Source organism: Osmia bicornis, unplaced genomic scaffold (assembly GCF_907164935.1).
Source record: "Osmia bicornis bicornis unplaced genomic scaffold, iOsmBic2.1, whole genome shotgun sequence".
NCBI classification, from domain to species: domain Eukaryota; kingdom Metazoa; phylum Arthropoda; class Insecta; order Hymenoptera; family Megachilidae; genus Osmia; species Osmia bicornis.
In genome coordinates, this window is record NW_025791124.1 from 1,377,479 (window position 1) to 1,521,657 (window position 144,179).

General features: G+C 43.8%; 3 protein-coding genes and 3 pseudogenes across 3 annotated transcripts; 3 read left to right on the forward strand and 3 right to left on the reverse strand.

Annotated features, from left to right (window-relative positions):
* Positions 1-1,284: 1,284 nt before the first annotated feature.
* Positions 1,285-1,458, reverse strand: LOC114882128 (annotated as a pseudogene).
* Positions 1,459-5,570: 4,112 nt separating this feature from the next.
* Positions 5,571-6,941, forward strand: LOC114882127 (piggyBac transposable element-derived protein 4-like). Its single transcript, XM_029199003.2, has one exon. It carries the CDS (start codon positions 5,571-5,573, stop codon positions 6,939-6,941), a length of 1,371 nt encoding a protein of 456 aa, XP_029054836.2.
* Positions 6,942-21,166: 14,225 nt separating this feature from the next.
* Positions 21,167-21,339, reverse strand: LOC123988789 (annotated as a pseudogene).
* A 7,002-nt stretch (positions 21,340-28,341) lies between these two features.
* LOC114881790 lies at positions 28,342-28,518 on the forward strand (annotated as a pseudogene).
* Positions 28,519-39,088: 10,570 nt separating this feature from the next.
* Positions 39,089-60,428, reverse strand: LOC123988785. The gene is made up of 2 exons (XM_046289531.1): positions 58,473-60,428; positions 39,089-39,109 (listed from the first exon to the last, which is right to left on the reverse strand). The coding sequence occupies exons 1-2, from the start codon at positions 60,426-60,428 to the stop codon at positions 39,089-39,091; spliced, it is 1,977 nt and encodes a 658-aa protein (XP_046145487.1).
* Positions 60,429-88,049: 27,621 nt separating this feature from the next.
* LOC123988786 (transcriptional corepressor LEUNIG-like) lies at positions 88,050-93,655 on the forward strand. Its single transcript, XM_046289532.1, has 3 exons — positions 88,050-88,269; positions 92,583-92,783; positions 93,270-93,655. Exons 1-3 carry the CDS (start codon positions 88,050-88,052, stop codon positions 93,653-93,655), a joined length of 807 nt encoding a protein of 268 aa, XP_046145488.1.
* The last annotated feature ends 50,524 nt before the right edge of the window (positions 93,656-144,179 follow it).

A 144,179-nucleotide genomic window follows, 5' to 3' on the forward strand; every position in this document is an offset into this window, starting at 1 on the left:
CCTATTGAAAAAGGTACTGCAATGACCTATCGACGACTGACGGGACAAAGGCTCGAACAGGAGAGACGAAAGTGGCGTCATACAAAGTGGTTGATTATCGACGAGATATCAATGGTGTCTTATGAGAATTTGGGAATAATTCATTTAAGATTGCAAGATTCAAAACAAATGATAAATTGTTTGATGGCGTAAATTTACTCCTCTTTGGCGATATCATGCAGTTGCCCCCATTAAAAGGACACTGGTGTTTTGTACAGCCACATTGGTGTACTGCAGAAATTAATTTATGGCACTAATTTTCATTCTGCGAACTCACCATTAATATGCGACAAAGAGATGACGTTGAGTTTATCGATTTATTGAATAACCTTCGGTTTGGAGAAGTGACAACTTCTCAACTGGAAATACTATGCGAACGAAGAAGAATTCCCCTAACCGGAGAGTTCGAGGATGGTGCAGCAGTAAGAATATTCCCAACGATAAAATTAGTGGATGAATATAACACAAAAATAACAGATGAATTAGCAAAATCACATCGAATGTACATCATTGATTCAATAGACGAGTCCCGTGAGGCAGCTACATATGGAAAAAGGCCACCAGAAAATGTCATACCTGTAAATGTAAATAATTGTGGCGGACTGTTACATACAATAACATTAACTGAGGGATCTCGAATTATGCTGTGACGAAACCTATCAATTTCTGATGGTTTGATAAACGGCGCAATGGGAATAGTAAAGAAATTTACATGGCCGGCACTTCGAAGAGATCAACTAGAACAGGGAGAATGGCCGGATTCAGTACTTATAAAATTTGACGACGAATCCATTGGAAATAGATTCAAAGATATTGATGGTAACATTCCAATATCTCCAGTTTCAGCAACGTTTCAAGCGACAAAAGGATTTGGAGACGTCGAGCGCAGAATGTTACCACTGATTCTAAGTTGGGCAGTAACGGTGCACAAATTACAAGGGACTACATCGAACAAAGCTGTAATTGATCTTGGCAAAAAGAATTTTGCAAAAGGTCAAATTTACGTTGCACTTAGTCGTGTTAAAAGTTTAGATGGTCTAGTTTTATCTGATTTAGCACCAAACAAAGTCCTCGTTAAGCCTCATGACGAGAGAGCACTCGCAGAAATGCAAAGATTACGACAGTTGCTTTTGCAAAGAAACAGTCCAAATCAGCTTCCAGCTGAATAAAAATAGAAAAAAGGCTAGAAAACTAGAGAAGAGGAGTCAGAATATTTTAGAGAATGCAATGTATGGTTCTATATAGCCAATGTGGGCCGCGTCCTGCGGCACTGCAAGGCAGGTACGACCCGTGTCGGAGTCGGAGCAAGCCCCGGAGTCCGACCAATTCTAAAAATAAGGTTAATATTCTGACTCCCCGATGGGGAGTGTATCAGATATTAAGCTGATAAGAACAGATAAAAGCGCTTTATTAACCAATTCATGTTTCCCCAGGAGCAAGCTCCTGGGGGATACATTTTGTACAAATCTTGGGCTAGGCCCTTCATATAAAATGACTACACTTAATGCATCGGGGTTTACCCCTCTGCATGCGTCGCGTACTCCAAGAATTTCAAAGTAAAAAAAAACTTTCCATTAAATATAAAAAAGGAAGGAGCAATTGGCCTCTGTATCCTCTTCTTTTGACTTCAGCAGTACGTCAATATGCGCTACAAATATAAATATATATACATAGGATCGCGGCTATGATTTAAGCATATGGAACACCGATATATCAATTAACAACATAGAAGACCTGAAAATGCAAAACGAGTCAACAATAAATATATATAAACAATAGATATGGATCACAGATAACTAAGTCAATAAATATAATATATAGGATATACACGACAAGAGAGAACAAGAGACTAGAAACCAGATCGTGTATAAATTAGTTGCTCGCAATCGGTGTTCACCTTGTTAGAGGAGATGAGGGTTCCCGGGGCTCGTCTTCCGGTTCTATTGTCGGATTATCATTATCTCGCGATTCAACATTGGACATCGTGTACTGTCTTATACCGGATACATGCTCCACGTAAATGTCGCGTGACCAGGCGATTGTTTCCGCGACCATTAGTTTTCGCATTAGCGACGCATAACGCGGCGACACACGTAATAGTTCCAGGAGGAACTCGTTCCCCGGAGCCCAGGCGCCCAGGGCTCCAACAATAAACGCGTCGAGGTAGACTTTATATCCACGCTCTCGTATAGAGTCAGCTAGGTTTTGGTATTTTTTCCCGGCGCGCGTCTTCGATGGCCTGCATCGTATTCTCGAACGGTACTGTCACGTCTACTAGTACTATGGTCCTCGACGCTTCGTGCGTGACAACGATGTCCGGGCGAAGCGCCGAAGACTCGCCCCGGGGACACGCCTGTTGATCCGCATCTCACCGGGAAGCCGGATCGCCTTACTCAACCTCAGGACGAGGTTGTCGTGCCGTCTCTGCCTGGCGGCAGAATGAGGACCGCAGTGGCAGAGCATATGAGGAAGGCTTTCCAGCGTGTATCCGCATCGCCTGCAGCGCTTATCCTCACTCCCCCATCGACGGGCTCCGTTTAACAGGAGCACGTCGAGGCGGGTGCGATGGATAAACCTCCAATCAGCAAAGCGGATAAACGCGCCATCCCTCATGAAGCGATTGCTCGCCGCATGTTGGGTGGTTGCCTGGAAAACCTTCCCTTGGTCCGGCTTCCGAAGAAGCGAGGACAGATAGTGCTCCGTCACTGCAGCCCTCATCCTGGTGATGACGTGTGCCTTGGCTCGAGGCGGCACGACTACCCGACGTCCGTTTCGGGACTCCATAACAATCGCGAGTTCAGCTCGATCATCGCACCACTCCCAGCGAAAACCGAGACGCGCTCCGGACCTCAACGCGGCGGATCGCACCCTCGACCAAAACGACGAACGACCCGTCGTTGGTCTTGACCAGTCCCCGGCCAAAGAGCCTGTTACTTCCCTAGTTATAACCCATTTTCGTCTTTCGCCATTCTAAAGAGGTCTTGCTCTGGAATCCGCGAAACATCAGCGTTTTCTCGCTTAGCAACGCTTGCGATACGAAATCGGGGAACTCGCGGAATGCGATGGCGAAAACCCTTTGCTTGCAGGTTTTCGCAAGCAAGGAGCGTGACCTACTCCCCTTTTGGGAATATAAGATATCGGCGCAACGCAAGTACGCCAGTTCCGTGATAGCGTAAAGCAGAGACCGAAGTTCTGTCCGTTCGTGACCCGCAGTAGGTCCGCGCTCAAGGCTACTCGAAACCAGAAAGATCATCGACGACATGCTCGGCCGATGGTTCAACACGAGTGTGTCGCCGCAGTCTGAGATAGCAGACTCATAATTGGACCAAGTCCAGGAGTGCACTCGTGTGCTGTGCAGGACCACCACCAACCGCTTGTATCTCCAAGGTCGAGTCGTAGCCACGCGCCGCGAGTCTAGTGTATCGTCCGAACCGCGAACCTAGTGTAAAACGAGACCTCTAGAGTGAATGAACAATAATACGAGAACGGACGAGTGACGTACAACACCTGAAGTCAGCGAAGGGTATGTAACAACAAAAGAGAATATATAATTATTGAAGACCCATACACGTATCAACAATTACTGAACACCCGATCCTGCATCCTCTATTACCCGCAAGGAAGGTCAAGGTACGCTTTAGTGTTTAAATCGGCAGAACCCAAGAATCATAGTGGCAGAATAATAACCACCCGTAAGGTGGGACGTAACAATTTGGTGTCAGAAGTGGGATTCTTTAACCATACGGATTCACGTAATATTAAAATTCATTAATTTCCGTTGATTAACGCGCCGTAACTTGACCACACCTTTGTCCACTCACAACTCTCACTATGCCTCTCGTTCACGACACGATTCCCTCTCGCAACCCACCACTGCCTCCGGCATCTTCACCGTCCGTAAGAGACACGAGGAGCCTCGGTCAATCCGGGGCATCACAGTACGAGTCATGGTTTACACTATTCCTACCAGGACCGAACAAATGACCTGTAATGTCGCGAAGTTCTCCCTCTCACTGATTTCTCCGCGTACCTTTTTGTATGATTGAATCTAAGTTGTTAGTTAGGTATAGGTTCTTACTTACCTTTCGCTGGGCGAGGATACCTGTAGAAATGAGTCGTCCTGGTGATTGGAGACAGTAGGGTAGACGTTTAATTGAAGTTCACACACTTCCGAGCACAACAAATGTTTATTGATTTTACGTACAACTCTTAACTTGCGCGTGTTTACAAATGACGATTTGCTCTGTCGGGTCTCTGGGTCCCGTAGCAGAGTCGTATTTTGCGGATTTTTGTACGCGTGTTAGAATTAAATCCCGATTCGCGTTAACGGACTGGCCGATTCTGAACGAATTTTACGGAAGTGATCGGGTCACGATGACTTTTGAGTCTGCACTAATTTATACTGGTTCTGTACTATAATTGATCTGGACTGTTTATGCACTAAATTTGATCTGATCGCGGGCGGCTTGGTCGCGTTATTATATATTGATTAATGAGGTCGACTTTTGATTTGGCAATTCGGGTGAACCACCTCGTCCGGATCGTCAGCGTTCTCGCCGTACGACGACCAGGCTGAGTTGCTCACTCCGAATTTTTGCGGAGCGATGAATTTGGATGGTGCAATAGAAGTTCAAAGAATTTGTATCGCGAAATATAAGTTTAAAGAATCTGTATAGCGAAATATAAGTTTAAAGAATTTGGGTGGCGAAATAGCGGTTTAAAGAATTTGGGTGGCGAAATAGAAGTTTTAAAGAATGCGTCACAGGACGTGACAGACCGTTTTTAAATTTTCAATTGGAATTTCCTACATTCAACGTAAGTGAATCGCCTTTAAACTTTACGACTTTTCCTCATATATATGTATGATACATTTTTCATTATTCACTTATTTTTTTATTGTTTATTTTCTGAGAAAAATTTGTAGTCTGTCTTACCTATCACGACCGGTCATTTGACCGGTAGTACGATTTATACATTTTTGTAATAGTTTCTCTCTAAGACTCAATGCCAAAACTATAAGGTCGTTACAAACGAAAGGTAATGTAGTTGTGGCACGATTTTATCCGAGAAGTGCCTTCCAGAAAATGGTTTACGGCACTTCTAAGTGTTTACAGTTCTCGCTCGACTATCGGGTTAGCGGTGTTTATTTGCTTGATTGATATCCGATACGGTCCAGATCCTCGAATGTTCTTACGCCGTCTTATCTACTATGATGTAAAATAAATAAACTTATAACTGAAGGAAATGTATAGACGTCTTCTCACGAATTCAAATCAGTATAGTCTTGCGACACGAACAGAGTGCATCGAAACGTGAAAGTCACAAAGAGCATACTTGGCAGTCTTTTATTATTATTTTGTAATATTTTATATCGTATTACGTGTTATAAATGCAATTTTCAAAATAGTGAACAAGACTAACAATACGTCGCAGTAAGTTTCACATTTTATCTTTTATTCATTTTTTTATCTATTTTGATTTACATTTTCATATTTTAGTTTTTATTTTCTCCGTTGAATATTTACCCCAAAATGTCAAAACGTTTGAGGAGTGCGAATGTATTATTAGAGAGAATAAATGATATCGATGCAGAATGTTCTGAAGATGATCAGGAAATTCTGGATATGGAAAATGACAATACGGAAAATTATGATCCGTTTGAAACCGACTCGAACACCGATGAGAACGAGGAGAATATTTCGAACGTACGTAGACGACGAAAGAGAAGGAGATTTTTAGTTAGTTCCAATAGTGAGAATGAAGAAGAGGCAAGCGAAATTGCGATGGACGGAACTGTTTGGCAGGAAGTAAAAATAGGGTCTAATCCTGGAAGAGCACCTGGTCATAATATTTTTAGGGAAACATCAGGCCCGACTGGATACAGTAAACGTAATATTATGAAAGGCGAAGTTAGGACGGCATTTTCTGTGATAATTGATCAGAATATAATCGAACTTATAAGAAAGTGCACAGAGGCAGAGGCATTTAGAGTGTTGGGATATAAATGGGAACTGTCTACTGCAAAGTTATATGCATTTTTTGCAATTCTGTATGCACGCGGCGCATATGAGGCTAAGAATATAGATATAGCACTTCTATGGAATAAAAAGTGGGGCCCGCCTTTTTTCTCAAATACTATGAGTAGACATGACTTTACGGAGATTATGAGATTTATTCGATTTGACGACAGAAATCAACGAAGCCAACGGTTACAAACCGATAAATTCGCTATGATTTCCGAAGTTTGGTACAAGTTTATTGACAACAGTCAAAATTGTTATAAACCAGGACCATATATTACTATTGACGAACAATTGTTTCCAACGAAAGCAAGGTGTAGATTCACTCAATACATGCCCAATAAACCGGACAAATTTGGTATAAAATTTTGGTTAGCATCCGATGTACGTAGCAAATATATCATAAACGGCTTTCCATATTTGGGAAAAGATGAAAGTAGAGAACCCTCAGTTCCTCTTGGAGAGTTTGTCACTATGAAATTAGCAGAACCGTATGTAGGATGTGGAAGAAATATAACCACGGACAACTTTTTTACAAGCCTACCTTTAGCAACAAAACTTTTAGCAAAAAAAACTACGATTGTTGGGACAATTAGAGCAAATAGAAAAGAGCTACCAAGACTGGCAAAACTGAAAAACGACGACATGGCACGTTTCTCAACCAAACTCTATCGCTCAAATAATTGTATGTTGACAATTTACAAAGCCAAACCAAGAAAGAAAGTTCTAATTCTCAGTTCAATGCACAACTCCGTACAAGTTGAAGAAAATGACACCCGAACACCGGAGACAATTCAATTGTATAATAGCACCAAATTTGGCGTAGATGTGACCGACCAAATGGCCAGAAATTATTCGGTAAAATCTAAATCTCGAAGATGACCTTTGCAAGTATTTTTTTATATCTTGGATTTAGCTGGGATAAATGCATGGGTGTTATATAAAGAAACTACGGGAGGAGAAATTGCAAGACAGGAATTTCTATTCCAATTGGCAGAAAAACTTACCATCGAATACCAACAAGAGCTCGGCAAAGAAAATCAACCAATACCCATCGCAAGTACAAGTACAGGTTCCCGTGCACGGAAAACATGTCAGATAAGGTATTGTAAAGATAATAAGACGAACAAAATATGTCTAAAATGTAAAAAGTACGTATGCGGAAAATGTACAGTTGAGAAGCCCATTTGTAAAAAATGCGACGAAAAAGAATAAAATGTAGATTATGTACTCTTGAATAAAAGAAAATATATGTTTATACTGGTGAGCTGGCTATTGGTCTGCATGCAATATTGAAAAATATAAGTTGTGAAAGACCGGTCATTTGACCGGCCGCGGTAGGAATAGGTATACGTGAAGTGTCGGTAGGGATAGTGTTTATCACCGAAAGGGAGGAAAGAAAGGTGGATCGGATTTTAGAAAAAATCCCTGATTTCGACCCTGACAAGGTTTCGTTCGAAGATTTTCTAAACGCAATACACAAAGTAAAAGCACGAGTCCCACCAAGCCAGAAAACCAGTTTTCTCGAAGGCCTTATGGATAAACTTGTCCAACACGTTAAATTTTACGTAGAACAGCAAAATTGTACAAGCGTTGTAGATCTTTTAAAATTGCTCCGGAAAAGATACGCCCCTAATAAAACATATAAGGAACTCTGTCTAGAACTCGGAAATCTCCCGATGAGAGATAATGAAACCGTCCTGGAATATACACACCGTTTCACGAGGCTCTTTTATCAGGCATCAGCCAGCGGTCGCGACGAAAAGGGCCAAGACTTTGACCCCGAAAAATTCGACATCTTAGCAGGGCGAGCCTTCATCCGAGGCTTGCCAGCAAAATTATCTCAGGCTGTAATGACCACTAGAAAAACGACGCTCACCGGTATCATGGACGAGGCTCTTTTGATAGATAAGAATGACGCAAAATTGAAGAAATTGGCCCCTCCGGCTAATTCTCATGTTCATCCTTTACCAGCAACCCCTCCTTCACCATACGATTACAATCGAACCTGGTCTGAATGGCGAGAACCGCCACCGCAAGTATAACCAGAATACCCTAGTCATCCATGTGGCTCTTGCTACGCGAACACGGTCCAGCCCGCGGCCCCTCCGACAAATACGTGCCAACCTCGGTACGCAGCTCCACCGTGCGGGTCCGGATGCCCACACGGCTGCGCACCATACATACCCCCGCAGCCATCTTGTTTCTGCGGGTGCGGCCACGCTCAAAGGGCACCACCCCAAGGTCTACATTGTCATAATTACCATCACGCACACGGAACTCAATATTCAGGTCACACGAACTATTCAAATAATTATTCACGCGGACCAAATCGGCGCCAAGGACCACGCCGACCGCCTGTAAATAGCTATCTTGAACGTGGGCGCGATCCTCCGCCGAGACTAGATGACAGACCGTCGCGAAGTAACAGGCCGGAAAGAGAAAATTTAAACTTCAATCGCGCCCGTTCACCCGCGGATCATCGAGCGGGTGCAGCTTTTACGCCTCGCCGCGATCTCCACCGGCCACAAGCGAGTCCCCGGGACTCTTACAGGCTCCTTCGCCGCGAATCCGGATCCGCTCAAAGGAATTAAAGAAAGGGAACGGAGAATTTATTATAGACACCGGCTCGATGTTGAACTTGATTAAGTCAAACGCGCTACGGACCGACGCGCCGATCATTAAATGCGAGAGCGTCAGCGTAAAAGGACTGCAAGGATACATCGATGCTGCCGGTATCATAAGCATTAAAATAAATGGAAGCCAAACTCTTTTCTACGTCGTTGACAACCCGGATTTCCCTGACGGAGTAATAGGATTATTAGGTAACCCGTACCTCCTACAAGAAGAAAGCGAAATTTCTTTTCATCATAGAACCCTAGTAACGAGCAAACGGCCGATTCATCCTATCGGATTCTCGAACTCACGGGAGATAAAAGAAACGCTGACATCTTCTCAACGCAACCAGGAAGCCCCACGAGCGCTCCTCGGCGAACAGGAATGTATGAAAATTGCGTCTGCCGATTGCACAGACGACAACGACGAAGACGCGGACCGCGCCGTCGAACGGCTAACCCAGCAGAATCCGCAGGAATCCGGTGACGAAACGCGCCTACCTAGGCCGCTGACACCGCTGACAGACGAACAGCTGGAATTTCAAGGCGAAGACCTAGGAGACTATGTCGTCACGCAACAATCCGACGTTGAGAGAATCAATAAAATTAATAAAGCGTTAAAATTAGATCATTTAGAAGATAAACCGCGACGCATGGCTGAAAGTATCGTAACGCGTTACGCGGATAGATTTTTCATTCCCGGCGATCCCCTGGGAGATACGAAAACAATCGTTCACAACATCCCTATGGACGACAAAACTCCGGTATTCACGCGACAGTATCCCTTCAGCGTTGACCAGGAGAAAGAAATATCAAAGCAAATTCAAAATTTAGAGAATTTGGGAGTAATAGTTCCCTCGAACTCACCATACAACTCGCCCTTCTGGCTAGTTCCGAAAAAACCGGATTCGAAAGGAAATGTGCGCTGGAGAATGGTCGTAGACTTCCGTAAATTAAACGCGAAAACAATCGACGACCGTTTCCCTATTCCCCGCATTTCAGATATTTTCGATCGGTTAGGAGGTGCAAAATATTTCGCTGTTTTTGATTTGGCAAATGGATTTCATCAAATACGCATGGCTCCTGAAGATCAGGAGAAAACGGCATTCTCAACTTCGGATGGACATTACCAATACGCGCGCATGCCGTTTGGTTTGAAAAACGCGCCTGCCACTTTTCAAAGGCTCATGCAACTCGTTTTGAAGGGATTAATTGGGAAAATCCTGTACGTATATATCGACGACATAGTAGTTTACGGACGCACCTTGGAGGAAATGGAAACACGACTCGAAACGTTATTCCAACGCCTACGCGACAATAACCTCACATTACAACCAGATAAGGCAGAATTCCTGAAAAAGGAGGTAACCTATTTGGGCCATATCATCTCATCCGAGGGAATAAGACCAAACTCGGAGAAAATTCGAGCAGTAGAAAGTTTTCCGACTCCAACCACGCGCAAAACACTCAAACAATGTTTAGGATTGGTAAACTACTATAGGCAATTCATCCCGGATCTGTCACAACAGGCCAAACCTCTGACAGAATTAACGAGTCCCAAGAAACCATTTGCATGGACCGAAGCCCACCAGAAAAATTTTGAGGAACTACGACAGACGTTGTGCAAAGAACCCGTTTTACGCTATCCGAATTTTGATGAGCCCTTTATTATCACCCTTTATTAGCCCTTCATATATCTATGGCAGAAAATTCACGCTAGTAACAGATCATCGCCCTCTACAATGGCTATTCTCGGTTAAGGACCCTGTGTCACGCCTAGCCCGTTGGCGAATACTCTTAGAAGATTATAATTATGAAATTATATACAAACCAGGTCGCGTGAATGCAAACGCAGACGCCTTGTCTAGGAACCCGGTACCTTTTGCACTACCAGTAATACCTTCGGTAGAACCCATCGCAACCCGGGTAAGCGCACGTCGTGCGGCCCAACTTAGGCCAAATTATGAGGAACCACCATCCTTGATCCTGGCTGAAACACAATCCATAGGAAATATAAAACCGGAAGAAATCGAGCCCAATGCAAACTCCACCATGAGGGATGACAACGTCACCGCGGAGCACGAGCATGAGGCACTGGCGAGTAGTACCCCAAAACCAAGAAAACGTGTATCTTGTTGGTCACCTCTCTCCACCCGGGAACCTACACAGCCATCCAAGGACCAAGGTGATTCTGAACATGAACCGTCCTCGCACGACCTCTCGCATACAGATACCGTCGGACAACCGACACGCATCTCCTGGGATCTGCCGTCCCCTTCAGAGATACTAGATATACCACAGTCAACATTTAGGAGCCCCGAATTTACTCGCGAATGGAAGGATATCGACAATATTTACGCACCGGATCCTCAGTTCACCGCCAGCCCAACAACGGCTAAGGCAATTCACTGCAAAATAGTAATTTCTAAAGCTCCTCTCACGGAGGGCCCTGGTAATATCGCGCACTTTATCCCTGCTGATAAAATTCTCACCAGCCCTACTTGCAGAACTTTAAAAGCTCTAGGAATGCTCTCCGAAACAAACCTGCTCACTGAAGATCTAACCGAAGGCCGCGTAATTGTTACCCAAGCCGAAGAAAGGCGAATCTTTAGCATCATAGGCGCTAAATACTTCTTCCAGACTATCGAACAACACCAGATATCTTACTTATTGCATGCTCTAAAACTGGCAGCAAAAATAGAAGGAGTAGATAATCTTCGCATCCCAACGAGCTGAGAAACGATGCACTAGTTGGACGCGCAAACACTACAACAACGATTGTCCGAAGTCTTCTATGACGAACCGATCACCGTGACAATATGTACAGGTGAAATACAAACTCCACCAGAGGATCATCGAGAGGATATCATTCGACATTATCACGAAAGTTTAATAGGAGGCCACAAAGGAGTAACTAAAACATATCAACGCATACGGAATGTTTTCGATTGGCCTAGAATGCATCGAGATGTGGAAGATTACATCCGATTCTGCAAAAGTTGCCAAGAACAAAAATTAGTGCGTATCAAAACACGAGAACCGATGCTTATTACAGATACTCCAGCCAGACCTTTCGATAAGGTAGCATTAGACACAGTCGGACCTCTTCCATTCTCACCCAGTGGAAACCGTCATATTCTCACGCTTCAATGTCAACTCTCAAAATTTTGCATGGCCATTCCGTTACCAGATATCCGAGCCGAGATTGTAGCAGACGCCTTCTCGCGTTACTTCATCGCAATGTTCGGCGCGCCACGGGCAATCCCCACGGATCGCGGAACATCGTTTATTAATCAAGTTCTTAAAGGAATAGCAAAGACTTTTAATATTGAACACGTTACCACCTCCGGTTACAGGCCTCAAACTAACGGTTCCCTTGAGCGTAGCCACCACGTACTCATCGAATACCTAAAACATTTCATTGAAAACAAGCATGACTGGGATATTTTCCTTCCTTTCGCAACGTACTCATATAACACGTCGACACACGAGGCAACAAACTTTTCGCCTTATGAAGTAGTTTTCGGCCAGCTAGCAAGAGATCCCTTCACTCCTATGACCCGCGAAGAACTCCTGACCTATCCAACATACATTCAAAATTTGGTACAGAAATTAGAAGAGATCCGGCAAATTGCAAGGAAAAATCTTGAACAAAGCAAAGAACGTTCAAAATTACAGTATGACAAGAAAAGTAAAGAAGTCCAATTTTCTCCCAATGATCAAGTCTATGTATTAAAAGAGCCACGTCTTAGTAAATTTGACCCTCATTATATCGGGCCGTTCAAAATCTGCGAAATAACTGAAAATAACAACGCAATCCTCAGGGACGAACAGGGAAGAAAATTCGCAAAGCACCTTAACAAATTAAAACTCGTACATTCGAAAAATTTTGAAAACAAATCAGATAACACCTGGAAACCTCCCCCTTTCGACCCTACTTGAACGAAAAGGTATTTATTTTAGGAAATCCAGTAAAAAAGTTAACAAACCACTAGATAGCGCAACCGAACCACCATGGGCCCCTGGTACCTGCTGTTAGGCATCGTCTCCATTCAGTTCACGATCGCGAACCATATGGAAGGCGACTACTCCGTTACCCGATTAAGGTACAACCCCGGACTATATCCCGAGAAACTAGCCCCGATCCGCACGTTTCGGACCACGTGGAGACTAGTAACAGCTCTGGATGTAACGGAAATCCTAACCAGCCGCCCAGATACCATCTTTGCGGTAAACCGCATGAAGACCATGTGCAAGACCCAGAACATAACATCATGCCCCGCGGACACCCTAAGGGAAGACTTAGATAGAAAACTCGCGGAGGCAGTACGATACGAAAATCTATTAGCACACGCGCTCAGAAAGAATGCGGTTAGAGTAAGACGAGCCCCTCTCGGATTCATCGGCTCGATCAGCAAAACTTTGTTCGGAACACTCGACGAAACTGACGCGGAGCATTATAACCGCGAAATCGACAAAATTTATAATGATCAAAAGCAAATAACGTCTTTAATTCATAACCAGACGCATGTAATTAAATCCGAATTCCGTAAAGCCTATGATACGCTGAACATTCTTTCTAAATCGGCAACAACCATGAACACTAGAATCGAGCACATGCTCTATAAAACATCAGAAATTAGCAAACGAGAAGATCAACTAGAATTAGAACTAGCTATGTCCTCCTGGGGAACTAGATTGATCCGTCAAACCGACGAATATGTATTAATGCTATCCACCCTGACTGACGCCGTAATGTTCGCAAAATTGGGAATCCTACATCCAATGATCCTATCACCGAACCAACTGGTCAATGCATGCAAAGCCATCCAAACTTCCACGAATCTGGAATTCCCGCTCTCAATGGAAGAGTTGAGATCGGAGCAACTCCAGGGCACGACAACAATGAGTGCCGTATACGCAAAAGGAAGAGTAATCATCACGATAGACTTTCCTCTCCTAGAACCCAACTCCTATGAACTATATCACCTATATCCCTGCCCCTCTTTCCAACAACTTAATGCAAATACTTTCACCCCTTTAATGATCCAACCACAAACAGACTTCCTTGCAATAGATCAAACAACCACTACCTTTTTCTCCCCTGACAAAACCTGCCTCAAAACCTGCAAAAACCCTAACGGAAGACTCCTCTGTGAAATCACGCTCTCGCTCCAAAACTATGAGCAAAGTCATATCTGTGAAATTGATCTCATCTTGCGTCCGGAACACCTACAGTGGAAGCAGTGCACTGTGAAAGCGGCCCCAGCAAACAACATACAAATTACGAAGCTAGAGGCTTCAAATACTTGGCTATTTTCGATGAAACACAAAGAAGAAATCCAAATCAAGTGCAATAAAAGATCGGCCGGCTACGAACAAATCCAAGGCGCAGGGATAATACAGCTGCAAAGCCACTGCGAAGCAACCATTGATCATACCAGAATAATGGCATCCGGAATAAAAACCCAGAAATACAATTACACGTTCAAACCAAGTTTCGGCCTAAATATATCTAACCTCATCCCAGACCTAACCCCACATCATATTCACATCCTGACAAAACTCCAAGAAAACCAGCCAAAATTCACACCTATCAACATAGACCCAGACAACCTTTTAACCTTACAAGAAGTAGACAACCAAGCGCAAGATATAGCACAGCACCACCGTGCTCTAGCCCACACAGCCTACATCACCTACGGTTCCTTATCAGCCATAATTGTTGTCATTTTGATAATAATAGCGGCAATAGGATACCGATACTGCAAAAAACGAGCAGAGAGCGACAGCCAACCCAAATGTCACCAGTTCACGCCAAAAGATATCGCAATGCAAAGCCAACCGACCATCACCCCAACAACGGGTCCATCGGATCTGCAGATAGCAGTACTACCAGAGACACAAACGCCAGATGGAACAACGAACCCAGGTTTCGAAAAGAAAACAATCCTTTATTATTAGAATTAAGGAACGGAACAACAGGATTGGAATGAACAAAGAGACGAATTTGGATAAACTATATATTTTTCGTTACATTACAAAATGAAATGTTTATCGAAAGAGGGGCGCGATGTTTAACATGGTATCCTCATCCCAGTCCCATAAATCCATCAGATACCGCCGATATTTTCTTCTATGCTGACGGACGGCCTCCCGGTACTTGATATTGGTATACCCCGGGCGTATAACGTAGGTCCCGTCGGTACACTAAAACAAAAAAACAAAAAAAAAAAGAGGAAATAAAAGAACACCTTACCCAAGTTCGGAACAGATCACGCATAGGCGGAAATAAATCGGTGCAATTATATGCATACATATTTAGGCTTGCGAAAACAATTAAAAGCTGCCTTTCCATTTCACTCAAGTAACGAATACAACTCGACCGACCACTTTATATACCACAAACTCCCCACCAGGTTTACCAGGAGTATAGCAACGTTTGAATTCTACGTCGACAATTTTTCAATAGCCACCGTGGAATATTTAACTCAGCGTATTCATAGACACTGCATTTCAAAATCAAGCCTTTTATGGTCATATAAATTTTCACTCGGCATCCATTTCAAAATTATCGACCGTCTAGCGTGGGGGGGGGGGGGGGGGGGGGGTGCCCTGTGGCCACTTCCCGCACTACTTTTCCCACTTGATATGTTAAATAACGACACAAACCTGTACATATCTTCGACACTTTATACACATATTTCTTTTCTTTATATTTTCAACAGCTGCGCACGATTGTATTTTCTTCGGCACCTTTTACTTTATATTTTGAACAGCTACCTTTTATTGTAAAATTTTTCACCATTATATACACTCTGTGAATGCATGAAAAGGTATGTGTGATTGAGCGAATGAGGGTGGCGAATGACGAAAACACCTTACACAAAATGCCCTCCCGAGAGCATTTTGTGTCTAGCGTGGGGGGTGTTACGTCCCTAGTTATAACCAATTTTTGTCTTTCGCCATTCTAAAGAGGTCTTGCTCTGGAATCCGCGAAACATCAGCGTTTTCTCGCTTAGCAACGCTTGCGATACGAAATCGGGGAACTCGCGAAATGCGATGGCGAAAACCCTTTGCTTGTAGGTTTTCGCAAGCAAGGAGCGTGACCTACTCCCCTTTTGGGAGTATAAGTTATCGGCGCAACGCAGGTACGCCAGTTCCGTGATAGCGTAAAGCAGAAACCGAAGTTCTGTCCGTTCGTGACGCGCAGTAGATCCGCGCTCAAGGCTACTCGAAACCAGGAAGTTCATCGACGACGTGCTCGGCCGACGGTTCAACACGAGTGTATCGCCGCAGTCTGAGATAGCAGACTCATAATTGGACCAAGTCCAGGAGTGCACCCGTGTGTTGTGCAGGACCACCACCAACTGCTTGTATCTCCAAGGTCGAGTCGTAGCCACGCGCCGCGAGTATAGTATATCGTCCTCTAGACCTCTAGAGTGAATGAACAGTAATACGAGAACGAACGAGTGACGTGCAACACCTGAAGTCAGCGAAGGGTATGTAACAACAAAAGAGAATATATAATTATTGAAGACCCATACACGTATCAACAATTACTGAACACCCGATCCTGCATCCTCTATTACCCGCACGGAAGGTCAAGGTACGCTTTACTGTTTAAATCGGCAGAACCCAAGAATCATAGTAGCAGAATAATAACCATCCATAATGTGGGACGTAATCAGCCCGACAGGTACTGGGCAAGATCCCGGTCAGTCGGAGCCCGACAAAGCTTCTCGCTCGCGGCAGCTTCCAGCGAATACCTCGCGATATTGGCCACGACCGTGTCACCCGCATTCAGCATCCTGAATGCGTGAGCCACGGCCGTAACCTCCGCAAGGTCGGCTATCGGAGGGAGTCCACATCCTCCCAGTGACGGGGGAATGTGGACCACCTGCGGGCTAGCCCGCTGGGACAGGTTAAGCCACAGCTTGACCGTCCGCTTGATAGCCTTGTCGAGCTCCGACAGGGCCATTCGTCGTATATTGGCTCCCCTGAGCAGGAAATCGAGACGCGGGACAATAAATGTCGCCACCGTCTCGATCTTCTGCCAGGGAGCGAGGAGTGACTGGTCCACCGCGCTCAGGTCCTCTAACACGCCACGGATCGTGGTGTAGGGCGTCTGATCGAGCTCAACCCCGGTTGGGACCCCTAGATGCTGGTAGGGCCCACCTTTTCCCAGAGCCGGAACGGGTTCCTCCTGGATGCAGTACACGGTATCCAGTGCGTCGTCCCGGCCTCGTATGTGTAGCGTGGCACATTTCTTCGCGTTGAAGGCGAGACCCAGGTTCGTTGCAATGTCTTCAACGGCGTGTAGCATATCCCTCATCTCCTTTTCATATGTCGCTAGCAGCGTGAGATCATCCGCGTAGGCGAGCTCCCCGATTTTATCCCCCGCGATTTCGTACCCTGCAGTGGAGTCCTCGGCCACGCGGATGATGGGCTCTATTGCCAAGTTGAACAATATGGGGCTGAGGGGGCAGCCCTGTTTTACCCCTGGTAAAATGGGTATTCTATCGGTGTACCCCTCGGAGGTGCGGACCCTCGTCGCACAGTCTGTGTACAGGCTGGCGACGATATTTGTGATCGCCCGCGGGGCCCCGGCGTTGGAGAGCGACTCCAAGATAGTGGCGTGCGGGATTGATCCAAAAGTATTGGAAAGGTCCATCCACGCCACTACCAATTCCCCTTTCTTCCTCCGAGCGTCGGCGATGCATTCCTGCAGCACGAAGTTGTGCTCGAGGCACCCCTCGTACGGCAGGAAGCCCTTTTGGCATCGTGAGAACCGTCGATTGAGTACCGCCCAGTGAGTGAGGCGGTCGGCCATTACAGCGGCGAAGAGATTGGGCAGGGTATCGCCCATCGCGAGAGGTCTCCAGTTCGACAAGTCATCCCGGTCACCCTTCTTATGAATAAGAACGGTGTTGGATTCCTTCCAAACGCGCGGAATATGCTCCATCTTGAGACAGGCGTTAAATAACGCCGTTAGGAGCGTGGCGCCTGGGTCGACATCGCGCAAATCACCATAGGTTACGCCGTCGGGACCCGGAGAAGATTTCTTCATCCGGTCCAGGCGGCCGCTCACGTCGGCGGCCGTACATGCCGACACCAGAGCGTCACATTCCTGTGCTGCCTCGTGACGGATAGTCGGGAGGGGCCCAGCACGATCCTGAGGAGCGTACATTTCTGTGAAGTGTCACTGGACTACGTCCTTCGACACTTCACAGTGCGGGGAGGACCCTTTCAGGACCTCCCGCACCACACGCTTCCGGTTCGCACGGAACAAGCGTTGAATGCGCTACGCCTCCCGAACATATTCCTCGCGGTTGGTAGGAGTACCGGTCGTCGTCGAGCTATCCCTCGGACGGCGAGACCCACCCTCCCTCCTCGCAGCTGTTTGTGGCCGGCCACCCCTCCCACTGGTGGCTGGATTTGCGGCCCGCTCAGTATCCACCGCCCGCTGCTTTACGAAGAACTCCGCCACTTTCGCAGCGAAGTCTTCCAGCGCCTGAAGCGTCGTCACCGTTTCGGCTTCCTCAACGAGGCCTGCCCTTTCGATGCCTATCGTTGCCCTCGTGCTCCTACGAAGCACTTCGGGTCGGTCGGCACCGGGGGTTGGTTCGTCAGATCAGCCGGCGTGTGGGACAGCATCTGGGAGCCGTGTGTCCCGATGCGGGTCGCGCCCTCTACGGGATCCCCGGTGCTCAGGTGAAGGCGGGGGGGTCACTCTCCCTCTCCGGTGCGTCGCGGGCGACTGTGGGGCCCGACCTCTGGGGGGTACTTTTCGTGTAGTATTTTCGCGGGTATCTCTTCTATTTGTGTTGTTTAAGGTGCCCCCTCGGCCCCTCCTGCTCTGCCCGTTGTTGCTGAAAACAGAGCCCCGGATTGACCCGGGGTTGTTAGCCACGCTGCTGGAAACATTAGTTAATCTAGGACATACACAACAATAATGACTAGAATTATTATTGTTATTATTATTATTATTAGTAATAAAATTGACAGGGCTAGCCCCCCTGCCAATGGTCACCTTGTTGCTCGGAGGCCCTTGCTCCGTCGCCACGGAGGCCTCCACCACGCGTGGCACCCGGACCACTTCCACTTCCGCTCCTTCGTTTTGTATACGAGGTGGCTGCCGCGCCTGCGTCCTTGGTGACGGCGCCGTCGTCGCTCCCTCCTCATCACGCTGTCCAGCCCTTCTCCCCCTGCTTCACGGCGTGAAGTCCCGCCATTCTCCATTCTTTTCCTCTTCCTGTTCGTCTTCTTTCCTCTTCTCCTTTAGCAGCGCCGCAGTGACCGGTGGCGACGCCTCGGCAATAGCTTGGAGAATCATCCTTCTCCTTCTCCCAACGCGCCCTGTAGTGGGGGACGGCAGGGTGGTAGGTCCGTCCACCATCCTCTTGTCTTGTGTCGACCCGGGCGATAGAGTTTTCGCCCGGGTGCTCCTTTTTACTACAGGGCGCTCCTCCGGTGTCGTTGGGGTGACCGCGTCATTCACCGTCGCGGAGCCCGTGGATGGTGGTGGGCTCTTCCTCTGCCTGGCTTGCTGCCTTGTCCTGGGGGGGGGGGGGGGGGGTCCGAGGGGGCTCCGTGGTTGCCCTAGCAGACCGCGCCCTGGTCGTCGGCGCGGACTCCAGGAGCACCGTATCTTCCTGGATCCTCTTCTTGAGTCCTCTCGGCGAGCTTCCACCCCCGCTCCTCCTTGTGGCGACGGTGACGACGGCCACCGGTTTGCTGTAGAGCGAGGTCGTCGACAGGGTCAGTGTCCCCGCCGTCGCGAAGGTGCACGTCGCCGTCACTGGTCTGGTGGGGGCGCTAAGGTGGTGGACGCGCCCCTGGCTTCCTCTTGTCTCTGCACGGGCGGGAGGGAGGACGCACGTGCCATTCTCCTGGTGGTCATGGTGGTGGTGACGGTCGACGTGCCCCTGGTTACCTCCGCGTAGGTGACGGCGGGGGACACCTTCCTGGTCGTGGTGGTGGTGGTGTTTCGTCGGGGCGGGCCAGGTTGAGGTGGCTCCGTTGTCGCCCGGGTACTCCTACTCAGCCGGGGGTGCACTGCCGCCGTCCCTACTACTACTACTGCTGCTACTCGTACTGACCGGCAGCCGCGCCCCAGCGGCACGAGGCTCTGCACTACCTTTATGTGCGTCTGCGTGGTGCTTCTTCACTTTCTCCAGTGCGTAGACACTGTTGTCTGTGAAGGAACACACCCCGCAGACCCACTTTCTTTTTGCGCCAGGGTGGTGGAGGCGCAGGTGTTTTCCAAGGTCCTCGTGCCGCTGGTACACGGCCGACCGGATCCAATTAGACGGCACCCCTACGTTGCAGAAGGGGCAGGGGAATGTCTCGGGGAAAGGGAACGTTATTATCACATCGTTTCCCCTGGCAGTGCAGCTTGGCTGAGGGCTCGTCATAGTATATAATAAATAAATATTAAAAAAATAAATAAAATATGTATATAAATATAAAACGAGTAAATAGAATAATATAATAAACAATAAAACAATCAGCACTGATACAAAATAAGGACTCCCCAGTCAATACTTAAAACTTAGAACTAAGAAGATAAATTAATAAAATAAAATAAAATAGAAAGAAAATAGAATCAACAAATAAAACGGGTATATATACTAATGGTATATATGTCGCGGAAATAAAAAGAAAGGAAATAAACGAAAATAAATAAAAATAAAAGAGAAATAAATAAATCAAAATAATAAAGTAAAATAAAATAAACTTTAATCTAGTGACTAGATTAGATTATAAAATAAAAACAAAAACGAACGAGACGAAAAGACGACCGTGCGAGTCGCTCTCCGCGATAATTTGCAAATTAAATCCGCAAATTACCGCACACAGGGGACTGAACTGTTAATATCGAGTTACACAAGTTGTAAAAGGACCCGTGTACCTCGATAATTAATCGGAAAAAAGCAAATTAAACTACTGCAAATCGAAAAATTTCTAGCTAAATAGCTAGAATAATAGAATAACGTCTACCCGTAACGGTTTAAATGTCTATATTCAGCCTATACGGGAGCACAAAAACTAGAGCAAAAAGTGGATTTCGGCAAGTCGGTTAGTGGGACAAACACCTGTTATCGGTTTAAACGACCAGCGTTCTCACGGATAACAGCTAGATACAGAATCAAAACAAAACAAACGCGAGCAAGGCCGCACCGGTATCGGATACGACGCGAAAGGGTTTCGATATATCGAAACAGTCCGCCTGGAGTCGACAGAGCTTTGCCTGCTCCAGGTGGCACCACTCTACAGTAACGCTACACTACAGAAAACCACCACCAGACTCCCAAGCTCCACTTACCGCGCAGTCAGTCGCCGCTGTGCTAAGCGAGTCGCACCGCCTTTGGAAAAGCCAAAATGCGATCGCGGGAAAAATAAAAATACAAAAAGAAGACTAGATATAGAATAGAGAAGAGGAGTCAGAATATTTTAAAAGAAAGAGAAAAGAGGATATGTTCAGAGTAGTATATGTGGGCCGCGTCCTGCGGTAATGCAATACAGGTGCGACCCGTGTCGGAGTCGGAGCAAGCTCCGAATTCCGACCCTTTTAAAAAATGAGATTAATATTCTGACTCCCCAATGGGGAGTGTATCAGATATTAAGCTGATAAGAACAGATAAAGCGCTTTATTAATCAATTCATGTTTCCCCAGGAGCAAGCCCCTCGGGGGATACATTTTGCCAAATTTTGGGCTTCTCCCTTTATACAATATTTGAAAATATAATAATGCAGTGGGAGGAATTCCCACTGCATATGTCTCGCATTCGAAAGAGTTGTATTACTCATTTAGATAGAAAAAAAGAAGGGGCTAATAGCCCTGGCAGTCGAGCTTCTTTCAGCGCGCTATATTCAGGATAAGTATCTGAAATATGGCATATACTTGAATAATAGTATAGCCATGTAAGTACAAAAAAAGAAGAGAGAAAATAGATAATAAAAAAGAAAAGAAAAAGAAGTAGATGTAGTGAATGAGGTAAATTGAGTATGAGTGACAGGAACACCGCAATGCAAATTCATTAGAAGGATGGATGATAATAAATAGAGAAAATGAATGTGGTACATAGAATAAGAAAGAAAAGGAAAAATCCGTGACTATGTCGGTGTTCCTGCCGGGGGTGTCCCACTTGGACGTCGACCGATTGAACGCGTTCCTTTTGGACGCCGGACCGATTGGACGTGTTCCTTTTGGACGTCGTGCCGTTTGGACGCCGTGCCGTTTGGACGCAGTGTCATTCCGATTCGTGCCATTTGGACGCCATATCTTTTATAATCATTGCCTTTGGAAATCGGCAGATGGTGGTATTGTTTGTCGATTTAAATTCCTATGCTATTTGAATGCGTATGCATGCTAAAGTATATGATTACATATATCTAACGATAAGGTCAAATGGTTATGTGTAACGTTTGACAGGTATAGGTTATAGTGTAAAACATGTGGAAATTGAATGCAGTTACTTTCTTACAAGATATATCTGGAAGTATGTTTAAGGTAAAAGAAATATTAAACCTTATTTTTTTCAATACATTCTTTATACCAAATTAATGATTTTGCGTACAATGTATCAATATATTGTAATATGATTTGTTTTTCTTTATTTTCAGCATTTATTCAGAATGGAATATTTCAATACAACTGTTCAACTCGTTTGAGACAAATTCATGACTTCTAAACACAATACAAGCGCTATAAAAAAGATACAAGTGAATGGTGAAATAGAAACTCTGTTTCAAATTATTTTTTTTATAAATTATTACTTGGTAAAACTATTTATTTGAAAGTAGAAGAAAACACTGTGAATTGTAACTTAAATTCTATATTAAGGAAATTAGAATAGGAAATTAAATTTTAAGGGTTTTATCTACTTTTATTAAACTATTTATTTGAAATATGCTGGTATTACATTGTTTTTAAAGTCTATAACGTGCAAGACAAACTTATCTAATTTAATACTGCTTTTGCTCGAATAATTTCTGCACTGTATCTATTTAATACATCTACTCCATAATATCTCTGTTGCAATTTTCCCCTCCGTGTCTGATCAAACGCTGAAAATAAAGAAGAAGAAATCATATTATTATATATTGTTACATTATACTCAACAATATTAATTTATAATAAAGAATGTATTGAAAAAAATATGGTTTAATATTTCTTTTACCTCAAACAAATTTCCTGATATATCCTGCGAGAAAGTAATTGCATATGTTTTCAGAGTACAATATTGTTTTTTGTCCTAGTATATCATTCCACACTGTTTAATTTCTTTAATGGATCTATTCAAATTCTCTACTCCAATATTATTTTTTCTGATCAATGTTTGAATAAATGCTGAAAATAAAGGAAAAGAAATCATATTAGTATATATTGTTACATTGTACACAACAATATTAATTTGGAATAAAGAATGTATTGAAAAAAATATGGTTTAAGATTTCTTTTACCTGAGACATATTTCCTGATATATCCTGCGAGAATGTAATTGCATCTCTTTTCGGTGTACGTTTCCGTTATTAATCCTAGTATTTCATTCCAAAATGTTTAATTTGTTGAATGGATCTATTCAAATTCTCTACTCCATAATTTTGGTGGTAATTTCCTCATCAATGTCTGCATAAATGCTGAAAACAAAGAAAAAGAAATCATATTATTATATATTGATACATTGTCCACAACAACAATAATTTGGAATAAAGACTGTATTAAAGAAAATAAGATTTAATATTTCTTTTACCTCAAACATATTTCCTGATATATCATGTGAGAATGTGATTGCATCTGTTTACTGGGTACATTATTCTTATTTGTCCTATTATTTTATTCCGTACTGTTTAATTTCTTTAATGGATTTATTCAATTTGTTTACTGCATAATTTATTGGTTTAAATTTCCTCATCAATGTCTGAATAAATGCTGAAAATAAAGAAAAAGAAATCGTATTATTATATATTGATACATTGTCCACAACATCATTAATTTGGAATAAAGAATGTATTAAAGAAAATAAGATTTAATATTTCTTTCACCTCAAACATATTTCCTGATATATCCTGCGAGAATGCTCATCAATGTCTGAACAAATGCTGAAAATAAAGAAAAAGAAATCGTATTATTATATATTGATACATTGTCCACAACAACATTAATTTGCAATAAAGAATGTATTGAACAAAATAAGGTTCAATATTTCTTTTACCTTAAACATACTTCCAGATATATCTTGTAAGAAAGTAACTGCATTCAATTTCCACATGTTTTTCACTATAACCTATATCTGTCAAACGTTACACACAACCACTTGACCTTATCGGTAGATATATGTAATCATATACTTTAGCATGCATACGCATTCAAATAGCATAGGAATTTAAATCGACAAGCAATAACACCATCTGCCGATTTCCAAAGGCAATGATTATAAAAGATATGGCGTCTAAATGGCACGAATCCAATTGTCACGACGTCCAAACGGCACGGCGTCCAAACGGCACGACGTCCAAAAGGAACGCGTCCAATCGGTCAGGCGTCCAAAAGGAACGCGTCCAATCGGCACGGCGTCCAAAAGGAACGCGTCCAATCGGGACCGTCCAATCGGGACGCGTCCAATCGGTCGACGTCCAAGTGGGCATCACCCAACGAGAAGAGGAAGTGGTCCGGGAGCCACGCGTGGTAAGGACCCCTACGGGGGCGGATCAGGGGACTCGCAGCAGACCTCTGACCTCTGTAACAACAATATTTCTAGTCAATGTTCTTGTGATTGTCCTAGGTTGAGCGCAACCGCTAGCAGCGCGACTAATTGCCCCAGATCAAACCGGGGCTCTGTTTTCAGTCAGAACAACGGGCAGAATAGGAGGGGCCGAGGGGGCACCACTAACAACATTAACAATAGAAGTATCCGCGAAACTACCACACGAAGAGCACCCCCCAGAGGTCGGGCCCCACAGTCGCCCGCGACGCACCGGCGGGGAAGGGTGACGCCCCGACTTCACCTGAGCGCCGGGGATCCCGGAGAGGGCGCGACCCGCGTCGGGACACACGGCTCCCTGATGCCGTCTCACACGCCGACCGACTCGACGAACCAACCACCGGCACCGACCGACCCGAAGGGCTCCGTAGGAGCACGAGGGCAGCGATAGATGTCGAAAGGGCAGGTCTCGTTGAGGAAGCCGAAACGGAGACGACGCTTCAGGCGCTGGAGGACTTCGCTGCGAAAGTGGCGGAGTTCTTCGTTAAGCTTCGGGCCGTGGATACCGAACGGGCCGCAAATCCAGCCACCAGTGGGAGGGGTGGCCGGCCACGACCGGCTGCGAGGAGGGAAGGCGAGTCTCACCGTCCGAGGGACAGTTCGACGACGACCGGTACTACTGCCAACCGCGAGGAACATGTTCGATAGGCGACGCGAATTCAGCGCTTGTTCCGTGCGAACCGGAAGCGTGCGGTGCGAGAGGTCCTGAAAGGGTCCTCTCCACACTGTAAGGTGTCGAAGGAAGCAGTCCAGCGACATTTCGCAGAGATGTATGCTCTCCGGGATCGTGCGGGGCCCCTCCCGACTATCCATTATGAGACAGCACAGGGGAGTGACGCTCTGGTATCGACATGTACGGCCACCGAGGTGAGCCGCCGCCTGGACCGGATGAAGAAATCTTCTCCGGGTCCCGGCGGCGTGATCTACGGTGATTTGCGCGATGTCGATCCAGGCGCCACGCTCCTAACGGCGTTATTCAACGCCTGTCTCAGGATGGAGCATATTCCGCGCGTTTGGAAGGCGTCAAACTCCGTTCTTATTTATAAGAAAGGTGACCGGGATGACTTGTCCAACTGGAAACCACTCGCGATGGGTGATACTGTGCCGAAACTCTTCGCCGCTGTAATGGCCGACCGCCTCACTCACTGGGCCGTACAAAACCAACGGCTCTCACGAGGCCAGAAGGGCTTCCTGCCGTACGAAGGGTGCCTCGAGCACAACTTCGTGCTGCAGGAATGCATCGCCGACGCTCGGAGGAAGAAGGGGAACTGGTGGTGGCGTGGCTGGATCTTTCCAATGCTTTTGGATCGATCCCGCACTCCACTATCCTGGAGTCGCTCTCCAACGCCGGGGTGCCGCGGGTGATGACAAATATCGTCGCCAGTATGTATACAGACTGCGCGACGAGGGTCCGTACCGCTGAGGGGTACACAGACAGGATCCCCATACTATCTGGGGTTAAACAGGGGTGCCCCCTTAGCCCCATGCTGTTCAACCTGGCACTAGAGCCATTAATCCGCGTAGCCCAGGACTCCACCATAGGATACAAGATCGCGGGGGAAATAATTGTGGAACTCGCCTACGCGGACGACATCGCGCTGCTGGCGGAATGCGAAGAGGAGATGAGGCGACTACTACGTGAAATTGAAAGCATTGCAGCCAACCTGGGTCTCGCCTTCAATGCTAGAAAGTGCGCAACACTGCACATTAGAGGCCGGGACGACGTACTGGACACCGTGTACTGTATCCAGGAGGAACCCGTTCCGACTCTGGAAAAAGGTGAGTCTTACCAACACCTAGGGATCCCAACCGGGGTTCAGCTTGATCAGACGCCCTACACCACGATCCAAGGCGTGTTAGCGGATCTGGGCGCGCTGGACCGTTCACTCCTCGCCCCCTGGCAGAAGATCGAGGCGCTGGCGACATTTATTGTTCCGCGCCTCGATTTCCTGCTTAGGGGAGCCAGTATGCGGCGAATGATCCTGTCGGAGCTTGACAAAGCTATCAAGCGGACGGTTAAGCTATGGCTCCACTTGTCCCAGCGCGCTAGCCCGGAGGTAGTCCACATTCCCCCGTCACTGGGAGGATGTGGGCTCCCTCCGATAGCGGACCTCGCTGAGGTCACGGCCGTGGCCCACGCATTCAGGCTGCTGAATGCTAAGGACACGGTCGTGGCTCGTATCGCGAGGTTCACGCTGGAAGCTGCTGCGAGCAAGAAGCTTCGTCGAGCTCCGACCGATCGGGATCTTGCCCAGTACCTGTCGGGCTCTTTGGCCGGGGACTGGTCAAGACCAACGACTGGTCGTTCGTCGTTCTGGTCGAGGGTACGGTCCGTCGCGCTGAGGTCCGGAGCGCGTCTCGGTTTTCGCTGGGAGTGGAGTGATGATCGAGCTGAACTCGCGATTGTAATGGAGTCCCGAAACGGACGTCGGGTAGTCGTGCCGCCTCTTGCCAAGGCACATGTCATCACCAGGATGAGGGCTGCAGTGACGGAGCACTATGTGTCCTCGCTTCTTCGGAAGCCGGACCAAGGCAAGCTTTTCCAGGCAACCACCTAACATGCGGCGAGCAATCGCTTCATGAGGGGTGGCGCGTTTATCCGTTTTGCTAATTGGAGGTTTATCCATCGTGCCCGCCTCGACGTACTCCCGTTAAACGGAGCCCGTCGATGGGGGAGTGAGGATAAACGCTGCAGGCGATGCGGATACACGCTGGAGAGCCTTCCTCATGTACTCTGCCACTGCGGTCCTCATTCTGCCGCCAGGCAGAGACGGCACGACAACCTCGTTCTGAGGTTGAGTAAGACGATCCGGCTTCCCGGTGAAATCAGGATCAACAGGCGTGTCCCCGGGGCGACAGGAGAGTCTTCGGCGCTTCGCCCGGACATCGTTGTCACGCACGAAGCGTCGAAGACCATTGTACTGGTCGATGTAGCCGTGCCCTTCGAAAATACGATGCAGGCCATCGTAGATGCTAGATTTGAGAAAATCGACAAGTACCAGCAGTTAGCTGATTCTCTCAAGGGGCGCGGCTACAAAGTATATCTAGACGTTTTCATTGTGGGTGCCCTGGGCGCCTGGGATCCAGGGAACGAGTTCCTCCTGGAACTGTTAAGAATATCTCCGCGAAACTAATGGTAGCCGAAACAATCGCGTGGTCCCGTGACATGTACGTCGAACATGTCTCGGGCATTAGACAGTACACGGTGTCCAGTACTGATAATAGAATGAGCTATAATCATAACGCATCTGAGGAATTGGAAGGCGCGGCCCGGACACCCTCATCTCTTCAATCAGTAGGAACACCGACATAACTGTGTGCAATACGGACTAAGCATGTTCTGTATTGTCTTGCTTCTCTTGCTCTATCCTATTCTATTCTATTTTAATTTACTGATTCTATTTTAATTTATTTTATCCTATTCCCTCTTATCTTGTATATGCATCGGTGTTCCTTATACTTATCTCTCTTATGATTAATACTTTAACTATCTTTATTTATTCTTTTTTTTCTTCTGTTTTTCGTTGTTTTTTTTCTCCATCTTTATAACTGCGACATTCAGATCTATATCTGTTTTAGATATTTCTATTCGCTATACTAGACTATATCTGTGATTAATCCGGCCTATATATTTATATTTATATTTTTATATTTCTATAGTGAAATCTATTTTTAGCGCGTATTACTGGGCTGCCGAAGACGCAAAGAAGACCAATGCTAGGGCTACTAGCCTCTTGTTTATACTATTGTAATGGCGTCAGATCTACTGAGAATCCGCGACACATGCAACGGTAAAATGTTCCCGCTGCATTTAAGACTTTCTTACTCATATGAAGGGCCAGGCCTGTAACTTGAGATAAACAATGTACCACCTCAGGGACTTGTCCCTGAGGAAACATTAATTGAAAATAAAGCGCTTTTATCTGTTCTTATCAGCTTAATATCTGATACACTCCCCATCGGGGAGTCAAAATATTAACCTTATTTTTGGAATTGGTCGGACTCCGGGGCTTGCTCCGACTCCGACACGGGTCGTACCTGCCTTGCAGTGCCGCAGGACGAGGCTCACATTGGCTATATAAAAACATACATTGCATTCTATAAAATATTCTGACTCCTCTTTTCTATCTCTTGTCTTTTTTCTATTTTTATTTTTTATCCGCGATCGCGTTCGTGTATTGGCTTTTCCAACGGCGGTGCGACTCGCTCAGCACAGCGGCGACTGAACTGCGCGGTAAGTGGAGCTTGGGAGTCTGGTGGTGGTTTTTCTGTAGTGTTGCGTTACTGTAGAGTGGTGCCACCTGGAGCAGGCAAAGCGCTGTCGACTCCAGGCGGATTGTTTCGATACATCGAAACCCTTTCGCGCCGTATCCGATTCCGGTGCGGCTTTGCTCGCGTTTGTTTGTTTTGATTCTGTATTTAGCTGTTATCCGTGAGAACGCTGGTCGTTTAAACCGATAACAGCTGTTTGTCCCACTAACCGACTTGCCGAAATCCACTTTTTGCTCTAGTTTTTGTGCTCCCGTATAGGCTAAATATAGATATTTAGACCGTTACAGGTAGACGTTATTCTATTATTCTAGCTATTTAGCTAGAAATTTTTCTATTTGCATTAGTTTAATCAGCTTTTTTCCGACTAATTATCAAGGTACACGGGTCCCTTTACAACTTGTGTAACTCGATATTAACAGTTCAGTCCTCTGTGTGCGGTAATTTTCAGATTTAATTTGCAAATTATCGCGGAGAGCGATTCGTACGGTCGTCTTTCCGTTCGTTCGTTTCTGTTTTATTTCTGATCTAATCTAGTCACTAGATTAAGGTTTTACTTTATTTTATTTATTTTATTTTCTTTCTATTTTATTATTTTGATTTATTTATTTTTTTCTTTTATTTCCGCGACCTGTATACCTATACATAGGTATATCCTCTCGCTCTATCTCCTGATTTATTTTATTTTATTTTATTTTGTTCTTTTTATCTTTCTTTCTACTTCATTTTACTTTATCCGTTTTATTTTATCTATTTATTTCATTAGTTCTAAGTTTTAATCATTGACTGGGGAGTCCTTACACTCTGTATCAGCATTTATTATTGTTATACTTTACTTACTATTCTAGTCCATCTATTTATTCTTTTATCATTTATTTATTTAATATGACTTCAACGACGAACCCCCAGCCGAGCTGCACCGCCAGGGGCAACGAAGTTATCATAACCTTCCCCCCTCCTGAAACCTTCCCGTGCCCCTTCTGTAATGAAGGGGCACCCCCGTCCTGAATGAAGGTGACCGTGTACCAGCGGCATGAGGACTTAGGCAAACATCTGCGCCTCCACCACCACGGCGCTAACAGAAGGTGGGTCTGCGGTGTATGCTTCTTCACCGACGACAGTGCTTATGCGCTGAAGAAGGTGAGAAAGCATCACGCAGACTCCCATGCAAATAATGCAGTGCCTCGTGCCGCTGGGACACGGACATCTGCCCCCGCGGGAAGGGTTAGCGGCGGTGCATCCTCGGCCGGGGGGGATTCAGCCGAGGAGCGACCCACTGACGCGCATGTAGCTGAGATGACGCAGAGGCTCTCTCCGTCGCCGATGGAAGCGGCAGGGACCACCACGGGTGGAGGCGCGCTGACGCGCGCCCCTAGATCTGCCCTAACCAACTCCCGGACCACCGTGGCTGCCAAAACCAAGGCCGCGCCGAAAAAGAAGCCCACGATCACTGCTTCGGTGACGGGGAGAAATCTTTTGACGGGCTGGGCAACTAAGAAACCTGCGACAACGACAGCGACAACGACGATCACGGGGAAGAGCGGGACGCCGTCTAGCCTCGCCGATGGACGACCTCCACCCGCGGGGAGTCCCGCCACCCCGCCGACCATCGACCTTACCACACCACCAGCGGGGACCGGCGCCGCTAAAAGGACCAGCGGCGGGTCAGTGTCAATGAGGAGGCCAAGTGGGGGGGTAACTTCCACCCTAACCCCCCCCCCCCCCCCCCCATCAAAAGAGAAGGAGAACAGCCCGGGTATGAAGAAAAGGAACACCCGGGCCTCAACGGAGCCTCCTCAACCTGGCCCGCCCCGACGAACCATTACCGCCACAAGAAAGGTGACCCCGCCGTCACGTATGCAGAAGTGACCAGGGGCACGTCGACCGCCGCTACAACGAGGACTACCCGGAGGATGGCACGGGCAACCTCCCTCCCGCCCGTGTCGAAGCAAGAGGAAGCCGGGGGCACATTCACCACCCAAGTGCCCCCCACCATGCTAGCGACGGCGACGTGCACCTTCGCGACGGCGGGGACATAGACCCTGACGACGACCTCGGTCTACAGCAAACCGGTGGCCGTCGTCACCGTCGCTACAAGGAGGAGCGGGGGGGGGGCCTCGCCGAGGGGGCTCAAGAAGAGAATTCAGCAAGACACGGTGCTCCTGGAGTCCGCGCCGACGACAAGGGCGCGGGCTGCCAGGGCGACCACGGAGCCTCCTCGATCCCCCCCCCAGGACAAGACAACAAGCGAAGCTGAGGAGGAGCCCACCACGATGTGGCCCGAACGACGTGGCCACCTCAAGGACACCGGAGGAGCGCCCTGAAACAAGAAGGAGCACCCGGGCGAAAACTCTATCGCCCGGGTCAACGAAAGAGAAGAGGAGGGGAGACGAATCTACCACCCTACCGTCCCCCATTACAGGGCGTCCCGGGAGGAGATTGATCCTCCCAGCCATAGCCGAGGCGTCGCCAGCGGTCACTGCGGCGCCGGAAAAGGAAAAGGAAAAGGAAAAGGAAAAGAAGATGGAAAGAAGACCAGGAGTGGAAGAGGATGCAAGGGACGGGTGGGACGTCACGCCGCGGTACACGAGGAGAAGGGCTGGGCGGCAGGAAGAGGAGGGAGTTTTGACGACCCCGTCACCGAAGACGCAGGCGCGGCAGCCACGGCAGCAACAACAACAGCAACAAGACGAGGAAATGGTCCGGGGGCCACCCGTGGTAAGGACCCCTACGGGGGCAGAGCAGAGGCCTCTAAGCAGACCACTGACTGTCGACAGGGCCACTAGCCCTATCGACTTAAACAATAACATATCTAGTCAATGTTCTTGTGATTGTCCTAAAATAAGGAATGTCGCCAGCAGTGTGACTAATCGCCCCGGGTCAAACCGCGGCTCTGTTTTCAGCTACAATGGGCAGAACAGGGGGGGGGGCGAGGGGGCACCATCAATAACAATAGCAACAGTAGAAGAGATACCCGCGAAAATACTACACGAAAAGTATCCCCCAGAGGTCGGGCCCCACAGTCGCCCGCGACGCACCGGCGAGGGAGAGTGACCCCCCCGCCCTCACCTGAGCGCCGGGGATCCCGGAGAGGGCGCGACCCGCATCGGGACACACGGCTCCCTGATGCCGTCCCACACGCCGGCCGATCCGACGAACCAACCCCCGGTGCCGACCGACCCGAAGTGCTCCGTAGGAGCACGAGGGCAGCGATAGGCATCGAAAGGGCAGGTCTCGTTGAGGAAGCCGAAACGGTGACGACGCTTCAGGCGCTGGAAGACTTCGCTGCGAAAGTGGCGGAGTTCTTCGTAAAGCAGCGGGCGGTGGATACTGAGCGGGCCGCAAATTCAGCCACCAGTGGGAGGGATGGCCGGCCACAAGCAGCTGCGAGGAGGGAGGGTGGGTCTCGCCGTCCGAGGGATAGCTCGACGACGACCGGTACTCCTACCAACCGCGAGGAGTATGTTCGGGAGGCGTAGCGCATTCAACGCTTGTTCCGTGCGAACCGGAAGCGTGTGGTGCGGGAGGTCCTGAAAGGGTCCTCCCCGCACTGTGAAGTGTCGAAGGACGTAGTCCAGCGACACTTCACAGAAATGTACGCTCCTCGGGATCGTGCTGGGCCCCTCCCGACTATCCATCACGAGGCAGCACAGGAATGTGACGCTCTGGTGTCGGCATGTACGGCCGCCGACGTGAGCGGCCGCCTGGACCGGATGAAGAAATCTTCTCCGGGTCCCGACGGCGTAACCTATGGTGATTTGCGCGATGTCGACCCAGGCGCCACGCTCCTAACGGCGTTATTTAACGCCTGTCTCAAGATGGAGCGTTTGGAAGGAATCCAACACCGTTCTTATTCATAAGAAGGGTGACCGGGATGACTTGTCGAACTGGAGACCTCTCGCGATGGGCGATACCCTGCCCAAACTCTTCGCCGCTGTAATGGCCGACCGCCTCACTCACTGGGCGGTACTCAATCGACGGTTCTCACGATGCCAAGAGGGCTTCCTGCCGTACGAGGGGTGCCTCGAGCACAACTTCGTGCTGCAGGAATGCATCGCCGACGCTCGGTGGAAGAAAGGGGAATTGGTAGTGGCGTGGATGGACCTTTCCAATACTTTTGGATCAATCCCGCACGCCACTATCTTGGAGTCGCTCTCCAACGCCGGGGCCCCGCGGGCGATCACAAATATCGTCGCCAGCCTGTACACAGACTGTGCGACGAGGGTCCGCACCTCCGAGGGGTACACCGATAGATTATTATTGCAGACATTTTACCAGGGGTAAAACAGGGCTGCCCCCTCAGCCCCATATTGTTCAACTTGGCAATAGAGCCCATCATCCGCGTGGCCGAGGACTCCACTGCAGGGTACGAAATCGCGGGAGATAAAATCGGGGAGCTCGCCTACGCGGATGATCTCACGCTGCTAGCGACATATGAAAAGGAGATGAGGGAGATGCTACACGCCGTTGAAGACATTGCAACGAACCTGGGTCTCGCCTTCAACCCCAAAAAATGCGCGACACTCCATTTACGAGGCCGGAACGATGTACTGGACACCGTGTACTGCATCCAGGAGGAGCCCGTTCCGGCTCTGGGAAAAGGTGAGCCCTACCAGCATCTAGGGGTCCCAACCGGGGTTCAGCTCGATCAGACGCCCTACACCACGATCCGTGGCGTGTTAGAGGACCTGAGCGCGGTGGACCAGTCACTTCTTGCCCCCTGGCAGAAGATCGAGACGGTGGCGACATTCATTGTCCCGCGTCTCGATTTCCTCCTTAGGGGAGCCAATATAAGACGAATGGCCCTGTCGGAGCTCGACAAAGCTATCAAGCGGACGGTCAAGCTGTGTCTTAACCTGCCCCGGCGGGCTAGCCCGGGGGTGGTCCATTAATGATGATGTGGACAATGTATCAATATATAATAATATGATTTCTTTTTCTTTATTTTCTGCATTTATGCAGACATTGATGAGGAAATTACCACCAAAATTATGGAGTAGAGAATTTGAATATATCCATTAAACAAATTAAACATTGTGGAATGAAATACTAGGATTAATAACAGATACGTCCTCCGAAAACAGATGCAATTACATTCTCGCAGGATATATCAGGAACTATGTTTGAGGTAAAAGAAATATTAAATCTTATTTTGTTCAATACATCCTTTATTTCAAATTAATGTTGAGAACAATGTATGAATATATAATAATATGATATCTTGTACGCGTCTCACCGAGAAATTACCAACGAAATGATCGCGTCTCTCCGTCGGTAAAAGTCTCAGCGCTAGTTCGAATTATCGAAGCCTAATCACGCACCAGGTCGATAAGCGATACTCGCGCCGCGATTTCGACTCTGGATCGCTGCGAATAATTTCCGTTAATCGTGCGAAAGCCATCACCAAGTAAACACCTCAACCGATACCTTTGTAAATTAAAACCGATCTTATTCTTAACCAAAGAATCTCGTGTCCGTGTTCCGAGCAATCGACACCGCTTTACCGCTGGAAAGTGATTTCCACATTGTGTAGTGGACGAAACAATTAAAGAATTGACGCGCTTGTTAAGTGACTTTATTTAAATACACGAATTTAACAATTACGCTTGATTGATTGATTCCGCCTCGACGTCCAAGTCCTTGCCTAGTCGTGAACCACTGCCTAGTGTGATTCAAATCGGGAAAGTGCATTTCACTCTTTCCAAGCCGTTACATATCTTTTTTTATATTTTAAGCACCTGTTCAGACATTCATGCGGAAATTACAACCAGAAAATTATGGAGGGAAAAATTTGAATAGATACATTGAAGATACTTTCCAGCGTAGAATAAAAAAATTGGGGCAAATAACAAAAACGTACCCTGAAAACAGATGCAATTACTTTCTCGCAGGACATATCTGGAAATATGTTTGAGGTAAAAGAAATATTAAACCTTATTTTGTTCAATACATTCTTTATTCTAAATTAATGTTGTTGAGTATAATGTAGCAATATATAATAATATGATTTCTTCTTTATTTTCAGCGTTTGATGAGACACGGAGGGGAAAATTGCAACAGAGATATTATGGAGTATAAGTATTAAATCGATACAGTGCAGACATTATTCAAGCAAGAGCAGTATTAAATTAGATAAGTTTGTCTTGCACGTTATAGACTTTAAAAACAATGTAATACCAGCATATTTCAAATTAATAGTTTAATAAAATAGATGAATCCCTTAAACTTTAACTTCCTATTCGAATTTCCTTAGTATAGAATTTAAGTTACAATTCACAGTGTTTTCTTCTACTTTCAAATAAATAGTTTTACCAAGTAATAATTTATAAAAAAATAATTTGAAACAGAGTTTCTATTTCAATATTCACTTGTATCTTTTTTATAGCACTTGTATTGTTTATAAATCTTGAATTTGTGTCAAACCAGTAGAACAGTTGTTTTGAAATATTCCAATGCTAAGTCGAATCTGAAATGATATTAAAACGTTTGGAAAGAATCTAGACAAAGAAGATTTATGGACAGAACGTTGGAAACTCTTTTTTCCTCTCTAGTCAATCATATCGTTATTGGTAAATATAATCTGAGATCTTCGACATGTCATTGTTTATGCTATTGTAACATCCAGCAGGAAGAAGAATAAATAAGAAGAAATTTAAAAATTAGTATTTATTAAAATATTTATTCATTTTTCGTTTTTTATAATTAAAATTTATAACAGTTCATTTTTTAAATTTATTATTGTACAACATTGATTTAAATAATTATATTTATATTTAATAACTAAAAATCTTATATTTATTAATATTTACATTTAACAACAAATTTTATATACTTCAAAATATACGTCGATAATTCTACTACGTCGATAATTCTACCGCGTCGATAAAAGATCGACACAGCGCGCGAAATAAATAGATAGCGACAGCAATAGCGAATAGAAAGAGATACGAACAAGCGCAGAGTAGAAAGAGACAGCAACAGCGCGTAGACAGAGATAGCGATACGCACGGAGTCACGTACGCACAGGTCAAAGTCCAAACACTTCCGGTATCGAAAACACAGGTAGAAACAACTGCTACGTCAGCAGTTCTCCGGTATAAATACGAGCGTGCCGCGCAAAGAATTTTCACTTCGATTCTGATCGTAGTCCGACACGGGTCTATGGTACGATTTATATAGAATTCAGTAATCTTAGACTCTTTTGTCGGCAAAGCGGCAAAGGTTCCGCGTCAGACCCGGAGCGCTCAACTATCGGTTCGCAGCGGTTCTCTTACGTGTCAGGTTCGCACCCAAGCTTAACGAGCAAGCGAAAGCCGAAGCTCCTTGGATGCGGCCTATCAGTACACTGGCTCTAGAGCGACGATACCGTTTTGCAGAGTTCGCTGCCAAGCTTAACGAGCGAGCGAAAGCAGAAGCTCCTTGGATGCGGCCTGTTCAGTGACGGCTAAGTTGCCCAGAAACCGAACTGCGGCCGAACGAGCCAACTCCTACAGCGTCAGAACGGATCTTGGCCAATTTCCCGACAAATCATTCAAATCATTTATATTATATTAAATTATAATAAATTATATTAAATTATAAATTCAAGTTTAATAATCGTATCTAGAACCGCGTTCACTAATCTATTTATTTTCCTCTGTATTTTTTATTTTAGGTTGAATTATTTTTGTAATTAATAATCTAATTTTATTTTATTGTATTCCAATTTTAGCACAAACACGATTGTTATTTTCTTTGTATTTTTCAATCCAGGGCGTACTCATTGTACCTTACTAATCCTATTATTTTCTTTTTGTATTTTAAAAACAGGGCGCAACTTTTGTTATTTAACTACATTAATTCAATTCGATATTTAATTACTTCAATTCATTATTTAAATTCATTATTTAATTACGTTCAATATTCTTTTTATATTACTTACCTTTTTATTATTATCAAATTATAAACAAACAACACATAATTTCTTGAATAAATTCACATATTATTTTGAGAAAGGAATTAACGTTGGATTTTACTCCTTTACCGCGTGCCACCCGAACCTATAATCCCTTCCTTTATTATTATAATATTGTTAAGGTTGTAAATTAAGACGACAGTTAGGTTAAGATTTAATTTTATTCATTAATTTCGCTTAGTTTAAGAATCCCGCTTGACAAATTAACTCGTCCGTTAAGGACGTCACAAAATCCTCGATCCTGGCGCCACGCGTGATCGCGTTGCCTGTAGGTGATCGATGGATCACTCTTGTTCAAAATATCGAACGCCGTACACGTGTCTCGCTTAATTCTATCAACGCGTTTATCGCTTGCTCGAATCCTAAAACGCCTAAAACTAATATTCGCTTCGCCTTCAACGTGTCGCGAGGAAGTTACACGCTTATCGAAACTACAATCGCGGAAGCGGAGTTAATAAAGTGATTTGTGTTATCATTGAGTGACAAATTTCGATTCTTTATTAAACTACCTTATTCACAATCTTCCTGCATATCCTTGTCAGGATAGTTCCGGCGAAATTTAAAACTAGCGTTACGCTACGAAACAAATATATATTAAGAAAACGAGTCGCCTTCTCTTAGGGAACCGCTCTCCCTACGCGTCGGCGCAGTAGCGTGTTCGTGAATAATTTCGGAACGTTACACTATTATGATATTAAATCTATTAATCTAAATGCACATCCATATATATTTATTCCGCGACGCGATCTCATCAACAGTATTTAACACGTAAATTCCAAAAACACTAATTTCTAGCTTTGGAATCCACTGCTTCTTTTAACACTTTGATAATATTCGATTGGAAAATTCGTAATTTATATACATATAACCTAACATGTGTCAAACTACAAAAAACACAACCAGCATTTTGTAATGTGACTTCTCCGTAATATTTACAGATTCCAGTTATTAGATGTTTTAAAGTTCTCGAAAGTCGACTCTTTCGAAAATTGTCGTTATTAAGTTGTGGATCACCTGGCGAGGTTGTTGACCCAATGACGTCGCCAGTCTATGACTGACAGAGACGACATCATCGGGTCGTTGGCCTAGCGGACAGCTGACAGCAGCTGACAGTTTGAGAAAGTAAACACTCTCGGTTTCGACGAGAGCATAACAAAACCTATCTCTGTGTTTCGCTTGAAAATTTTGAAATATTGGAGATTATCAAAAAAAAGAATTGTAACCGGCACAATATATTGTCGGATTACATGTAATTAATATTATCTAGTACAACTGTCAAGAAATTTAGTGAATTCCGTTTCGTAAGATTTTAGGTTATATTTGCCTATGGTATAAAACTAATTCATAGTAATTGAATCTCCATTTCTATCTTTTCTCCATAAGTCTTCTTTGAACAAGATCGTTTCTAAATGTTTTAATACCTTTTCTGATTGGATTGAGTATTGGAATATTTTAGTTGGACTGTTGTAGTCGGATAGAATGAATTTGGGATTTGTAAATACAATACAAGTGATACCAAATAGATGAAAGTGAAGAGTGAAGTAATTACAACAATATTACAACTTCTTTTTTTTATTTATGTATTTTTACTCGACAAAAGTGTTTATTTACAGCTAGAAGAAGACAATGCGAACTGTAAATTAAATTCTATATTAAGGAAATTGGAACAGGAAATTACAAATGAAATCTCATTTTCTCCTATTAATTTATTTATTTAAAATATTCTGACACTATGATTTACAACACAAACTTATCTAATTTAATAATCCTCTTTTTTTAATAATTTGTTCAATGTATCTATCCAAATCTCCTACTCCATAATTTTTTGGTTGTAAGTTTCTCATCAATGTATGAATAAATGCGGAAAATAAAGAAGAAGAAATCATATTATTATTATTGATACATTGTACTCAACAACATTAATTTGAAATAACGAATGTATTCAAGAAAATATGGTTTAATATTTCTTTTACCTTAAACCTATTTCTAGATACATCATGCAAGAAAGTAATTGCATCTGTTTGCAGAGTACGTTTTTGTTATATGTCCTAGTATTTCATTCCACGCTGGAAAATATCTTTAATGTATCTATTCAACTTTTGTACTTCATAATTTTTTGCTTGTAAGTTCCTCATCAAAGTCTGAATAAATGCTGAAAATAAAGAAACACAAATCATTTTACAATATATTGGTACATTGTACTCAAAATCATTCATTTCAAATAAAGAATGTATTGAAGAAAATATGGTTTAATATTTCTTTTACCTCAAACATATTTCCAGATATATCCTGTGAGAAAGTAATTGCATCTGTTTTCGGAGTCCATTTCTGTTATTAATCCTAGTATTTCATTCCACAATGTTTAATTTGTTTAATGGATCTATTCAAATTCTCTACTCCATAATTTTGTTTGTAACTTCCTCATGAATGTCTGCACAAATGCTGAAAATAAAGAAAAAGAAATCATATTATTATATATTGATACATTGTACACAACGTTAATTTGGAATAAAGAATGTATTGAAAAAAATATGGTTTAATATTTCTTTTACCTTAAACATACTTCCAGATATATCTTGTAAGAAAGTAAATGTATTCAATTTCCACATGTTTTTCATTATAACCTATACCTGTCAAACGTTGCACACAACCATTTGACCTTATCGTTAGATATATGTATGTAATCATATACTTTAGCATGCATACGCATTCAAATAGCATAGGAATTTAAATCGACAAACAATACCACCATCTGCCGATTTCCAAAGGCAATGATTATAAAACATATGGCGTCCAAATGGCACGAGTCCAAATGGCACGACATCCAAACGGCACGGCGTCCAAACGGCACGACGTCCAAAAGGAACGCGTCCAATCGGTTCGGCGTCCAAAAGGAACGCGTCCAATCGGGACCGTCCAATCGGGACCGTCCAATCGGGACGCGTCCAGTCGGTCGACGTCCTAGTGGGCATCACTCGCCGGTACGCAGAGGGAGAATCTGGGGGCCGTCCCTCCTTTCGGAGGAGGACCAGCCGCCCCTCCTTCCAAATCGAGGGGAACACCCCCTGCTCCAAAGCGGCGCTGAAGAGGCGGCACAGCCTCGGACCTAGGATGCCGGACGCGATAACCCAGGCGCGGGCGGGGATGCCGTCCGGGCCCAGGGCGGTGTTCTTGGCCCCGAGCCTTCTGACGGCATCGTCCACCTCCTCCTATGTGACCCCCAGGTCGGCGGACCAGGCGACGGGTTCCGCCGGCCCTTGCTGGTGGCGCGGGTGCGACGTTCCCCCGGAACGGGGGAAGAGGGTGTCAATTACCCGCGTCAGCAGCTGGGGGTCCAGGCTCTCCGAGACCGGGGGCGCCCGTGCGCGGAGCTTGCCCATGACCATCCAGTAAGGGCGCCCCCAGGGGTCCTCGTCCAGAGAGCCCTGGAGCTCCTCCTACGCTCGGGATTTCGCGTCCCTGATGGCCTGCCTCAGGGCTACCACGAAGACCTGGTATGTGCCCCTCAGCAGATCCTCCCTCGCCGGGTCGCGGACTCGAGCCCTCCGGGCGCGCTGCCACTGGCGTCAGGCGCGCCGACACTCGGATCGGAGATCCGCAATGTCGCCCGACCACCAGTACACTGCCCTCCGGGGGGGCAGGCGCGGGGCCCGGGGCATGGCGGTGTCGCATATTGCGGTCATCGCCTCCCGGAACCACTTGGCCTCCCCCTCAACGTCCGCGACCGGCCCGGGCGGAAGAGCTGACCAGGCCACGGCAAGGGCTGCGGCCATCGTTTCGACGGAAAATTCGGAAATTCAAAACAGGCCACGAAACCCCGCCCCCGTGCTAAGACATCGGCGGGCGGGGGGACGTGCCGGCCCCCCAGGACGATGGCGACGGAGCCCGCCGCGTCGCTGAACCAGTTGGGCCGGTCCAGGACGCGGTACGGCTCCGACACCACCGCAACCTCAATCTGCCACTCGGCCAGGGTTTGGAGCAAAAGGTCCTGCGCCCCGGCCGAGTGGTTGGTGTTGGCCTGGAGGAATGGACCCTTAGGCCCCATTGCGCGCCGTGCCCGCCGCCGCCTCCAGAGCTGCTCCCGCTTTGCTGGGGCCCGCTACCCCTGTGGGCGATGCAGCCGGGGCCGGCTTCGCGCTCGTCTTTTTGGCGGGCTTCTTCCGCCCCTTCTTCGAGGAGGCCGAAGGGCATCCTCCGGTCCCAATCCTATGCCCCGCGGGCTCGCCCTGAATCGGTGCACAGGGGGCACCGCGGCGGGGCCGTACAGCCACTGGCTCGATGGTCCAGATCGCCGCAGTTGAAGCAGCGATCCGAACGATCGACCCCGCAGGGACACCGCTGCCTGACATGTCCAGTCTCCAGGCAGCGGTAGCACTGCAGGGGGCGTGCCGCCAGGGCCTCGACCCGTGTTGAGGACCAGCCGACCATCAGCCTCCCCGCGTCGAGGACCTGGTTGGCTGCGGTGAGGGGGCACCTCACCCAGACCCTCCCCAGGCTACGGGGTGGGGCGCGAATATCCCCCACCTTCACCTCCTCTGCGGTGCAGGCTCCTCCGGTTGCCACCGCCGCTGCTACCTCCTCCCAGGTGACCGAATCGTCGAGCCAGATGAGGCGGATCTCGCCCATCTTAACCGGGCACGCCACCCTAACCTCATCGGACCTGCGGAACACGGTTTGGAGGCGGCTAGCCAGGGCCGCCGCCTTTGTCGCCCTCTCCGTCCCGGCGATCTCCAGGACGAGACCACCGGTGGACGCGCGCCTGGGCCGGAGATCGGTGATACTAGGTCGACCCCCTGCCTGGCCCGGATCATGGCCTGGCAGCAGGTGGTCCCCGCCCCAGGCGCGACCGTTATGGTGACCGCCGAGATTTTGGGAGGGCGGGCGAGGCGGGGCTTCTTAATGGCCTCCTTTGTCGCCTTGCCACCCGCGGTCCCTTCCTTTCGTGCGGCCGGGGGATGGGTCGTCCCGGCTGTCGTCCGCTTCCCCGTCTTCTTCGCAGGCGGCGGGGGGGTCATCTCCACACCCTTCGTCTTCGCCGCGTCTGCCTTCTTGGCTTTGCGGCCTACAACCTTGGACCACGCCTCGGTCTCCTGGCGGTGGTCCTCCTGGATTTTTGCCATCCTGTCGGCAACGAACGAGCCGGAGGAGGCCGTAGGGCGGGAAGGCGCGCGAGTCCCAGCCGCCCCCGAACCCTTGGCGGGACCTAACCTTTTTTTTTTTTTTTCGTGGGGAAATCTTACATAAGACCCCCAGCCACCCCTAGGGGAGTGCAGTGGGGGAGTTTCAGATTCCTACTGACCAAAACCCCACGGCAACCTCCTCTGGCGTATGGCAGAGGCTCTGGGACCTGGTTACTATAACTCCGGAGCCTCCCCCGCCGTGCGCTGAAAGCGCCCCTCACCGGGAGAGTAACGACACCCCCAGCCGGCACCAGGGTTCGCACCCGGTGCCGGCTCCATCGCGGGGGAACTGCGTGCAATGGCGGCCGGACCCCCCAGCCCGTACCGCCTGCAGTCCCCGCGCCTCGATCTCCCCACAGGCTACAGGGAGGAGCAACCCCCCGCCCGCCCGCGAGGAAGATCGGGCGCTGTCCTTCGCTCCGCCGGCTTCCGGTGCCGGCTACACCCCGGGTCCGCGTGCAAGACAGGGCGCCTGCGGCCCGCCGAGTCGTCCCCCTGTGGGCTGCGGTGAGCCGTGGCCGGTTGCCCTCCAGGGGGACTCCCTCGGCTCCGCTGCACCCCCCCTGCGGGGGCCAGCGCCACTCCCAGCGTGGGAGGCAGACGCCACTATCCGCCCGGAGTCACCGGGCCCCTCAGCGGTGGATGCAGAGGGGCCCCTGATTTGGAAGTGGGTCCCCACCCGCCCTCCCCCGGGTCCGACCGGGGTCCGTGCTCAATTCGTCCGGGTGGGAGGGTACACCGCGGCCCCTCCCACTGGCGGGACCTAACCTAACCTAACCCAACCTAACCTTTATTTATTTTTTTTTTTAGATAGATAGAAGAGGAAAATGCATTTATGCACGCGCGGGTTGTCCCCCTTTCACTCTATTCGGCTGGAGGGGGGGCCCGGGCAGTGTGGGACTCGTATCCCCTGATGGGGGGGGGGGCCTGGCGCCCATTGGTGGGGGCAAACCCAAAGAGGCTACCCAGAAGGGGCAACCTGATAGCCCTACCATAAAGGGTGGGCACAAAAGATAGGGTCACAGCCCAGAAGGGGCGACCCGGCGGCGCCCAGAAGGGGCATCCGCGGCCTGATACACTACCCACTAAAAACCTCTCCCCTGACGTAGGCCGCCGGAACCGTTTCATCCTTTGCGGATATCCAACATGAACCAACGACAGCCGCAACGACGCTTCAGCTCCCTAGCTTTCATATGCGCTTTCGTCTACCCTCAATCCGTCATGTGCTAATCAGCAATAAGGGATTGAGGATCCACGCCGTTACACCTCCGATCAAGCGGTAGAATATTTCAACCAGCACGACATATGCACAGGATTTTTCTTCGGCCACGATCAGGAACCGGAGGACTTTCCCACTCAACGAGTGATCGCGCCATGTCTTCACCAGCCTGCAAAGCGAGGTTAGGGCTTCTTCTTCGGCCGCGACCAGGAACCGGAGCACCCTGCTCAACGGGTGATCGCGCCCCATCTTCACCTGCCTGCCATTAGCGAGGACAGTGGCTTCCTCTTCGGCTACGATCAGGAACCGGGACACCCTGTCTCCCGGGTGATCGTGCCATGTCTTCACCCACCTGCAAAGCGAGGACGGGGCTTCTTCTTCGGCCACGATCAGGAAGCGGAGCTCCTGCTCAACGGGTGATCGCGCCATGTCTTCACCAGCCTGCAAAGCGAGGCCAGGGCTTCTTCTTCGACCACGACCAGGAACCGGAGCTCCTGCTCAACGGGTGGTAGCGCCATGTGTTCACCTGCTTCAGCAGGGCTTGCTCTTCAACACAGCCAGGTACCGGGGCGAGTCCTTTTCCCGGTTGACTGTGCCACCTCTTCGTAGGCTGCAATCCTCGATGACTTGTCCCATACATACTCCACACACAAACGCTCACGACAAGCATAGCACAGCGAGTGCCCCAGAATGCAACAATAATAAGTGAATGAAGTGAATGAATGAATCAGTGAATCAATAAGCCCATGAATAGAACCGATAAACGAACAATAAATAATGATAAAATGATAAACATAATAACTATAATAAACATAATTAAACGTGATTAAACGTAACTAGATCACAAAATTCAACAAAAAATCAGCGTATAATATGCATCTAATGCAACAGAACAGTTAATGAAACAGTTAAAATAAAAGGACGAAACAATAATAAACATGCGAACATGTGAACTAAACATAAGAAGCATGGTAAGCGAGCAAGCAGACGAGCATATGTGGACTCGATATAAGCAGAGCAAAGCAATTAACCAACAAAACCTCAAAACCTCAAACGTCAACATCCAGCCAAGCAACCAAGCAGCAGGAAATAATAGTAAAGAGTATTTAATATTTAACCCTAGCACACAATTTGAACACACTGTTCAAAATAAAATTCAAACAAACTATAAAATTGAAATGAAAATGAACCAAGGATGTAAAAGGTAAAGTAAAGACGCCAGACAATAGCAGATAGCAATGCCAGAAGAAGTAAAACACAGAATGCCAATAATTATTGTCAAAAGTAAAAGGTAAAGTATAAAATATAACCATAGACAGCGGATTCTAATGCGAAGTGGGTACACGCATCACCATAAAATGAAGAAATAAGATCACCACAACAGAAAGGTACGCTGTATAGCATAATAAATAAATGCATGTGCAACGGGGAATTCCTCATAATCATCTATTAAAACTATCAAAATGACTGAAAGAAGAATTACAGATAATAAGAAGTGAACTGGGAGCTTATATGAAGTGCTCAAGCCAGCGAAGCTGAGAATCCCTCCTGCGTGGCCCAGATAGCCAAGATAACCAAGATAATGTAAATGAAACGAGCAACATAAAAATTGAGCAGGTCAATCAATGGCGCTAACGCCAAATATTGTATACAATAGATAATATATTCCTATCACATCAATTAATGGGAAAAGTACCATATCTTTGTTACGTATCCGTCTCGGAAATTTCCTTATATGGTGCTACACACCCTTCTCAAGAAATTTCCTTATATGGAATCGGATGTGTGCACCCGACACCAACCGTCTTCTAGAAAATTCGAGACCAACGCAAAGCAAGGGCGCGGTCCTACGGGTCACGTAGAGTCAGTCCCCACCACCCTTTTTACTCTAGTTCTTGAGTATAAAAAGGGTGTCGACACGGGCACCTCGGGTCTAGTTGAAGTCTAGAATCAGTTCGATACACGTCAGTACGTTCTTTTTCGGATAATCTCTGCAACGAGGAAACTCTGCGAGATCGGGTATTCAAGTCCCTTTCAAGCATTCACAGTAACTATACAGTACGTTGTCGGCTGTTAAGCATTATTATAATCGTTGTAATCCGCCCCCGTTTGCTCGTGTTCGTGAAAACCGAGAAGGATTAGATTCTTGCTTCGCGGAATCGAAACTAAACTTTATTTATTCAACTCATTTCAAACGTGCAACCTAGAGTTCAATTCATTGAATACCGCGACAATTACACACAACAATTGTAAGGTCCGGAATAGAGAATAAACTCATACTAGTTTAATTTACATACTATTGTACAATTACATTTACTGTCCAGAAACCCACTAAGGTGTACCTTTACCGCTCGAGGTACATCAATCAAGTTACGAGACCTAATACTAACGTTTCCTGCGGTTCCCTACGTTAGCCATATGTAGGTTCGTCCGCATATCACTCTCCTGAGGCTCCCTACGTTAGCCATACGTAGGTTCGTCCTCCACTCTACACCTTTCCTGTGGCTCCCTACGTTAGCCATACGTAGGTTCGTCCACCATAGCCAACCTCCTGGAGCTCCCTACGTTAGCCATACGTAGGTTCGTCTCCACGTCTACTTCCTTAGGCTCCCAGTGTTAATAACAACACTGGTCAAGCCATTAACAATTACCATTTACCTAAATTAAGCCCCGGCTACGCAGCCGCCCCCTCCGGCTCGTAACATCTTCAAAGAAGGGAAGATCAGCTGGGAATAAAAGCAGAAAGAAGAAATAGATGGTGAGCATAATGTAACACTGATAATTGAAATTATTGTTTGAAATCATTGAAATTGCTTAAATTTGCTTGCAGAAACATTTCACGCAACCACGACCTCAAATTCGATTAATAAGCAAAGATGGTGGAGAAACAATCAAATCATCAGATGAAGGCAGTGAACAGTAAATAAATTATTAATTATTGTTAGCAAATCATCAATAAAGATAAGTAGCAATATATATCTCATAACATGAATGATGATGAATATAATGAACATAATAGGAAGAGGTAGAACTATTAACATCATAAAATACTATGATATTAAATATTAAACCGTAAATCATAATATTAATCCATTTGCAGAAAACCCTACGCCAGCCAATAGAAGTGGAGGCAAAACGTAACGATTAATAGGAGAGGAAAATACCCACCTGACATAATATGAGGAGCAACATGAGACGTAAATCAGCATAAAACCTAAAGCAAATCAAATCAATTCAAATAGTTATAAATTGCGTAGATTGTTACTGAATTATCATACCGCTCCGATAAGTATGATATTAACGTTAATACTGATATAGATACAAGTAAATCAATGTAGTACAACGTGTGATGAACAAAGTTAATCAAATAATAAACACCACATACCACCGTATTATTACTGACCCATAATATAGAAATAAAAGAAAACTAATCCCTAATATGAAGAAAATAGATCAAAATTATTATGAACATATGTATATATATATATATAATATGTAATAAAAACACGCCAAATGCAATCAATTTAATAAAGTATACTAATGTAGATAGTTAATTAAACTCCTTATATTATAGTCAATTTAAATGATACAATTCCATTCAACCCCTTTTAATCCTGATTAATAAAGAAGACATATGAGTACTAAAACCAAACCAGACATTATTATAAGAACGTCAAATGAGATCCACGGTCCAGGAGATCAAGAATTTCAAAGAATTTAAGGAATCATGACGCATATATGTATGTATAGAAAACAATAAAGACATTGTACCATGCCAGAAAGACTACTGCAGCGTATGCTTCCCTGAGCATCCACCATATTAACCAATACTGAATTAACACTTCCAAATCAAAATCAGAATCGAATTGCAGTTAAGATAGGATAAATCAATGTACAAAGATTGCATAAAGTACCGTAAATATCCAAAATTTAGAATTGCTGCATTAGAATTGCGTTAGCCATAATATGCAAAACATTATCCTGAAGGGGTACGAAGAGCTACAAAATGAGCAGTGAACGATATTATAGAAACGTGAAACATAAATACACAATTGGAGAAAGAAGTCCCTGAAACATGTCAGATGACCAAGAATAAGAATAGTGAGCCGCGAACAATAAACCAATAAACCAAAGTTAACGCCATTCATATCTAAGAGTGCTAAAGATATATAATATATCTTATAGCTTACAATTAATTGACAATGCCTAGAAACCCAAACAACCTCCGAAAGCTTAGAAACAATGTATGATACTACAAGAGAAACTAAGAAACTAAGAACTAAGAAATCAAAATCAAACCCATCCTTAAAATATATAAAAGGATTATAAACGCAATATATGCGCACAATATAAACTCATTAAACCATCCAATCCAGACAAACTCTACTAAATTCCATAATAAATATAAGACCCATTAAAGTAAGACAGATAGATATAATCACAGCAGGTACGGTGAAATAAAAACAAACACATAATAATAATCAGAAATCAAGTCATTTAATTTAATTTAATTTAATATGTCATATGTCGCCACTAACCACTCTGTTCATTTATTCACTCAATTATAATGATTAAGTAGATTGTATGAATAGCTGTGGAATACAGATGTAAATGAAACAGAAATTATTTTATACTTTTTAGTGCATTTCGAAGTCGGATTTTTTTTTGTTAAAAATTATTTTATTTTACACTTTTTAGTGGAACGAGCAGTATTTGAAGGATAGCGTATTAGCAACCAATTGGTAAAGAAATTGACGAAATTTACTTGCAGGGACAATTTTTAAAAATCGCGGTCGGTATATTCCTTGTAGGGTAACCCTAAAGAATAGGCTTTTTATTATAATAACAGTAGTTATTAACAATAAGAAGTTACATAAATTTTGGGAAATGGAATCATCGTGGAATGATCTACGAAATGTGAAAACTTTCATCACAATCGGTGCATTCCTTGAACCAAAATGTATTTTGCAATAATGAATATCGTTCGGAATAAAAAAATGCGAAATGTTTTTATAACGGGACCAATGCGGAGTTGTACTGTACAAGATGCAAAAAGTTTCATTCCGATTGGTCCATCCGTCTCGGAGTAATCATCGAACGTACATTTAGAAAAAAAAGTCGTTAGGAATAAATAAATGCAAAATATTTTTTTTACCGGACCAATGGGGAATTGTACTGTACAAGATGCAAAAGGTTTCATTCCGATTGGTCCATCCGTCTCAGAATAATCGGTGAACAAAGCCAGAAAAAAAAAATATATATACTGATCGAATTGAGCATCCTCCTCCTTTTCGAAGTCGGCTAAAAAATAACTAAATTATCTGAATTAACTGAGTAGCTGAATATAATCCAAAATCCAAAATAAACTAAAATAATAATATAATATAATAGCATAATTAAATAATATATTCAATATATTCAATACATGAATTGATCATAAAATAAATATAATCGTAAACGGAAACGTAAATTGAACGCAAATTGAATGTAATATGCATGAACAAGCATGAGCATGATCGTAACATAACATAACAAAATAAAATAATAATATAATGTAATATAATATAATATAAACAAAACAGAGCAATTAGCACCACTTGAAACACATCCACTGCAATGGAACACAATGCATCACGGTAGAGCGCGCACCTTCACCACAATCACCTCCGCACGAATAAATACAAAATTTAAATTAGAAAATTCAATTAATTCAGTTTAATTGATCACGGATGACCGATGACCATGACCATGTCAACTAAGATAGGAAACCGGGCGAAGTAAAAATAAAGAGCGCGACCATGAACCATAAAGAATATAGATACCTAGTGTTCATAAAATTCCCTAGTCCATACCATAATGATTATCAACCATCAAATTAACCACCAAACCATCAAATTAATCAATTAATTATACAGAATATATAAATGTTCGAAAGCGAAAAGCGAAAATACTTCAACAAACTTTCAATAAATCACCGCGATGAAAGCCAGAAGTAAGGTACCTACGAAAGATAACGATAGCAAAACGCATCGTAATAAGTAAAGCACGCAATACTGCCCGAAGATAAGCGGTAAAAGCTATCCCCAGTCGGTAACCAACCGCAGCACCAGAGATATTACCAACCGCAAATATTCTATCTACCATATAATACTCGGCCGTTCGCTCCGTAACGGTTATCCACAGACCAATTATCTGCCGCGCAGCAGTTACCTACCGCGCGCCAGTTACCCGTTACGACACAGTTACCGTCCGCAGAACCATCCATCGCACAGCCGCGTAATCCTAGGAATCCATACTTACCGTCAAACCTATCATCGAAGATAAGTCTGGTATACCACACTATCCGCGAAAAGGGGAAAGGTAATTATACTGAAAGTAAAAGGTAACAAAACTTCAAGACAGACCAAAGTCAGGAATAAATTTATTAATAAGTAAGTCGATGCTACGATTATCATTTATTATATAGATCATTTATGCTTGTAAATAAATGAAATAAAATATATAATATAAATATGAATATAAATATGAACATAAGTATAAATACACACTATAAAAGAAAGTGAACCTACAATAAAGCTAAATTAACAATAAATTAACCCGTATAAAACCCACAGATTGCGCGGATTGCAGGACACACTGCGCTAGTACATTATCGCGCTTGTAGAAAACAAATTGTGCAAAAGCACCGAAAATAAAGGAAAACAACCGCCAAGGAGAGAGAGGCCGAATAAATAAATAAACTAAAATAATAAATAATAAACTAAAATAAAATAAAATAAATAAATAAAATAAATAAATAACAAGACTCTTAACCAAATAAAATGAAAATGAAAATGAAAATGAAAATCAAATAACGCATGTAATCAGGCAAATCTCATACAACCAACCAAGCAACACACAATAAATAATATTAACTAATACTAATTTACGGAATAAAATAAAACAAGACAAATCAAATCAAATCAAAATAAGATCAGATCAGATCAATTAACAGGGAAGGAATAGAATGTGAGCCCAGCATAATGCATGGCAAAATGAATAAAATATGAATAAATAAATAATATAACAACGCGATCACGAAAATCGCAGAATTTAAATAAAAGGCTGCACTATGTCTCAGGGGCCCAGAAATTTTTGGTTAAAATTTATCAAATCTTGTAGTTTGTGACCTGAAAAGTCCGAAAATGCAAGTTATAAGTTTAGGAAACCAATACTTCAAAAGATACGAGTACATGAAGATGTGTATACTTGGCGTACTTTGACAGGTCAGTACGACGCCATATTGTCCAATGAGTGGAGTCGCCGTCGGTAAAACAGAATTATATAAGTGGTGGCCTAAACCCGGTATACCTAAAGTTAAGTTTTTTTTTATAAACAATATCCCCTCGGATTTGATAGGAACTGATGGTACTCACACCCAACAAATAGAGTCCAAACAAAGGATTGGATGCGGGGAAGAGTCAATATCGCATTGTAATGATCTGTCAAAGTACGCCAAATACACACATTTTTATATACTGGTATCTTTTAAACTATTGGTTTCCTAAACTTTTAACTTGCATTTTCGGACTTTTCAGGTCAAAAACTACAAGAACACATATTTTAGACCCGTTAATTTTTGGGCCCCTGAGACGTAGTTTACCCTACAATTATATCGTTGCGAATAAATAAATAATAAATAAAATAAACTTCAACTTCAATGAGACAAAATAGAAATACGATAATAGGCAATAATCAATATTACGCGAGTTACATAAATCATTAAGGCACATCACCCCATCGTACTTCAGTAAATAAATAAATAAATAAATGCACAAAAGAATGAAATATAAATACATAAAATAATTTTTAACAAAACATACAACCGACTTCGAAATGCACTAAAAAATATGAAATAATTTCTACTTCATTTATACAAATACCCAACAGCTATTAATAAAACCTATTTACTCGTTAAATAGTATACTAAATACATTTCAACCTTTTCGGAGGCGGCGCAAAATTAAAAACTTTTCTTATACTAGGAAGATTCAAGCGTCGATAACCTATCAAATCATTATTGACAGCGTTACGTTGCGCGTGCGACGGCGCAACGTAAAAAGGATAATAATAAAAAAAAAGGAAAGAAAAAAAAGGAAAAGAGGTTGCTGTTTCAACTAGAAGATTGAAAGGCGATTCCCTATACCCTTTACCCTATTCTGAGCGCGATGGTTGGTATCGCTGCCACCAGTCTCGAGCGGGTTAACGCTCTCGACAAATTAACAGACGAAAGATAATTATTAAGATGTTAGAATTTAGAATTTGAACTTTTTGATCTTTCGTTTGGGTTCGTTCAGCGCTTTAGGTCCCGTCCGGGTCCCTCCTTGAATCTGTATGTAATGGTAGGCGTGTATAATTAGAAGAAATGTGTTTGGTGTGTTTGAAATAAATTTGAAACTGGTTAACTGGTAAAACTGATTTAATTACGAATTAGAACCAAGAATGTGAAATTAACAGAATTAATAATCAAGAATTAACGGATTTTAGAAAGTCAAAAATTGAAGATGTTTAAATTTTGAAACTCGTTACTGAATAATACCAGTTTATAAATATCGTTTAACAAGGGTAAAGATGATTTATAAAAGTAACAAAAACATAACGAAATGCACGCTCTGAGATTACACTTGAAGATTTACGCTTTTATAATGATCGCGGGAGATGATTGTTGCGATCCCGTCTTCCCTTGTATTAATTTGAAATTTGGCGTATTTCCGCCGTGAGGATACACCCTAGCCAGAGATATTCTCGGCACCCTCGAAAGGGCAGGACTAAGGTGCCCCCTTTTATAGAATATAAAATGAATTGTGAAAAACGGAATCGTAACACAAGTTTAGTTGTACGTATTTATCGATACCTCAAACGTTGGAACGATCTGACCGGAGGAATTCTCGGAACCCACGAAGGGCTGGACAGATCGCCCGTTTTGCCAATAGATAGTCGTCGTGTTCAAAAATGGTAAATGGATCGACTTACCGAAACGCTGTTTAATACAATGCAAGATAATAAATTCACTTGTAGAGATCTCTATGCTCGCTGGATATTCTGGAACACCAAAGAACGGTAAGGATTGTGAACACTGCACTTGTCGCGGTGATAATGAATTAAACGAAACGAGTACGTCGACGAGAGACAAACTAATACGAACGGAAAAGAATATATTAGTATTTAATTACCCGGAATGAAGTTAATACGAATTATACGCGAGCAAACGATTTAAAATAAGAAAGAAAAGATAGCAATTTAGGGAGAAGGAAGGTTTAACGTGCGCGTCTATGAGTCCTTGTTAAGATTCCGACGATTTCTACTCGCACGGCACTCTGCCTCGCTACGCGGAGGACTTTACCGCAGAGGAAAACTGTCGCGATTTCCGAATAACTCTGTCTCTCGGACACACGGGCTCAAGATCACGTACCTCGACGATTGATCGATCAAGAGTGTCGAAATTTGCGCGAGATCGACGGGCGAAGGGCCCGTCGCGCGATCATCGTCCTTGGAGGGGACGGATTGACGAATCGTGGCACGTGCTCGGAAGTGTCGAGTGCCCGGTGATTGGCTAAGACGCGCGAGCTAGACGAAGATTCTTCATCCCCTTTCTTTGGTGTTCCTTTTCCTTTCTACTACGTCGCCATGATAGTTTCAACGGCTTTCTAGAAACTACGCAGTATTTCCTTTAAATGTATTATTGCTAATTTACAGCTATTGATTTAATTTGAATATCTAAATGTTGAACTGTTAAATGATACTATTAATTTAACTAAAACACGAATGGTCTTCAAATCGAGATATATAATTTAACAATTGAAACCGTTATCCATTTATTTTCCCTCAGCAGGATCAGAATTATTTATCTTTCCTGATTTATAATAAGATCTTATCAGCGTAAAAGCGGACGATGCATTTACGATGATCGCACTGCCGATTATGCATACATTTACAATCTTTCGCATAATTATTTCGGTGGAATCGACATTTCGTTAGCAATGAATTTAAACATTTCTACCAGAACATTCCTTTGTTCAAAATTCATCGTTGTCGCTAGGTAGTTCTTAGAATTTCGAATACAATAATGTTTATTGCTTCGAACGACCCTTGATTTTCGAACGGCGGTCGAACGTTCGCGACGTTAGGCTTTGTAAAGGTTTTCATTTATTTTAGTTTTGTCGTTTAAATTCATATTCATCCATCCATTCTTTTCACACTATCATTCGGTCAGGTAATAATGATCCTGATCGGACCGGCTGACGCTTTGTGCAAATGAGAAGGAAAGAGTTTCCTCGACAAGGAAGTTATTACGGTTTTCCCGTTTCTACGCAGTTACCAAGGGAAATTCCCGGAATGCGAAGCACTGGATAACTGCGTAGCGCTGGTGTTGTGCTAACGGCTCTCTCTCTCTCTTACGAGCTAACGCGAGTTTTTGTGCGTTACCCGATTGTAAACTGTCTTGTATATCTATGGTTGGCGACGATAGTTTCAAGGAGGGTCACGTAAACTATTGTAAAGAAGAAAACAGAAATAACCTTTCCTCGTGTACCTCGCATGAGAAATTCTCGGAACCCAAGGGCTTGACAAGATACACGATTCCAGGGTAGAATAGAATAAAGAAGAGAAAGCAATAGAAGAAGTCAAAAATAGAAAAGAATTAAACTCAAACTCTTCCTTGTACACCCCTGCATGAGAAATCCTCGGAACCTTGAAAGGCTTGTCAAGTATGTACAAGGTAGAGGAGGAATGAAAAGATTGGCGGAAAAGTGAAACACCCACCTCACGACCCTTACATGAGAAATCCTCGGAACCCCAAAGGGCTTGATAAGGGACGCAAGGCGGATAAATTTCAAAATTTCCGCCGGGGCGTAACAACAGCATCGTATATTCGGGTACTTTTAATTTTGCGCCGCCCCCCAAAAGGTTGAAATGTATTTAGTATACTATTTAACGAGTAAATAGGTTTCATTAATAGCTGTTGGGTATTTGTATAAATGAAGTAGAAATTATTTCATATTTTTTAGTGCATTTCGAAGTCGGTTGTATTTTTTGTTAAAAATTATTTTATTTCACACTTTTTAGTGGAACGAGCAGTATTTGTAGGATGCCGTAAGGTGGTTTACCGTTCTTATTGGTTAATTGCAACAATGATAGTTTTTAGCGATAACAAGTTCCATACAAGTTACAACAATAGTTATTAACAATAACAAATTGCATAAATTTTTGCAAGTGAGATATCGCGGAAATGTGAAAGGTTTCATCGCAATCGATTCATCCCTTGGAGAGTATACATGTATACAAGAAACAGTAGAGAATCGGCGACTGCATGCTGACTCACACACCGGTAAAGACACGTAGGCATACGTAGAATTCAATGTAGTAGTAACAATAGTTTTTTACGAATATCTCGCAAACTAAAGCTTTCCGTTAATTATGCATAATGAAGAAGTTGTTCAGAATCATTTCCCCGACAACATATTAAAAGTTCATTGAAATCGTCCAATTGTGACATTAAAAGCTTCCTGTATTTTACAATAACAATGAAAAAATGAAAAATTTTTTTTCAATGGGACCAACCGGAAGACATACCCTACAAGATGTAAAAGGTTTCGTTCCGATTGGTACACCCATCTCGGAGTAATCGGTGAACACACACAAAAAAAAAACATACTGTTTACGCTTTTCGGTACGGGAAGGAAAATAACGTTAGGTCGATAAAATAAGTCCACGTCGGAACACTGTCATAGTTCACACAATAGGTCGTTTATTACAAGCACATAAATTATGCTACAATCGAACACTTGTTATGATCAAAAGGAAAATATGTAAACTATTGTATAATGGAGTAACGCTGGGATTAAACGCTGTACTATTTCTTTTATTTAAACGCCTTGTATTTATCACCGAATAACGAATAGCTAATCACGCATAACGAATACCGGCTGCCTCCCGCACACCTCTATATATAGGTGTCGCGAACCTGCCGACGTCACCGTGCGCCGGCAAGGAAGGGGGAAGCCGACAGTTAGAGGATAGAGTGTTCAAAATTGCGGTGATCTGCCGCAACATTCCTGCCCCCCTTGCCGACGGGGCGCGCCGAAGGCAACTCGGACTAGTTGGCAATCGTAGCCGGGCCGACAGGTGGATGGGTAGTACCGGCGTCCGGAACGTCGATTGGAAGCAAACACAGTTTAGTGACTGGACGAGTGAATGTCGAGTTTGCGGTTCGTAGCGTAACAACGCGAGTGAGCTTGTCGCGCCCCGGGTGCAATTGAGTTACACGTGCGAGCGGCCACTTAGATGGGGGCGCGCGATCGTCTTTTATCAGCACCAGAGAGCCGACCTTGATGCCGTCGTGCCGGACAAGCCATTTGGTGGCTGATTGAATAGAAGAGAGGTATTCGCGAGACCATCGCAGCCAAAGGTGATCGACAAATTGCCTCATTAGTTGCCAACGCGAGAGGCGAGAAGTGGGAACGTCCGAGAGGTCCGGTTCCGGTACAGTCGTCAACGCGGCCCCGGTCAAGAAGTGACCGGGGGTAAGAGCACTGATGTCGGACGGATCATCTGTTAGCGGACATAACGGTCGTGAATTCAGCACGGCTTCGATTTGAGAGAGGAGAGTCGAAAATTCTTCAAAGGTAAGTGCCGTGTTCCCGATCACGCGACGCAGATGGAATTTTACCGACTTAACGGCAGCTTCCCACTTACCGCCGAAGTGAGGTGCCGAGGGGGGGTTGAATTTCCATTCAGTGCCGTCGTTAGCTAGCGAATTCGCGACAGCAGTCGAAACGCGAGACGCCTTTTTCCACATACTACGCAGTTCCCTATCGGCGCCGACCAGGTTCGTTCCGCAATCGCTAGTGATGGTGGCCGGTATTCCGCGACGGCCACTGAATCGCTTGTACGCTGCGATGAATGCTTCTGCGGAATAATCGGAGACCAGCTCAAGATGGATCGCGCCGGTGGAAAAGCAGACAAAAACCGCGATGTATCCCTTAAAGATTTTACCTCCTCGAACGCGGATGGTTTTTATGCTAAAAGGTCCGGCGTAGTCTACACCGGAATGCAAGAACGCTCGGGAGGGGGTAACGCGACGCGCGGGAAGCTGCCCCATTAACTGTTCCGCCGTACGCGCTCGCTGCCGTGTACAAATTGTACATCTGTTTATAAACATGCGAATCGGGCACCGACCTCCGAGAATCCAGTATGTTTGTCGGATGGTTGATAGTGTGAGCTGAGGACCAGCGTGTAGCGCAAGTTTATGGGCGTGGTCGATGACGAGTGATGTGAATATAGACGATCGCGGTAGAATTAACGGATGCTTTTGATCGGGATGGAGTGCCGCATTACGTAGCCGTCCGCCGACGCGAAGATGACCGTGTTCGTCCACGTAGGGCATTAGTCTGTATAACGGACTGGATTTCGCGACTGTCGACCCCGCGGAAAGTGCGGTTATTTCTTCCCGGAAATATTCCTTTTGTATTTCCCTGACCCAATACAGACGCGCTTGGTCGATTTCGGCTACGCTTAATGTCGGAGCTGCGATTGGTGGGGATGAGCGCGCTCGGAATTTGCCAACGGCTCGGAAAACCCACGACGTCACGCGACACAGTCGAGTCAGTGTCGAAAAACGTGAGATGATATTAATCCACGACTTCTCGATCGCCATCAACGCCGTGTGTCCACGCACTTGACGCATTTCAGTGTCGATACGATTGTCTGGTGGTAGCTCGTCGGATGGCCACGCTGGAGACGGAAGGCGCAACCAAGGGGGTCCCTCCCACCACACGAGATCACCAGCAAGATGTTGAGGCGTCGCGCCACGCGAGGCTAGATCCGCGGGATTTTGAGAGCCGGGGACGTGACGCCACGTGGCATCCGGAAGAGCGGTCTTAATTTCGGTTACCCGATTCTGAACGTACTCCTTCCATCGCGAAGGGTGGCTTCGTATCCAAGCTAGGGCAACTGCCGAATCGGACCACAGATGCACGGGAACGTGGTCAAGGTGAAGCACTCGACGGATTCGAACAACGAAGCGCGTAAGTAACACGGAGGCGGAAAGTTCGAGTCGCGGGATTGTCACATGCTTAATAGGCGCGACCTTCGTTTTCGCGAGCAATAACGTGGTTTGGATTGCGTCGGTTTCGGTTGTTGTACGTAAATACACGGCAATTCCCATTGCGAGAGAGGACGCGTCCGCAAACCCGTGGAGTTCCGTGGCAACGTTCGCGGGGGCAATTCCTACCCAACGCGGGATGGACAATGCCCGTAATTCCGGGAGTCCTGCGGTAAACCTTTCCCACCGTTTCGCGAACGTGGAGGGAAGCGCGTCATCCCATCCCATTTGCAGCGTCCATAATTCTTGCATAAGAATTTTACCGTGAACGATAACTGGCGCGATCCATCCGAGCGGGTCGAACAGCTGAGACACTGTTGACAATACTGTGCGTTTAGTAACGGGTGATTGACTGCTCGCACTGAATGAAAATACAAACGCGTCGCGATCTATGTTCCATAACAGTCCTAGCGCTCGGTGCGATGTATCTCGATTTAATGCACGTTCAGATTTCGATTCGACTAAACTACTCACATTAGAAATTAGTTCATCGGAATTCGCGGTCCATTTGTGCAGATGAAAGCCACCACGCTCAAGAAGACGACAGATTTGAGAGACCTTTTCTCGCCCCTCTTCGATACTGTGGGCACCGGAGAGCACGTCGTCGACATATGTTTCAGTGAAGAGAATAGTGCGTGCAAGAGGTAATTCATTACCGTTATCTATCGCGAGCTGACGCATGCACCGAAGCGCTAAGTATGGCGAACACGCGAGTCCGTATGTTACGGTAGTGAGTGAAAATTCTGATACAGGAGCGGAAGAATTGCGCCGCCACAGAATGCGCTGCAACGCTTGATCGTCAGGATGAACGCGGATCTGACGATACATTTTTTCAACATCCGCCGAAAACGCGAACGCGTATTGTCTCCAGCGCAGCAAAATATCGGCGAGATCATTTTGCAGTTTCGGACCAGAATGAAGACAATCATTTAAGGAGTAACCGGACGAGGTTTTGTGCGATCCGTTGAATACAACGCGAATTTTTGTGGAGCTGGTGTCGCGAAAAACCCCGTGATGCGGTAAGTAATACGACGATCTGGTTATGATATCACGGGGCGAAACGCGGCGCATATGACCGAGTTGCTCGTATTCGTCTAAGAATTGATTATACGCGTGACATAAAGTTTGATTTTTAGAGAGACGATGTTCGGAACTCATTAATATTCGATACGCGGAGCTGCGAGAATCGCCGAGGTGAGACACGTCACGAGATAACGGTAAGCGAACAATGAACCGCCCGGTCTCGTCGCGCTTATGTGTATTTACAAAATGTTGTTCGCATTGCAGATCAGCTTCAGACAATTGGGACTCACAGTTCGTCGAATACTCTTCCTGAGCCCAAAAACGCTGTAGCAGGTCAAGTAGGTCGCGGTCCACGCTGCATTGAAGACTTGATGGTGCTGCACTCGATGCGTCATCGGGCTGATGCGACGTGGGACCGGAAACGATCCACCCAAGGTGCGTTCGCTGAGCAATGGGTGTGTGTGGAGGACCTCGTATGACTTCCGGGAGCAGCACAGCGTTGTACACCTCGACCCCGAGGATCAAATCGATGCGCCTAGGGCGCGACGGATCCGGATCTGCTAGTTGAATCCCATGGAGGTGGGGCAGATAGGCGACATTGAGCTGGCGATCTACAACGTAATCGGTTAGCTTGGGCAGAATAAGTGCATTTACCTCGAGGTCGAACGGGGGATCTTTGAGCGAGGAGATCTTAAACGTGGAGGATCCCCGGGTGACCACTGTTCTTCCTGCACCAATTCCGGACACAGGCACGTTAGCCTGACGACGTGGAAGGCTGAGCTGCTGCGCGAGCGACTCCGTGGCGAATGAAACCTCCGAGCCCTGGTCAAGGAGGGCGCGGACGACGCAGACGTCGCCACCAGGAGACGAGACCTTGACTAGTGCAGTTGCCAGCAGCATCCGTCCATGGTGCGCAGCCAAGTGAGATGTCGTTGGTGCGGAAACCAGCTCCGTGGAGGGCGGCTGCTCCGGCTTCGACGGAGTCGTCGTGACGACCGGCTTGGACGCTTCGTGAAGAGTGGAGTGGTGACGGGCCTTACAGGTAACGCAGCGTCTAGTAGAGCGGCAAGACTTGCGATGGTGGGACCCCAAACAATTAAAGCAGAGCCGTTGTTGAGTAACAAATGCTTTGCGCTGTTCCAACGTCTTAGCAAGATATGTCGGACACGATTGTAAGAAGTGTGAGGCTTGGCAAGCTTGGCACACCGTCGCGGCGATCGATGCTTGATGGACTTGGACCCTTCCATCTCGGTTCCGTGAAGTGACTTGGGCCGTTCCCGCAACCCGTTCTATGGCCTCTGTGGCACGAATGTGCTTAACTAGAAACTCATTTAATTGCGTAACTGTAAGAGTCTCGGTTGAGTTACCAGTATGTAGTTCCCATTCCCGCAAGGTGTTAGGGTCAAATTTACGCGACACCCAGTATACTATGATGGGATCCCAGTTTTTAGTATCACATTTAAGACCGCTAAGCGCGCCAAGGACTTCGTTTGTTGTGCCATGTAACCGTTTGAGTTCGTTTGCGGATTCGCGCTGTATTCGTCTGATAGAAAACAACAACTCGAGCTGCGTGTTGACTAGGACGCGACGGTTATCGTAGCGGTCAGAAAGGGCGCGCCAAGCGAGTTCAAAATTCTCGACGGTAACGGACATGTTGCTGATTAACTGGGCCGCTTCACCCGTGACGCTCATTTTCAAATAATGAAATTTCTCCACGTCGGAAATGGACGAGTTTGCGATAACGATGGAGTGAAATAAGTCGCGAAACGGCGTCCATTCCTTGTAAATCCCGGAGAAGTGAGGTAATTCAAGTTTTGGTAAAGAACGTGATTGAGTTACTGACCGTTCGCCGGGTGCGATGAGATGAGAATCTGCGCTTCGAGACGTTGGAGCGGCCGGTGTGAAGCGAGCCAAATAGTCGTTGAGTATTGACTGATTTTCGATGACCATTTCTTCGCACTGAGTTCGAAGATCGTCGACGAAATAACTCAGTTTTTTCGTGGCCTCAGTTTTCTGGTCCGAAATTGTTGCGTGATTGTGCTGGAACGCTGCCCAGTTGTCCGTCAGAATAGAAAGACGTGCTTTGACGTAGGTTTCGGTGATATTGGCTTCGCCCTTTTTTTTCAAATTAATAACTGTCCGGCTGATAGAGGTGAAGAGTTCTTGTTGTCGTTCGATGAGACCGCTGATTGTAGACATTGTAAAAAAAGGGAGACTAACCAAGGATTACGAATTTAAAACTTTTCCGTTGAGTTGGTCGGCACTGATATTCACGCAAGGTCGTGCACGCGCGTTTGAACTATGTCGTGTAACGGAACGCGGTTCACGTGTTGTTCGACACTTTTGTAAAAGCAGTTTCTACTCCCGTATAATGCCGGAAAAATCCGGCTCGAAGGACCAGAATGTTTACGCTTTTCGGTACGGGAAGGAAAATAACGTTAGGTCGATAAAATAAGTCCACGTCGGAACACTGTCATAGTTCACACAATAGGTCGTTTATTACAAGCACATAAATTATGCTACAATCGAACACTTGTTATGATCAAAAGGAAAATATGTAAACTATTGTATAATGGAGTAACGCTGGGATTAAACGCTGTACTATTTCTTTTATTTAAACGCCTTGTATTTATCACCGAATAACGAATAGCTAATCACGCATAACGAATACCGGCTGCCTCCCGCACACCTCTATATATAGGTGTCGCGAACCTGCCGACGTCACCGTGCGCCGGCAAGGAAGGGGGAAGCCGACAGTTAGAGGATAGAGTGTTCAAAATTGCGGTGATCTGCCGAAACACATACATACTGATCGAATTGAGTAACTTCCTCCTTTTCGAAGTCGGTTAATAATATGAACGGCGAAGGAAGCGTAAAATAGATGTAAAACACCATAAACAATGAAATAATAAGACGAAAGATGAAAAGAAAATGAAAATAAAACAGGTGTAGAATAAACCCGTTAAAATGACAAGAAAATAAATGAATAAATAAATGGGTAAATGGATAAATAAATGAAATGAAAAGACTATACCGCGAACAATCACCGAATAAAACAGGATAATAGAACAATCGATTAATCGAAAAATCGAATAAGCGAATGTGTTAATTGTAATGTGGTGACACCTGTGCCCCGCCCCCCCGTTACAATCACTGCGCTTCTCCCACCTCACATCCCACCTAAAAATGACCCTTAACCCTTCTAACACCTTACCCCTTTCCCCCGCGCGCCGGTGTCGGGCCGATGGAGGCGACGGAAAGGAGGCACCAAGGACCACCCGCAAAAAGGAGCTCCGAGGCCGGCGACAGACCTGCAACCCTTCCAGAGAGGAAACGCAAAATGGGACTTCGGAAAAAGAGACGAAGCGGCCCAGCAGCTGATACAAACGTTCACCCGGAGCCATCTGTCGCCGAGCCCGAAGACCTCAGTCCACCCGCCACAGCCGGAGAATCGCCAGCCCCATCGAACCCGAACACCGGCAGATCGACAATCGATAACCAATCAATTCCGTTGCCAGAAAAGGCCCCCTTCCTATTCCCCATCCCCTCCCCAAAAATCATCCCGCGACGGTCCCGTCGTCGCGGCAGCGACGACGAGCCGTCATTGAGCCTAGGCTATCTATGAGAGTATATCGAGCGAAATATTTAAGAGAATACAAAGCGATTAGAGAGAGAGAAATTTCGAGTGAGAGTGTGAAGCGTTCTGGTGAGCCCTTAATACTATTATAATTTGTAAAAGTGTGAGTTCGGCAACGGCAACCTTCGGTTTCGAAATTGCGTGCCCGCGTATCGCGCCGGTTATACGGCGTTATCTTTTGTGAACCCTTTTGTCCAGCCCCCTATTAATCCCGTCCACACAAAAATCCTCCTACGCGTAACGTGTACGAACTTCCAGAGAACCTTCCCTACCCTGAGATTTCTCCTAGCCTTCGACAATCCTCCTTGCGTACTCCCCCGCGATATTGTAAGGACGTAAGTGCCTCGAGGTCCATCCCCTGTAACGACCCCCATTCTGCCCCCTTTTCCTAATTTTCGATTGCCGCCGCGAGTGGCTGGCGCCCAACGTTCGTAGGAAAGAATTTCGTATTGTTAAGAATTGTATAGAGTGAACCCCCGAAAGTAGAGGAACTCTCCGAAACTCTCGCGTAGAGGAAAAATTTGTATTAAGACCGTTAAAATTTCGAAAGATCTCGAAACCGACGCGGAAGGTACCCGTTGCCGAGAGCCTCCTGTTGTTGTTTTTTTTTGTCGAGTGTCGCCGGTCGAACGCGGCGTGGGTTTGAAATCCGACCCGTTAACGTCCTAACGGACGATAAACAGTGAGTCACCGACGTACGCCGTTTTCGACCGAACCGTCCTCGTTATCGAAATTAGTGGAACGGTATTGTTATCTGTGTCGAAATCTATTTCTATTGTGTACCCTCCCAAATTCAAAACTTTGTTCGCGATTTGCCGATATCGAGGGCCCGGCCGTGCTTTCGCCGACCGTGAGCACTCTATCGAGCCTTTTCGATTTCAGATTTTTCTCTTTTTCTTTCGCCCCTTTTTTCTAGCAACGATTACTGAAGACCGAGCCTTGGGTTTTCCAGAGAAAACTACCAATAAAACCGGATATCGTTGTGTCGAATTGCTTTATTTTTTTTTGCGATTGTACCCCTCTTTTCTTTCAGGATCCTTAAATCCTTTTTGTTTTTCCCCAGTTTTTTTTTGGTATCGTTGCCGCCGGGAACGCGTAAAAAATCGCGAAAATGGATTCGGAGGAGGCACGGGTAATACGAGAGCGCGTTTGTAATCTTGACGTGGTGGAGCTGATACAGCTCATGGATCACGCGCGGTTGAATATACGGGGAAAGTTACAGGATCTCCAGGACCGGTACGTTCGCGCGGAAATACGGCGAGTACTCGGCCCGAATTCCGCGCCATGGGATGTCACGCTCGACACAACCGGGGATCGCCTGCCATTTACTCTTTTTACGGCATGGGAGACCCCGGCTGTCGATGATTCCCCTCCGCATCCCACCGCCAATCCTCCTCCCCGCCAACGGGAGGATCCTGAGCCTGAATCGGCCGATCCACCCACTTCTGAAACCTCCTACCGATCCCTTCCCGAAATACGCCCCCAACCTTACATTCCCAACCCCGCTACCCTGACCTCAACCACCACCCCAACCACCACGACCGTTACAGTAACTTCTGTTTCCCGTCCCACTCCTGTTAATCCTCCATCGATAGATCTAAATCAGTCCCAGCTTGCCGGGGAACGGCGCGAAAGGGTTACGTTCGCGCCCGACCCGAGTACCGGCGAGCACCCCACCCCCTTACCTACACCCCCCCTTAAATCCATTCGTCGATCTCCTAACGATACCAGCACCCCAAAATCCACCCCCTAACCCTCCAACTCGTCCTCTAAATACCTCCAACCCGTACCGTACTAGCCTAGGGGCAGCTCCGCCTCCCCTAAGTAGTACCCACCCCCTACAAAGAATATCTGAAACCCAGTATCCTTTCCTCCCGCCACAACCGATCCCGGCACCAACACAAGCTCCAAACCCTATGGATTACACTTACCCCGTTCCATACCCCTCCCAACGTCCATACTGTCCTCCATTTTTCCCCTCTTTCCCTCAGCTACCCCCGCACTTCGCCGAACCCTCCCTTTCCCGAACCAACCCTTTTCATCCCCTAGGGAATTTTTCCCAACACTCCCATATTCCTGCCGCAGGCGAGGCTCGCGCTGCGGAATTATTTCGTAAATCGAAGATTTCCTTTTCGGGAGCCCCCGGGGAAGACGGGGAGGAATTCCTCGAAACCTTGGCCGAGGTTGCCACCACCCAGAACCTTACTGAACTCGAACTGATCCGAGCTATCCCCTACGCCTTAACCGGGGAGGCGCGAGCCTGGGCGCGGGGGCAGGCCCACACTTGGGCCAGTTATGGCGAATTCCTGCACAACTTCCGTTTATGTTACACCCCTAGCAACTACCAAAACCGCCTAAGAATGGACCTAATGACCCGCACCCAAGGGGAGCGGGAACCCCTCTCCACCTACCTTTCCAAGCTACAAGTGATATTCCGCCGTCTAGAACCTCCCTTATCCACTCCCGAACAGTTAGGAATAGTAATTCGAAGCCTCCACCCTCGCTACAAATTAGTAGTCGACTTCCACCCTCCCAATTCCTTTAACGATTTACTCCGTCTGGGAAGGTGGGTGGAAGAGACCCAGCGGAGCAGCGAGGAGTATCGCGGGCCTCCGACGGCGGGGAGCCTCACGATCCCGGGAACGGTTTACGTGCCCCCGCCGGGAGGACCGCGATCAAAACTCGCGGCAGCCGCTGAGTGCTCCCGACCTTCCTCAACATCCCAATCCGTCCCGAAAACCCCGCGAAATGCACCAGCCTCGAACCGCCCCCAAACCTCAACCTCCAACCATCCCGTTACACCTCCTCCTCCCCTCACCATTACCGAAATCCCCAGTTTGATGTCCCTTCCCATGGTACCACCCCCTGCCGGATACCGTGCCCCAACCTCCCTGAACGCGTCAATCCCCAACCGCCCTACTTCCTACTCCCAAGCGACCTCCGGTTCCCGACAACTACCTCTTCGTCCCGCGGCTACCTCCACCCAATCCTCCCTTCCCGGCCAATGTTGGAACTGCGGTCAAGCGGGGCATTGGTTCGACGCCTGCCAGCAGCCGAGGAGTAAGTTTTGCTTCCGGTGCGGCAAGTTCGATGTCATCGCACCAGAATGCCCGAATTGTTTGTCGAGAAACGCCTGCGGAGGTCGGCGGTAAGGGTCGACGCGACCTCCCCGAAAGACCCGATCCAACCCCCCAAATCCCGCGTCCAGAAACCCCCGAAAACTCCTTCAACCGCACCGATTCCAACTCCAAGGAAATCCCCTTTAGTAGAGTCCCGTACAGAACCCTATCCCGGCGATAATCGCATTTTCCTCCCCTTGCAGCACGGTAAATATATCTTCCAAGCCCTCCTTGATACCGGCGCAACCCATTCCTATGCAGGTCCCAAAATCGCTCAATTATTCAGACTCCATTTAACCCCTTCCCAAGCCTGCATGATCCTAGCCAACAACATAAAAGAGAGGATCCTCGGAGAGGTCACCGTCGCGATCCAGGTCGATGACGAAATCCACAACCTCCCCCTTCGCGCAAGCGAGTCATTGTGGTATGAGGTAGTCCTAGGGATGGATTTTATCGCCCGGTTTGGAATTACCATAGACGGAGATCTAAGGACGTGGCGGACTCCGAACGGACCTCTTCACCCCTTCTACCCTGAATCCTCACCCGATCCCTTTCCCATGAACCCCGCTTGCGCCGGACTTTCCGAAGCAACCCCCGAGGAAATCTCGGGAATTCAAACCCTTCTTGATCGCCTCATCCCACCCCCATCCTCTACCTTAGGAACCACTCCTCTTGTTACACATTCTATTGATGTTCAAAGCCACCCTCCTATTAAACAACGTCCTCGTCGCATGGCTCCCCGTGGTTTAGAAGCTGCGCAAAAAGAAGTAGATTCAATGCTCCAATCCGGTATAATCGAACCCTCCTCTAGTGCCTGGTGTAGTCGTCCCGTCCTAATTCCCAAACCCAATGGCTCCTACAGATTTTGTATAGACTACCGTGACGTTAATGAAGTCACTAAAAAAGATGCCTATCCCCTCCCTAGCATGGATCGTATCCTCGACAGCCTCCGAACTGCCCGTTATATGTCCAAATTAGACCTTAGCCAAGCTTATTTCCAAGTCCCCCTTGATCCCTCCAGTAAAGAAATCACCGCTTTTGCAGTTCCCGGTAGAGGCCTTTTCCAATTTACCCGTATGCCCTACGGCCTCACCAACACCCCCGCAACCTTCCAACGCATCATGGACAAGTTGATCACTCCCGATTGGGAGCCATACATCTTCGCGTATTTAGACGACGTGGTAATCGCGACCGACACGTACGAGGAACACTTAGAATGGCTCGCGAAAGTTTTGACCAGACTACGAGAGGCGAATTTAGAAATAAACCGTGAAAAAAGTGAATTTTGTTGTTCCGAGGTCCGATATCTCGGCTTTTTAATAAATATGGACGGTATGATTGCCGATCCAGAGAAAATAGAACCCATCCTTTCCTACCCTCCACCCACTACCCTTAAACAACTCCGACGCTTCCTTGGAATGGTAAAATGGTATTCCCGATTTTTAAAAGATGTTTCCAAAGACCAAACTCCCCTTACCCGTCTCCTACAAAAAGATGGTGCTTGGGAGTGGGGTCCTGAGCAAGCATCCGCTTTTGAAACCTTGAAAATGGCCCTCACCAAAACTCCCGTCCTGGCTCGTCCCGATTTTACCCTTCCCTTTTCCCTCCAAACCGACGCTAGCGATACGGCTGTCGGGGCAGTTCTCGTCCAGACCGTAGACGGTGAAGAACACTCGATAGCCTACGCTAGCCGTTCCCTCACTCGCGCGGAGAGGAACTACTCCGTAATGAAAAGGGAGTGTATGGCCGTCGTGTGGGCGACCCAAAAATTACGCTCCTATATTGAAGGGTCCGAAATTACCGTGGTGACGGACCACAATAGTCTCCGGTGGCTTCACCACCTTAAGGACCCTACTGGACGAATGGCCCGGTGGGCCTTGACCCTTCAAGGCCAGCCGATGAAAATCGTCCACCTGAGGGGAACCCACAACGTCGTGCCGGACGCTCTCTCCCGAAGGTACGGCGACCCAATAGACGGCGTAGCGGCCGTCGGTAACGATCCTGACCCATGGTACTCCAATAAGCTTCGTGACGTAAGAGATTTTCCCTCCAAATATCCCGACTGGACCATTGAAGACAATAGATTGTATTACCACCGTCCTAATTCCCTCTTAGATCCCATCGTCCCCGACCTTGACGGGTGGAAATTAGTCCTCCCGCTTTCCTTACGCCCAAAAGCCCTTTCTGACGCCCACGACCCTCCCCAATCCGGTCACCTTGGCATTGATAAGACCTACTACCGTCTGACGCAAGATTTCTATTGGCCTGGAATGTTTCCGGATGTAGTCCAATTTGTCAGACGGTGTCTTCAATGCAAACAAAGCAAAGTTTTGCAGCGGCCACCGGCGGGGTTGATGCGGGAGCGCCCGGTGGAGGCGCCCTGGACCGTCGTGGCTGCTGACATTATGGGTCCCTTCCCTCCCAGTAAATCCCAAAATAAATATCTCCTCGTTTTCCAAGACCTTTTCACAAAATATATTGAAGTAAAACCCCTCCATAACGCTTCCGCCAAACCAATCCTTTCTGCCTTTGAGTCCCTTGTCCTCCACCGATGGGGATGCCCCAAATTCCTCCTTACGGATAACGGTACAGAATTTTGCAACAGAGACGTAACGAACAGACTGACGGCGTACGGAATCAAACAGACGACAATCATTCCTCCCTATCATGCCCAAGCAAATCCTGTAGAAAGAGTTAATCGAACTCTCAAAACCATGATCACGACGTTTATTGGAGAAGACCATCGAAATTGGGACAAACACCTTCCTGAATTTTGTTTTGCCTATAATACCGCCGTACATTCCTCCTCCCTCGTTTCTCCCGCGTTCCTCAATTTTGGTCAAAACCCTCGTCCCATCCAAAACCTACGCCATGAAATTAAATCCAATTCTTTAATAACTCCCCAAAATCCCCAAGACTGGTCCAACCGCATCTCCCGTCTAACCTTTCTATATGGTATAGTCCACCGAAATCTAGAAAAAGCCTCCTACCGCCAAGCTTCCTATTATAATCGGGGGCGTCGTGACGAGCGCTACCAAATTGGTGACCTCATCATGAGACGCCAACGAATCCTTTCCTCCGTCGCCCACAACTTCGCATCCAAACTCGCCCCCAAATTTTCAGGTCCCTATACCATTTCAAAAATCCTTTCTCCCGTTGTTTACGAATTAAAAGATTCAGTTGGAAATATCATTCCAAAAGTCCACATAAAAGATCTCAAACCCTTTAGACCTCCTCCAAATCTTGACGATTCAGTTTCTGATAACCCTTTTTCGAATCAAGATATTAATGATATTTCCCAACCAGGACCTTCTTCACAAACCCATGACATTTCCACCCAACAAACACCACAACAAACACCCACGCAAATGTCCCCTTCCTCGCCTATCTCTACTCCAGCGCCTCGTCGAGGACGAGGGAGACCCCGAAAAATCCAAGCACCCCAAAACACCCCACCGACAATAAACACACCACCCACTCCTGTTCCACTCCCACGCCGAGGGCGAGGGAGACCGAGGAAAACTCCGATACCTCCACACAATACTCAAGTCATGATTCCAACACCCATTCTTACTCCACCCCCTCGCCGTGGACGAGGGAGGCCCTGAAAAGTCCAAGTACTCCCAAACCCTACGCAAATCATACCCTCCCAACAAGCTCCTACCCCACCCCCTCGTCGAGGACGAGGACGACCCCGAAAATACCCCCTAAACCCTACAGTAAACGTAATAAAAACTGACCAACTCCCCATACCTCCCCTCATGTCCTTGCCTATTCCACGACCTAGAAAACTCCTAAGTATCGACAATAATGAAACAAAATTTTGGCGCTCGAATTCCGGGAAAACGAAAAACGAACAGCAATAAAATTCCTTTTGCGTAAGCCGTTAGCGACGATACCAGAAACCAAAATTAACATTAACCCACCACCACTAAAGCCACCCCCAGCAAAACGCCCACCAAAAATCCTACTAACAAACTTACACCCCAACAGATGTTTGTATCAAGTAGAGGAGGTAGGGGCCGGGGGAGCAGGGCCCGAAGGTGGAGGCCGACGCCGCGGAGGCCGCGGCTATGGAGAGGCCGGCCGCTACCGCAGACTGCCGAAATTGCGGTCCAGACGGACTCGGAAGAATCCGAGTACCAAACCCCTCCCGCTTCCCCTACTCCTCCCCCTACACCATCCACCGCTGATTTTCCCTCATCCCCCACACACTCAACTCCTTCCCAAACCTCAACCAACCCAGCCCACGCACTCCAGATGAGGAAAATCCGGGAGGCAATCCAGAAATGGAAACCCCCAACACCCAGCACCCTAATTCCTACCCCAACATCCCACTCAACCACCTCCCCCCACCCAACCTGGCGACCCTCACCTGACCCTACTGCGGGCAGCTGCAGCCCGCCTTAGGACCCAGGAGGGCCGCGACACTTCCACAACCCCAACTACACCATCCCAAGCCCCATCCCTCGAATTCCTCCGCAAAACCCTACCCCGCTATCCCCCTCCGGAACCCCTATTCCCCCAGTATTCCCCTGCCTCACGACCCCAAACCCCCGAGATCCCACCCCTCATGTCCTTAAAGATCCCTCCCCCACCATCAATGGCCCTAAAAATACAAAAACCCCGTAACCTCCCCTAAATTTTACCTTCCGTCTCCCTTTCTTTTCCCTATTCTTTCTCTTTCCCTATTCTTTCTCATTCACTATTCTCTCTCTTTCCTTTACTATCCCCTGCTTCTTCTCAACCTTTCCGTCTTTCTTCTTCTCCGAGTAACTGCCCCCTTGCCTCCAGTCCCTACCCTTACATCCACCCTCCTCTACCCCAAATGAGCCCCTAACAATACTTCCCCTCCCGTCCACCCAATCCCACCTTACCCGACAAAGACCAATTTTTTTATTATTATTTTGGACGACAGCCCAGTACAAAGACGAACGGACGGACGAACGAGACAACGACGAAACCCTTCCAAACATCCTACCAAGAATTAGGCACACCTGCCACCCTCCCTTAATCCGCATAAAAATTTCGGCACAACGATTAGTCAAAACCCAAGGCAGGTAAAATTAAGTCATAATTTCTCCACCCAGCGTTTAGATTCTCCCCCCTTTCCTTTATGATTTCGGCCAGATACTAATCCGTTTATATTGCAGGTCCATCAATTAAAAATGCTACAGTTCGACATGACAACAGGAGGGTCGCTCATGTCCGCGAACCCCCCTGAATGAGAGCGCAGCATGGAAGGATGAGTGTCCACGAGAACCCGCCGATGTTGGATCTCTCTTCTCTCAAAATTATTGTTCGCCTAAGTCCTTATCTATACCCGTTATATCTCCCGTTTCCGGTCAAGGCGCGGGGGTGTTGTAACGTGGTGACACCGGTGCCCCCCCCCCCCCCCCCCCGTTACAATCGCTGCGCTCCTCCCACCTCACATCCCGCCTAAAAATGACCCTTAACCCTTCTAACACCTTACCCCTTTCCCCCGCCCGCCGGTGTCGGGCCGATGGAGGCGACGGAAAACAGACAACAAGGATCACCCGCAAAAGGGAGCTACGAGGCCGGCGACAGACCTTCCACCCTCCCGGAGAGGAAAAGCAACGCGGGACTTCGGAAGATAGACGAAGTTTCCCAGAAGCAGATACCAACGTCCATCCAACGGAACCATCTGTCGCCGAGTCCGAAGACTTCAGTCCGCCCGCCACAGCAGGAGATCAGCCGGCCCCGTCGACCCCGAACACCGGCCGATCGACAATCGATAACCAATCTATTCCGTTGCCAGAAAAGGCCCCCTTCCTATTCCCCATCCCCACCCCAAAAATCATCCCGCGACGGTCCCGTCGTCGCGGCAGCGACGACGAGCCGTCATTGACCCCTAGGCTACATAATAGAAAGCGTATAGAGATTTTTGGCGAATTAGAGAGATAAAGAAGCGAAGTGTGAGTGAGCGTGAGGCGTTTTGGTGAGCCCCTAAAGTTATTACGATTTGTAAAAGTGTGAGTTTCGGCAACGGCGACCTTTCGATTTCGGAATCTCGTGCCCGCGTATCGCGCCGGTTATCCGACGTTATACTTTTCGAACCCCTTTGTCCAGCCCCTATTAATCCCGTCCACAAAAATCCTCCTACGCGTAACGTGTACGAACTTCCAGAGAACCTTCCCTACCCTGAAGTCCCTCCTAGCCCTCAACGCTCCTCCTTGCGTACTCCCCCGCGATATTGTAAGGACGAAAGTGCCCGTGTCCCACCCTTTGTAGCAACCCCTCTTGAACTCTTTTCCCAATTTTCGATTGCCACCGCGAGTGGCTGGCGCCCAACGTTTGTAAGAGAGAATTGTAGAATTGTATAGAGTGAACCCCCAAAAGGGTCACACAGCATATTTCAAATACATAGTTTAATAAAAGTAGATGAATCCCTTAAACTTTAACTTCCAATTCTAATTTCCTTAATATAGAATTTAAGTTACAATTCACAGTGTTTTCTTCTACTTTCAAATAAATAGTTTTACCAAGTAATAATTTATAAAAACAATAATTAGAAACAGAGTTTCTATTTCACTATTCACTTGTATCTTTTTTATAGCGCTTGTATTGTGTTTAGAGGTCTTGAATTTGTCTGAAACGAGTTGAACAGTTGTATTGAAATATTCCATTCTGAATAAATGCTGAAAATAAAGAAAAAGAAATCATATTATTATATATTGGTACATTGTACTCAAAATCATTCATTTGGAATAAAGAATGTATTGAAGAAAATCAGCTTTAATATTTCCTTACCTTAAACATATTTCCGGATATATCATGCAAGAAAGTAAAGTATGTTTGCATAGTATGTTTTTGTTATATGCTCTAGTATTTCATTCCACGTTGGAAAATATCTGTAATGTATCTATTCAACTTTTCTGCTCCATAATTTTATGCTTGTAATTTCCTCATGAATGTCTGAAAATATAGAAAAAGAAATCATATTATTACATATTGATATATTGTACTTAACAACATTAATTTAAAATAAAGGATGTATTGAAGAATATTTACAAGGTTTAATATTCCAACTGTAATATTCCATTGTTCACGCTAATTGGAAAAAGGATTAAAACATTTAGAAACAAAGAAGACTTATGGAGAAAAGATAGAAAAGTATATTCAACTACTGAATGTTAATGAATTAATGTTTTATTTCGCCATAGGTAAATATAACCTAAATTCTTACAAAACGGAATTCACTAAATTTCTTGACAATTGTAATAGATAATATTAATTACATGTCGTCCGACAATATATTGTGCCTGTTAACATTTATTTTTGTTGGTAATCTCCAGTACTCCAAAATTTTCTAGCGAAAGACGTAGCACATGACAAAACGTAACGCGTTATGCAGCTGACGCGATATAACTGTAGAAATCAATAGGAACCGATGATTCCACTATTTTTCCACGCATTTTCACGATCAACCCCCTTTTTTACCGAAAATTACAAGTACTTTCCAATTTGTTAACGAGGGAAGGTGCTTATCGTGAAAAAGAAGTTGTTCTAAATATGACGCAATGAAATAGTAAAAAACTGAAAAAATCATTATTTCCACTATTTTTCCATATATTTGCATGATCGACCACTCTTTTTACTGGAAATCACGAATACTTTTCAATCTTTTAGCGAGGAAAGGTACTTATCATGAAAAATAAGTTGTTACGTAAACGGTTCAATAAAATTGTAAAAACCGATAAAATTGACAATTCGACTATTTCTCCAAGCATTTACAGATGTCCAAGTAAGAGCAAACTGAAGGATGAATCGCTTATTTCATGAAGCAAATACAGTCAGGGAAACTACGTATAACTTGAAAGTACTTATCGAATTTCATACTGCAGGAAGTAGAATGCAAGATCGAATAATGTTGTCCAGTAATAAATACGTGAAAGTTTATTTGAGTTTAATAGAACTTTTAATGTTGCTGACAATGGCATGGCATGGTACGTACATTCATACGTACTCTTGGCTACTCTTCCTAAAGTAGCATGTATCTCTGTACAAAAAGAAAAAGAGCATATAACAATGGCTTTTCAATAATTGAATATGACAATCAAAATCAAAATGGGGGTATATTTGCCATTATTTGGTAAGTAATTTGGTGGATTCCAAGTATGGGTGCAGTTGAATATAATGTATCAATATATAATAATACGACTTCTTGTTCTTTTTCTATATTTTCAACATCTGTTCGCACATTGACATTACAACCAAAAAATGATGGAGTTGAAAAGTTGAATAGATACATTAAAGAAATTAAACAGCGTAGAATGAAATACTAGGACAAATAACTTAAACGTACTCTGAAAACAGATGCAATTACTTTCTTGCATGATGTATCTGGAAATAGGTTTAAGGTAAAAGAAATATTAAACCATATTTTCTTCAATACATTCTTTATTTCAAATTAATGTTGTTGAGTACAATGTATCAATAATAATAATATGATTTCTTCTTCTTTATTTTCAGCATTTATTCATACATTGATGAGAAACTTACAACAACAAAATTATGGAGTAGGAGATTTGGATAGATACATTGAACAAATTATTAAAAAAAGAGGATTATTAAATTAGATAAGTTTGTGTTGTAAATCATAGTGTCAGAATATTTTAAATAAATAAATTAATAGGAGAAAATGAGATTTCATTTGTAATTTCCTGTTCCAATTTCCTTAATATAGAATTTAATTTACAGTTCGCATTGTCTTCTTCTAGCTGTAAATAAACACTTTTGTCGAGTAAAAATACATAAATAAATAAAAGAAGGTGTAATATTGTTGTAATTACTTCACTCTTCACTTTCATCTATTTGGTATCACTTGTATTGTATTTACAAATCCCAAATTCATTTTATCCGACTACAACAGTCCAACTAAAATATTCCAATACTCAATCCGATCAGAAAAGGTATTAAAACATTTAGAAACGATCTTGTTCAAAGAAGACTTATGGAGAAAAGATAGAAATGGAGATTCAATTACTATGAATTAGTTTTATACCATAGGCAAATATAACCTAAAATCTTACGAAACGGGATTCACTAAATTTCTTGACAATTGTACTAGATAATATTAATTACATGTAATCCGACAATATATTGTGCCGGTTACATTCTTTTTTTTTGATAATCTCCAATATTTCAAAATTTTCAAGCGAAACACAGAGATAGGTTTTGTTATGCTCTCGTCGAAACCGAGAGTGTTTACTTTCTCAAACTGTCAGCTGCTGTCAGCTGTTCGCTAGGCCAACGACCCGATGATGTCGTCTCTGTCAGTCATAGACAGGCGACGTCATTGGGTCAACAACCTCGCCAGGTGATCCACAACTTAATAACGACAATTTTCGAAAGAGTCGACTTTCGAGAACTTTAAAACATCTAATAACTGGAATCTGTAAATATTACGGAGATGTCACATTACAAAATGCTGGTTGTGTTTTTTATAGTTTGACACATGTTAGGTTATATGTATATAAATTACGAATTTTCCAATCGAATATTATCAGTGTTAAAAGAAGCAGTGGATTCCAAAGCATGAAATTAGTGTTTTTGGAATTTACGTGTTAAATACTGTTGAAGAGATCGGGTCGCGGAATAAATATATCTGGATGTGCATTTAGATTAATAGATTTAATATCACAATAGCTTAAATAATGGCATACAATCGATATTTTTGAATTTTACACATCAAATACTACTGAAGTATTAAAAAAGGTTAAGAATTTAATGTCTCTCAAAATGAAATTCAACCAATGCTCGTAAGAAGGTGCCTGATTTGTTATGTCTATAATGTCAATAATGTTATTACAATAATAATAGTGTGTCCAACATAAAAAAGGAACATTCTTGAAAATGCGTGTTTTTTTTCAGTTTTTATTATTCCATTATGTCATCTGTGTAGCAACTTATCTACCATGATAATCACCTTTCCTCGTTCAATAAATGAAAAGTACTCCAGATTATCAATGAAATAAAATGTTGTTAATGTACTACATTGTTGGACTACCATTAATTAATATTATCTAGTATAATTGTTCAAGTTAATTTCGTGAATGACATTGTAGAAGATCTCAGATTATATTTACCAATAACGATATGACTGACTAGAGAGGAAAAGAGTTTCCAACGTTCTGTCCATAAGTCTTCTTTGACAAGATTCTTTCCAAACGTTTTAATATCATTTCAGATTCGACTTAGCAATGGAATATTTCAATACAATTGTTCTACTCGTTTGAGATAAATTCAAGATATGTAAACAATACAAGCGCTATAAAAAAGATACAAGTGAATAGTGAAATAGAAACTCTGTTTCAAATTATTTTTTTTATAAATTATTACTTGGTAAAACTATTTATTTGAAAGTAGAAGAAAACACTGTGAATTGTAACTTAAATTCTATATTAAGGAAATTAGAATAGGAAGTTAAAGTTTAAGGGATTCGTCTACTTTTATTAAACTATTTTTTTGAAATATGCTGGTATTACATCGTTTTTAAAGTCTGTAACGTGCAAGACAAACTTATCTAATTTAATACTGCTCTTGCTTGAATAATTTCTCCACTGTATCTATTTAATACTTCTACTCCATAATATCTCTGTTGCAATTTTCCCCTCCGTGTCTGATCAAACGCTAAAAATAAAGAAGAAGAAATCATATTATTATATATTGATACATTATTGTACTCAACAACATTAATTTAGCATAAAGAATGATTTGAAAAAAATAAGATTTAATATTTCTTTTACCTTAAACATATTTCCTTATATATCATGCAAGAAAGTAATTGCATCTGTTTGCAAAGTACGTTTTTCTCATTTGGCCTAGTATTTCATTCCACGCTGCTTAATTTCTTTAATGGATCTATTCAACTTTTTTACTCCATCATTTTTTGGTTGTAATTTCCCCATCAATGTGTGAACAGATGTTGAAAATATAGAAAAAGAACAAGAATTCGTATTATTATATATTGATACATTATATTCAACTGCACCCATACTTGGAATCCACCAAATTGCTTACCAAATAATGGCAAATATACCCCCATTTTGATTTTGATTGTCATATTCAATTATTGAAAAGCCACTGTTATATGCTCTTTTTCTTTTTGTACAGAGATACATGCTACTTTAGGAAGAGTAGCCAAGAGTACGTATGAATGTACGTACCATGCCATGCCGTTGTCAGCAACATAAAAAGTTCTATTAAACTCAAATAAACTTTCGCGTATTTATTACTGGACAACATTATTCGATCTTGCATTCTACTTCCTGCGATATGAAATTCGATAAGTACTTTCAAGATGTGGTTCACTCTAACCTATACCTGTCAAAAGTTATACGTAGTTTCCCTGACTGTATTCGCTTCATGAAATAAGCGATTCATCCTTCAGTTTGCTCTTACTTGGACATCTGTAAATGCATGGAGAAATAGTCGAATTGTCAATTTTATCGGTTTTTACAATTTTATTGAACCGTTTACGTAACAACTTATTTTTCATGATAAGTACCTTTCCTCGCTAAGAAATTGAAAAGTATTCGTGATTTCCAGTAAAAAGAGTGGTCTATCATGCAAATATATGGAAAAATAATGGAAATAATGATTTTTTCAATTTTTTACTATTTTATAGCGTCATATTTAGAACAACTTATTTTTCACGATAAGCACCTTCCCTCGTTAACAAATTGGAAAGTACTTGTGATTTTCGGTAAAAAAAGGGGTTGATCATGAAAATGCGTGGAAAAATAGTGGAAATATTGATTTTTTCGGTTTTTTACTATTTTATTGCGTCATATATAAATATATATATAGAACAACTTATTTTTTATGATAAGCACCTTTCCTCGTTGAAAAAGTGAAAAGTTTTCGCGATTTTCAGTAAAAAGAGTGGTCGATCATGTATATATATGGAAAAATAGTGGAAATAATGATTTTTTCGATTTTTTACTATTTTATTGCGTCATATTTAGAATAACATATTTTTCATGATCATGGAGCAGAAAAGTTGAATAGATACATTACAGATATTTTCCAACGTGGAATGAAATACTAGAGCATATAACAAAAACATACTATGCAAACATACTTTACTTTCTTGCATGATATATCCGGAAATATGTTTAAGGTAAGGAAATATTAAAGCTGATTTTCTTCAATACACTCTTTATTCCAAATTAATGTTGTTGAGTACAATGTATCAATATATAATAATATGGTTTCTTTTTCTTTATGTTCAGGATTTATTCAGACGTTGATGAGGGAATTCCAACAAAAAAAAATTATGGAGTAGATAATTTTTACCAAAAAAAAAATCCGACTTCAAAATGCACTAAAAAGTATAAAATAATTTCCATTTCATTTATGTCTGTATTCCACATGTGAGGAGCCCGAGGCCGCGAAACCGCGGGCCCCGCCAGCGCGCTAGTATCGACGCCGCCGACAGGTGGCGACCGCGCACCGCGAACTCCGGGTCGCGACGCGGCAGAAGGCAGATCGACACTCGGAAGCGAACCGTCAGGCAAGCGATAAAGAGGCGATCAACTACGATTTTTGGCTCCTTGCGAATCCTCCAGCAGTGTTCGGCAGGACCGGTTGCCTTCACGGCCGTCCTCCGATAAAGTCCGCTGTCTCCTTGGCCACGGCCGAGAGCTCGCTCTCGGCGGCTTCCTGACCGCCGGCCCGGACGTAATACGTCTCTACGGCGTCCACCGGATCACGGTCTCCTAACTGCCTGGGTGAAGGACGGGTTGTCTTTACGGCCGTCCGCCCATGAAGGCATCGAACGCCCGATCCCCTCAGACATCCCGCTACCTCCGCCGCACCGAAACGCCGCGCTAAAAGACGGCCAACTTCCCGTCTCGCGACCGCGACCGTGCCGCACCGCAGTCCGCGCCGTAGTTATAAGACCGCGCCGTAGTTATAAGTCCGCACCGTAACCGCTTCCCGACCGTAGACTAAGATCTTTAGATTGATAGGACCCCAGGGCCGTAGCATTAAGTATATTCTGTAAGCTAATTAACATTAAGGAAATATAATTATTTTACCCACTATCAACCGACTCTATTCATTCGTTCACCCGAACCCCGGACTTACCGGCTGAGCCGGCAAACCCCCGGCGGTTATTCGTCACACACAGCTATTAATACAATCTACTTAATCATTAAATACGATACTAAATATATTTCAAATTTTTCGGAGGCGGCGCAAAATTAAAAACTTTTCCTCTGCTAGGAAGATCCTAGTTCAGGTGTCGGCAACCAGTGACAAATGACCCATTTGATAATTTCAAGTAAACAATATTCAATGGGAATCAATACACCCATTACGAATTAACTATACTGCAGTTCACGAGTGACCGCACTTAACTCGCGCAGCTAGTGACCTACTGAGGGCTATGGAGATTTTTAATAATGCGTGTGATTCCCCTTTACAACTTGCTTCTTACTTTGCGTTCACATCATCTTTTTCCGGAAAATAATTGAATTTCCATTGCATCGTGAAACTTTACAATATCATCACCGGTTTTCAGTTATCGTACGTCATATATTTCTGCCCACCATTTATATGATCGCAAAGTATAATAAGAAGCAAGCTGGAGAGGGGAATAACACACGTCATTAAAAATCTCTCTAGACCTAGTGAGCGGCGAGAGTTAAGTATCGTCTCTTGTGAACTGCAGTATAGTGCATGTCCATCAGGAGTGCTGACAATTTCTCATACAAGTATTCGAAGTTTACTTGCAGGGACAAGTTTGAAAAATCGTGATCGGTATATTCCTTGGAGAGTAACCCTAAAGAATAGGCTTTTTATTATAATAACAATAGTTATTAAGAATAAGAAGTTACATAAATTTCGGGAAATCGGATCATCGCGGAATGATCTACGAAACGTGAAAACTTTCATCGCAATCGGTGCATTCCTTGAACCAGAACGTATTTTGCAATAATGAAAACCGTTCGAAATAAAAAAATGCGAAATGTTTTTATAACGAGACCAATCGGAAGACATATCCTACATGACGCAAAAGATTTCATTCCGATCGGTCCATCCGTCTCGGAGTAATCAGCGAACGCACATTTAGAAAAAAAAGTCGTTAGGAATAAAAAAATGCAAAATATTTTTTTTACGGGACCAATGGGGAATTGTACTGTACAAGATGCAAAAAGTTTCATTCCGATTGGTCCATCCGTATCAGAATAATCGGTGAACATACACCGCACGTACATGAAATAGTACGTTTTTTGCAATAAAAACCGTTCGGAATAAAAAAATATAGAATGTTTTTTTACCGGGACCAATCGGGGCACATACTTTAGAAGATGCAAAAGGTTTCGTTCCAATTGGTCCATCCGTCTCGGTATAATCGGCGAACAAAGGCAGAAAAAATAACAATAGTTTTTCATGAATATCTCGAAAACTAAAGGTTTCCGTTAATTATGCATAATGAAAATGTTGCTCAAAATCATGCCCCTGACAATATATTAAAGGATCATTGAAGTCATTGTATGTTGAGATTAGAAACTTCCCGTTTTTTTGCAATGAAAACCGGTCGGAATAAAAAGATTCGAAATGTTTTTATAACGGACGAATCGGAAGACATACTCTACCAGATGCAAAAGGTTTCGTTCCGATTGGTCCATCCGTCTCGACGTAATCGGTGAACAAAGCCAGAAAAAAAAAGAAAAAAAAATATACTGATCGAATTGAGTATCCTCCTCCTTTTCGAAGTCGGATAAAAAATATAATAGAATAATAGAAGTTAAAACGACTACCTTTGCAGCACTTTTCAAAATATTCAATTAATTATTACAGTAGGTATCAATCAATTGAACACCTAACGTTGCCAGGTTTTCGTTTCAACTGACTACGCGATCTGTCTATGGGCTGTAGCTATGTATGTTTATATTGTGAGGACGATCGTGTAACGACCCAGAGTGAGTACGTCACTGCACCGACTTGTAGGGTGAGCGGTTCCCTTAGAAGGCGACTCGTATTCTGTGTTTTAGGGATTATAGGTTCGTGTGGTTTGCGGTTAAGGAGTGAAATCCAAACACTAATGTGCTAGAAACTAATGGAAATTGTTAATTCAAGAATAAGAGGTAAGTGAATATTAAATTGTAATATAATATAAAACAAAATCGCTATTATCACAATAAGTGCGGAATAGGAATACAATAAGAAATTATAATTCGTTCGCCCTAAATTGGGAATACAATAAGAAATATGTAAGTAATAGTTAATATTATGTAAATAGAAATTAATGATTAGTAATTAGTAATAAATTGTAATAGTTATCGATAGTAATTAATTGCGCTGACGCGAACGTGGCTTAGTCTTCTATTACAGTCAATACTCTGCTTTATTTTCAATAATGATTATGGAAACTAAATTCCAGAGGTTTGTGCAAAACTATTGGAACCAAGTTAACCTTTCCTATAGGTCGCAATCGGTTTCTGGTTATACCAGACCTGTGTTAGACGCAGGCCGTTCAAGGAGCTCCGCTCCTCGCTAGCTCTTTACACTTGAGTGTTGGCTTAGCGTAACACCTGTGTGACACGTTGCGTACCGTGAATAGGAGGTCCACTGATCTGTAGTACTGCACGCCACCAGTGGAAGAGTAGGAATTAGCTGCAACTCGCGCTCTATCGCTACCTAAACAGTTCAGCGCAAGCTTTTCTCTACTGTTCAGAGTATTGTCTGTTCCTGACCGTGGTCAGAGAAGATCTGCGTTGAAACTGTGCAGAACGCCTCTATTTATACTCAGATCTTGCTGAGTCGGCACTTTTTTTCCGCATAGAGTTCTTGGGGTAGCTGGGTTTTCCCCATCACGTGGTGGTCCAGCATCCCCACTCTAGAATCTCACCCCACCGTATGCTTACTGGGGTTGCGCTGGCGCGTGCGCGGTCAGACGTCGATAATTTATCGATAAACTGTTTTACCGTCTGACTTATTGACTAAACACTTATCGACGAATTTAACAAACTCGGTTATCAACGAAAATGAAAGTATTTATTACAAAAATTTTATACATTAAATATTAACAATAAAAATCAAATAAAATACTCTGTATGAAATATAAAAATTAGTTATAATAAAGAAATGAAAATAAAAAGATATTGTGTTTGATTATCGGGTCGTTACAATCGCAATAATAGGCAAACTTATAGTAGAATTCCGTTACATTGTGCGATAAGTGGAAAATAAATCAATGCGATATACGTACAAAGCTCACGGCAATGTTAAATGGATCTAATATAACATAAATTTACAAATACTTGCAATTTAATTAAAATTTGCATTACTTAATATTCATTTACATTTCCACGCGTCTTTTTATGCATCTTGGCACTGATTCGTATATTCATATCGTTATGATTTTATATCTCATGTTCTCTTATTTGCTTCACGAAGCTCATTTTTTTGTTTACAGGTTTTTTTTCTTATGTACATTACATTTTTCAATATTGCCAATAAATTCTTCATTGGGTTCAAATGAAGATTGTTTAATGCACAGTGTATAATTTTATAATTATTACATTATTCTTCAAACTGATTAATATTCAACTTTTTTACCACAGTCAGATTGTAAAAGTACATCGCGACAGATTGCGTTGGATCGAAAAAAACCTATTTCGACAGGTTGTATACTGAGTGTAATAAAACAGTGTTCGGTTACCGTTTAAAACAGATTACCTCATTCAAAATTCGACCAAATGACTTGTGGTTTTTTGTAAAGTTATACACATTCATTTACTAAGATATGTGCTTTTGTCGTTTTAAAAAATTGGAATTTGTTGAAATCGTGAAAGAAAATAGTAGAAATCAATTTTTTCACAATTTCAACAAATTGTAATTTTTTTAAACGACAAAAGCACGTATCAGAATAAATAAATTTGTACCTTCTCATTAAAAAAAACCTCCAGTTATTTGGTCCAATTTTAAATGAGGTATGTATTCTGTTTTAAACGTTCACTAGACACTTTTTCTTTATTACACTTACTGTACTTATACTTTCTACATTTCATGGCTACATTAAGAGGGTATGAATATTTCTATCATTGACTATACGCCGTTTGGTTTTTGCGCATTTGTGGCGAATAGAATATTTACGAATATTTCCGTTCAATATAAACTACTACGCACATACCAACAGGAATGTAAACATAGAGAATAATTTGTGCGATCCTGGAATGTGCCCCACGAACGGTCTCCCTTTGGAAGTCAGAGATTCCTGCTCAGTTTCATACGATCAGTGATTCGAACAAGTGGTAAGTCCGAAACGAGCAATATTTCATTTTTGTCTACGTTGTATATAATAATCTATATTAATATTTCTTAATGGCTGGTGGTACGGTTTATTTACTTGGTGTATTATTATAGTTACTTTGAACAAAACTATTTTTATTACATCAAAGAATAACTTATTATTTTCATTATTTAACTTTAGATTTTGAATTGTTAACAAATTTTTATTACAATTATTATAATAAATAAAAAAGAAATACAAATATGTTAACAAATATGAATAGATATTTCCTTTTTTTTTATTATCATTATCAATAAAACCATTTATTGCTATTAGAAACGTTGTTCGGGTGTTAAACAACGAACGAAATTAAATGGGGGAACGAACGAATAATTTTATTAATTTATACTGGTCGACAGTAAACTTGGTATGAAATCGCACATGCATATAATTAGAATTTCTTCTACAACTTGAATTTAAAAATAATTAGAATTTCTTCTACAACTTTAATTTAAAAAAAAATTATTATTTGAGTACTGCTACATTTCGAATGTCATTTTTATCATTTTTATAGATGTTTAAACATACGTAGTTGATAATATTTTATTATATATTTCGCAATTGAAATAATGAAAAATTTTAGTCACTGGTGAAAAATAGTTTCCGGATTCGTATTCAGTGAATATAATAATAAAAGTATACAAGAAGTACATATTGAATGTTAGTTATCCTGATACAGTTTAAAAAGTATAGAGGTGTTTCGATATACACGGTCTTGTCGCCGTTCGTGTGACTTTCGTTCTATACAACTACATACTAACTTCTGTAACATCCAGCAGGAAGAGGAATAAATAAGAAGAAGTTTAACAATTAATACTTATTAAAATATTTATTCATTTTTCGTTTTTTATATAATTACAAACATGTAACGGTTCATTTTTGTTTATTTTTTGTACTACATTGATTTAAATAATTATATTTGTATTTAATAACTAAACAGAATCTTATATTTATTAATATTTACGTTTAACAAAAATTTTATATACTTCAGAATATACGTCGATAATTCTGCCGCGTCGATAATTCTACCGCGTCGATAATTCTACCGCGTCGATAAAAGATCGACACAGCGCGCGAAATAAATAGAGAGAGATAGCAATATCGAATAGAAAGAGATAGGAACAAGCGCAGAGTAGAAAGAGACGGCAATAGCGCGTAGACAGAGATAGCGATACGCACGGAGTCACGTACGCACCGGTCAAAGTCCGAACACTTCCGGTATCGAAAACACAGGTAGAAAAAAACTGCTACGTCAGCAGTTCTCCGGTATAAATACGAGCGTGCCGCGCAAAGAATTTTCACTTCGATTCTGATCGTAGTCCGAGACGGGTCTATGATACGATTTATATAGAATTCAGTAATCTTAGACTCTTTTGTCGGCAAAGCGGCAAAGGTACCGCGTCAGACCCGGGGCGCTCAACTATCGGTTCGCAGCGGTTCTCCTACGTGTCAGGTTCGCACCCAAGCTTAACGAGCGAGCGAAAGCCGAAGCTCCTTGGATGCGGCCTATCAGTACACTGGCTCTAGAGCGACGATACCGTTTTGCAGAGTTCGCTACCAAGCTTAACGAGCGAGCGAAAGCAGAAGCTCCTTGGATCCGGCCTGTTCATTGACGGCTAAGTTGCCCAGAAACCGAACTGCGGCCGAACGAGCCAACTCCTACAGCGTCGGAACGGATCTTGGCCAATTTCCCGACAATTCTTTCGAATCATTTATATTGTATTAAATTATATTAAATTATATTAAATTATAAATTCAAGTTTTATAATCGTATCTAGAACCGCATTTACTAATCAATTTATTTACTCTGTATTTTTTTATTTTAGGTTGAATTATTTTTGTAATAATCTAATTTTCTTTTATTGTATTCCAATTTAGGCACAAACACGATTGTTAATTTCTTTGTATTTTTCAATCCAGGGCGTACTCATTGTACATTACTAATACCATTATTTTCTTTTGTATTTCAAACACAGGGCGCAACATTTGTTACATTAATTCAATTCAATATTTAATTACTTAAATTCATTATTTAAATTCAATATTTAATTACGTTCAATAATATTCTTTTATATTACTTACCTACTTTTTTTTTATTTTATTATACACAAGACACCACAATTAATTTCTTGAATAAACACTCACTTATATATCATTTTGAGAAAGGAATCTAGCGTTGGATTTTACTCCTTTACCGCGTGCCACCCGAACCTATAATCCCTTCCTATAATTAATACATAATATATATATAAATACGAGTCGCCTTCTCATAGGGAACCGCTCTCCCTACGCGTCGGTGCAGTAGCGTGCTCGCGAATAATTTCGGGACGTTACACTTCTATAAACACTATGTCACTGTAATCGATAACATTCCACCGCTAGTCATTAATTAATATTAATGTAACTGTTATTACTTATATCTTTTTTTACAAACACTACTAAACAAATATTTTTGTTTCAGAACATAAACGTATAATTTAACAATACTAAAAAAAAACATGGCGCACTCTGAAAACGATTGTAAGTATTGTTTTTATAACTTTAATAATGGCAAAAGAGTTCAAGAAACCTTATAAGACTCTGGAAAATGCATATATTGCATGATTCGGAAACATGCCTGTAATATATATATATATATATATATTGTGACCCTTTCGGGGGTTCACTCTATACAGAGGGGGTGTCGCAAAATACAATTTTGTTGGGCGCCAGCCACGTAATGTGGCAATCGAAATCAAATAAAATAATTTTTAACAAAAAAAAAATCCGACTTCAAAATGCACTAAAAAGTATAAAATAATTTCCATTTCATTTATATCTGTATTCCACAGCTATTAATACAATCTACTTAATCATTAAATAGGATACTAAATATATTTCAAAGTTTTCGGAGGCGGCGCAAAATTAAAAATACCCGAACAAACGGTGCTGCCAATAACGATTTGATTGTGGTATGGGAAACTTGGTAATTAATAAGTCGCAAGAGAAAAATTATAGGTCCGGTTGAAAACATTTGTAATTGTAACGATTGTATGAGAAATTGTCAGCACTCCTGATGGACATGCACTATACTGCAGTTCACAAGAGACGATACTTAACTCTCGCCGCTCACTAGGTCTAGAGAGATTTTTAATGACGTGTGTTATTCCCCTCTCCAGCTTGCTTCTTATTATACTGTGCGGTCATATAAATGGTGGGCAGAAATATATGACGTACGATAAATGAAAACCGGTGATGATATTGTAAAGTTTCACGATGCAATGAAAATTCAATTATTTTCCGGAAAAAGATGATGTGAACGCAAAGTAAGAAGCAAGTTGTAAAGGGGAATCACACGCATTATTAAAAATCTCCATAGCCCTCAGTAGGTCACTAGCTGCGCGAGTTAAGTGCGGTCACTCGTGAACTGCAGTATAGTTAATTCGTAATGGGTATATTGATTCCCATTGAATATTGTTTACTTGAAATTATCAAATGGGTCATTTGTCACTGGTTGCCGACACCTGAACTAGGATCTTCCCAGTAGAGGAAAAGTTTTTAATTTTGCGCCGCCTCCGAAAACTGAAATATATTTAGTATCCTATTTAATGATTAAGTAGATTGTATTAATAGCTGTGGAATACAGATATAAATGAAATGGAAATTATTTTATACTTTTTGGTGCATTTTGAAGTCGGATTTTTTTTTTGTTAAAAATTATTTTATTTCACACTTTTTAGTGGAACGAGCAGTATTCGAAGTTTACTTGCAGGGACATGTTTGAAAAATCGCGATCGGTATATTCCTTGGAGGGTAACCCTAATGAATAGGCTTTTTATTATAATAACAATAGTTATTAACAATAAGAAGTTACATACATTTTAGGAAATTGGATCATCGCGGAATGATCTACGAAATATGAAATCTTTCATCGCAATCGGTGCATTTGTTGAACCAGAACGTATTTTGCAATAATGAAAACCGATCGAAATAAAAAAATGCGAAATGTTTTTATAATGGGACCAATCGGAAGACATATACTACAAGACGCAAAAGATTTCATTCCGATTGGTCCATCCGTCTCGGAGTAATCAGCGAATGTGCATTTACAAAAAAAAGTCGTTAGGAATAAAAAAATGCAAAATATTTTTTTTACGGGACCAATGGGGAGTTGTACTGTACAAGACGCAAAAAGTGTCATTCCGATTGGTCCATCCGCCTCGGAGTAATCGGCGAACGTACACCGCACGTACATGAAATAGCACGTTTTTTTGCAATAAAAAGCGTTCGGAATGAAAAAATGCAAAATGTTTTTTTAACGGGACCAATCGGAAGACATACTCTACCAGATGCAAAAGGTTTCGTTCCGATTGGTCCATCCGTCTCGGCGTAATCAGTGAACAAAGCCAGAAAAAAAAATATATATATATATATACTCATCGAATTGAGTATCCTCCTCCTTTTCGAAGTCGGATAAAAAAAGAGAAAGGGGTATTGGGGAATTGATATTCAATTTATAATTTGATCTGTATAATTATTTAATAATTGTATTATAATTTTATACTGTACAATTCAAATTTATTTTATAATAGGTATTGGTCTGTGGGAAGGAACTGATATTCAATTGAAATAATTTGATCTGTATAATAATTTAATAATTGTATTGATATTCAATTTATAATTTGATCTATAATTATTTAATAATTGTATTATAATTTTACTGTACAATTCAAATTTATTTTATCTGATAGGTATTGGTCTGTGGGAAGGAACTGATATCCAATTCAAATTTGATCTGTGTAATAATTTAATAATTGTATTGATATTCAATTTATAATTTGATCTATATAATTATTTAATAATTGTATTATAATTTTATGCTGTACAATTGAAATTTATTTTATAGTAGCGGGGATTCGGGCACTTTCGCCCGTACACTTTCGCGGGGGAGTGCGCGAGGAGGAAATAGTGGAGGACAGGAAGGTGCAGGGTCGGGATGGTTCTCGCGGGGGTCTCTACGTTACTCGTAGTTTATATAATTGAACGGGCGTCAAACGAGTTGCCAACTCAAACAGTATAATCGAATGCAATTAATTACAATCAAAGGACTCACCCACAACGCCTGGCGCTTCACAAACACGCAAACTCACTCCTCAACCCAAAACCTTTATAACTCGCCAAAATCGCTCTATCAAAACTCGGTGTACTCGCTATCGTAGCCTTAGGCTCATTGCTTTGCTCATGGTCGCCGCTGCGACGAGGATACCGTCGCGGGATATTTTTGGGAGGGGATGGGGTTTTGGAAGGGGGTCTTTTTCGACACGGGCCTGATCGATTATCGATCTTCGATACACCGGTGGTCGGGATCGATGGGGCTGACGGACTTCCTTCGGTGACGGGTGGGCTGAGGTCTTCGGGCTCGGCGACACATGGCTCCGGGTGGGCGTCTGCGTTAGTTTGGGCTGCTTCATCAAAATTTCTGGAAACTCCTTGGGAGTCCCACGTTGCTCTGCTTATTGGAGGAGTGTGTCTGTCGCCGGCCTCGAAGCTCCTTGTAAGGGTGATCCTCGTTGACCTGTCCGTCGCCTCCATCGGTCCGACCCCGGTGGCTGGGGCAAAAGGGGTAAGGTGAAGGAAGGGTGAGAGGTTATTATTAGGTGGGGGCATAGGTGGGGGAAAGCGCAGCGATTGTAACGGGGGGGCACGGGTGTCACCACGTTACAATATACATTTCTTTTTTTTCTCGTTCAGATGAAAAGATGGTGCGAGACGTTCAGCTGCTGCTGCAGCAGCAGCATGAGCAGCACCAACTGCAAATGCAGCAGCTGCAGCAGCAGCTGCAGGAACAGCAGCGTCAACAATTGCAGCAACTGAGGGAGGAGCTCCTCCCTCAGGAACGAGAAGATCGTCAACCGAGGGAGGAGCCCCTCCCTCAGGTGCAAGAGATGGACAGAGGGGAGGAATCAAAGCCACCTCAAAGTATGTATTACAGATTCTTTTTTATATTATGAATTATTGCCGCGTACAGAGGAATACAATATTGCCCTTATTAGAACATCTTTGTTGTTCAATATAAGGGAAAATATTTATAATAATAATATTTTAATAAAAAAAATACATATCTAATAATTTCAATTTTTATACTGTCACGTCCTGTGACGCATTCTTTAAAACTTCTATTTCGCCACCCAAACTCTTTAAGCCGCTATTTCGCCACCCAAATTCTTTAAACTTATATTTCGCTATACAGATTCTTTAAACTTACATTTCGCGATACAAATTCTTTGAACTTCTATTGCACCATCCAAATTCATCGCTCCGCAAAAATTCTGAGTGAGCAACTCAGCCGGGTCGTCGTACGGCGAGAACGCTGACGATCCGGACGAGGTGGTTCACCCGAATTGCCAAATCAAAAGTCGACCTCATTAATCAATATATAATAACGAGACAAAACCGCCCGCGTTCAGACCAACTATAGTACAGAACCCGTATCAGATCAAATTTAGTGCAGACTCAAAAGTCATCGCGACCCGATCACTTCCGTGAAACTCGTTCAGAATCGGCCAGTCCGTTAACGCGAATCCGGATTTTATTCTAACACGCGTACAAAATCCGCAAAATACGACTCTGCTACGGGACCCAGAGACCCGATAGAGCAACTCGTCAATTGTAAAACACGCGCAAGTTAAGAACTGTACGAAATACCAATAAACATTTGTTGTGCTCGGAAGTGTGTGAACTTCAATTAAACGTCTACCCTACTGTCTACATCCACCAGGACGACTTATTTCTACAGGTATCCTCGCCCAGCGAAAGGTAAGTAAGAACCTCTACCTAACTAACAACGTAGATTAAATCATACAAAAGTACGCGGAGAACTCAGTGAGAGGGAGAACTTCGCGACGTTACAATACATTACAGAAAGAGGAGTGGCGGCAGGGCGGTCAAGGCGCCTCAGGGGGTACCGGGGGGATCAGGGTAGAGGGGGAGGGGAATAGGCGGAAGGGGAAGGGGAAGGGGAAAGGGGGAGGGGAAATTACGTTCATTTTTGTTTTTATTAATAGCAATTTTGTTATTATGAATAAAGTGATTTAAAAACATGTTATTTGGTGTTCTGCTGTTTTATTTTTATTAACTAACAGTACTTGATCCTTACTAAACCATTGAGATTGAAATATAACTTTACGGCATCCGACAAATATTGTTCGTTTCTCTAATTCCACTAAAAAGTGTGAAATAAAATAATTTTTAACAGAAAAATAAATCCGACTTCAAAATGCACTAAAAAGTACAAAATAATTTCCATTTCATTTATATCTGTATTCCACAGCTATTAATACAATCTACTTAAACATTAAATAGGATACTAAATATATTTCAAAGTTTTCGGAGGCGGCGCAAAATTAAAAATACCCGAACAAACGATGCTGCCAATAACGATTTGATTGTGGTATGGCAAACTTGGTAATTAATAAGTCGTAAGAGAGAAATTATAGGTCCGGTTGAAAACATTTGTAATTGTAACGATTGTATGAGTAATTGTCAGCACTCCTGATAGACATGCACTATACTGCAGTTTACAAGAGACCATACTTAACTCGCGCCGCTCACTAGGTCTAGAGAGATTTTTAATGACGTGTGTTATTCCCCTCTCCAGCTTGCTTCTTATTATACTTTGCGATCATATAAATGGTGGGCAGAAATATATGACGTACGATAACTGAAAACCGGTGATGATATTGTAAAGTTTCACGATGCAATGAAAATTCTATTATTTTCCGGAAAAACATGATGTGAACGCAAAGTAAGAAGCAAGCTGTAAAGGGAAATCACACGCACTATTAAAAATCTCCCTAGACCTCAGTAGGTCACTAGCTGCGCGAGTTAAGTGCGGTCACTCGTGAACTGCAGTATAGTTAATTCGTAATATTGATTCCCATTGAATATTGTTTACTTGAAATTATCAAATGGGTCATTTGTCACTGGTTGCCGACACCTGAACTAGGATCTTCCTAATAGAGGAAAAGTTTTTAATTTTGCGCCGCCTCCGAAAACTTTGAAATATATTTAGTATCCTATTTAATGATTAAGTAGATTGTATTAATAGCTGTGGAATACAGATGTAAATGAAATGGAAATTATTTTATACTTTTTAGTGCATTTTGAAGTCGGATTTTTTTTTTTGTTAAAAATTATTTTATAGTTTTACTTCCTGTGTTGTAGCGAAAACCCGTTTATTTCCATATAACCCTTTGTCCACACCGTAAACATTCATTTATTAAACAATAAAATAAATAAAAACAAACTGTGCACATTTCTAAGGATTTATTAGTGTTTTATTTCAGTTTCTATACATCCTTCACCCCTTCTTCCGATCCTTAGTCCGGAGCGGCTCGTCCGCACGTCCGTCTCCCACGACATCCCACACCGAACTCAACCTAACCTAACCTAACCCTTTTTTTTTATTATTATTAATGAGGTGGGAAAAATGCGTTTATGCAGGCCGGGCAAGATGTTGTGTGCCCGGTACTGTGGGACTCCCACGCATGGTCTACCCACTAAAAAACCCACCTCTATTTCCCCTTCTGGGAGCCTTGGCCTATCATACACCGCCCCCGGAACCGCTCTGACCATTAAGGTCCTTAGCAATACTACAGGGGCGGGGCGGCTCTGCGAAGGCTACACAATTCGCTGTCTACACGACCATCCATTTACTGGCGGCGCTACGGGCTTGCGCACGAACGCGCGATCCACTTCATGGGCGTTTCCACCACTCCTACTAGTCTAATCTGTCCGAGCCTCTTCTACGAACAATTTACCTCGGGGGCGTGGTCAGAGCCCCCGCAGGCACCCTAGTGACGCCCATTCGGCGTACAGGTTTCTACCATAGGGCGTACATAACACCTCCGCCCCTCTATCTGTCGACTAATATGCCTCCGCATCCGAGCAAGACACCGATAAAATCACAGGTGAGGCAAAGCCCACCGGACCTCATGTAGATACATAAGTAAAATAGTCGCAAGTTTTGCGTCGTCAAAATAATAAAATAGATAAAACACAGTCTAGCAATAAAACAATAAATATGTGTATATCAAATAGATAAATAAATAAGATAGACAACACTAACACATAGAATGGTGTGTAAAGGGCACCTGGGCTAAGTCATATAATGAACCCTCCTATTTCTTCCTTAGCCACTCCCCTGGGCGTGTCTAGCCGCCCTCTCCTCTTCTTCTTTCCTCCTCTCATAATCTTCTTTCTCTCTCAGGGAGTTTCTAATGAAGGCCATCTCTCTGTCTCTCTTGGATGCATCCCTTATAAGACCAATAAGGCTCTCGGCACAGAAGGCCACGCCTATATCCGACCCGAGGGCCCGGCTCTCCACACTCCGGCGAGCACAGCGGAACAGGAAATGATCGGGGCCATCCTCCTCACCTGGGCAAAACCAGCAGGTAGCCTGGGGCTGTTTTCTTATCTTTTCTGAATAAGACCCAAAACATCCGTGCCCCGTGATCGTCTGAGTGAAATGGAAATTTAAATACTTCGGCCCCCATTCTATCCATTCACTAAGGCGGGGAATTAACCTGAAGGTCCACCTCCCTTTGTCTGACTCCTCCCATCTTCGTTGCCATGCCTCAAGGGAGGCTGCCCGGGCCTCTTTCTTGATATTTCCAGCCATCTCTGCCGTGATCTGTCCAGCCACTTTCTTCCTGTAATAAATACTCTCCCTTTCCCTGATGAGGAGATCAATTGGTACCTGCCCCGTAATAATGCGTAGCGCATCGGCAGAAACCGTGCGATACACTTGTGCCACCCTCAGCAAAGCCGTGCGTTGCGTACTAATGAGGAGCTGCGCATTTAGTCTCATCTCTAGGCCTGAGGCCCAGAAGGGGGCCGCGTAGAGTACCACCGACTCTGCAACTTTATAATATTGTTGCGACGGTGAGAAGTTCCCGCTCTTTCGACGCATCGACCGCTTCTTGATATATCGAAAGAGCCATCGACTGTCCCGTCCGAAGCTGTCGTCGAATCATAACGTGAAGCTATCCCTTGTTTCGAGCGGAAACACGTCACCGGATGCTTGAAGTCTCTTAGACAACCGCGCGTCTTTTGAATATCAGATTGTATCGGGAAGCCGACCTGTACGGATCTATTGCTAAACCAATTGTGTAACTGAAATATAGACAGTCTAGTTTGCTCCTGGTGTATTCATTTAACTATGGAAAGCGCGAGCTCCACTCCCCGGCGCAACATTGGCGCAGTCGGTAGGACGATAAGAACTCGATCTTCAGCCGGGGACGAGGTTCCTCCGGAGACTTTGGAGACGCTTTTCGAGGGATTGCAGAGGAGCATCTCGACGCAGTTTAGGGAGCAGCAGCGCGCATTTAACTCTCGATGGGAAAAGGAGCGCTCTCGCGCAGAAGAGAACGGCTTCTGCAGCGATCCAGAAGGTCTTGAAAGAGCGGATGACAGCGATGGAGAACAATTATCAGGTGCTATCGTCCAATTTCCAACTATTTTTAGAAATGTTTTCGGCCACGGCAGTCCGTGATGGGGATCGCGAAGCCCTTCTTGTTAGTCCTTTCACTTATGCTGGTCTCGCGATACCCCAGCCCTCACCTCCGGTCTCTTAACAGGGAATGTCTGGTGTCTCGCGGAACGTTTCCGATTTAGGCTACGTTCTGAAACCACCAAAGTTTGATGGTAAAACTAACTGGGAAGAGTTTAAACTCCAGTTCGAGGCGATTGCAGGGGCGAATCGTTGGGATGAGCCAAGGAAGGCCTTGGCCTTGGTTACATCACTCGAGGGACCGGCGCGGAGTGTTTTGACTTCTCTTTCCGTTGAAAAAATAGACTGATTTTCCCGCGTTAATTTCGGCCCTTGCGTTCCGTTATGAAACGAAAAATTTGGAGAACCTCAATTATTGTTAAGTTTCAAAATTATAAACAACGGAAAGGGGAATCTATTTCCGATTTAGCCACGGAGATTGAGAGACTAGCACAGGCCGCTTTTTGCGAATGCCCTTTAGAAATTAGAGACAAGCTTGCTGTCTCACAATTTGTTTCCTCGCTGGCTAATGAGGAAATGAAACGGATGCTGAGGCTCGGAGGTTTCACATCTCTCAGGGCTGCTGTTATCAGGGCTCTGGAGATTGAAGCTGTCGAGTCAATGGCTAATGCGCCCGTTACAAAAAAAGAAACATCTACTAAACCGGTTTATTCTTCGGAGAGGGATTCCGGAAGGAGAGAAATGAGAAGACCGGTAAAACGGAAGCTTGAAAGACAGGAGATGGAATGCTGGAATTGCAAGGAGAAGGGTCATATGTGGCGGAATTGTCCGAAAAAGAGAAAAGAAGAATTTTAAACGAAGAAGGGAAACGGGAAGAAGTCGGCGTAGAGGGGCATCCTCCGGCTTCACCTTTGTGAAGACCTTGTGAAACTTCGCAATGCAAGCCTTGTACTCGTCTGGAGGAAAAGGATCAGAAAATGGGAAATCACATCCTCAGGACGGTTTGTAAACCCAACAATTTTGAAGAATGGATAGAAGATCAACGGAAAGACGAGGAAGTTGGTTTTATGTACGAAAGAAAGAGAGAAGGACATAAACCAGATTGGCAGGAGGTTTCCGCACTTTCTTCTGGGGCAAAGTTTCTCTGGGCACTTTGGGACTCTTTGGAAATTCATCAGGATTTATTATTTCGAAGATGGGAGTCTGTTGATGGAAAGCAAGCTGATAGACTTTTGATTGTACCGAAGAGTAAAGTCGAAGAGGTTCTTCAAGAGTGCCACGATGCATCGTCTGGAGGACATTTCGGAATACATAAGACCTTGGCCAAGGTTCGACGGCGGTTTGTCTGACTTAGTCACCGAAGAGATGTGGAAGATTGGTGTCGTCGATGTCATCGTTGTACGGCAAAGAAAGGTCCTTCGGGGAAGGGAAGAGGATTCATGAAAGTCTACAACGTAGGGGCATCTTTTGAAAGGATCACGCTCGACGTTGTTGGTCCCTTACCAAGGTTTTCTTCTGGAAACAAGTACGCGCTGGTTGTGGTGGATTATTTCACGAAGTGGCCAGAGGTGGTTCCGCTTTCGAACCAGCAAGCGACGACAATTTCCACGGCCCTGATGAGGGAGGTGATAAGTCGGCATGGAGTACCGTTGGAGCTTCATTCTGATCAGGGTCGCAGTTTTGAGTCAACTATCTTTAAATAGTTGATGAAGATGTTGAGAATAAAGAAAACAAGAACAACTCCTTTGGACCCTCAGTCGGATGGACTCCTGGAGCGGTTGTTGAGGACCTTGATGCAGTATTTATCCCAAAAAGGATTGGGATGAGTGGATTCCGGCGTTTTATTAGCATATCGTTCATCTCGACATGAAGTTACTCTGAATAGTCCTTCCATGCTTCTGTTGGAACGAGAATTTCACCTACCTTTGGATTTGCCCGGAGGAACTATTGCTTTTGAATAGAAGGAAGAGACTGCTTACATCGAAGAAACTAGGAGAACTCTAGTTTGATTGGGAAGGACCCTATGAAGTAATGAACCGGTTAAATGAGTTAATCTACCGCATATTTCGCTCCCCAAAATCTAAACCTAAGGTGGTTCACGTGAATTGTTTGACGCCATATGAACATTCACGGGGAAGAAACACCTAAATAGGGAAGGATCAAGAATAGGAGACTGAGGAGGGTGTTTCTGACGTCCTCGTCCTAGAAGAAGACGCTCCGTCGCACAAAGCCAGGGTGAAGTTTCTTTCGGCCACGGTAAACTTGCTGGCTACGCGTGTCTAAACGATGGAGGAAGTGTTGTTCTCTTCGGAGGAAGAGGGCATCCCCTCAGCCGGTGTCCCGTTTATTTTGATTTTTGTATTCGGGGTTCTGGTCATCGGACTGCGTAGTTGTGGTATGCTCCGGACCACCAGTCCATCGAGGAAAGATTTTGCTTGATGGCTGGGGAGCATCCCCCGGTAGAGTGGACCCGTTGAACTGGAATTTCTTCATGGGCGTGAAGGCCCAGGAATCAAGAGGAAGGGCGAGGAACTGTCAGGACCTCCTCGAAGAAAGAAGAGTGCTAAGAAGAATTGGAAATCGAAGAAAGAAGAATAGGAAATTGGAGCAGTTTATAAGTTGACTTGTTAGCACCGAACCGGCGTCTTGTTCAGGGTTTTTGAGTGGTTTTCCCCTGGGACGAAGGACGAATGTCAAGACGTTAGCTGCCTGAGAGGGCCACTTAGGTAACTGTTACGCTTTTGGTTTTAACCTCCTTTCAGGCAGAGGTACTAAAGAAGAGGTTAGCATCCATGGAAGACTGACAGCCCGAGGTTAGAGACTATGACTTGATTTGGCTTATTGATCGGCCTACGTGAAGATGCTTACAAGTATGAAGATGCCCGCGGTCGGGTCGACCGCTTATTGAAGGAGGGGAGCAATGTTGCGACGGTGAGAAGTTCCCGCTCTTTCGACGCATCGACCGCTTCTTGATATATCGAAAGAACCATCGACTGCCCCGTCCGAAGCTGTCGTCAAATCATAACGTGAAGCTATCCCTTGTTTCGAGCGGAAACACGTCACCGGATGCTTGAAGTCTCTTAGACAACCGCGCGTCTTTTGTATATCAGATTGTATCGGGAAGCCGACCTGTACGGATCTATTGCTAAACCAATTGTGTAACTGAAATATAGACAGTCTAGTTTGCTCCTGGTGTATTCATTTAACTATGGAAAACGCGAGCTCCACTCCCCGGCGCAACAATATAACCGCCTGGCTGGATTTCCCGCCCCACCCAGGTTTGGCATAAGTTGGACTAGCACGTTAGCATATTTCAGGGCCTTACTACATGTGGCCTCCACATGCGCCTTGAATCCTCTATTCATTTCAACTGTCAACCCAAGATATCGCGCTGCACGCACCGTTTTCACCCCCACACCCAAACATGATTGTCAGGCCACCGGTCACCTTACGCCCTGTAAGGAGTATAACCTCCGTTTTTTGGAGTGCAAGGCTCAGTCCCTCTGACACGTACCATTCATTGAGGTCTTCTATCGTTCTCTCGGCCAATTCCACAATCCTTCTGAGGTTTTCGTCAATGATGACGATCCCGATGTCATCTGCATATCCAATTAAACAGACATCTCTTCGCAACCGTAACCTTAGAAGCCCATCGTACACTAAATTCCACAAAATGGGCCCAATAACTGAGCCCTGGGGGACCCCACCAAAAGCTTGGAATTTGAGCACCTCCTCCACTGTCTCATAGGTTATCCACCGTTCCTCCAAATAGCTGCGGATGGAGTTTGTCAGAACTCGGGGGAAGCCCCGCTCCTCCATACATCTCAGTATACTCTCCCACCTTACCGTATTAAAGGCGTTTTTCACGTCCAATAATACCAGCAAACAGTTGCGGTCATCTCTGCGTGCTGTTTCCCAGAGTCTCTTGAGCTCATCCATAGCGTCCAGCGTCGACCTGCCCCTCCTGAAACCGTACTGGTTATCTGCTAGGTCGTGCTTCTCCAACTCATTCAGGATTTTTACCTTTACCACTTGCTCCAGGAGTTTGGCCAGGCAAGATATTATCGACAACGGTCGATAAGCCCTCTCTCCGGCGTTCTGCGCCTTCCCCTTGGGGAGCAGGGCCAATCTGCCCGTCTTCCAAGGTATGGGCCAGTACCCTTTATTGTAGCAGGTCGTAAAGATGTGGGCCAACCATCTGGACGCCCCTAGGGCAAATTTCTTTGCGACTGCCGAGGATAACCTGTCTGGTCCTGGAGCCTTCTTGGCGGACATTTTCCTGGTCAAACTGTACACCTCCCCCGGAGTAATAACTACAGGTCTCTCCTGTGTCCTCGTAGGGCCTAGAGAGGGGGGAGCATCCATCCTCGGGGTGTCCACCCCCACCACAGGTAAGTATGACGGTAAGTATACGCCCACCCCCTCCTGCCTATCATTTGAATCACCCTGTACTAATTCTCTTTCTCTATTTTCAGGTTCCACCAACGGGCCCGGACCAGCAGGTAAGTGAAACTCCCTTCCACCGGTTTCTACATTATGATCCGCCCTCTCTCTCCCGAGTGGGGGAGCCTCAGGGGGCGACAGAATAAACATCTTTCTCACCACAGAGTCAACCTCTTCGGGGCTCAAAACATCCGGCTTCGATGTTTTCCCCTTCAACTTTCTCATCACAATTTTATAGGGGCGTCCCCAAGCGCACCCATCGATCTCCTTCAATAGTTCCTTATATTTTGCTTTCTTCGTACGCCTTACCTCCCTGTTCATTTCCTTTTTCGCTGCCTTAAAAGCCGCGCTAGCCATTTCGATCTCCTCCAAATTTCCCCTGGCTCTCGCCCTCGTGTATTTTCTCCTCCTCTTGATTGCTTCTTTTCTTTTTTCAGCGATTTCCGCCGTCCATATGTAGGCTTATGATCTCCTTTAAAAGCTCTCCTGAATGACGTATGCTTGTTGATCATCCTATCTACGTCTGTGATAAACTTATCCACCTCCCAGGTGGTAAGGGTCTTTGCCCTCCCAGCAGACTACTCATCCCCATACTTGTCCAGGAGGTCCGCAAGTAGGGCATCCTCATTTACTTTACCTCTCCCCAAATCGAAGGGGTCCTTTCTCTCTTTTACAGCTTCTGTCCCTCCCCTGAAAATGTGTAAAATATACTTATGGTCAGAGGCAGTAAAATCCTCTCTGACCACCGATTTATCCCATAAATTGAGGGCAAGGTCATTTCCCAGGAGTATGTCGATGACCGAGCCTCCCCCTCTCTCGCAGGTCACACCTCCTTCGGCAGTAATTGGGCGGAGCCCAAGACTCGCGCCCAATTGGATGACAGCCCAACCCCTTGCGCACCACGTAGAGGCACCCCATAGCGGGGATTTGGCATTAAAATCCCCCATCACAAGGATTTTATCCATGGACCTTCTCAAACCACGTACGAAATGCTCTAGCTCCGAGAGCTGGTTATCCGTCTCTTCTTTGTTCGCGTTAGGGGAGATGTACACACTAACGAACCCCACTCCATTATAATTTATCCCCACAAAACCTTTACCATTTCCCATAATCGAGGCTTTTCTGCACTTCTTTAAACCTTCGCCGGTAATGAATATCGCCGCTCTGCCCGTAGCGTCGCCGAACCAGTTATCTGGGATGGTGTATGGCTCCGATACAACCACCACATCTGCCTCAAGCTCCACTGCACTGACCAGAAGAAGGTCATGTGCTAACCTGCAGTGGTTGACATTCACTTGGAGGACATTCATATTATGCGCGCCTGTTGATTCTTAACGCCTCCTTGTACTTTGGACAGCGCACGGAAGCCGCCACATGCCCAACCAGATCAGCAGGGAGGCCAGCCGCAACGCACAACCTACACCTTGGCTCGTTCACGCACGCCCTCATCTGGTGTCCCACTTCACCACACTTTCTACATAAGCCCTCCGTTTCCTTTACTGCTTTACAGTTTATCGCTATGTGTCCTATAGCATGGCATTTAAAGCATCTCATCAATCGTGGGATTTCCCTGGCCGTAACAGCCGTCCATCCGATAAGTAACCTCCTTCCACCCAGGAGTCGGCTCATATCCGTAGCTGGGCCCTCTACCACCACAACCTTGCTCAAGCGTGGGTCCGTTCGAAGGACCTTGACCCTCATGCCTTTCGCTTCGTGGCCCAGTTCCGCCTTGACGGCCTCCCACACATCCTCTTTCTCGGCCGACGGATCAATACCTCAGATTTCTACGTCCATGAGGGTCTGTAAACGTGCGACCTCTACTTCCGGCCCAAGTTTGCCATCCACGTCCCTCTTCAAACCCTCCAGGTCAGCCCCTGGCGCAAACTCTATTAAGGGCACAGACTCCTTCGAGGCCTCCTCCGAATCTATGGAAGCGCCTTTGGAAAGAACCGGGCAATCGTGAAAACACATAATTGAGAAATTCGACATTTGACGGTGTGACATCTAACGTCATTATGCAGAATAAGAAACGAAAGTGAGGTGGCATAGTTGCCAGATCACATCATTTGAGAGTTCTATCGCGGTGTTGCCGCATCTGTGACCATCTACCAAAATGAATTTGCTCATGCCGAGCAAGATTTTGATTCCAGGCGGACATAGAAAAGGACAGCGCGAGAGAAAGAGAAGGAGTATAATGAATGAAACAACGTAGGGCCGATCGGCGTAAATATAGTCACACGCTACGACAGATTCGATGAGACTCTGCAATACACATAACGTACGCGACTATAAAACTTATAGGAATAAAAACTATATGGCATTAATAATTTCAGGAAAGGAATGAAAAATAAAGACATGTAAATTGATCTATAATATACAATATTTATTGATTGAAATATAATCAATAAATATAAACAATGCCTCATCTTTCTCCGCGACGCGCGATGTCTACATCGTCGATTATCATGACAGCCACTCCAGCCACGTGTTATTGAAATTTTTTTCATCTGAAATATAATAATGAATTTTAATATAATTGTACCTGCATGTACTGGGTGTCCCAGTCTAAGTGTGACAGAATTATATTAAAATTCATTATTCATTTTGTACGAATTTCGCACTTCAAACTTACGACCACCTCAGTCGATAACTCGGGTCGATAATCCCGTAAGTAAATGTAATCGCTGTTGCGCTGTTTAACCACCGATCCGAGCGCTCGCCAATATTAAAAGTCAAAAATTCGAACCGTTTCGGCATTAGAAGCGAAAGCAATTCAGAGAGCGATTACCAAGCGACAACAGCGACCAAGAACTTTTCTTTACTCGATTTTCGAGCATTTTTAAATTCACTTCAGTGCCTTGCACCGCGAATTCAGTGAATCGTGTAATTCCAAATTAACACACAAGTGTGATTTTTGTAGTGTTTAATTTCGACTCATTGTGTACAAAATACAATTGATACACAATTAGTGACCACGCAGCTGTGTCGTTATTCTTCTCCTCGACGCCCACGTCTTTGAAAAGACGGAATCCACGCCATTCCAAAAAATCCAACACTCGCCGAGAACACATTTCTTTATTTCTTATTCCCTTCTTAAAATTATTATGTCAGGTAGTTTTCATTCCTATAAATCTTATGGTCGCGTACTTACGTTATGTGTATTATTTCAATCATCTACCCCTACCAGCACCACGAATCCGTCGTTCTTTGATGTTTCCGAACATAGAAAAGGATACCGCAAGAAGGATAAACAAAGAGAGAAAGACTCGCAAGCACAACATTTAACCCAATATTATGCTACTAAATGTTGACCGATTTATATTGTGTTTAGCTTCATTTTAATGAGAAAAATCTTCTCCACATGATAGTGAAATTTTTATTAACAAAAAGTACCAAATAAATAACTTTATTCTGTGCATTAGTATGGTCACATTGACACGGGACATTTAAATGAAGGCAATAAGTCCCGGTTTCAGTCCCTCTTTCGTCTTTAGCTACTGACTCTTTCTAATCAGTGTTTACTGACTAGGCAATCAAATTTGAAAAATGATTCTCCTATTTCATAACAATTGCGGAGTGGACCGGCAATAGTTATGTACATTTATCGAGTTTTCACTGTATATGGTGCAAGTTTTATAATTCATTTTTCTGGCATACCATTTCAAGTATTCTATCTGTCAATTAATTAATAAAAAAACATGATTATAAATATGAATAAAAAAGTTTGATGGTTGCACACATTAGTACATGTATTGTTTCATTCTCGGACCTCTTTCTCTCTCGAGCGCCCTATTCTTTTCTATGTCTGGCAGGAATCAAAATCGGCTCGAGCCTGTTGCAATTGTAACAGATGTGGCAACAGCGTGACAGAAGTCTTAATACGTTGCGGCAACTATGCCATACTTGTGGCTATATTCGCGTAGCCGTTTGTGGTGTCAAATTAGAATTTACATTTATCGACTGATTTGTGTTTTTATCGACCCCGATGATAACGTGGTCAAATATACCATCAATGACTCTGACGGAAAATCAGTGAACTATTCTTCCGTCTATTTGACGTCTGATGCGTGCAAATCGTAAATTTCGTTTTACGTCTTCCAGAAGTGATAAATTGTGAAAAATCGAATTTCAGTGACATTGTGCTAGTTCAAGGAAGGGTGGTCTGGTGTGCTATGGGTGAAAAACCATTAAATCGTCCAATATTTGCTAAAACGCAGCCGAACGCAGCATTCGGCAGCCATGTTGTTTGCTTACAACAGCGTCTGTCTCAATCTTACAGTGTCAAAAATACCATTTTTCTCAACGTATGGTGTTTAATAGCGTTCAAACGGACCAGACCACCCTGTGGTGAAGTCTACTCGTGGGTGCTGTACCCGCGAAAATTTCATTTCTGCAATTATCGAGACGAAAAACGAAATCTACGAAATCGAGTGTCTCTCTCACGCATGGCGTATACGTGCACGCTTTTCGTTGATTGTGTGAGTGCACGCATACAGGCCATGGCACAAGGAGTCTGTGCCTTTAAAAGGTTGCCCGCCCTGGTTTGCTTGGCCCCTCTTACACCTTCAGGCACCTTTCCCGCAGCGCCCTTCACCCTCTTAACGACATCCGCAAAGGATATGTCCTTTCCAAATCGGACGGCAATCGCCTGCGGTCTAATATTTTTCCTGGGCGTACCTTTGCCCTTCCTCTCCATCGTACCCGCAGGCCTCCTTCCTACTCCTTCCTTTCCCCTCCTTCCATTGATCCCCTCCTTCTCCTCCTACCTCTGACTTCCGTCCAATCAGCTTCTACTGCCCTAGATGTACCTTCTTGGTTGCTACCCTGTTCTTCCTCCATCGCCGTACTGTCCCTACGTGACCTCTCACGATTTTCCAAGAACCTAGTTCTTTTCCCATCCTTCTCCGTAGAGGGAGTGACCTCCTTTCTCTTCTGCTGCCTGCCAGTTGGAAGAGGGGGGAAGTCACTCCTCACCTCCCAATCAGTTTGTGTACTAATTGTCTTCTTCTTTGTTTCAGGTATCCGGCACGCATCAGGATCAGTAATCTTCTCGGACGCTCTCTTCAGGTAGGTAGTCCTATACTTCTTTCTAACTTCATGTTCAGTGTGGGCTTCCCTTAGGCCCGCAACCACCGTCATAACCTCACGGAGATGCTCCTTCATGGAGATATACGTACTCTTGAGTGCAGCTTCCACATCACCCTCCTTTCTCAATATTAAATTATCAAAGACCATATTATGGTCATTGATAACATTCAAAACTTTTTCCATAACGCCCAAACTGGCGTATACCTTTTCCTCCAGTGTCATGCTTTCTCTTCTCTGCCCCTGAGGAATTTCGTCTCCTGCTCTTTCTCGTGTGTCCTTTTTCCCTACATCACTGTCACTCTCTCCCTCGTCACCCGTGAGGTCCACGGATTCCAATCTCCCGAAGGGGAACCTTGTCGCCTTGCTCTTTAATTTGGCCAGACCAGGTGGCGTCCTGCAAAGCCTCGGTCTTCTCTCAAAAGCGCCACTTAACGCCACTCCTCCCAGGTTGAAACCCGGGACTTCGCCAGTCGCCGTTACCTGTACGGGGGCCTGGCGGTCTGCGTGGGTGTCCCACTTGGACGTCGACGGATTGGACGGTCCCGATTGGACGCCGTGCCGATTGGACGCGTTCCTTTTGGACGCCGTGCCGATTGGACGCGTTCCTTTTGGACGCCGGACCGATTGGACGCGTTCCTTTTGGACGTCGTGCCGTTTGGACGCCATGCCGTTTGGACGTCGTGCCATTTGGACGCCATATCTTTTATAATCATTGCCTTTGGAAATCGGCAGATGGTGGTATTGTTTGTCGATTTAAATTCCTAAGCTATTTGAATGCGTATGCATGCTAAAGTATATGATTACATATATCTAACGATAAGGTCAAGTGGTTATGTGTAACGTTTGACAGATATAGGTTATAGTGAATAACATGTGGAAATTGAATGCAGTTACTTTCTTACAAGATATATCTGGAAGTATGTTTAAGGTAAAAGAAATATTAAACCTTACTTTCTTCAATACATTCTTTATGCCAAATTAATGTTGTTGAGTAAAATAAATCAATATATTATTTTTGCTGGTTTATTTCCAGCATTTCTTCAGACATTGATGAGGAAATTACAACCAATAAATTATGCAATAGAAAAATTGAATAGATCCATTAAAGAAATCAAACAGTATGGAATAAAATAAGACAAATAAATAGAACAAATAAGAAAAGTGTACCCTGAAAACAGATGCATTTACATTCTCGCAGGATATATCAGGAAATATGTTTGAGGTAAAAGAAATATTAAATCTTATTTTGTTCAATACATCCTTTATTTCAAATTAATGTTGAGTACAATGTATGAATATATAATAATATATCTTTTTTTATATTTTCAGCACCTTATCAGACATTCATGCGGAAATTACAACCACAATTTTTTATTATATATTGATTGTAACGTGGTGACACCCGTGTCCCCCACCCGTTACAATCGCTGCGCTTTCCCCCACCTATGCGCCCACCTAATAATAACCTCTAACCCTTCCTTCACCTTACCCCTCTTCCCCCAGCCATCGGGGTCGGACCGATGGAGGCGACGGAGACGACAAGGAGCTTCGAGGCCGGCGACAGACTCACTCCTCAAATAAGCGGAGCAACGTGGGACTCCCAAGGAGTTTCCAGAAATTTTGATGAAGCGGCCCAAACTAACGCAAGCGTCCACCGGGAGCCATCTGTCGCCGAGCCCGAAGACCTCAGCCCACCCGTCACCGAAGGAAGTCCGTCAGCCCCATCGATCCCGACCACCGGTGTATCGAAGATCGATAATCGATCAGGCCCGTGTCGAAAAAGGCCCCCTTCCAAAACCCCATCCCCTCCCAAAAATATCCCGCGACGGTATCCTCGTCGCAGCGGCGTCCATGAGCAAAGCAATGAGCCTAAGGCTACGATAGCGAGTACACCGAGTTTTGATAGAGCGATTTTGGCGAGTTGTAAAGGTTTTGGGTTGAGGAGTGAGTTTGCGTGTGTGTGAAGCGCCAGGCGTTGTGGGTGAGCCCTTTGATTATAATTAATTGCATTCGATTATACTGTTTGAGTTGGCAACGTACCCCTTCTCGTTTTGACCCCGTTCAATTATATAAACTACGAGTAACGTAGAGACCCCCGCGAGAACCATCCCGACCCTGCACCTTCCTGTCCTCCACTATTTCCTCCTCGCGCACTCCCCCGCGAAAGTGTACGGACGAAAGTGCCCGAATCCCCGGTACTGTCAATTCCTAAATACCCCTTTCTCTCTTTTTATCCGACTTCGATAAGGAGGAGGATACTCAATTCGATGAGTATATATACAGTGTGTCCCACGTAACTGGAAACACTCCAATATTTCCTAAACTATTAAAGATACAGGAAATTGCTTTGGTGGTCATTGCATGATAAGATAGAGCAACATTTTGACGTAGACAAATTTTTTTTGCATTATTATTTTCAAAAATATAATGGCAAAGTTTCGTTTTTTAAATGGAACTATATATTTTTCTTTCGATCATTTGATAGTGCTTTTGAAATCGAATTCACTGAGTTTGCATGTATACACTTGATTTTCATTGGTTTTCGAGCTATTACACTAACAAATTTGGAGATTTTTCACGGGAAAAATTCACTTCAGTGGGAAATATCAGCAGGGGTCCTGTTCGCGTCTAAGGTTTGGGTCTGCCGTCCCGCTGGCCGCCCGTGGTATCAATTTCAAGTGGTACTGCTTAACACGCGGCACTTTTCGCGCGAACTGGACCCCTGCTGTTATTTCCCACTGAAGGGAATTTTTCCCGTGAAAAATCTCCAAATTTGTTAGTGCAATATCTCGTAAACAAATGAAAATCAAGTGTATACATGCAAGCTTAATGGATTCGATTTCAAAAGCACTATCAAATGATCGAAAGAAAAATATATAGACCCATTTAAAAAACCAAACTTTGCCATTATATTTTTGAAAATAATGATGCGAAAAAAAATTTGTCTACGTCAAGATGTTGCTCCATCTTAGCATGCAATGACCACCAAAGCAATTTCCTGTATCTTTAATAGTTTAGGAAATATTGGAGTGTTTCCAGTTACGTGGGACACACTGTATATATATATTTTTTTTCTGGCTTTGTTCATTGATTACGCCGAGACGGATGGACCAATCGGAACGAAACCTTTTGCATCTGGTAGAGTATGTCTTCCGATTGGTCCCGTTACAAAAACATTTTGCATTTTTTCATTCCGAACGCTTTTTATTGCAAAAAAACGTGCTATTTCATGTACGTGCGGTGTATGTTCGCCGATTACTCCGAGGCGGATGGACCAATCGGAATGAAACTTTTTGCGTCTTGTACAGTACAACTCCCCATTGGTCCCGTAAAAAAAATATTCTGCATTTTTTTATTCCTAACGACATTTTTTTCTAAATGTACGTTCGCTGATTACTCCGAGACGGATGGACCAATCGGAATGAAATCTTTTGCGTCTTATAGGATATGTTTTCCCATTGGTCCCGTTTTAAAAACATTTCGCATTTTTTTATTCCGAACGGTTTTCATTATTGCAAAATAAAAACGGGAAGTTTCTAATCTCAACATAGAATGACTTCAATGATTGTTTAATATATTGTCGGGGGCATGATTCTGAACAACTTTTTCATTATGCATAATTAACGGAAACGTTTAGTTTTCGAGATATTCGTGAAAAACTATTGTTATTTTTTCTGCCTTTGTTCGCCGATTATTCCGAGACGGATGGACCAATTGGAACGAAACATTTTGCATCTTCTAAAGTATGTCTCCCGATTGGTCCCGTTATAAAAATATTTCGCATTTTTTTATTCCGAACGGTTTTTATTGCAATTGGTTGCTAATAAATATAATAAAAAATAATAAAAAGGCTTGGCTTTCTTCTTCACCTATCGGAAGCTGGCAGCCGATTTGGACTGTTTCTTTGCAAAAGTAACTGTCGTAATCTTTGCATTTCTGCGAGTGCTCTCTCATCATGAGGTTTAACAAGGACTTTGTTTCCCGGTGGACGTTTGCGTTAGTTTGGGCCGCTTCATCAATATTTCTGGAAACTCCTTGGGAGTCCCACGTTGCTCCGCTTATTGGAGGAGTGTGTCTGTCGCCGGCCTCGAAGCTCCTTGTAAGGGTGATCCTCGTTGACCTGTCCGTCGCCTCCATCGGTCCGACCCCGATGGCTGGGGGAAAAGGGGTAAGGTGAAGGAAGGGTTAGAGGTTATTATTAGGTGGGCGCATAAGTGGGGGAAAGCGCAGCGATTGTAACGGGGGGGCACGGGTGTCACCACGTTATAAATTTTACCTGCCTTTCGATTTGTGATGATTGTTGTGTCTAAATTATTTCGTGAGGAATAAGGGGGGGGGGGTTCGTCGTTGCCACGATGACTTCTGTTCCAATCAAGCTGCTAGTCGGACGTTTTCGCGCATGGGAGGCCGGATCACGATCATGGATCATTTGAATATCCATGGATCGAGAGAGGGACTCCGGGAGATTTTTCGCGGGAGGCCCCGATGGGGGCGGGAAGGAGCAAGGGTGGTAGGGTGTCTGGGGGGGAGCTACCGGAGGGAAATGACTGAAGGGGGAGGGAGAGGAGGAAACCAAAACAGGAGAGCGAGGGAAAGAAAAGAAAGAAAGAAGGGAAGGAGAAGAAGAGAGAGAAAAAAAAGAGAAACAAAGACAAAGCGGGGAATGGAAGAGAAGGGAGGAGGCACAAAAAGGGATCGGGGGTTTAAGGGAGGTTGCGGGGCTTGGAGAGTTTGAGGGACATTAGGGGTGGGGGAGGAATTGTAAGGGACATAAGGGATGGAATTTTTGGGGTCTGAGGACTTGGCGAGGACGGGTAATTGGGGGATAGGGGTTCTGGGGTGGAAATTGAGATGCGGCTGATGGCCGCTCTTAGTTTGGCCAGCTGGGGCCTGTGGGGTGGGGGAGTTTGGGACGGGGTTACTGGAGGGGGGAGTTCGTGGGTCAGGGAAAGTTCAGGGGTGGATGGGGTAGGAGGGGGAGTGGGGGATGGGGGAGGCGTGGCGTAATCGGACTCAGATGAGTCCATCTGCACGGCCACCTCTGCCGTTTTAGGCGGCGGTTGGCCCCTATATAGCCGCGGTCGCCGCAGCGCCGGCCCCCTCCGGCGGACCCTGCTTCCCCGACCTCGCCCTCCTCGTCGTGACGCAAACATACCTCAACCTGTTGGGGGCGTTAGTGTATCAGTGGGGGCTTCTTATTTAGGGGCGACTTGAGTGGTGGAGGGCTATTATTGTGGGTGGTTTATCGCAATTTTACTTGCGTGTATCAACATTTGTTTGATATCACCGGATGGGCACGAGCATGGAGGCAAGAACAACCGCGGAAATGGTCAAATTATAGTGAGTTCGTGAGAACCTGGACATGACGTTGAGGTGTGGGGGGGGGGGGGGGGTCAGTTCTTAAGGGCGTGGATGCAAGAACAACCGCGGAAATGGTCGAAATATAGTGAGTTCTTGATAGCCGGGTCGGGCGCCAAGTTTGTTGTTTAAGTATCGTTGATACGTAGGAGTTTTCTGGGTCGGGGAACAGGCCGGGACATGAGGGGAGGTATGGAGGGTTGGTCAGTTTTTATTACGTTTACTGAAGGGTTTAGGGGGTATTTTCGGGGTCGTCCTCGTCCTCGACGAGGGGGTGGAACAGGAGTTTGTTGGGAGGGTATGATTTGCGTGGGATTTGGGAGTATTTGGATTTTCCGGGGTCTCCCTCGCCCCCGGCGAGGCGTTGGAGTAGGGATAGGCGTGGAGGGGGACATTTGCGTGGGTGTCTGTTGTGGTGTTTGTTGGGTGGAAATGTCATGGGTTTGTGAAGAAGGTCCTGGTTGGGAAATATCGGTAATATCGTCACTTAAGGAAGGGTTTTCGGAAATTGAATCGTCAAAATTTGGAGGGGGTCTGAAGGGTTTAAGGTCTTTAATGTGGACTTTAGGAATAATTTCGTCCACCTGGTAGGTTGAGAATGATGATGTGGCTTATCCATGATGTCATCAAGCCCACCTGTCCCGCCACGAGGACAGGCCATTTTTTTCTTCAGCAACGATCGGCACCGGGGGGATATCCTGAAGGATCACACCATCCCGGCGTGACCGCGCCACCTCTTCACCAGCCTGCAAAGCGAGGTCAGGAGCTTTCTCTTCGGCCACGACCAGGAACCGGAGCACCCCTGCTCAACGGGTGATCGCGCCCCTACTTCACCTGCCTGCCATCAGCGAGGACAGGAGCTTCCTCTTCGGCCACGATCAGGAACCGGAGCTCCTGCTCAACGGGTGATCGCGCCATGTATTCACCCACCTGCAATGCGAGGACGGGGCTTCCTCTTCGGCCACGATCAGGAACCGGAGCTCCTGCTCAACGGGTGATCGCGCCATGTCTTCACCAGCCTGCAAAGCGAGGTCAGGAGCTTTCTCTTCGGCCACGACCAGGAACCGGAGCTCCTGCTCAACGGGTGATCGCGCCATGTGTTCACCTGCTTAACAGGGCTTGCTCTTCAGCACAGCCAGGTCCCGGGGCGAGCCCTTACCCCGGTTGACTGTGCCACGTAGGTTGCAATCCTCGATGGCTTGTCCCATACATACTCCGCATGCACACACAAACCCTAATAGCAAGCATAGCACATCATAACACGTCAATGCTCAGAATTGCGACAATAAATAATGAATGAGTGAGTGAAGAATGAGTAATGAATAATGAATCAATCAAATGAATGAGTGTAATGAATAATGAATCAATCAAATGAATGAGTGAATGAGTGAGTGAATCAGTATGCCCATGAATAGCAGTGCCCAAAAACAAACACTAAATAAATAGCAGCTGAATAACAAATAACAAATAAATACAGAAATAAACAATTATAATAAACATAATTAGCCGTGATTAAGCGTAGTAAACCGTAATAGGCCATAGTAGACCATAAGTCAGAAAATACAAAAAAAGAAAAATACAAACGCAAGATCAACGTATATATACATTTAATTCAACTGAGCAGTTAAGGAACAGCTAAAATGAAAGAAGGAAGGAATCGTTAAAATAACGAACGAAGAAATCAGTAATAACATGCAAACATGTGAACTAAGCATAAGTATAGTAAAGGAGCAGGCAGGCGGGCATATGTCGGCACATGTGAACTTGACATAAGAAAGGCAAAACCCGATAACCTCAAACGTCAACAAACGTCAGCATACAGCCAAGCAGCCAAGAAGCAGGAGACGACTAGTAAAAGAGCATTTAGTATATGACACTAACACTCAAAGTGATCAAATTGTCTAATATAATAGAATAGAATCAATAAAATTCCAAACTAAACTATAAAGTTCAAATGAAAATGAAATTGAAAATGAAATGAAATGAGCCAAGGATGTGAAAAGTAAAGAACGCCAACAACAGCAGCTAGCAATGCCATCATGAGAGGGAGTAAACACAAAATCAGATAATTATTGTCAAAAGCAAAGGTAGAAGGTAAAATAAAGTATAAGGTAAAATATAGAGTATAACCATAAACGGCAGACTCCCATGCAAACTAGGCACATGCATTACCACAAATGAAGAAACGAAGAGGCAGGAACACCATAAAAGAAAGGATACGCCATACATGTATGTATAGCGTAATAGCGTAATGAATACATAAATAAATAAGTAAATAAATAAATAAAATAAAGTATGATAAATAAAATAAAATAAAATAAATAAATAAATAAATAAGTAAGTAAATAAGTAAATGAATGTATGTGTAACAGGGAACCCCTCACAATCATCTGCTGAAACCATGAAGGTGACCAATGGATTACCACCGGCAGTAAAACAGCAAGACAATGAGAAGTGAACTGAGGGCTTACATGAAATGCTCAACGAAGCTGAGGATACCTCTCCGAGAAGCCATGATACCCCAAATAATGTAAATCAAAGTCCACTAAAGTTCACTAAGATTATTTGACGTATTAGAGTACCAGACTGTGTTATATGTTATATGTAGTCAAGCAACCCTGCAATGAATAGTCGCAGAGACGCAAGAACCTGAATTATTTGGCGAAGAGAAAGAATACAAGGAACTAGAAGCTGAAGAACTTGAACTTGAAATTGAAATTGAAATTGAAATTGAAATTGAAAAGAACTTGGCTTCATAACAACATTCTGAACAGGAACCAAACTAAACCCAGGTAAGAAAATATGGAAATATCATGCAATGATGTAGTGATGTAGCTTGACCAAGTATTTATAAGAATATTTATCAGAGTGTGTTTATAAGAGTATTTGAATGTTTATAGGAAAAACCCAATGGGGAATGAACGATACTGACAGCCCGATACATCTGTTACGTCCGCTGCAGTAAGGAAACGAGCAGGAAGAAATAGGATGCAGCGTGAGAACCAGCAAATCAGCAAGCAAACTAGCAGACAGAACTATAAAACCGCCTATGGAATTTCAAATTCAAAATATGCACAATATGCACAACATCTCAATCTTGACTAGTATTCAGATAATGAAATTAAGTAGAACACTTAACGCTCCCGAGAAAAATTGTTACATTTATTGAAATATATAAAAGCGTGAATTGTAATTATATGAATTGTAATTATAATTATGAATCTAAATACATTTGGACAATGAAATCATAATTAATTATTATTAAACGAAGAAAAACCTCTATCAGCTCGCCATCATAAAACAGCAAGTCGTTCATTAATAACTATTATCGACAGCCCACACTCAATTTCAAGCAGCAACAGACTAATTGACAGAAAGAAACAACGTAATCTGACACAATACAAGGAGCTTCACAGACAAAACAATACAATTCAAATGTAACTTGCATAAATCAATTATAAGATTTAAATTACTGTACCGTAACAGCATAATGTATTAATGTATTAATGTATTAAGTGAGGGAAAGAAAATATTACATCACACATTACTATGTAGAGCGGCAATCAACCTGACCTAACCTAACCTAACCTAACCTAACCTTTTTTTTTTTTACGTGTTTTGCATGCGTTTTTTGTCGGAATTGTTACGATGTCACGGTTAATAGCTGTCACGTGTACAGATTAAGTGCAGGCATCGGGTTGTCTCGCGTAATTAATCGGCGATAGCCATCGACGTGTTGTCTAGTGCCTCTGTGTGTTGTGCGTCCATATCTACGGCTTCCGATAGTTTATTATTACATAATGGGCGGTGCCGGGGCCCAAGAAATAAAGCAGATTAATTAGACTTGCGTTTAATGCAAGTAGGACAGAAACAGGATTGCAATTTGTGAATCGGACAGGTGTTGGTTCCGCGGCAGCGAAAGGGACGCCTTCCTCATATTCAAAATGGCGGCCTCAGCTACAAACTCAGTGACCTACAACGGGAAAAAGGACGAGGGCAAGATGGCCAGGGAACGAACGACTAGAACTCAGAAGGAAGATGAAGACGATGAGAGAGAGGAAAAGTGAAGAAAGAAGGAAAAAGAAAAAAGAGGGGATGCGACCCCTAAGCCGGCCGCTGTTATGGAGGGACCGGGCAGCAACAGGCAGGCAGGACTGGAGGGAGTGAGACAGGGACAGAAGATGCGGGAAAGAGATAGCCAGTATGCACGAGCGGACGCTACTATGAAGCACCACGCGATATCGCGGGCCCGCGATGGAATCAAGACGGGGCGCCTTAATCAGCCAACTCGACAGACATCCGGCACGGAAGACATCAGCTTGGAATCAGTTTAGTTTAATTAATCTATTTATTTAATTAAATTATTTAGGTGTTTGACTGCCCCCCCCTTTTTTTTTTCTTCTGACTAACACTAACCCAACCCTCCCTGGAGATGGGGACAGTAGAATACATCTCCAGCGTCCTCGGCTTGTCGTAAGAGGCGACTAAAGAGGTTCCGCGCATGCGCTCCTGGCGGTAGGCAAATCATCTACCTTCCTGCTTATTACCCCTTCTGACACCCTCTCTCAGGCCCGCCACAGACCCCCGATCGCGATCCCGCGAAGGGAGACTGCTCAATCCGGACCTCTAATTCCTTCCTCACATTTGATTTAGTTAATTTTTTAATTCTTAAATTTGGAAGCTCGACCCCGGTAATCAAGTATTCAATTACGGTCTTCCAATTTTCAATTTTCAATCGTAAATACTTCGACCCTCAATATGGTCTACGGACGCCTCACCTTTTACTAACCCCAACAAATTAAGAAACTAAAAGCAATCCTATTTAATTCAAGAAAGTAATTCTAATTTAACTCAACAACTTTAATTGCAACTTGATCTTTGGACCGGATTTCAATCCAATTCCGAGATTTACCATACAAATTGTCAGACGCCAAAGCCGAAACTTGAATTTTCAGACCTAATTTTCCATCCCTAATCTTCAATTTTAATTCATAATTCTCAATCGCTCTGCTTCGCGAGCCTATCTTGCGTTTCAAACGCATCTATCCTGTCGCGTATGTGCTTCCCACACCGTCCCTGTAGACCCGCTGCTGGTGCGCAGAATCGTCCAGGCCAGTCCGAAACTCGCGATGATCCTCGATCTTTCGACGAAATTTGAAACACCCAAACAAATTTCTCTTTTTCTCTCTCGTACACACGCTCCCCGTACCATTCTGAGCGTGGTACTCCTACATCATCGTGGGAGTATATGTAGATCTATCTATCCCACTTGCAGCATAGGTTTTCTCTTCTCTAAGCCAACAATTACGGAACTTCTACCTCGCGTTCACATATTCGCTCGGAGTCAGAGGTGCCTCTTCTAAAACTCGGTAGCGTAGGTCTTATTTTCAGGAAATCGGCGCTCATTTATAGGCCGCAACGTTAGAAACGGATTCTGCAAGGATAAAGCACAGTTCCTGCAGCGCTCAGCGATAATTAAAAATAGGCTGCAACGTAGTCCTCACGTCCCGAAGAAAAAGCTTGACCAAACAAGTCGGGTAAAAGTCCTCTCTGAGGTCCGGCGGCGTGGATGCACAACCTCTCGAGGATGATCTTCGGGTCACTCAAGATCGGTATGTGGCTAAATGAGACCAAGCGCCGTCGGTTTTTGAAAATAGCCTACCGTTAAACCGGTGGTGCGGCGATGTGGATGCACAACCTTCGCGGATGGCTGAACGTCTTTAGGCCATCCGAGACCGTTGGGGCGAGAGGGAAGCATCGTCGTGGCTTACACTGACATTCTCTGATATGGGCCCCTGAGTTCGCTGGAGGTGTCGGTGGCCGGTGCGGAGAGAGGTTTTAGTGGGTATTATGGGGTGCTGTAACGATCCAAACCAGAATTCGCATTTTTTAGAATCCGGTTGGTAAGCACCTCGTGAGTCCCACATTGCCCGGGCCTACTCCCTAATCAGGAGGTGGTCTGCGTACGTAAATGTATTTCCTCTCTTTCAAAAAACAAAAAAAAAAGGCACAGGATTTTTCTTCGGCCACGATCAGGACACCGGAGGAACTTCCCGCTCAACGGGTGATCGCGCCATGTGTTCACCTGCCTGGCCTTGCCAGGACACGAGCTTCTTCTTCGACCATGGCCAGGACTGGGACATCTTGCCTTCCGTTGACCGTGCCATGTCTTGGTCCACCTTGTAGGATGCTGAAGATGTGCATTATCCCTGAGGTCATCTCTCCCACCTGACCCCTACAGGGACAGGCCATTTTTCTTCAGCACAGCCAGGTCCCGGGGCGAATCCTTTCCCCGGTTGACTGTGCCACGTCTTCGTAGGCTGCAATCCTCGATGACCTGTTCCACGCACACTCGCACACACTCGCACATTCTCACAAGATCTCAAGCACACAAAAATAAATGATTAAATATATTAGTAAATAAACGAAAGCTCACCCGTGTACTGCTTCACTGCTTCAGAGCGTCCTCTTCCCACTGCAGCGCCCCAACCACGACTGTCCTCTTCGCTGTCTTCCATCTTCACGCCCCCCTTTTAGTCGCCTCTTACGACAGGCAGGGGTTACCGTGGCTGTATTCTAAACCCCCCAACCACAGGGGTGACCCTAACCTAACTCTAACCTAACCTAACCTAACTTTTTTTCTTTTTACGAGGGGGAAAAATGCATTACCCACGCCGAGCTGATGGTCACTCGGGAGTGTGGGACTGCTATGCTAGCCTACCCACTAAAAAACCCACCTCGATTTCACCTTCCTGGTGCCGTCGCGGGAATTCCACGCCCCCGGAACCGCTGTTATGCATTACTTCGGGGGCGGGGCGACTTTTCGGATATGTGAGCTGCTGTACATAAGGGGGTTATAGTACGCCTTACCCTTGTTTGTGGGGGGAAAAAACATCTTTTCCTTTTATCGTTCCTACACGTCCTATTTCTATCTCTTATTCTCTTTAATCTACAGAGTCGTCACAATTTAAACACAAGTAGGGTGCCTTTCCCTTTGTCCGGTATGCCTTAAAATGACTAGTGGTTTAGAATATAAAATTTTCTATTTGCGATTTATACATTTAAAAGAGAACATAAAACTGGATCGTTATACTTTTAAAAACTAGTGTGGTCAATTTATTAAAATAAAAAACTATAGTCTGGTTATAGGTGTAAAATTTACTGTCCCCTTTGCTTTTTCCTTTCGTATTCCTCTTTCTCTCTTAGTGTGCTGTTTATATACGCAAGCACCAGTTCTCTAGTGGTCTCTTCTCTGAGTACCTTAACGAAGTTTTCTTTCCTGAAATCCGTGTTTAGCTTAGAGCACAATTTTGCCCTATCGTTCCTCCATCTATTACATACAAAAAGAAAGTGCTCCGGGCTGTCCTCTTCTTCTGGGCAGAACCAACAGTCGGCATTTCTCTGGCGTCCTATCTTTTTAAGGAAGGTACCGAAACATCCATGGCCCGTTAGCACCTGAGTCAGGTGGTAATTTAGTAATCTTGGTCCCCATTCGTACCACTCTCTGACCTCCGGGATCAAGCTGTGGGTCCATCTTCCTTTATCTGCCGTTTCCCATCTCTGCTGCCATTTTAACATCGTATTGGCACGTTCCCTTTTCTTAACTATTCCCATATTTTCGTCGCTATTTTCTTGCCCCTTCTCTTTTTCTCGGAATATTTCCTCCCTTTCCCGTACAATCAGATCCATTGGTACCTCTCCTGTTATCACACACATCGCCTCAGCTGATACCGTCCTATATGCGTGTGCGACTCTGAGCAGTGCTGTACGCTGTGTGCTACGTAGTATGCCCAGATTACCTTTGTTCGTAAGCCCGTTTGCCCATATTGGGGCTGCATATAGTATCACCGATTCTACTACTCTGTAGTATAGCCTACGTGCCGTATTTCCTGCACCCTTCGTGTTGGGCATCAGATGAGCCAATGCGTTGGCATATTTCAGGGCCTTATTGCAGGCAGCTATAATGTGCTCATTGTACGTCCTGTTCATTTGCGTTATTACACCGAGGTATTTGGCCTGTCTTGCCGTCTTTATTGTCTGTTCCCCACATCTTATTTTTAAACCACCTACTACCTTTCTACCCGTCAGTAGGATGGCTTCTGTTTTATGATGGGCGAGGCTGAGGCCCTCGCTCTCATACCACGCCCCCATTTCCCTAATTGTTTGTTCGGCCACCGACACCATCCTGGCCAGTTCTTCATCTATTATAATAATGCCTATGTCGTCAGCATACCCGACCAGGAACACATCTCTTTTTGTCCTGATCCTTAGCAGATCGTCGTATAATAGGTTCCACAGCAGGGGACCGATGACCGACCCCTGGGGGACACCTCCGAACACCTGGTATCTGCAGTCCGTATCTTTACCCTTGTACACAATCCACCTATCCTGCAGGTAACTACTTATAGTATCTATCAGCGTTTCTGGGAATCCTCTCTTTCTCATATTTCTTCTTATGCTACTCCACCTGATGGTGTTGAACGCGTTTTTCACGTCCAACAGCACCAGGAGGCAGTGTCTTCCCTCTTTTCTCGCTTTCTCACAGTGAGTAGTTACCAGCTTCATCGCGTCCAAGGTGGACCTGCCCTTCTGGAAACCAAATTGGTTGGGTACGAAGTCCTCCTTTTTTAGGGCTTGCAGTAATTTTCCCTTCACTACGTGCTCATATATCTTAGCAATGCACGATATAATCGTGAGGGGCTTATATGCCTTTTCAGCACCGTTGGTCGCCTTCCCTTTAGGGAGTAAGACCAGCCTACCCGTCTTCCAGGCTTCCGGCCAGTACCCCATGTTGTAGCAGGTATTGAATATATGCGCCAGCCATCACGATGCTTTCAGCCCTATTTCTTTTGCCACAGCTGCAGTGACGCCGTCAGGACCAGGGGCCTTCTTCGTGGACATCCTGGATGCTGTTTTCTGCACTTCGTCTGCTGTGACGGCTCTTTCTCCTGGTAGGTATTCGCTCCCCTTATCTTTACCTTTATTTATATTTTCTTCTTCTTCTTCTAGGTTTCCTGAGTTCTCCGGCTTTAGGATAAATAACTTCCTGACTACCGAGTCCACATCTTTTTCGTTCAGGATATCCGGTCACGTATTTTTGTTTTTGATTGTCCTGGTCATCAGTTTATATGGTCTACCCCATATATCTTTGTCCACTTCACTCAGTAGCTTATTCCAGCTTTCTTTTTTCGCCACTTTTATGGCCCGGTTCAGCTCCATTTTGGCTTTCTTGTACTTCTCCCAGGATTTCTCCGTGGCTTCATGGTCACTGTTGGCCTTATCTCTTGTGTAACTTCGTCTTGCCTTATTTGCTTTCGACCTTATTTCGGCGATTTCCTTAGTCCACCACGGTACCGGTGTATATCCTTTATCTTTTAATCCCTTGTGTCTTGTATATTTGTTTACCCATCCTGTTATTTCCTTCACGAACCTATCAACTTCTATCGTGGTGTTCGTCCTTGGTATCTTCGCATATTTATCGTCGCTGTACTTATCTAGGAATGCCTTTATGAAGCTTTCTTCGTCCAGTACCCCTTTGCCCAGTTCAAAGGGGGAGGTACTACCCGTTCCCGCCTGTTTCGGTTGGAACCTGTGTACTAGATACCTGTGATCTGACGCCGAAAAGTCATCTATGACTGTTGATTCACATAGGTCTATTATTGCTCTCTTATTGCAGATCATGATATCGATCTTTGAACCTCTTCCGCGATCACATGTGGCGCCTCCCTTTGAAATAGTAGGGAGCAGGTCCACACTGTTACAAAATTGAAATACTATTTTGCCTCTACTACACCACTTTTCCGAGCCCCAGAGGGGGGATCTGGAGTTAAAATCCCCCATAGCGATAATTTTGTATTTACCTTTTATAGCTTTTATAGCTTTTGCTAATGTTACTAGCATCCCTTCAAATTCGTTTGTGGTTATATTAGGTGATGCGTATACGCTTACTACGTACACATCACCGTACCTCATTATTACGAAACCATTTCCACTATCAACCAAGGTAACCTCTCTGGCGTTTGCTAGGCCCTTCCCCGTAACATAAATTGTGGCCCTTCCTGAGCTATCACTAAACCAGTTATCCGGGATTCGGTAGGGTTCAGCCACCACTACTACGTCTATATCATACTTGTTTGCTGTCGTCACCAACAAGTCATGTGCTGTTCTACAATGGTTTAGGTTAATCTGCAATATGTTAATTTTGCCTTTTATTTTTTAACGCCTCTTTGTATATCGGGCACCTTACTGACGCAGCTACATGTCTGGTCATGTCCTCAGGTAGCTTGTTCGCCACACATAGCCTACACCTCGGTTCTTCTGTGCATTCCCGCATCTGGTGGCCCTGTCTTCCGCAGTTCCTACAGAATCCCCCCCCCCCCCTCTTTTACATTTTTGCAATTGCTTGCCATGTGCTCCAGATCATGGCAACGGTAACAGCGTAGGAGGCGTGGTATCCCCCTCACTTGTGCAATTGTCTATCCCACTCTAATTTTCCCTATTTTAATTAACTTCACCATATCCACGGCCGGTCCTTCAATTATCGCTATTTTATTTAATCTAGGGTCAGCACGGAGGACCTTAATCCTGCTGTCCTTTGCATCGTGGCCCAGTTCCTCTCTCATGGCATCCTCTATTTCATGTTTTTCCGCCGAGGGGTCTATTCCCCTTAGTTCTATGTCCATCCTCTGCTGCAATCTTGCTACCTCCACTTCCGGGCCGAGTTTTCCATCTATGCTCTTCCTGAAACCCTCAAGGTCTGCCCCTGGGGTGAACTCGATCAGCAGATTCCCTGCTCTAGTTTGCTTCACTGTCTTAACCCCCTCGGGGGTGGGGCCAGCTGCGCCTTTAACCTTTTTTAATATCTCCGCGAATGATAAGTCTTTGCCAAACCGTACAGCTATTGCTTGCGGTCTGGTCGGTCTTTTTGAGGGCGTATTTCTCATCCCCCCTCTATCTTCCTTCGTCCTGGTTTCGGTACCCCTTCTAGATTCTTCCGGCTTACTTTTCCTCATGTCTATACTGTTCTTTCTCCTCCTAGGTTGCACCGTTTCCCAGTCCAGCTCGTTGGATCCCTCAGGGGTCCCTTCTATACTTGAGACAAAAAATCTGGTCTTCTTTCCCACATTTTCCGTGGGGGGGGGGGAGATCTCCTTCCTCTTTTGTCTGTTCGTTGGAAGCGGGGGGAAGTCCTTGTCCTTTTCCTCCTCCGTCTGCGTAGCCACGCTCGTGTAATCTCTTCTTTTTTCTTTTTCAGGTTCCACGGTGGCTGTCGAAGCTGGCTTTGCCCTATAGTCCACGGTCATCTCTTTACTGGTGAGTATTTGTCTGATAGTTTCATTTTTCTCTTTTTCTTCTTCTCTGTGTTCCGATTGGTCCTCTTTCATGCTTTCCACCACATCCATGACCTCCTCCAGGCAGTACCCCATGAATATGAACGTTTCTCTTATTTGTGGCTCGGCCTTTCCACTCTTCAGTATATGATCCTTTAAAACCCTATTGTGGCCCATAATGGCCTCCAACATCTTCGATAACGACCTTATGCTCAGGTCCATCTTTTCTTCTAAAGTCAGCCCCTTTCTTGTCATTTTCTTTTGCGTTTTTGCCATTTCCTCTCTCTCAAAATCTTCTTCCTCCTCATCCCCAGTGAGGTCCACCTGATCCGTTTGCCCAAGCGCGTTCTCCAGGTCCTTCCGGACACTGCTTCCTGGGGGGGATCTCGTTAATCTTGGTTTTTTGGAGAACACTTCCTCCCTGCCCGTCGTGCTCATCCATCCGTCCAAGTCCTCGCCAGTAACCTTTACTATCACAGCGGCCTGGCGGTCTGCCGTCTGTGATGCACAGTTGCTAGATGACGACGCGGTGGGGCCTGTACACACACCCACATCCGCGCCACCATGGAGCCACCAAGAACTCCTGCACCGTAGCCTTTATTCCTTTTTGACTTTGTGCTGTCCATTTTGATTTTAAGTTTTGTAGAGTAGTCCTTTTGAATAGCCGTAGTCGTCAATTTTCCGTCTGGTTATGTAGTTGTCCGAAAGTTTTGCCATGTTGTCATAAGAATAAACCGCCCGTTACCCCGATCGTGTACTCAATTCTAGTACCTATAAACTCGCCATTCCGTCGTTAATAAATAAATCCGTCCAGTACAACACCAATTTAAATAAATAAATAACTGCACAGAAAATTGTAAGAACAAAGAATTGATAGTAACAAAGGTCAAGGACACCAACATGACCTTTTGTTGCTATTTAGACCTGTAACTAAAACGTTACTTGTCTGGGTAGCTCATCTTGTTAACCGACACTCATCACAAGTCCAAACCACTCGTGATTGATTTCGAAGTTACGCGGGTTCCCGTAGATCACAGGACCCCAGTCCTACTCTGGGTTCTTAGTAGCCCCGGCCCCTAAACTAGGTGGGCCAAACATACACTGGGTTCCGCGGCACCCCAGCCCCTTAATTATGCGGACCATGCCGACATTGGGTTCTTAAGGACCCCAGCCCCTACGGCATGGTGATCCTGCTCGCACTGGGTTATCCGGGGCCCCTGTGGGTCATCTTGGACCCCCGCCAAAGGTAATTTTAACTTTTGGCCGCAAATTCACGTTTCCAACACGCATTCCTTTTCGCGCATAACGTCAGCGGTACATCATGGGGCTCCCGGGACCCCATGGCGTCCTCGTTGCCCCAGGGGTCCTCGGGCACCCCTGGGTCATTTTGACCCCCGGATCACTATGGACCCCGAAAATATATTGTTGCAAATCTGCGATAAAAAATTTTTTGGCACCAAACTATCGTAGGCGACTGTAGTGTGAGAATTTTCGGGAGCCTACTGGATCCGGTCGTTTATTGCGCATCGCTACCGCGACGGTGACGTCACTATACCCTTCTGATTACCGGCGTTACTGAAGTACCTAGTCCAAATTAGCGTTTAGGAACCGGGGTGTGCCCCTTTCCTTTTTTGGTTGAAAACGAGGGATTGCTCGGCACAGGGTTCTATAAAATGTTTCTATCTATATCAGACACTTAACCCTACTCTCCTAGTTCCTTTTTGCCAGTGTTTTTTGTTTAAGCTACTTTTAAATTTATCTAGGAATCATACCCTTTGCTCAGGGCACCTAGGAGACTAGGCACTTTGCTGTTCTTTTACCTGCTTTCTAGAAGTACACAGACGCACGAGCTCGGCAGCGATCTAATTGGCTGGCACTAGATTTGCACATGCGTACGGGCGCGACAATTGGTAGATTGACGCGGTTTCCGTATCCGGCTGTCTCTTGCCGTTTCCGCAGTCTTGCACGTGCCCGTGTTTCCCGTATTCCTCGTGATATTATGTGTTTAAAATGTCATTTAGCCATTCACCAGTGTTGTCCTGTGTACTGTGGATTATTGTTAATACCTTGTGCTTCGTGTGTTGTGTGAACCCATTTTCTGTGGTGTCCCGAGGTGCTAACACGTTCCTACCGGAGCCGGTCTCCACGTGCTCGCCTCCATCTTGTGTTTCTCGTCTCCCATAACATAACGGTCCTGTGTCGTGTAGTTGTTTCATATTCCTGTTTGTATATCCCCTCCCAGTAACCACCTTACACATTTACAGTCTTTTTCCTATTTTTTTGCGGTGCGCAGTGCTTTTTTGTGACCACTTGTGAATAACCGTTCCACCTGTCACTTTTCGTCCATCTTTTCATTTCTCTCTTTGTTCATATTTTCCTTTCACTCAGTTTGATTTGTGAGATTTATATATCATGTCCTTCCTTAAATATTATTTCACCCGACTGTGTAAAAAATTTAATTTATTACCTCACTTCTCCCACTTATCACTATTCCCACCAACCTAACCTAACCTAACCTAACCTTTTTTTTATAGGAGAGGAAATGCATTTATGCACGCGCGGGATGGTTCCCCTTTCGTCTAATCGGCTAGAGGGGGCCCGGGCAGTGTGGGACTCATACCCGTCCTGAGGGGGCAGCCTGGCGCCCGTTTGGTGGGGGCAAACCCAAAGAGGCAACCCCAGAAGGGGGCAACCTGGCAACCCGACCGCGAACGGTGGGGTTTAGCCCAAGAGTAGGTCTCAGCCCAGAAGGGGCACCTTGAGCAGGTAGTCCAGAGGGGACAGTCCTGTGGCTGGATATATACTATCCACTAAAACCTCTCCCCTGTGTGGGCCGCCAGTACCTCTTTATCCTTTGGGATATATAAAAGAAAAAGGTTACCAACGTAGAGCCACAACGGCGTTTTGGCAATTCAATGCATTTCGCATTATTCCGTCCTCCCGCAGAAACGCCATGCGCTAGGCACCATGGGGCATCTGCGGGTCCACGCCTGAGCAGTACACGCAGGACTTTTTCTTCAGCAACGGTCGGCACCGGGGCATCCTCCAGGATCGCGCCTTCCCGGCGTGACCGCGTCACCTCTTCGCCTGACGAGCTTTTGCTAGGACAGGGGTTCCTCTTCAGCACGGCCAGGACAGGGACATCGTATCTCCACAGTTGACCGTACCCGTCTTCGTCCACCATGGTAGGTTGATAATGATGATGTGGCTTATCCTAGATGTCATCACGCCCACCTGGCCTTCCACGAGGACAGGCCATTTTTCTTCAGCAACGATCGGCACCGGGGCATCCTCCAGGATCGCGCCGTCCAGGCGTGACCGCGCCACCTCTTCGCCTACCTAGCACTATTGCCAGGACAGGGGTTGTTCTTCAACACGGTCAGGACATGGACATCGTATCTCCACAGTTGACCGTGCCCCTCTTCGTCCGCCTGGTAGGTTGCTGATGATGTGCCTTATCCCTGAGGTCATCACGCCGACCTGCAGAGGCAGGAACATATTTTTTATCCGACTTCGAAAAGGAGGAGGATGCTCAATTCGATGAATATATATATATATATATATATATATTTTTTCTGGCTTTGTTCACCGATTACGCCGAGACGGATGGAACAATCGGAACGAAACCTTTTGCATCTGGTAGAGTATGTCTTCCGATTGGTCCCGGTAAAAAAACATTTCGCATTTTTTCATTCCGAACGCTGTTTACTGCAAAAAAACGTGCTATTTCACGTACGTGCGGTGTACGTTCGCCGATTACTCCGAGGCGGATGGATCAATCGGAATGAAACTTTTTGCGTCTTGTAGGATATGTCTTCCGATTGGTTCCGTAAAAAAAATATTTTGCATTTTTTTATTCCTAACGACTTTTTTTCTAAATGTACGTTCGCTGATTACTCCGAGACGGATGGACCAATCGGAATGAAATCTTTTGCGTCTTGTAGGATGTGTTTTCCCATTGGTCCCGTTATAAAAACATTTTGCATTTTTTCATTCCGAACGGTTTTTATTGCAAAAAAACGTGCTTTTTCATATACGTGCGGTGTACTTTCGCCGATTACTCCGAGGCGGATGGACCAATCGGAATGAAATCTTTTGTGTCTTGTAGGATATGTTTTCCCATTGGTCCCGTTATAAAAACATTTTGCATTTTTTCATTCCGAACGGTTTTTATTGCAATTGGTTGCTAATAAATATAATAATAAATAAAAAATAATAAAAAGGCTTGGCTTTCTTCTTCACGTATCGGAAGGTGGCAGCCGATTTGGACTGTTTCTTTGCAAAAGTAACTGTCGTAATCTTTGCATTTCTGCGAGTGCTCTCTCATCATGAGGTTTAACAAGGACTTTGTTTGGTGCTAAATCAGATATAACTAGACCAGCTAAGCTTTTAACACGACTAAGTGCAACGTAAATTTGGCCTTTTGCAAAATTCTTTTTGCCAAGATCAATTACTGCTTTGTTTAATGTAGCCCCTTGTAATTTGTGCACCGTTACTGCCCAACTTAGAATTAGTGGTAACATTCTGCGCTCGACGTCTCCATATCCTTTCGTCGCTTGAAACGTTGCTGCAACTGGAGATATTGGAATGTAACCGTCGGTATCTTTGAATCTATTTCCAATCGATTCGTCGTCAAATTTTATAAGTACTGAGTCTGGCAACTCTCCCCGTTCCAGTTGATCTCTTCGAAGTGCCGGCCATGTAAATTTCTTTACTATTCCCATTGCGCCGTTTATCAAACCATCAGAAATTGATATATTTCGTCGCAGCATGATTCGAGATCCTTCAGTTAACGTTATTGTATGTAATAGTCCGCCACAATTATTTACATTTGCAGGTATGACATTTGCTGGCGGCTTTTTTCCATATGTAGCTGCCTCACGGGACCCGTCTATTGAATCAATGATGTACATTCGATGTGATTTTGCTCATTCATCAGTCATTTTTGAATTATATTCATCCACTAATTTTATCGTTGGGAATATTCTTACTGCTGCACCATCCTCGAACTCTCCGGTTAGGGGAATTCTTCTTCGTTCGCATAGTATTTCCAGTTGAGAAGTTGTCACTTCTCCAAACCGAAGGTTATTCAATAAATCGATAAACTCAACGTCATCTCTTTGTCGCATATTCATGGTCAGTTCGCAGAATGAAAATTGGTGCCATAAATTAATTTCTGCAGTACATCAATGTGGCTGTACAAAACACCAGTGTCCTTTTACTGGTGGCAACTGCATGATATCGCCAAAGAGAAGTACATTTACGCCACCAAATAGTTTATCATTTGTTTTGAATTCTTGCAATCTTAAATGAATTATTCTCGTATGAATCATTCCATATATCTCGTCGATAACCACTTTGTATGACGCCACTTTCGTCTCTCCTGTTCGACCCTTTGTCATTGCATTCATAGGTCATTGCAGTACCTTTTTCAATAGGTAACGAGAACAAGGAATGCAAAGTTTTTCCGAATATTTGACGGGCGGCGACGTCAGTCAAAGAAGCTACTTCAATGAGAGATGGTTTTATCATCGTATCAATTGTAGGATTATAGCAGCGTTTAACATGTTCAACAAGTAATTTTAAAATAAACGACTTACCGCTACCAGCTCCTCCGGTAATAAAAAGCAACATTTGTTCGGTATTTTCATCATCATCATTTTGTTTAATATCTTTCTCAATTACTTCGGAAACTGATTTCAATAAGTCTTTCTGTTGAATATTCAGACTTCGAATGCTGTTAAGGAATACGTCTTCGGGCATTGCACGTGTTTCTTCTTGCTGTTGATCTTCATATAAATCACCTTGATCATAATATACTGTTTCGTCGGCATGAATTCTGACTGGTTCTCCTAAATGTTCATTATTAGTTTCTTCTTCGTGTACAACATTCAAAGCAACAGCCTGGGCGAGCGCCGCTTCAATAATTTGTTCTGCGTGAGTAAATTGTTCGACGGTTGCGTTACCCAACATAGGTTTCAACTCGCGTTGCCGTCGAAGAAAACATAGTTCCGAGGATTCGTTTTCGGACATAAGTGTACTTTCATCACGAAATGGAATGTGACACACTATTAAGTTATAGAAATATCCTTCCCTATCACTGTTTAAGGTATAATATCGGTGGCGAAGTACAGCTGGTTTTTTTCTTATTCGCATTCGGGTATTGTCCTTTAATTTTATAAACCTCGACCTCGATATTTCTTCATCGTCATTTCTAAGTTCTGCGTCTCCATCCTCTTCTGTCCACAATCCACTTGAAACTGTTTCATATCGGACAGCAAATTCAGCTAAGCTTAAATCCTCTAGATTGTCTGGTCTCTTTACGGAACGATCGAATATGTTATTGAAAAATGATGTTTCATTTTCTTCGAATCGGAGAATTCTATACCTCTGTTAAGGCCGACAGCTGTTTATAAATACAGCTTTTCTCGAGCTCATTTTAAGAGGCAGATGGCATAACCGATATGCACATTCTATAGCACAAACCATACGTTGAGATAGAATTGCCATAGATACCAAAAACAGTTGATCGCGGACGGTGCCGCTCCGGCGTTTCGCTCGTAAAATGGCTTCTTTAATAATATTTCCTGTGTCCTGCGGCTCGCATTTACTTGCGTATTTAGCAATATAATATGCGACAGCTGTAACATTTCCGCATGGTTGAATATCCACGTTTGCTTCCCAAAGCTTTAAAAGAGTTGGGTTGTAATTGTTCACCATGGTTTCATTTCCTGTTCTCTTAAGTACGCAGAAACGTCCATTCTTCACAAGTGTGTCATCTGGACCTAAGCACATCGTTCTTTCACTTATCGGTCTGGGGAATCCAAAACGACAACAACGATTATTACGATCTTTGTAACATGTAGCAGAATGTTTATGAATTTGGACTTTTTGAACTATGTCCCTCATACCTTTATTTTCATCCTCTAATGAACAAGATACAACTTTCTCAATAACGTTGCGGCCCTCGCTGCTAAGGAAATCAGGTACGTTTCCACACCAAAGAAGCATGTGCAAATGTGGACTTCCCCTGTTTTGAAATTCTATTCTATGCCAAAAATCGATAACAACGTCACCTAGGCAATCTGATTTTCTCAAATATTGCATTAACGCGTTCACACGCAGCGTGAATTGTCTTGCGATAACTACAGGGTATCTCTGAACCAACTTTAGTCGATCTGCAAAAGTTAGGTTTTCGATTTCGGTAATGGGGCGACGATCGGCTAGTAGTAATGCTTTCAACATATCTGGCCAGTTCAGATCATTGCAAGAGAACGTAGCAAACCATGTGGGCGGTCCAAGACTTCGGACCATGGCGATTAATTCCGAACAGCAGCGTTTCCAGTATGATGCCGATCCTCTTATGTTTCTCATCATGAGATGTATATTATCTACTAATCCCTGTGGAGTATGCTCCCCTTGGCGCATTTTACATGATACTGAAATGCTAGCTTTTGCGCGGTAGTATTCAACAACAGATAATGCGAAGAACAAATCATCTGTTCGCTGGAATCGTTTGTCACTGCTAAGAATACGAGCTTGGAAGTAATCCAGTGGTGTTATTGGAATGTCTCCATGCTCTCCAAATCCATTTTTTCCATCCGGAAACAGGAAGAACCAACACAGTTCTTCCATCCTTCTCTCTCTCTCTCTAGGTTCAAAGGAGGCGCTGTTTTTCTATGTATATTCGCCAGTTCTATCGGGTCATTGTCTGCGTTATTATTAGTATTACTGACTGAGACGACACTGTCGATGTTGGGAACACCTTCGTCAACCGAACGTAACATGCTTGTTTCGAATATAATTCGTGTTTTGTCGGGTTCTGTTCGACGGGTCCCAACTGGCAGATGTTGCATTCTTTCCACCAGTGGAGATCTATTTCTTCCGGATACAATTGTTACAGGTGTTAACGAATAGATATTTAATACATTGCTGTTGCTATATTTTGCATACAAATTACGACGCAAGGTGGCCTGTAAAGTATCAATAGTAGTAAATTTTATACAGCATGAGGCGCCCCGTAATGGTGCTTTATATCCTTTTGGACCTCTTGCATGGGAATCAAACAACCAATAGTAGGTGGAATCCGACTGGTTGTTGCATGATACGGCTACTGATGTATAATTTGCAGTAAGAATTCCGTACATATACTGTTGAAACAACCTAATCAAACCATTTTTTAAATTTGGAAATCCTTCATCACCGTTATCAACATCAATATGACCATTTACAGTCATTTCATACCCAATGTTAATATTGACTCTGTTGTTATTGAATAATATGAGTGGCAATAATTCGGTACCGGCTAAATAGTCGACATTGACTTCTCTGGGGTCAGGATTACTTCGCGCTTCAATGCAATCACGGTAATATTTGTCTCCTACTAAAAGTACATAATCAACATCATTAGTACACCACGTACTAGGGTCGAGCAAATGAAACGCAACACAAGCAACTGCAGCTATGCCAGTACATTGCCTACCGCGAGATTCAATACTGACCCGATCGCTAACTTGATGGCACGAGCCTCGTAAAATAGCTACATTCTGTCCAACATTCGTAAATCTACTGTTTGATTCGTTATTTCTTTCTGCAACTTCCTTTCCGTTTCTTACAATACAAGGCTCTTCAACAACATCAGCTATTTCCGAAATGTTATTGGTAATATTAGAAAAACATGGTCGTACATCTTTGTACAAAGCATTATTTTGTAATAGCCATTGTAAAGCTACACGAAGTTTGCCAACGTCTATTTCAAATTGTTTTTGTCGCTCCAAATTTTCGAGGCTTTCCACTACAATCATTACGCCGGTTTCGTTTAATCTAAGTGGAAGTTGCTCGGCTACTTCGAACACATCGCGGGCAAATAGGACTACCTGACCTTTGCACCAATCCTGACTGAAGCGATTCTGAATTTTCATAATTTTAAGAAACGGTACTATTCTGCACAACATTTGTTTCTCGATTTCCGATAAATCTGTTATCTCCATAGGTACAGGCATGAGTTCCATTTTATTCCAGAATGCCTGTGATGGAACTCTATGTTTTTTAAGATGATTTAGGCAACGAGAACATGTTGTTATTTTCTCTGATTCTGATAGATTTGCAGGAATTAGACTAGAGAAAGGCTGTGTGTGTAAAGCATAACGTTGCTGCGGATATAAAGTCTTGTAACACACTGCACACGGTGCATTAGTAAAAATATTAATAGCCGATTTAAAGTAGTCTTCCTGAAGGAGACGTTCTTTTCGCCGTTTCTAAGCTAGTTCACGCATATTTCTTAAACGTGTATTCCTTGATTCGACACGTTCGCTTAGTAGTACTTTTCGCATGCGATTTTTCATAACCATTAGACGTTGCGTACGTTCCTCATTGGATTCGTTCGCTAAACTATTTTACAAACAATTATTGGTCGCTGCACGCAGACGCGGTTGGTTTGTTTTTACAAACAATTATTGGTCGCGCCATGCAGACGCGGTTGTTTTATTTTTAAAAACAATTATTGGTCGCTCCAAGCAGACGCGGTTGTTGTATTTTTAAAAACAACTATTAGTCGCTCCACGCAGACGCGGTTGTTTTATTTTTAAAAACAATTATTGGTCGCTCCACGCAGACGCGGTTGGTTTGTTTTTACAAACAATTATTGGTCGCTCCACGCAGACGCAGTTGTTTTATTTTTAAAAACAATTATTGGTCGCTCCAATCAGACGCGGTTGTTTTATTTTTAAAACAATTATTGGTCGCTCCACGCAGACGCGGTTGGTTTGTTTTTACAAACAATTATTGGTCGCGCCATGCAGACGCGGTTGTTTTATTTTTAAAAACAATTATTGGTCGCTCCAAGCAGACGCGGTTGTTTTATTTTTAAAAACAATTATTGGTCGCTCCACGCAGACGCGGTTGATTTGTTTTTTATTATTATTACAAACAGTTATTCGGTTGCTCCAAGCAGACGCGGATGGTTTTGGATTTTATAATAAAATAATTTTTAACAAAAAAGAAATCCGACTTCAAAATGCACTAAAAGGTATAAAATAATTTCCATTTCGTTTATATCTGTATTCCACAGCTATTAATACAATCTACTTAATCATTAAATAGGATACTAAATATATTTCAAAGTTTTCGGAGGCGGCGCAAAATTAAAAACTTTTCCTCTACTAGGAAGATCCTAGTTCAGGTGTCGGCAACCAGTGACAAATGACCCATTTGATAATTTCAAGTAAACAATATTCAATGGGAATCAATATACCCATTACGAATTAACTATACTGCAGTTCACGAGTGACCGCACTTAACTCGCGCAGCTGGTGACCTACTGAGGTCTAGGGAGATTTTTAATAGTGCGTGTGATTTCGCTTTACAGCTTGCTTCTTACTTTGCGTTCACATCATGTTTTTCCGGAAAATAATAGAATTTTCATTGCATCGTGAAACTTTACAATATCATCACCGGTTTTCAGTTATCGTACGTCATATATTTGTACCCACCATTTATATGATCGCAAAGTATAATAAGAAGCAAGCTGGAGAGGGGAATAACAGACGTTATTAAAAATCTCTCTAGACCTAGTGAGCGGCGCGAGTTAAGTATGGTCTCTTGTGAACTGCAGTATAGTGCATGTACATCAGGAGTGCTGCCAATCTCTCATACAATCGTTACAATTACAAATGTTTTCAGCCGGACCTATAATTTTTCTTTTACGACTCATTAATTACCAAGTTTGCCATACCGCAATAAAATCGTTATTGGCAGCACCGTTTGTTCGGGTACTTTTAATTTTGCGCCGCCTCCGAAAACTTTGAAATATATTTAGTATCCTATTTAATGATTAAGTAGATTGTATTAATAGCTGTGGAATACGGATATAAATGAAATGGAAACTATTTTATACTTTTTAGTGCATTTTGAAGTCGGATTTTTTTTTTGTTAAAAATTATTTTATTTTACACTTTTTAGTGGAACGAGCAGTATTCGAAGTTTACTTGCAGGGAGAAGTTTGAAAAATCGCGTTCGGTATATTCCTTGGAGGGTAACCCTAAAGAATAGGCTTTTTATTATAATAACAATAGTTATTAACAATAAGAAGTTATATAAATTTTGAGAAATCGGATCATCGCTGAATCATCTACGAAATGTGAAATCTGTCATCGCAATCGGTGCATTCCTTGAACCAGGACGTAATTTGCAATAATGAAAACCGTTCGAAATAAAAAAATGCGAAATGTTTTAATAATGGGACCAATCGGAAGACATATCCTACAAGACGCAAAAGATTTCATTCCGATTGGTCCATCCGTCTCGGAGTAATCAGCGAACGCACATTTAGAAAAAAAGGTCGTTAGGAATAAAAAAATGCATAATATTTTTTTTACGGGACCCATGGGGAATTGTACTGTACAAGATGCAAAAAGTTTCATTCCGATTGGTCCATCCGTATCAGAATAATCGGTGAACATACACCGCACGTACATGAAATAGTACGTTTTTTGCAATAAAAGCCGTTCGGAATGAAAAAATATAGAATGTTTTTTTAACGGGACCAATCGGGAGACATACTTTAGAAGATGCAAAAGGTTTCGTTCCAATTGGTCCATCCGTCTCGGAATAATCGGCGAACAAAGGCAGAAAAAATAACAATAGTTTTTCACGAATATCTCGAAAACTAAAGGTTTCCGTTAATTATGCATAATGAAAATGTTGCTCAAAATCATGCCCCTGACATTATATTAAAGGATCATTGACGTCATTGTATGTTGAGATTAGAAACTTCCCGTTTCTTTGCAATAAAGACCGTTCGGAATATAAAACTTCGAAATGTTTTTATAACGGGACCAATCGGAAGACATATCCTACAAGATGCAAAAGATTTCATTCCGATTGGTCCATCCATCTCGGAGTAATCGGTGAACGTACACCGCACGTACATGAAATAGTACGTTTTTTGCAATAAAAACCGTTCGGAATGAAAAAATATAGAATGTTCTTTTAACGGGACCAATCGGGAGACATACTTTAGAAGATGCAAAAGGTTCCGTTCCGATTGGTCCATCCATCTCGGAGTAATCGGTGAACAAAGCCAGAAAAAAAAAAATATACTCATCGAATTGAGTATCCTACTCCTTTTCGAAGTCGGATAAAAATGCTGTAAAGAGGTGCACCAAATGACACGGAAAACCACGAAAACACAAAACACATTCCACAAATCAAGAAAGTTATGAAAATTATGTAATAAATGAACGTTTAAGGTGAGGACAACGGATTATATGAAAAGAAACGGGGTGCCACTGAAATATAGGAAGTAAAGCAGAAATGGCGGGAAAGGGGTACACTAAATGACATGAAAAATCATGAGAATACACCTCACAAACCAAGGAAATTTATGAGGAAGATGTTACGAAGTAACAAAGCAAAGAACAAGGGAGTGGATGTAAAAATACGGGAGTGGTTTAACGAAGATATCACAAACGAAAGTGTCAGCGGTAATGGCGGAGGCGAACACGAGCACGGGGCGAAAGGAGTGAGGACGGCGGGAAAACACATATTAACTGTGAAACACGGTATAAGTGAGGCACTTTACACGTCACAAGGGTAAAACGATTATGTTCAAATTCACTGAAAACACAAGGTAAGTGAAATAAACTTTTAAACTAGTAAAAATTGGCAGCTGAAAGTAAGCACGAACGGTTAACAAGATAAAGGAAATACGTAAGGAAGGAAGGTGGCGTGAGTGTGTCTGGTAGACGCAAAGTGGATGCACAGTCAAAAACCAAGGAAGTAGGTAGGAGTATGCGTACCTGCTACCTATGAGGGGAAGTAAAAATCCAAATATAGTATCGGGAAGGGTAATAAGACGCGAAGGAAATGATACAGGGTTGTGGTGGGGAGATGAGAAAAATAGAGGCACAAAAATAGAGCAGGTAAATAGACGGTAAAAGACCTACATAGGAAATAAGAAAATGATGGCCCCCAGAATATGTACGTTAGTGAGACACCAGGAGACGCATGTGTAAATAGCGGGGCACAGTACAGCGCATGAACGGAAGTTACTAGAACATGACGTGGTCACAGTATAACACAGTATAGTAGTAAGGCGAAAAAACGGTATACATACGAATACATACGAACAGTGGTAGCGATAAATTGGTCCAACTAGATTAGGAAAACTTTATATGGATCAAGTTGATAAAAACAACGAAGATTGAGGAGCTAAAGGGGCCACGAGAACGTAAACGCAAAACGCAAATCAAGATAATAATAATATAATACAAGAGTAAACAAATAATTAATACATTGTATAAAACATCAAAATAAAATACAAAATAAAACACAAGTACGAGATGAAGTGCCGAAGGAATAGAAAAGAATAAAATAAATAAATGAAAACTGAACTTAGATATAATAAAAGGGAAATAAAAAAAAAAGGGTAGACTGTAAAAGATTAACTCGTTAGTAAAATATGATAAATAAAGAAATATACAGATATTGAAACCCCAAAATAGTAAATTATATTTCTCCTTCTTTTCTCCTCCCAATTTCTCCAATTTCTCTTCTTCTTTTCTTCCTCTTTCTTCCTCTTCTTCTATACCCCCTATGTTCTCCTCTTTTTCTTCTATTCTTTCCTTTCTCTTTCTCTTCGTCGCTTCTTTCTTCTTCCTTCATTCTTTTCCTCTTCTTCTGTACTTATCCTCCTATTGTATGTTTGGTTTCTTTTCTGCCAGCACTCCCTCAACGAAATTTATACATATACATATACGTCTACATCTACATTTTCTATACGTACACATACATTAACCGGCCGTTACCACCCAAAAGTGTTCTCCCATAGTTACTATAAGAAAACCACACCGAAATAGTCCTAACCCAGGGTGTTAAGGATAACACCGTGCCCAGGGGTGAATGGCTACGAGGACTTGTAAAATAAAAAACAGTAGTCGCAAACGGTCCCTCGGGGGTACCTGCCGACCCCCCCGAGTAAGTTAGGCTTACCCGTACAAGGCGGCTCTGTGCGGGCGGACGTATAGATCCGACCTTCTTGTGGGACATGCATGAAGATGAATAACAACAATAAAAACAAAACCAACATAAACAAATTGACAAGGAAAATAACACAAGGAATGGATATAACAATTACGATCATTGGCAAAAAAAAGGAAACGACTATGGCAAATGATGAGGGAACAAAGGAAAGCCCAGGGGCGACCAGAAAGGGATCAGAAGGAATCCACAGGAGTATAAAGGATTTTAAAATTGGCGATATCGGGACATCATCAAGAGAGGACGAATGGATGGAGGTATTTAGCCCGGCAAGGAGTCTGCTCAGGAGCCCAGTCACAATAAATCCTACAACTAGGAGTATAGAGGAGATAAAAAAGAGGGAAAAAATGGAGGCAAACATAGACTTAACAGGTGACGAAGAAGAAGAGGAAGAAGAAGAACAAGGAAATGTACCCGATCAAGAGTACAAAAGTAAAAAAGGAGGAAAAAAAGGAAGCGATACAATAGAATATGACATAGAAAATGAGGGAGTAGGACTAACTCTAGTAGGCTTGTGGCAGATACTTGACATGATCGAAACATCTAACCTAATTGTAGATAAGCACATAAGAAAGGATAAAAACTTTAACACTGATGCAAAAGAAACAAGCAAGAAGATGAGGCTGGACTTGGAAAGAGCCAAGAATATGGCCAAAGTAGCGGTGGAAATACTATATATAGAAAGGAAAGGAAATATTGGGAAGAACAGAAAGAGCTGGAAAAAATAGTATGTCAGTATAGGACAGAGATGAACGAAATCCAAAGAAAGGAGGAGAAAAAGAGAAACAAAAATGCGGAAGATAGAATAATGTCTAAAAGAAAAGAGATTACACCGCCGGAGGATGTGGAAATAAATAAAAGGACAAAGACATTCCTAAACGAACCACGGGCCCTGCCGGAAATTAGAAGCATAAAGAGAATTAGAAGTGGACATGAGGCTCTGTCTTCTGAGTCAGAATGGGAGGAAGTCAGAAATAGAAAGGAAAAAGCAGCTGAAAGAAATAGACTATGCAGTTATAATAGGATTAGAGAGGAAAAAGTAGAAAGAAATGAGAAAAAAGGAATTGTACGACCAAGAATAAACGAAGCGGTGAAGATAAAAGTTGTAGAAAACATGACCTTTGCGGAAGCGACGAAAAGAATGAAGAACGAAGTGGGAAAAGAGGTAGGAGGAGTCAAAAGGATAAGACAAACGAGAGCAGGGGATATCCTCGTGGAATTTAGCTCAAAAAAGGAGAGCGAAATATTCCACGAGAAAGTGAAAACGGTAATGGGATCGGAAACAAAGGTCACACATTTAGTACCTAAGGTTAAAATTGAGATCCTGGACATCGAACCGATAATAGAAAAAGACGAAATAATTGAGCAATTATCGTTGGCCTGTAAAATCAAAAGGGAGGAGCTATATTGCTCAAATCTGAGAAGGGCGTATATGGGCACTCAGGCTGCAATAGTTGAGGGGCCAGTGAGTATGCTAGACGAACTCAAAGAAAACAAAATAAAAATTGGGTGGGTAAACTGCAGGATAAGGCAGCTACCAAATATTTTAAGATGCTATAGATGCCACAACATAGGGCATATAGCAGCCAGATGCGCCGTGATCAAAGAAGACAAAATGATCTGTAGAAGGTGTGGCGAAGAGGGCCATACTATGACTGACTGCAAGGCAGAGAAGTCAAAATGCAGAATATGTGAACAGAAAGGGATGAGTGGAAGTCAACTTATGCACATAGCAGGATCAATGAGGTGCGCGCAATATAAGGAGGTGGCTAAACGGGGGAAAACAATAAATAAAATACGCGATTAAAATACTACAGATAAATCTGAATAGATGCAGGGTAGCTCAGGATCTACTCTCAGAAACGGTAGAGAGATTTAAACCGGATATAGTAATGATCACAGAACAAAATAAAAATGTAAGTTACTGGTACGGGGACACTAGAGGGGATGCCGCTATATGGGTTATGCTGGAAGGGATAGAGAAAGGAAAAAGCATAAATATAATTAAAGAAACGACAGGAATGATAGCGATACTTTATAACGAAATACTTATAATTAGCTGCTATATTTCACCTAATATAGATAAGGTGGAAGAAGATAGGAGACTAAATGATATCGAAGTACTGATTAGGGAAAGAAAGTGGAAAGACGTAATAATAACAGGTGACTTAAATAGTAAATCTCCACTATGGGGTGGACAAAATTACAATAAAAGAGGGGAAAAGCTTACAGAGCTTATGATTGCAAATAACCTAGAACCAATTTGTAGTAAGGGGGGAAACACCTGCCTGCGAGGCAGGGGGTCAAAAATTGACATATTAATAGTCAGTGCAGAAACGAACAGAAAAGTAAAAGTCAGTAAAGTACTGACAGATTACACGGGGTCAGATCACCAATATATATGGCATGAGATAGAGGTAGGGAAAGCCAAATGCAAGAAAAGGGACAGGAAAGGGAAGAATAAAACAAATAAGGTGGACAGTAAAAAATTCGTTGAGAAATTTCTGGGGAAAGCTGAAGAAATGACCCAAAAAATCAGAGTAGAAAATGAAACAGGAGAAGGAAGTATAATTCAGGTGCTGGGGGAAATAGAGGAAATAAGAAGCAGTTGTCTACAAAGGGAAGGTAAAAAAGGAAACCATAGGGAACCGGTACACTGGTGGTCAAACGAAATTGCGGAGATTAGAAATAATGCGAAGAAAGTTAGAAGAAAACTAACTACAGTAAAACTTGGATATATGCAACAAACATTGGGACCCAGGCGTTGCATATATCCAATCGAGGTGTCGAATCTCGGGTTACACGCGACGAGCAGCCAAGCGTGAACGTAGAAAAGGACAGACAGTGGTGGAAAGAGAGGTCCGATGATCAAAGGAAAGAGCCGAAACGTATCGATGTGACTAATACTAATTCAACTATAAAACTTTTTTATTTTTGACTTTTTTTTACTGAAACTTTTACTAACGCATTGGTGAAATTTTTCTGATTAAAATGATACCAAACACGATATAGTTTGAATTATAATTACTTGCTAAAATTGATGTTAAAAGTTGGCGAAAAGCAAAGGAGGATTGGAAATGAAAACCGGTTGCGGCGTCGACTCGGGTTTCAAACGTTGCATATATCCAAGCGAGGTGTCGATTCTGGGCATTTAAACGTTGCATATATCCAAGCGAGGTGTCGATTCTGGGCATTTAAACGTTGCAAATATCCAAGCGAGGTGTCGATTCTGGGCATTTAATGTTGCATATATCCAAGCGAGGTGTCGATTCTGCGTCCGTACAAATCGTTTGTACCGTGCCGCGTTACCTATTCTACGTTCGTACAAATCGTTTGTACCGTGCCGCGTTACCTATTCTACGTTCGTACACAACATGCGACGTGTTGCATGTTGCATGTTGCGTGTTTCATGTATCTTTGGTGTACGGCCTGCCTTATACATATGTAGCCAAATCATATCGTGTTTGGTACCATTTTAATCAGAAAAATCTCACAAATGCATTAGTAAAAGTTTCATTAAGAAAAAGATAAAAATAAAAAAGTTTTATCGTTCAATTAGTATTAGTCACACCGATATTACGGTCGGATCATATTACACGGTTTCCTCGCCGAGCGGCTCGGTTCGGCTTAGGGGGATCCCCCCAAGTGGAGGGGATAGCGATATTGCATATATCCAGACAAACTTTTGTTGCATATATCCAGGTTTTACTGTAGAGCGAATAAAAGATCGGATAAGGGTAGAATAGCAGGACTTGAGCAGGAATATAGGGAAACCAAAAGAATATTAAACAGAGTGATAAGGAAAGGTAAATAAAATAATTTTTAACAAAAAAAAATCCGACTTCAAAATGCACTAAAAAGTATAAAATAATTTCCATTTCATTTATATCTGTATTCTACAGCTATTAATACAATCTACTTAATCATTAAATAGGATACTAAATATATTTCAAAGTTTTCGGAGGCGGCGCAAAATTAAAAACTTTTCCTCTACTAGGAAGATCCTAGTTCAGGTGTCGGCAACCAGTGACAAATGACCCATTTGATAATTTCAAGTAAACAATATTCAATGGGAATCAATATACCCATTACGAATTAACTATACTGCAGTTCACGAGTGACCGCACTTAACTCGCGCAGCTGGTGACCTACTGAGGTCTAGGGAGATTTTTAATAGTGCGTGTGATTTCGCTTTACAGCTTGCTTCTTACTTTGCGTTCACATCATGTTTTTCCGGAAAATAATAGAATTTTCATTGCATCGTGAAACTTTACAATATCATCACCGGTTTTCAGTTATCGTACGTCATATATTTGTACCCACCATTTATATGATCGCAAAGTATAATAAGAAGCAAGCTGGAGAGGGGAATAACAGACGTTATTAAAAATCTCTCTAGACCTAGTGAGCGGCGCGAGTTAAGTATGGTCTCTTGTGAACTGCAGTATAGTGCATGTACATCAGGAGTGCTGCCAATCTCTCATACAATCGTTACAATTACAAATGTTTTCAGCCGGACCTATAATTTTTCTTTTACGACTCATTAATTACCAAGTTTGCCATACCGCAATAAAATCGTTATTGGCAGCACCGTTTGTTCGGGTACTTTTAATTTTGCGCCGCCTCCGAAAACTTTGAAATATATTTAGTATCCTATTTAATGATTAAGTAGATTGTATTAATAGCTGTGGAATACGGATATAAATGAAATGGAAATTATTTTATACTTTTTAGTGCATTTTGAAGTCGGAATTTTTTTTTTGTTAAAAATTATTTTCTTTCATACTTTTTAGTGGAACGAGCAGTATTCGAAGTTTACTTGCAGGGACAAGTTTGAAAAATCGCGATCGGTATATTCCTTGGAGAGTAACCCTAAAGAATAGGCTTTTTATTATAATAACAATAGTTATTAACAATAAGAAGTTACATAAATTTTGGGAAATCGGATCATCGCGGAATGATCTACGAAATGTGAAATCTTTCATCGCAATCGGGGCATTCCTTGAACCAGAACGTATTTTGCAATAATGAAAACCGTTCGAAATAAAAAAATGCGAAATGTTTTTATAACTGGACCAATCGGAAGACATATCCTACAAGACGCAAAAGATTTCATTCCGATTGGTCCATCCGTCTCGGCGTAATCGGTGAACAAAGCCAGAAAAAAAGAAATATATACTCATCGAATTAAGTATCCTCCTCCTTTTCGAAGTCGGATAAAGAGAGGCATGGGAAAGATTGATAGGGACGGTTGACTTGGATGTGTGGGGGAGGCCTTATAAAGCAGTCATGAAACAGCTGAGGCCTAACCCACCACCGGTCAGACTAAATCTCCATCAAATGATGGAAATAGTAAAGGGACTTTTTATGCTCGAGGATACCCAGTTAGAAAACAAGAAAGGGGACAAAAGGGACGAGGTAAGAGCAGTTGAAAGGGTCAGAGAGTTGGTAGAAACAGACATGGAAAACATAACAGGGGAGGAGGTGGCAGAAGTATGTAGAAATATGGCTATTAGAAAAGCTCCAGGACCGGATGGTATAACTGCAACAGCAGCAAAAGAAATTGGATTAAAAGCAGTGGGATTTTGGGAAAAAATACTGAACGGATGCCTTGAGTGGGGGCACTGGCCCGTGGCCTGGAAGACCACAAGACTAGTTTTGCTACCTAAGGGAAAAATAGAAAACAACAAGGAGGGAAAAATAATTCAAGTAAAGCCATCGGACTTTAGGCCTCTGTGCATAGCATCAAATATTGCCAAAATATTTGAAAAAGTTATGAAGAAAAGGTTGACAAAGGCACTGGAAAAAAACGAACTTAGTGCGGACCAATATGGATTTCGAAAGGGAAGGAGCACGATACATGCGATGAGTAAAGTAATGAATTTACTGGATATGGCAAGGAAAGAGGGAAGGCATTGTCTGTTAGTATTGCTAGACGTCAAAAATGCTTTTAACTCATTAAGATGGGATAGTGTTATCAGGGAAATGAAGAAAAGAAAATTCCCAGATAAACTAACGAAATTAACAAGATCATATTTGAGCGACCGTTGGATTGAGATCGAGGCCACTGATGGACGGAAAAAAGTGAAGGTGATAGGAGGGGTCCCACAAGGTTCCATAATTGGTCCATTTATGTGGAACCTCGTATATGACGGACTACTAAAAATAAGAAGAAGAAGGGACGTGTACTTTGTAGCTTTTGCGGATGATATAGGCGTAGTAATCATTGAAAAAGACCTGGAAATCATGAAACAGATTGCTGATGATACCATAAAAGATATGGTAAATTGGTACAACAAGGAAGGCCTACAATTGGCTCCGCATAAGTCAGAGTCTATCCTACTTACGGGAAGGAAATGCGAAATAGGAATACCTGTAAAAATCGGAGGAAATGAAATCCCGGCTTGCAAAGAAGCTAAATACCTAGGTGTAATCTTTGAACAGAACCAGGTATTTAAAGTACATATAGGTAAAGCAGCAGAAAAAGCCAAGAAATATGCATTCTGCCTAAGCGGTCTAATGACGAACAGGAAGGGGGCAGGGATTGAAGCCAGACGGCTATACTATAAAGTCACGAAATCAGTAATGATGTATGGGGCTCCGATATGGGGAAGAGCGATGAAATACAAGATGAACGTCAATACAATAAGGAACGCACAGAGGATACCGCTAGGTTGGATCACCAAAGCCTATAGAACGGTTTCGGTGGAAACTCTGTGCGTAATTGTGGGGGTGACCCCGTGGGACTATATAGCCACAGAGAAACGAAGGATATTCGAGAGAATACAAGAAATACCCACTGATGGTAGTAAAGATGAGGAAGAAATAAGAGAAATGGTGGAGAAAATTAAAAAGAAAGAACGGGAATTAAGTATCAGAAACTGGCAGGAAGAGTGGGATAACACGAGCAAAGGAAGATGGGTGTATAAAATTATCCCCGATATTCGAGGCTGGAAGGAAGGGATGATCCCTGCAATGAATGAATACTTAATACAAGTACTAACAGGACATGGGTGTTTTGGATCATTCCTGGAAAAAATAGATAAGGAAGAAAACGCAAACTGTTGGTTTTGTGATGAAGAAACTGATGATGTGGAGCATACCCTTTTTCGCTGTCGGAAGTGGTACCCTGAAAGAAGCAGATTGGAAATGAATATATTGCCGGAGACATGGAACATTGAAAATATAAATAAATTATTGAAAAATGAGAAAACAAATGGAGAAGTAAATAAATTTATTACAATCTGCATGAGCGAAAAAGAAAAATGGGAAAAAGAATACAGGGAGGAAATAAGAAAGAAAAAAGGGAAAACAAAGAAAAAGAAAAGAAAGGGAAAAAAGGGAGGTGTTAAAAGATATAGGGAAAATAAAAGATAAGGATAAAAGCATGTATAACACTGGGACCGGACGGAATACATATTGGAAAAGTAAAGGTAGTCAGATGGACGACAATAAATGGAGATGGGTAGAAGTGGACAGAGGCCTGAAGCACCGGAGGACAGAAATAAGTGTGAGATGTACCATCAGATGGAACAAAAGTGACCGTGAGAGGGTGAAAACTAGAGTAAAAATTAACTAAGGAAAAGGAGGTAATCCATGTATGGGGATATGACACCTTAGTTTTGATCCATGAAATAGACAACTAGTAGGCATAAGTATGTGCTATGTATACCATAGGAAAAATGATTTTATTTATTTATGTACTAAATTACTTATTTTAACTATACTGACTACTATTATAAGATTTTATTTTATGTAGGTACTTAATTACGTATTTTAACTATACTGACTACTATTATAAGATATTTTAGAAACTCAGTACTTGACTATACATCATTTAATTTATTTAATTACTTAAGTTATTTTAAGTTATTTAAATAAATTAATTTTAAAAATATTAAGTTATTTAAAGTATTTTAAAAGAAATGATGCCGTGCATGGAGTACTATTCGTGTCTTAGCTAATTGAATTTACATATATTTATTTATTTATTGTAGCGGGTATGGGTAAAAGCAGAACACATAACTGTTTGTACGACTAATATTTAATGAGAAAGAAAATAGAATAAACTTAATACAATTGCGTATGAAAACAAAAAAACGTGCATGGACATACCGCGACAATACAAATGGAAGTAAAGTAAGCTAGAAGGGTCGCAGCGCCTCCTACACTAGCCTCTTTTCAAAATGCGGGAAATCCTTCATTTATTTATAAGATATTTATTTATTTATTTATTTATGTGAGAAACCGGTATTGATTAAATTATACATCCTGTACCGTCTGATAAGTACATCATACAGGGAGAAACCAAGACGTGACAGTGGCAAAAGCCAAATACCAACTTACCATAGGTAGCGCTCCAAGTAAATGGAGAAATTTAGCAGAGAGTGCGGGTAAAATGCTTCTATAGAAGTACCAAGTGGTAGTGAGGGCCTCGGGCCGGTGCCCATACATCAGACATTTCCTAAAAAAAGGGGGAAAATGAGTAAAGGGGTTAAAGGAATAAAATACGTTATACCGTACCGGTCCTGAACGTATTGGAAAGAACAGTCCTAATGGTACAAAGTATAGACTAAGTAACAAATAATGCAAGGTACCAAAACTGGGGAAAACATGATAAGATGGAAAGATCGAGCATGAACAAATAGGGGGAAAGAGTAAAATTGAAGTTTAGGTATAAATAACTTACAAAATAAAGTCACTTAGAAGCAATAAATGGTGTCAAATATCCCAAAGAACGGTTTCCATCCTCACAGGGGGAGACTGCAGGAAATATGGCGTCAATAAATAAAATAAGTAAAAGATAATTAAATACCTTGTTCATAGTATGGGTTTCTGTACCCAGTATATATCCGTTGTCAACGAAAGGAAATGAAGAAATGGATCTGAAATAAGAAAACAAATTAGTAAATTAAAGAAATGGAAATAGGCAGTTGTAATGGGTATAGGTGTATTGCAACAGAAATAGGAAAAGAAATGATAAAATGAGCCTAGGGATAAGAAATATAGGTTAAGGCACTATATAAATGAATAAAGAAAGAAGTAAATAAATAGGATCAAGTAAAGTGGATACCAAATAAAATTATGAAAGCTAAACTAGTTAAATTAGGTGAATGGATATTAAGTTAATGGGAATTAAATGTGACGATAAAGAAAACCGAGAGTAGAAATACACAAACTAGACGTGGATAGAACCTAAACCAGACATACAACACAGAAAGTGAACGTAGGGTACGTAGGTAAATGACCATAAAATAATGAGATAAATAGATAAGCGGCAACGGGCTGGATTTTGGTTCTAGGTTATGGCATAAAGTAAACTACAGATAAGGGTGGAAACCTCAATAATAATTAAAACAGGGTGGGTAAATATAAAGGGTAGAGGTACTAAACTGCAAAACAAGTAAAATAGATAGATAAAGGGATTAAGATAAGTCGGAAACGTGTCTTTAAAGAGAAATGAAGAACCAGTAACAAAATACTCGCTACTCATACTATGAGAAACAAACAGCGAGCATATAAATAAAACGTGACGAAGATTACTATGAAATGATAGGGGAAAGTGTTTGTGGATAATAAATAGATCCTGAGCTACCCTCATCCAGAGCTATTTGAGGGTGAAGCTATGGTAAAATACATTTTAGCGAAAATGGAAGTGGTGATAGGTGGTACTTGGTAGTAAGTATTAACCTAGAATAATGGAGAACTAATAGCGGGAAATTTTATACATAGGTGGTCGAAACATGGGGGCTGAAGTAATGCCGAAAGGCAGTTCCGGCTACCTGTGGATCATGGATTCCGGTGGGTAAGTACGAGGGGTGTGGTTTTTAGTGGGTATAAGGAGTCCCACACTACCGGGCTTGCACTCCCCCGCCCGGTGTGCATAAAGCATTTTCCACCCCCTCGCCAAAAACAAAAAAAAAAGGTTAGGTTAGGTTGGGTTAGGTTAAGGGAAGGAAAACCCATCAAAACCTCCCCTGTGACTGGGGGATAGAATACAGACACGGCAACCCCTGCCTGTCGTACAAGGCGACTGAAAGGGGGACGATCGCTGCAGCTGGAATGGCCACAATGAGGACTTGGGGCGATGCCGGCGGGGTCCTTGGGCTACGGCCTTTGGACTCTGGAAGGTACTACCATGCCGGTAAGGTCCAGGGCTGAGAGGCGATGAAGGTTGCAGCGGCGACGTTGAGTTCTCCAGGGGCCAGGCTGCGTGGCAGTCTGGTGCGAGTAGCGAACCCGGAGTGCCCTAGCAATTATACCGTAATCCAGTGGTCACGTTTCGTTGGAACGGGAGGCTTGCCTTAGTCGGTCGGCCTGCGAGGATGACAATCTCTTCAAAAATCCCTAGCCCCAAGCTGCGGCACGCGGTGAGGAGGGTGCCTCTGGAGTTAGCACCAGGGGTGGCTGGTGGGTGCACCAGTCGCTAGCGACCAACCCCGGCGTACCTGGCGACCCCCCGGGTGTATCTGCCTTCCCCAGGTAAGGCGGCTCTGCCTGGGTGGACCTAGGTTCCGACCTACTCGTGGGGCGAATATGGAAAATTCAAACTCTACACACAAATCAGGACGGGAAGAACAGACGACAAACCAGGCAAGGGAACCTGACACTGTCAGGACGGCGAGGGATGAGGAGACGGCGCAGCCGGGGCCCAGGAGGGCCTCGGCTCCCGCTCGAGCCAGAAGGGCGCGACCCATGTCGGCGGGATCCACCAGGGGTAGCAGGGCGTCTTCTGCTGCCTCTGATAGGGGATTCTGGCGACAGCCGGTTGACAGCGAGGAGGAGTCGGATGGGTCGGTGATCTCGGTGCCGCCCACGACCCCCAGCACCTCGGCTGCGGCAAAGAGGGGACGCCCCCCTACATCGGGGGACTACGTGGCCCTTGCCGCGAAGAAAGAGGAATTCCGGCGCCTACAGCGGGAGGAGATGGAGCTCCAGGCAACTAGGGAGCTACTGGACGTCGGCGCGGCCCCCCGCAAGCCAAGCCGGTCGGCCCTGAAGCTGAGGGAGGCGGAGGAAATTGCGCGGGAGGTGCGCCACCTCCCCTCGCCAGACCTTGTGGCGCGCGCCATGGAGGGCGCCGTAAAGGTCGAGAAGGTCGCGGGGTGCTCCAAAAACCTGAA

Coding starts and splice junctions, on each gene's coding strand:
- LOC123988786 (XM_046289532.1), top strand. CDS start 88,050: ATGGTGCGAGACGTTCAGCTGCTGCTGCAGCAGCAGCATGAGCAGCAC. Junction 88,270..92,582: donor GGAATCAAAGCCACCTCAAA/GTATGTATTACA, acceptor CTCGATCTTCAG/CCGGGGACGAGGTTCCTCCG. Junction 92,784..93,269: donor CGATGGAGAACAATTATCAG/GTGCTATCGTCC, acceptor TTTCCGATTTAG/CCACGGAGATTGAGAGACTA.
- LOC123988785 (XM_046289531.1), bottom strand. CDS start 60,428: ATGTCTACAATCAGCGGTCTCATCGAACGACAACAAGAACTCTTCACC. Junction 39,110..58,472: donor TGCAATGCGAACAACATTTT/GTAAATACACAT, acceptor CTTTATTTTCAG/CATTTGTGCAGACATTCATG.
- LOC114882127 (XM_029199003.2), top strand. CDS start 5,571: ATGTCAAAACGTTTGAGGAGTGCGAATGTATTATTAGAGAGAATAAAT.